Genomic DNA, 144,179 nt, shown 5'->3' with positions numbered 1-144,179 from the left:
GAAGGCATCACTCTTCCCTAATAGAAGCAGCACCCGTGACTTTGCCTTCTGTAAAAATCACGGCTATTTTATTTTTATCTTATATTGAATTATAGTTGACACATGATGCTACATTAGTTTCAGGTGTACAACATAGTGATTCAACACCTCTATATGTTATGCTATGCTCACCCCAGGTATAGCTACCATCTGTCACCACACAACCCTACTGCAACACCACTAACTATATTTCCTGTGTTGTACCTTCTATCCCTGTGACTTATTCATTCCCTAACTGGAGACCTGTCCCTCCCACTCTCAACCCATTTTGCCCTTCCTCTGAACCCCCTACATTCTGGCAACCATCAGCTTACTCTCTGGGTTTATGGGTCTATTTCTGTGGTTATTGTTTGTTCATTTGTTTTCTTATTTAGAACCCCCCCCCATGTAAGTGAAATTGAAAAGTGTTTGTCTATCTCTGACTTATTTCACTTAACATAATATCTTCTAGGTCTATTTATGTTGTCACAAATAGAAAAATCCCATTTTTTATGGCTGAGTAATATTCCATTGTATATATACACCACATCTTTTTTTTATTTTTATTTTAGTTAGCTAACATACAATGCAATATTGCTTTCAGGAGTAGAATTCAGTAATTCATCACTTACATACAATACCTGGTTCTCGTCACAAGTGCCCTCCTTGATACCCATCACCCATCCAGCCTAACCCTCACTCACCTCCCTCCAACAACCTTCAATTTGTTCTCTATCATTAGGATTCTCTTATGGTTTGTTTCCCTCTCTCCTTTCTCCCCTCTCCCATATGTTCACGGTTTTGTTTTATATATATATATATCATATTTTATATATATCATATATAAAATATATATTTTATATATATCATATATATATCATGTTATATATATATATATATCACATCTTTATCCATTCATCAATCAGTGGACATTTGGGCTCTCTCCATAGTTTGGCAACTCTTGATAACGTTGCTATAAGCATCGAGGTGCATGTACCTCTTGAATCTGTACTTTTGTATCCTTTGGGTCAATAACTAGTAGTGTAATTGCTGGCTCATAGGGTAGTTCTATTTTTAACTTTTTGAGGAAATTCCATGTTGTTCTCTGGAGTGACTGCACCAGTTTGCATTCTCACCAACAGTGCAAGAGAGTTCCCTTTTCTTGTCATCTGTTTCTTGCCAACATCTGTTTCTTGTGTTGTTAATTTTAGCCATTCTGACAGGTGTTGGTGTGAGGTGGTAGCTCATAGTGGGTTAGATTTGTATTTGTCTGATGAATAGTGATGTTTGACCATCTTTTTATGTGTCTGTAGGCCATCTGATGTCGTCTTTGGAAAAATGTCTATTCATGTCGTCTGCTCATTTCTTAACTGGATTATTTGGGTTTTGGGTATTGAGTTTGATAAGCTCTTTATAGATTTAGGAAACTAAGCCTTTATTAGATATGTAATTTCCAAATATCTTCTATTCCATTGGATTCCTTTTCATTTTTGTTGATTGTTTCCTCCACTGTGCAAGTAGCTTTTTATCTTGATGAAGTCCCAATAGTTCATTCTTGCTTTGGTTTCTCTTGCCTCTGGCAACATGTCTTGTAAGAAGCCGCTGCAGCTAAGGTTAAAGAGGTTGCTGCCTGTGTTCTTCCCTAAGATTTTGATGGTTTTGTCTCACATTTAGGTTTTCACCCATTTTGAATTTATTTTTGTTATACTACATCTTCTTTATCCACTCATCAAATGATGGACCGTTGGGTTGCTTCCATATCTTGGCTATTGTAAATAATGCTGCAATAAACATAAGGGTGCATATATCTTTTTGAATTAGTGTTTTCATTTTCTTTGGAAAAAACCCAGTAGTGGAATTGCTGGATCATATGGTAGTTCTATTTTTAACTTTTCGAGGAACCTCCATACTATTTTCTACAGTGGCTGCACCAATTTACACTTCCACCAAAAGTGTGAAAGGGTTCTTTTTTTCCCACATACTTGCCAGCACTTCTTATTTCCTGTCTTTTTAATACTAGCCATTCTGACAGATATAAGGTGATATCTCATTGTGGTTTTGATTTGCATTTCCCTGATGAATAATGATGTTGAACATATTTTCAAATGTCTTTTGGCCATCTGCATGTCTTCTTTGGAAAAACATCTACCAGGTCTTCTGCCCATTTTTTTTTTATTTTAATTCCAGTATAGTTAACATACTGTGTTATATTAGATTCAGGTGTACAATGTTGTGATTCAGCTATTCTATACATTATTCAGTGCTCATTGTGATAACTGTACTCTTAATCTCCTTATCTAATTCATGCATTACCCCACCCACCTCCTCTCTGGTAATCATCAGCTCGTTCTCTATAGTTAACAGCGTTTTGGGGGTTAGTTTTGTTTCTTAAATTACACATATGAGTGAAACTATACAGCATTTGTCATTCTCTAATTGACTTATTTCACTTAGCATTATACTCTCTAGATCCATCCACGTTGCTGCAAATGGCAAGATTTCATTTTTTGTTATGGCTGAGTAATATTCCATAACACACACACAAACACACACACTCCACAATTTCTTTATCTATTCATCTGTCAGTGGATACTTGGGTTGTTCCACACATCTTGGTTATTGTAAATAATGCTGCAATAAATAGAAGGGTGTTTTTTTTTTTAAATTTTCTTTGGGTAAATATCCAGTAATGGAATTACTGGGATATATGGTAGTTCTATTTTAAATTATTTGAGGAAACTCCATACTGTCTGCCATAGTGGTTACACCACTTTGCATTCCAACCAACAGTAGACAAAGGTTCTTTTTTCTCTGTATCCTAACACTTGTTGTTTTTTGTATTTTTTTATTTTAGCCTCTAAGAGGCATGAGGTGATATCTCATTGTGGTTTTGATTTGCATTTCCCTGACAGATAGTGATGTTGAACATCTTTTCATGTGTCTGTTGGACATCTGTATGTCTTCTTTGGAGAAATATGTGTTCATATTCTGCCCATTTTTAATAGATTATTTGGGGGGGTGTTGAGTTATAGAAACACTTCGTATATTTTAGATACTAACCCTTTATCAGATACGTCATTTGCAAATATCTTCTCCCATTTAGTAGGTTGTCTTTTAATATTTCCTTTGCTGTGCAGAAGCTTTTTATTTTGATGTTGTTCCAATAGTTTATTTCTGTTTTTGTTTTCCTTGCCTCAGGAGACATATCTAGAAAAATGTTACTTTGGCTGATATCAGAGAAATTACTGCCTGTGCAGTAATTCTGAAGTTTATGGTTTCAGATCTCACATTTAAGTCTCGAATCCATTAAAAAATTATTGGTATGATATAAGGAAGTGGTCCAGTTTTCCTAGCACCAGTTATTGAAGAGACTGCCTTTCCCCCCAAGTATATCGCTGCCTCCTTTGTCATGGATCAACTATTATAGATTAAGAGTGGGTTTATTTCCAGGTTGTCCATTCTGTTCTATAGATCTATGTGTCTTTTTTGGTACTAGTTCCATACTGTTTTCATTATTATAGCTTTGCAACATATCTTGAAATCTGGGATTGCAATACCTCTAGTTTTATTCTTTTTTAAGACTGCTTTGGCTATGTGGGGTCTTTTGTGGTTCCATACAGATTTTAGTATTGTTCTAGTTCTGTGAAAAATACTATTGGTATTTTGATAGCGATTGCATTAAATCTGTAGATTGCTTTGGGTGGTATGAAAATTTTAACAACACTAATTCTTCTAATCCATGAGCTAGTACATCTTTCCATTTGTCTGTGTCATCTTCAATTTTTTTAAGACTTTTCATTTATTTGAGAGAGAGAGAGAACATGAGCAGAGGGAGGAGCAGAGGGAGGGAGATGGAGACTCTCTGCTGAGCAGGGAGCCCAAAATGGGGTTCAATCCCAGCACTCCAGGATCATGACCTGAGCTGAAGGCAGATGTTCAACCAAAGAACTGTGAGGGCTAAGGAACACAGGAGCAAAGGAAGAGGAACTGGGATGGGGTTAAAAAAAAAAAAAAAAGAACAACAGTAGTAAATACAGGGCAAAAAGTGGTGAGTAAGTAAGAGAGAAGAATCGAAGGCAATCCATAAATCCTAGAAGCTGATAACATACACACTCCTCAATATTGAAATTCTCCCCTCTCCTCTAACCTTGTTCTATCTCACTGTGCACTGTTCCCTTCCCTGCTCACAGTGTTGTCAGGCGGAATAAAGCCACTGGACCACAGAGGAAGAAGACAGTATCATACAGTGCTCCCCAAATGCCAGATGGGGAGCTGTTCTGGGCAGAGCTTTTACAAGGCCCCAGCGAACTGGGAAAATTAATGACAAGGTACTGAGTATGCCACAAACTAATATATTCAATTTCGAAGAATGTTTTTTATTCTAAAATTATGGCTTTTTTATATTTTTTAAATTGAAAAGTCCTTTTATGAAATAGCTTTGTATTTTAATATTCTTACTTGGGGGGATCCCTGGGTGGCTTAGCGGTTTGGCGCCTGCCTTTGGCCCAGGGCGCAATCCTGGAGTCCTGGGATCGAGTCCCGCATCGGGCTCCCGGCATGGAGCCTGCTTCTCCCTCTTCCTCTGCCTCTCTCTCTCTCTCTCTCTCTCTCAATCTCTGTCTATCATAATTAATTAATTAATTAATTAATTAATTAAAAAATATATTCTTACTTGGCAATATAAAGAATAAAATCCCTGTGTCTATTCCCTAATTTTTAAAACTATTTTTATTGCTCTATGAAATCCACAAGGCTGGGCACTACTACCTTATGCATTTTGTTTTATTTACTCCTCTCCTTTTAGAAATGAATTCCAAACAAGGCAATGTGGCTTCTACTCCTGAATGTGGGTTTAGAAGCACAAGCATCAGAGCCTGGTTTTGAGACCTGGGTTTGAACCCCTGGTTCTGCCTCTCTCCACTTGTATGACCTTGGGCAAGAACTTGATCTCTCCAAGTCTGTTTCCTCATCCATAAAGTCAGAATCATTTTTACCTTATGAGATAAAGGATAAAATGAGATAATTAATGTAAAAGTACTTTACATATTGCCAAATAAAGTCATTATTATTACTATCATCACTATCATCATTTTTACTATTGTAACTCAATATCTCATGGTTAAATGGCAGAACTTGGCCTCCACTTTAGGCTGACTCCCTGTCCAGTGATCTTCAAACTATCACTTACTGAATCTATGCTGGATAGTGTTTTCAATTTAGTGCACAAAACATTAACCACTTATTTAATATTCCTGCCAAAATTGCATAAGCTGACTCTAATCATGAGGGAATATCAGACAAACCCAATTTGAGGAACATTCTAAAAAATAACTGGCCTAAATTCTTCAAAATTATTAGTCATGAAAATCAAAGAAAGGCCAGAAAACCATTCCAGATGTATGATTCTGGATTGGATCCTAGACCAGAAAAAAAAAAAAAAACAAAAACAAAAACAAAAAAAAAATTGTTGTAAAAAATCATTATGGGAACAATTAGTAAGATGTAAGATCTATAATTACATAATAGTATGAGACCTAGTAGAGAAACTGGTAATTTTTTTATGTTCTCCTTTTCTCACACCAGTTAGAACACAATGCTCATGATATGTGTTGCAAATGAATTTTTACAACTTAAATAAGACTTTACAATTCTTCTTATTAACTTTATCCCTATTAAATTTTATGTTTTTATATATATGGAAAGAGAAACAGAGAGAGAGAGGAAGGTAGAGAGAGAGATAATGATAGAACAAATTTTATAAAATGTTAAATGCAAAAAAAAATTAAATTAAATTAAATTTTTAAAATGTTAAATGCACCCATTCCATGTAAGGTACTATGTATGATACTAATACCTGATATTAGGTAGGACTTCTTAGTTTACAATATACTTTCACATGACTTCCCATTTGATTTGATTCCTACTGAATTCTAAGTGAAGTACAGCGAGGCCATGTCTTATGGGATTAGGGTGGGGAAAAGCGGTCTAAAATTTCAACCACAAAAAATAAAATAAATAAAATAAAATAAAATTTCAACCACAAAAGAAAAACTCATAGTTTTAAAATATTATCTTCCTAGAATACTTTTTATGCTTACCATTTTATCTTGTAAACACAGAAGATTTGGTCTTGTGTCTGACCCAGACTGTGACAATAATACGACTCTTTGATCACTTGGCTCCCTTTTTCAGAGTACACAAGCCTAGACAGCAAGGTTCTCTGACTGTGCAAGGTACACCAAGGAAACAGACAGCCCATGTCCCCCTCCCATCACACACTCACACCAGATCTGACATTCACTCCTGGAGTAGAGTGTTCAACATAATTGCTAACCATATTTAACTCTCTCTCTCTCCCTCAATGAACTGGTTTGGTATTGCTGAGCACATACTGTTGAATTGGACAGCTTGATGTGTATATAATGGGACTCAGGTAGGGCAAGGTTCAGGATTTGATAAACTGTGGCTCAGAATCTGTTCTCACTTCTTTCCAAGTGCTTTCCAATGTGACAGAGGCTAGAAGCAAAAAGATACACTTTCCAGATTCTAGTTAGAGGATGGTAAGCTATCTTCCTGCTGTTTTTCTATTTTCTGTAAACAGAGATGATTTTAGTGTTATCAGCACCTAGTCCCGACCTTTGTGAATGTGGAGAGGTGCTTGGGCCATCGAGATTACCAGACTCCACAGTCCACTGTTTAATTCCCCAACTCAGTATCAGTAGCTGCTTCTTAATGCTGTCTTTCTGATCTCTTGATCTATGTCATTGTGTTCTGAAAATCAATGATTATAGTCTCTGGCTGCCTTTCCTAACAGGGAGAGAGATCCTCATGTCTCTCATGGGTCAGTTTTGCAAAGTACTAGGGGTCATTCTGGAGGCTTAGCCTAGAGCACATTCCTTCTACCTCTTCCAGTAATTTTGGAAGCACCCAGTCTCCTATGTTAATCCCCCTTCTGTTTAAAATACCTCAGGTAGTTCCTCTTCCTGAACACAACCCTCACTGACATTTCCCTGTCTCCCAGATACAAGAGATACCTATGTACAAGAGATTACAGTGGCACAGTGCTTGAATGAAGTTCTCATACAATCACATACAATAGTTGGGATTTAGTGCACTTAGTCCATGGACACTACACTGACTTTGGGCCTCTAGACTCTTTCTCTCTTAGATGACATGGTCCTAAAACAGAGATGGCACATTAACCATTTGCAAAATAATGCAGCTCTGCACAAAGTATGTAAGGGTGCCTAACACTACGTAGGCTCAAAAAATTATAGATTTTCAATTATTATTCGACAGCTTTTCTTCAGGAAAATAAAGCAAACTTCCCTTTGTTATCAGTTCATTTTTAACATCCTAAGACAAGAAAAAGAGGGTAGTGTTCCAGACAGAAATGAATACAGGTGATGTTAACCGTCCAGATTCAATAATGAAGAGTAGTGGGGGAAGACACTCAGCAGGAAATTTAACCAGAATCAGGGGTTCTAAACCAAACTATCCATAAACAAATACAATCTCTATCTTACCTCTGAAAAGATAAAAAGAGAAAAGATAGATACATAATGGAGAGAGTTAACATTTATCCAACATAAAAGGCTCTTACTCAATTTTTACAGCAAACTTAAGAAGCAAGTGTATTATTACCACCATTTCCTGGGTGTGGGGACCAAGGATCAGGTGAAGTAAGCACTCGAAGTTGCACATCTATTAAATATTCTAACTCAGATGGAGGCACAAGTTTCCTAGCCCAGGCTTCTGTAATGCCAAAGTCTATTCCTTTAACCATTTGCAAAATAATGCAGCTCTCCACAAGGTGAATGATTGCCAATATTTTTTCCACTCCCCAAAATAGTGTTTTCTAAGCTGAAATAGACAACCATTGATTAAACCCAGCAGCCCTCATTAATCAGTTTCTTGAGTGAAAATAAAACAGCAGGTTCCAGCATTTTTATTCTTAGCTCCCTTTCTAGGAGGAAGGAGAGGAAAAAGGAAAGGAAGGAAATTAGTTAGCATCAAGACCCAAGAGGACTGATTCAAATCCATCCTTGTGCCACCCTAGCCAGTAGCCCCTGGATTCCCTCCTACAGATCCTTCCCCCAGTTCTACAACACCAGAACTCCTATGTCTCACCCCTGAACCCATGCGAGATTTCCATTCTCTATTTTCTCTATATTGTCTACCATTTATTCCTCCACAGTGAGTAAAGGCCATACAATTTTGTTTCCCTAATCTTAATAATGAGTTTTCCCCCAAACAGCAAGTAGCTAAAATTCTCCAGTTAGAATGACAATGGATCTGCCATGAGAGCCCTCTTAAGGCCTTGCCTGCCCCTTCTGTCCAGGTAGCCCAGGTAGCCCCTGCTTCTCTTGATTATGGTGCCAAGGTTCAGACTCCCTCCCGCCACCATACAAATGGCCAGTGATTCATTCATAACTGTCACCCAAGCCTTCACTGCTCACTGTTGCAAAAAGAACTTGTGAATATCTGGGAGTTGTAACCATCCCCATTTTTCTTTTTTGCTGATAAATTCTGGAGAGCAATAAGGATAGCAGTAAGACATCCGTCATCTTGTGGGGTTTGCAAGCAGCTGGCATGACATTCTCAGCCAATATAACTGCAAGCTGACTTTAATCATGGTCTGTTGATCTCAGCTTCCAGGAATATTGCCTTGATACATCATTCTCTCCCTTTTCTAAATGCTCTGAGGAAGGCTGAGTCTCACCATCTAAACCCCAGGGAAGGTGGTGGAGGGAATTCATAGCACTGTTATTTCATTTGCAAAGGTAACTAGAAAACAGTTGGATCTTGAAAGTCCACAGACCTGGAAAGAAGACAATTTAAGCTAAAATCTGAGCACATGAAAGTATTTGCAAATGTTAGGAAAATCTGTGCCAAACAAATGTTCCATCTTGCTGAATTTCACTGATTTCTTCCAATAATGTTCACTGAGTATTTCCACATTTTCTAAGATGACCCTTGGATTACCAATAGGCTAGTTGCTTTTTATATAATTAATGGCAATCTGCATTTGAGCCTTCCTAAAAATTTTCACTTTCTGCGAAACTAAAACTCAGCTTATTTAAACATCATTCTATGATAATTACAACTTTTAATTAAGTGAGGGCATGGCTTAGAAATGGCAAGCTGCTGTCCCCTGCATCTGACAGGATAAGACAACTCTGACATTTGCATTTGGCAAGTGCTATGACCAGTGGCCTCCGAATACTTTTCACATGCATCTCAATAAAAAATGTTAGATATGCTCCCTGTATGCTAAGCAGAAATAACAGAGACTGAGACATGTGTCATGATTCAAACACACAAAAGTTTATTTCGTGGTCCTGTAATAGCCTGAGGTAGATGTTCTTGGTAAGTGAGTAGTTCTCCTCCCAGCAATGTTTCAGGATGCAAGTTCCATCCATCACAGACCTCCATCATCCCCAGGACCAGGCTATTTTCTGCATCTAAGCCAGCAAAAGAGGTAAGAGTACAAGGGAGGCATGCCTGTTTCTCAAAAGCTTTGGTCCCGATCTGACACCTATCACTTCTACTCACCTCCTATTGGGGAAAACCCATAACAGCTACTTATGAGGGGTCTGAGAGAGTTGTCTCTGGCTGAACAGCTACTACAGCTACAACTACTCTCATCTATAACTGTATAATCTGGAATGAAGGACAGACTTCAGTGAACAATTAGCTATCCACTACAACCCTCAGGTTATTCTTTTTTTAAATTTAGTCATTCTTATTTATTTATAAGTGATATGCCAATGTATATATATGAAAAACACATGCTCCTAATATGCATATTATAAAGCATATGTGAAGATACACTTTTAAAAGGATAAGAAGAATAAACAAGTTTAAATAGTAATTTTAAATGTTCTTCCTTCAATCCACTGGATCATCTTGCGGCTCTCCTGGTCAAGATTCACATCCGAGGGACGCCTGGGTGGCTCAGTGATGGAGCGTCTGCCTTTGGCTCGGGTGTGATCCTGGGGTCCTGGGATTAAGTCCCACATCAAGTTCCCCACAGGGAGCCTGCTTCTCCCTCTACTTATGTCTCTGTGTGTCTCATGAATAAATAAAGATAAAATCTTTTTTAAAAATTTTTTAAAGATTTATATCCAAAATTCATTGCTCAAGACTCTAGAAAGTCCCAGGAATTAGCAAGTGTTCTTCTGGCCGAGTTTTAAGAAATGAAGGACATCCCCCTCCCCCTAGACTTTCCTATCTTTAGACAACAACACACACACAGCTACACAAGCCCCAAACCTGAAAATCATTTTCAATTCCTCACTGCTCTTTATGTCCATATCCAGTACCCAGCTGGTCCTATCTGTTTATCTTACCAACCAGATCCAGAATCCCCAGGTCTTATCTGGACCTGTATAACAGTGTATTGTCCTGAAAATCTGCTCTTCATGGGAGAGTTGGTACAATCTTTAAAACATGTAAAAAAACATTCTTGGTGACTACCCTGTAGATTCCCCACTGGGTTGACACTTCAAATGAAATGTAACCTCCTCATACAAGCTTACGAGGCACAGCAAGAACTCAAATATCTCTTAAATGTTGTTAAATGTTGTATGCATAGTAAAAAGACATCTGAAAAAAATATAAACCACTCGGTAGTTGAGTGTTAATTTGCTCAAGGGCATCTTTTATAATTAAAAACAAAGTTATCTGCATTTTGTAAAGAAAAAGAAAGAGAAGGAAAGAGGAGGAAAATACAAAGGAGAAATGAAGGATATCTGCTTCCATGTAAATTCTACCCTAATGACCATTCCTGTTATTTTTATTACTACTTTCCCCTTCTAATTCAAGTAGAGTCTAGCTTACATGCCTTACAGGAAGTTAGCAGCAAGAACAAAGAGAAAAGATACCTCACTTCCTAGCTTGCTTTTTTTTCCTTCTTCCAAGGAGAAACAACCCACCAAGGAGAATCGAAATTTGATCATTGAAAAAGAGCAAGAGCGTCAGAGAGAAAATGGGGAGGGATTTCCCTATGAGAAAAAGAACTGGCCTGGCTTAGGGAGAAGAGAGACAGGTCAAAGGGATTTCAGAGGAAAAGACCCTGCGTCGCTTTGGGGAATCTGAGAGGCTGGATTCTCACTTAGGTCTCCCAGATTCCTCATGGATTTCAGGGCCCCAAGTGCCAAATGGATCCTGGGAGCCAAAAGTAGCTAGTTGCTGTCTCCATGGAACCAGTATAGATAATTGTTCTACACAACGCTGGCCCTGCATCAGAGCCCAGAATCTTGACACAAGTTCACAGGGAGTAAGAAGGGTTAGCTCAAAATAACAGAGGCTAAACTTCCTCTCAGTCCAAGAGGCAGGGTGTCCAGAGCCAAATTCAAGTTGATTTACAGAAACAAAGGAAATATCATATTTCTCAGATACTTTTATTTGTGCCCTGAGATATATAGACACTATTTTCCTGTATGAAAATATGCAAAGGATTTATAATCTTCATAAATTCATTCTGATTCATAATAATGTCACTTACTCATGTGTATTGTAATATGCTTTTCCGGGGCAGGAGGGTGGGGTAAAAGGGGAAAGGACTGAAATTATGCATAAGGCTGGTGTTGTCCCAGAGAATGTAGCTCATGCATGCCTCTCGGATGCCATACACTTCAGTGGTCAAAAGACTGAGAACCAGTGTTCTGTACCTGTCTCATTCTGACTTGATTACAGTTTGTCATTTGCATCTCTAACCATGCCTGCTATAGAAACTTGGACATAAGGAGATGACTTGGCACAGCAGGTTCTGGACTAAGATGATCTTTGATGAAAAGCTCTCCCAGCTCAATAAGCTATGTCACATGGAGCAAGTTTCCTAATCCTTCCATTTTCTCCTCCAGGGGTAATAATGTTCCTACTCTGTGGGGTTATTGTGAAGACAAAATGTGATCATTTTAAGGTGCTTAGCACAGTGTCTGTCACAGGGTAAGCTCTACTAATGGTAATTGTTATTACCAGCTTTTATTACAGTGCATATTTAAAGATGCTGAAAGGATAAATGAATGACCTATCTCAGAGTATCGAGAGCAGAAAATTACCAAAGAAATATGGAATTGGCCAGGTGATTGATCCTCCACTTAGGTCCTGCTCTAGGACAAATATGGCCATACTTTTTTGTTGCTACTAAAGTACATACCTTCGAGCACACACCACGTATCCTGAGGAGATGGTAAAGTACTACATGGAGCACACTATCTCACTTGGTGATCAACTGCTAACAGTGCCAAGAACTTTGGCCATGACCAAGAATATACTTTGTGGTAGATTTTCTTCCAGAAATGCTAACTGCCTTCTGTGGAAATCCATTTGCAATTTTGATCTCAAGTTGCAGTAGAATAAATCAATTTCAGGAATAATGGGAAATCAAGAAATGCATATCCTTCTGGGGATGTATTTAAAACAACCCTCAGCCGACAAGTTAGCAGAGTGAACAGTTGGACAGTAGTCATTTAAAAACACTCAAATTTAAGAAATGGTGTTGATAAATTCTTTTCCAAATATCCTCTAGGAAAACTTCTGCAATGAAAGAAAATGTGTGTATGTTGAATGGCTCTATGTTGCCTTCCCACCAAAATTCAAAGCAAGGATCACAAGTGTGTCGTATTTTCTCACATCCTTGGGCCTTTGCCTATGCTATTTCCTCAGCCTGAAAAATCATCTACACCCCCAGCTCATGCTAATCCAACCACTTCCCTAATCCTAGCAAATCACAGAAATATAGTGCAGAGGTTAGTGGCACGGATTCAAATCCCATCTCTACGTTTCCCCAGCTAGTTGACATCGGGCAAGTGATTTAACTTCTCTGTGAGTCAGGTTCCTATGGGGACGATAACCGAACCAACCTTATAGGGTTTTTGAAAAACTAAATAGGTAAATATATGGAAAATGTTTAGAACAGGACAGTTCGTGGAACATAGTAAGCACTACAGAATTGGTATCATTCTTATCCTTCAAATTCTAGCTCCCGTTCTTTCATTCCCCTGGGCAGAGTGACACACTTGTCCCATGCTTGCTCTTGTCTCTACACATTCAATTACAACCATCAACGTGTGTATGTCTGCTTTGCCACTATGTACAAATAGGAGGAATGAAAACAACACTTTACCTTGAGATTCTCCAGGCCTTACAACAGAACCATGGACACAACAGATGCACAATAAATATGAGTGGTTTTTGAGTTTCCTATGCAATCCGTATGTTCCCATTCTCGCATGAAACTGCTGAGTGATAGCTGTTGCTGTGCGTGCCTCTAGATCCAAACAAGTAAGGTTCTGAGCTGCCTCAGACTTTGTACACTAATCATTGGCATCAGAAAAGTTCATTAGCACCATTAACAGAGTGGACCAATGTTATCAGAGAGACAGCAGAAGGACTCAGCCCAACACATGGTATCTCTCATGATGAGCCTTAACATTTCCCCCAGTAGCTCTCCAGCCCTGCATTCCTCCAGCACTGCTGGGACACAGGACAGGTCACCCTTCTGAGGAGTGATGCAAGAGTGCTTAGTCACAGCAGTCTATCTGTCAGCGGAGAAAGGCTTTGGCAGGGATGTGATCCAAGGAGATGCTGAAAATAGCAAGTCCATCGAAGGCCAAGGGAACTTCCTTTTTGAAAGTGGGAAAAAGGGATTGATGAAAGAACCTGCTTCCTGGCAAAGGAAAGAAAACATCCTGTTTGAGCTGGACTGAGAGAGAGGAACCAAGGAAAGTTCTGGCTGCCTTGGGATGGCAGGGAAAGCACCAGATTTGGAATCAAAACAATCAAGTCTTAATCCTTCCATTTGGTAAGCTTTCTCCTCTTCAAAATGGAGAATCAAATGAAGAAAACTGTAAAGCACCATATAAATGTTTAAGACATGATTCAGTACTATTGATAAAGGTTCCTTCCTACACCAAATCACAAAAGGGGCTCCCACCTGAACAGAAGCCTCTCCTTCTTCACTTTAGGGTAGAAAGAGATGTCTTTGCCTCCTGTTCATTTAAAATAGCAAGTTTTAAAGAAGTCTAGGACAATACATTTCCAGGTTTCCTTGGGATAAAACTTTTATTAGGAATCTACCTTTGCTTTATTGTTTTTTTGGTTTGGAGCCAGTATAGCTTTAAGATATATGAAACTAAACAGTATGTTTTATGGCCTACATTGAGTTTTCTTAAGATCAAACATTTACAATGCAAACAATGGCATGCCTTGGGAGCTGGCTGCCTCCAGCTAGCTAGAACTGACTTTGCACATGTCCTCCCAACCCCATGTTTTGTGACACCACACTGGTAGCTTGAAATTAGCCATGGTGGGAGTATTTCACCCTGGCAACTGACAAATGCTATAAATTAAGAGGGTTTTCTTTTTCCTCTCCAAAAGGTGGCTGAGCCCAAAAGGACAGAGCCCAAAAGGACTCAAGAGTCCTCCAACCATCACTTTCTAGTTTTAATGCCACAAAAAGACTAATGGAACACACACACAAATATTGGATGGGAAACATTACAGAGACACATCACTATACAGTAGAAACACAAAAACAAAATGAAAAACCTTGGTAAGTTAATTGTACATTCCTACCACACAAGGTTCTGGCAATGAGGTGTCAAGTTTTGTTGTTTTTTTTTAACTGAGAGTAACTGTAATATGCTAGAGAATTTTGAATCAGCCTTATCTGGAGTCACAAATGAATATACTCAAAAGACATTTCACAGCTGAAATTCAAACATCTCAATTGCTCACTAATATAATGAAGGAATAACCCACTTGTCAAAATAGGTGATCTGTCACTTATCCCAGTGAGTGAATGTAGTATTGCATTTATAATCTTGTAATGGTCAATGAATAATAACAGTCAAATGAATGAATGATCTTTGTATCCTCTTAACATGTTTTATCTATTCTCTTATTGTTTTGGAACTCTAAATATTATGCTATGTTCCCAAGGCTGGCAATTGTGATAGGAGAGGCATGGATTAGGTGCTTGATGGTTCTCAGAGACCTTTTTCAGCAATTCCTGAACGCTTTCTCACACCCTCTAAAGTAAAGTGCACCCATTTTCAGAGAAGGAAAAAGATGTCCACCATGAGAGTAAGTGCTGTGGACTCTGCACCCTACTGTCATCATCACTACTGAACATTGGAAGGTGAACATCATACCTATCAATATTGCAGCCACTAGAATGACTAGTCTTAGAATGACTAGCAAACTGCCATTGCTTTGTTGTCACTCTTACTGTTGGACAGCTCAGGACAAGAGCTTGTCTCATGTCCACATACTGTCTCATGTCCAAATTTCAAGCAAACCAGCATCTGGCCTTCTTTTGGCTTCTATAGGATGAAGATCCTTTACCTAGCAAGACTCTCAAAATGGTGGATTCCCCAAACAGAAGAGAGTTCAGATTCTAGACAGTAGATACCATTATCATTGCTATTATGTTACTATTATTACTACTACTATTATGGGTTATCTATCCTTGTCAATGGCACCTTATTATCTTTTTTGAGTCTCCTTTCTCAATTTGGAAAAAATATTCAAATCATGAGTTATCACCACTTCAACATCGGAGTCCCAATGCAATCTGCAATCTTAGGATTCAGGCACATGGATTAGTTCCTGCCCATCAGGGACACCATCATAAGCTACTGATTCAAAAGTAAACAACAAAAAGTTCTACATGGCCCTTCCATCTTGGCATCTTTGCTGGTGAGGGGGAAGCAGAGCTGTCCGGTTTTTGTGGTGACTGTTTCTCAGGGTTTGCAATAATACCTTTCTGATGTAGAAACAGCAGCTGTGGAGCAGCAGGAGTTTCCTATCATATCTGTGGATTGGTTTGGGGTTTTGTATGCCAAGACTTAGCCTCAAGCCCAGACTTCCAGTCCACTCACCAGTTCTGTGATCCACCTGGTATTTTTTAAATAAAATGCATTTCCATTTATTCAGCCAAGAGTCAGCTTCTATTGCCTAGAGAACACTGACTAATACAGAAACTCTAATATAATTACTTTTTCTATTTCCTAGATATGAAAACTGAGTTTGAGGAGGTTAAATTGCTTACAATCATGAAGTTAGTCAATGAGAGAGCAAGGATTTGAACCAAGACTATCATAATCCAAAGCCCATCTCTAACAGAACATGAGAGACTCCTAACTCTGGGAAGCGAACAAGGGGTGGTAGAAAGGGAGGTGGGTGGGGGGTGGGGGTGATAGGGTGACGGGCACTGAGGGGGGCACTTGATGGGATGAGCACTGGGTGTTATGCTATATGTTGGCAAATTGAACACCAATAAAAAATAAATTAATTAATTAAGTAATTAATTAATAATAAATAAATAACAAAGCCCATCTCTAAATCAGAAAGATTATATGAATTAGAGTTGAGTTGTTGCTGTTTTATTAGGCTAGAGTAAATGATATAAATATATAGTCTTATCTGAAGTTCTGAAAAATACAGTGTCATAGCAAAGGTCACAAACCTTCTGACCTGATGCACTGTTCATGGTACCTCTCTTCCTCATCATCCTGCCACATTGTTGCTGATGAGTTTTTAAGTGTAATTGGGTTTAAGAATATTATACAGGGAGGAGGTGACCGATTTTTTCTTGCATCCAACACTTTCCTTCTGGATTCAATGTCCACCTTACCAAAACATATTCTTTGGTAGGTCTTTCAGCAAAAGTCTATTTTTAAATTATTTATCAGAAAATGCCTTTATTTTTTCCTAATTCTTGAATGACAATTCAGTTGGATATAGATTTCTAGGTTGAACATTATTTTTCATCAACACTTTGAAGATATTTCATTGTTTTCTAGTGTCTGTTGAGGCTAATAAAAAGTTTACTACTGATCTACTTGTCCTTCATCTGTAATTAATCTATTTTTTCTAGTTGTTTTAATATTTTGTTTTTCTTTAATAGTCTGCAATATTAGTCCATTGTGAGATTTGTTCTTAGTTATCTTGCTTGGGACATGCTCTAATTTTCATTCCTAGCACTCTTATCTTTTGTCAATTCTGGGAAACTAATTCCCCATCATGACTTCTTCTAGCATTGCCTCACTTCTGCAGGATAAACCGCTAGGTGTCCTCTCATATCGACTGTTCTCTATTTCCTTTGGGAGAAGAACTATCACTTTTTTTTTTCTGGGAACACAGGACCTCTCCCTGCTTCCCTAATGGGTTTGTGATAAAAGAAGTGATATGTGTATCTTCTAGATAGTGTTTTTAAAAGACATGGGCAGACATGACTCCTCTCTTCCCTTCAACTCTCCACCCCACTGCCAAACCACTGCCATGCCTGCTTAGGATACAGACCCCAGAGCCTGAGCTAAAGAAATCAAGTGGGATCCTGAAATAGAAGCCACAGATTAAAATAACAGAGCCACTCACCAGCCCTTGGCATCTAGACTGTTATATGGGAAATCAATTTCTATCTTTTTTAGGCCTCTATATTGTAGGGTCTTTTTAAGATTTTTTTTTAATTTATTCATTTGAGAGAGAGCACGCACAATGGAGGAGGGGACAGAGAAGCAGACTCCCCACTGAGCAGGGAGCCCAACATGGGGCTGGATCCCAGGACCCTGAGATCATGGCCTGAGCTAAAGGCAGATGCCCAACCATCTAAGCCACCCAAATGCCCCAGGATCGTTTTTTAAAGCAACTTCTATTATACCTCAACAATTGTACCTCTGTTCTATTGTCCCCTTTCCTTATATTTTCTTTAATGTGTGCATAAGTGTATGTTTGGGGCGGGGGGCGCATGCGCACGCACATGCACAAGTGACCTAATTTTAACCTCCATTTCTCTTATTCATGTTCATTTTTTTCTACCTCCTTATTCCTCCATGCTGCATTCTAGGTGAATGTCTTAGTTCTTTCTTTCTTTTCTTTTCTTTCTTTTTTTTTTTTTTTTGTCTTAGTTCTTTTTTGTAGTTCACTCATTCTCTTCAAAAGTCTAATATAGTATTTAACAGGTCCCTTTGAATTTCTAAAGTCCACAAATATATTTTCTAATTCTTATGCTTTCTATTTGGTTCTTTTTCAAATAAACCTACCCTTCTTTCATAATACTCTTCTTTTATCCTGTGTCTTCCTTTATGTCTCTGACATTTAAAAGTCACCTATTTCAGATTTCTTTCAGATTTTTTAAGTTAGTTCAGTTTTAGGATAACTAACTTTCCTGTTTATTTTATCTCCAGGTTCCCCTTCAGGATGATTCATTTCCTCATTTGATTTGTAATTTTTTATTAAGACTTCATTTTCAGCAGGACCAGTCATCCTAATGGATACCTGTGTGCTAAGTTGTAGAAATACCCCTAACATAGCAGTTTGTCTCTGGTGAAATTCTGAGGTTCTAAAGGTCCTAGACCAGTTTTTATGGTAATTTCTCAGGTTGAGATTCCTATATTCCATAGGTTATATAAATTTGAATCCTACATTAACTCATGGTAAGGCCTGGGGGACACTTACATTTTCCCACCAATAGCCCCAGATCAATTAAAGCTTCCTTTATGCTTCCTTACAACAGTTGTAAATGTTACCCCCAAGGTACTTAAAGTCAGGTAGTTACACAACCCCTTCATGGATGAGGCACCCCACCTGGCCCCCAGGATTTATTGAGAGAACTCTGTCATCGAGTTGTCAGACAAAATACAGAACACCTGGTTAAATCTGAATGTCAGATAAACATTTTTTAGTATACATATGTCCCATTCAACTTTTGGAACATACTTATCTTTTTTAAAAGTGTTCATTGTTTATCTGTAAACAAACTTAGCTGGCATTCTGTACTTTTTTTTTTAATTTTTTTTAGAGAGAGAAAGAGAGTACACAGAGGGGGAGGGGCAGAGAGACTCTTTTTTTTAAGATTTTATTTATTCATGAGAGACACAAAGAGAGGCAGAGACACTCACTTTCCCTCCTTTCCGTTATAGTCCCTTTCACTATTTCTTATTCCACATGAGTGAAACCGTCTGATGATTGTCCTTCTCTGATTGACTTTTTTCCTGTACTTTTTTTTTAAGATTTTATTTATTCATGAGAGACACGCAGAGAGAGAGCCAGAGATACAGGCAGAGGGAGAAACAGGCTCCCCACAGGGAGCCCGATGTGGGACTAGATCCCAGGACCCCAGGATCATGACCTGAGCCAAAGGCAGATGCCCAAACACTAAGCCACCCAGGTGCCCCTTTCCTGTAGTTTTAAATGCTAAATCTGATAGCCCTAGTCACAGTGCCCAGCCTAAACTTGGCCTTGGGGCCGCATATCCTGTCCCCACATGGCCTTAATATTTGAGCCTCCAGATTCTAGGACCCACATGTAGCTCCAGCACCATTAGCTATCACCAGCAACAATTATCACACTGGCTCTGAGTTCCTTTGTCATACTAAGAATGAGACTATTTTCTTTACTTTTTTAAAGACTGGTAGTATATAAATATTTGGTATTTTATCTAGGCTTTCTATGTGGCAGTAATGGAAGGGAAGGCTTGTCCATGTCAGCTCAGGCTGCTATTTGTCACAAATATTTCAGCTGGGCACTATACTTTTCTCATCCAATGGAAAGCCTGGAGCACAGAGGGGTTAATTCACCCAAATTAATTGAAAGACGAGGGAATGTGTAGGGACAAGTCCTCACAACTTGTAACTATGGGGATGCTGCCCACTTTGGCAAAAGGAAATTTTCCTACAGGATGGATTCTTCAAGAGAAGCAAACATGTCCCAGTTTTATCTAAGGTTTGACTTCTCAAAAACCTAGGTATCCAGGACACCTGGGTGGTTCAGTGGTTGAGCATCTGCCTTTAGCTCAGGTTGTGATCCTGGGGTCCTGGGATCGAGTCCCATATTGTGCTCCCCACAGAGAGCCTGCTTCTCCCTCTGCCTGAGTCTCAGCCTCTCTCTGTCTCTCATGAATAAATAAATTAAAAAAAAAAAAAAAAACCTGGGTATCCAAGGAGTTCCCATCTGTTGGGGAAGGGGGTGGGCACAGGAAAGATGGTAAAATTCTGACTTCACTGTACTTTATTTTCACTGGACCAACAAAGAGATGAGAAGCTAGATGAGGAGGTAAAAATAGAAAATTATTAACTAGAAGGGGTTGAAACATGTATATTTTAAGACTTTAAATTAGTCAAAATCTAGAAAATGAATAAAAATCTAGAAATGGAATTAGTCACCAAGTCATCAGATAAAAAAATATCGTGCTTTTGTATTGAAATCTTTCAGAGAAAGGCCCTTTTCAACATAGTTCTAAATAAAGTTCTCAGAATAGAAAAAGAGTATTTTGTTTTCACTTTAGACATGGAAAATCCCCTGAACCCAAAATTCCAAAGTCTTTCCCAGATATTTTCCGATGTTTTTCAATCATCCCACATCCCCCACATGGTTTCCAGGCAGGGCCTAATTTAGCCTGGACTCAAATATTCACGAAAGATCTCTAATCCACACTTTCAACATATTCTTAACATGAAGTTTAACTTCCTGTTTTTGTATTCTCTGTGTTAAAGGTACTGATTTCCTCAAGATAAGCATTTTTAGAACACCACAATTTTTGAAACTCTGTTTTGGTACTTTATACTATTTTCTTTTTTTTTTTTTTTTTTTTTTTTTTAGTATTCCAGAAATCCTAAAAATTGATCCATGTCCGGGGCTTTCTGCACCCTGACAGGCTCTGCTTCTAAAAATTTATGTTTTAAAAACCTTAAAGAGTATGCATACTTCTCATTACCTCCTAGCTTGATGTGAGTTTGTGAAAATAAGTACACATTCTGCTAGATAGGAATGATTTATAATTCAAAGAAAAATTGAATAATGTTTCTTTAAAAAAAAAAGATTTTATTTATTCATTTGAGAGAGAGAGAACATGTGAGCAGGGAGCCTGATGTGGGGCTCAATCCCAGGACCCTGGAATCAGGACTTGGACTAAAGGCAGATGCTTAACCAACTGAGCCACCCTGATACCCCTGAAATAATGCTTCTAACACTTATCTCTTGGCCCAAAACTTCTTTGCTGCATAGTATCTGCAGCTCTCACCTACCTCCACCTTCTAGGTCTGAAGGAACCTTCCCAGGACAGGTCTGCTCCACTCTCAGGAAACTTACTGGATGATGACAGTCCAAATTATGACTCTCCATACTTTCAATACAAATCAGAGAACCACAGGATTTTAATACATGTTTTCTTTCAGAGTAAACCATGTAGCTTAGAAAACATGTGGAAATTTCACAAAAGCATAAAGAAGTGGAAATAACATATATCTTCACCATTCAAACATGTTTCTCTGCATAAAACACGTGTTTCACAAAAATGGAATCACACTCTAGGAGTTGTAGCATTTTCTTTTTTCGCTTATCTATATATTGTGAACATTTCCCATCACATTAAATGGTTTTGCGAGGCCACATTTTATTGATGACACACTCCATTTTTACAAGTATGTTGATCCATTTCATTTGTCCTCTATTTGGGAGCATTTAGATTGTCCCCAGTTTCTCTCAACTCTTTGATAAGGATCCTTGTAGAGGAGTTATTCTTACAGTCAGCCATGATTACGTCGTTAGGATAAATTCCCAAAGAAAAACTGATAGTTGAAAGAACAGGCACATCTTCAAGGTCTGAGGTACCCACTGTCAAGTTACCTTGCATAAGGTTTATCAATCCTGCCACTAGTAAAAAAGAGTATCTATTTACCTGCTTTAAGAGGTCTCATACAAACTAGTGATTATCTGTCAAGTACTCTTCATTAACAAAAAGGATTTACAACATGAGTTCTGTAAACACTGAACTCACCTAGTACCAAGTAGAACATCATTCAATTTAAAATATGATTAAAATCATATTTTAAAAATTAAAATATGATTGTAAATCATTTCTGATCCCTGGGTGGCTCAGCGGTTTGGCGTCTGCCTTCGGCCCAGGGCGGGATCCTAGAGTCTCGGGATCGAGTCCCATGTCGTGCTCCTTGCATGGGGCCTGCCTTCTGCCTGTGTCTCTGCCTCTCCCTCTCTCTCTCTCTCTGTGTGTGTGTCTCTCATAAATAAGTGAATAAAATCTTTTTTAAAAATAAAATATGATTGTAAGTTTCTGTGAAAACTTCCTGTAACACAACTAATAGAAAAAACAAGGTATTTCTTTATTGGATCTTTATTTTAAATGGAGAAGGCCACCTCTCAAAGAATCCTTTCCCTTTCTGCCCTCATCTAGACAGAGAAGAGATATCAAAGTACAGCACAGTTATTCTGCTGTTCATCCATCCTCTATTTCGTATTCAGTTTCCCGTCATGCACCGGATAAACACGGCAGCCCTGACATGATGAGAAGCCTTCCCTGAAGACTGCAGCCCACACTCATCCATCCCTTCACTGAACTCCTATTATACTTATTGTCTGTACCACACAATTAGCACTTTATTATATACTGTCTTGTTCTCTAATTGTCTGTACCACACAATTTAGCACTTTATTACATTCTGTCAGATTCTGTAATTGTGTCACGTATTTTTGCCTTGTCTCTCCACCTAGATTACAAGCACCAGGGTGGCAGGGGCCTGTCTGGCGCGGCTCTGGCACTCCCCACAGCACTAAACACTGACCGAGGAACAACAAAGTGGGCTTGTGACAAATGCTGAGTGCTTTACTGGTTGGTGGGTGGGGTGGGAGACCGGTAGATTGATTTTGTGACAGGTTCTAAGAAGGCAGAGCTGGGGAGAACCCCAAACAGGGGACACACTGGGTGGTGGGAGGCTCCAGGGCTGTGGCCTTTCCCGCCACTCCCCTTCCGTAAGACCTGCTGTCACCTCACAAATCATTTAGTCCCTACATTTTTTTTATGTATATAGAACATGGAAACCAAAACATGTGACCAGACAAGACCTTTTTAAAATCACAGGAAAGTGACGTTTCTCATCTGAAGATTTTACACCATAACATCCTCCAATGGCGGAGGCGCTGCTGTGAAGAGAAAGAGGCCATGCTCTAGAATTAGAGACACTTCTTACCACGGGTGTGGCCTTCGACACACCGCTTAACACCTCCCTCTAAAATTAAACCCTCGTTCCCCATCCCTGAAAGTATTCAGCGACTGTGATTATTTGTGACACTGCCACTGAGTATCCAGAAGCCTGCTGGAATATTCTTCCTTTTTCTAGTTTCTGCAAATGCGATGCCTTGAAGCCAGTGTTAAATATTGTTATTATTATAATAAACATAATTAGTACCTCTGTGAGTCTCACACGCTAGCTGAAGAGTGTCTGCCTCGGCTGTGATTCATGGGTTTGCTTCTCAGAGAATAAAGTCAGGTAGTTACACAACTTCTTTCTCTTTCTGGAAGAGTCGTTTACGCTTAGTGGTCTATTACATGACATCAGACTTACTTCTAGTAAATAAGAAGAGCAGGAACACCCGAGAGCCAGCATTAGCAGATCCGTGCCTTAGCCTGTACTTCTACTTCCTCTGTGAACATCTAGGTGACTGGAGCGTGGAGTTAACCACATTTCTCCGAATTTGGGATGATACAAATAAAAATGTTCTTTCCCTGTATGCCATCTGCCTTTTCCCTTTCCGATCGGTATGTTTTGCCAATACTGTACCCTGTCATGCTTTTGTCCTTGTTTTTTACAATTGGCAGGTGCACAACACGATGTAACCAAACAGTTGTTCAACATGTTATTTTCTTGAAAAGACCAGTGCAAGCCTCTCCCAGAAGTGCCACTCTGCCCCTGCATCTTCTCCTCCCCTGAGGACTCAAGGAACCCAGAGAGCCTTGAATGGCTATTTTGTAGGGTCGGGGATGTCCCTTTAAAATAGCTCCCCCTCCCTCTGTGTGTGTTGCCTGGATGTCCCTCTGGTAAAGACAAGAGGTTTTCTTTTTCGTTATCTATGCAAAATGACTGTATTTGATTCTTCTTCAAAAAATATGTATCAAGGTCTGCCACGTGACAGGCAGGGGCTGGGTGCTGGCCATACAAAGATGAATACCGCACAGTCAGGAGCTCCTACTTGAGGAACCAGCAGTCTAACAGGGAAGCCGACGTGCCAACAGATAATTACCACGCAGTGAGATAAGTATGAATAGAACATGTGTGGCCAGGGTGCCAGCCTGAGCCCAGCTGTGCCCACCACAAAAGGTCAACTTTGTTTGATAAATCTAAGGGAACAGTTGACCTGGTTAGGAGTTGATTAGACTCAAGGAAGCCACTGCTTGAAGATGGTTTTGTGACATCCTTGGGTGGAGAAAAGGAGGACAGGAAGGGAAGCAGGATGGGAAACCAGAAATGCCTTGTCTCCTTCTTTGGTTCCCTGCCCTGGCTCCATAGACTCAAACCTGAGCCCTGCAGAGGTACATCCTGGGTGACAGGAAGAGACAGGGCTTCTCTCCACACCTTTAGGCACCAGGCACGAGCCACCTTGGCTGAGTGGCTGAGATGAGACACTGCCCCCTAGTGGCTTCACTGCAGGGGACACCAACAAGGAGCTAAACGCTTAACAGGAAAGGATGGAAGGGGGCCCACTGCTTGTGCCACCCTGCCTCCTGGACACAGCCGGCAGGACACGGAGGCAGGGCTGGTTCTGCACCAGCAGACGGAGGCACACAACAATGCAATGTGAGTTATTACCGTGGTTACAATGACCAGTACCGTTGAGGCTGATGCTCAGACAAAACTTAGGGAAGTGCAGGTGCTGCAGACACAAGAGTTGTGTGAACACAAAAAAGCGCTTATTGTCTGTCCACGAGAATAGGCCGAGTAACATCTCTCCTAGCTAGTCATGGACCTGAGGTCTGGTGAGGTGCAGAGACAAGAGATGCAGGATAAGTAACCAAAGGAGACTGATTCAGACACCCACATGGAGGACTGGGGATGGAGACGGCGCGGGTGCAAGGGGGTCAGCCAGGTGAGCAGAGGGGTGTAAGCAAAGCCCTGGGTGGGAGGGCTTCTGTAGGACAACAGTAAAGAGAGCAGCCCTGCATCTGTAGGCAGACTGGAGTCGTATGACTCGACAGAAATGTCCAGAACCAAATGCTAAAAATAAGACTCACCCCCGAGCCAAACAAAATTAAATTCGATCTCCGAGTACATGACTGAATAGAATTCAAACAACAACAAAACATCTCAAACAGTACTAAAGGGCATAGTGAAAAAGAAGTCTCTCCAACCCCTGAGTCCCCCCACACACACACACACTTCCAGGAGAAACGGCTGAGAGCTGTCGTCATCCACTAGGATAACCACACGTTGTTGAACCCTTTAAAGAGTCTCTAGATTGGTACCCAGCTGCTGCTTGAAGCCCCTGGAGTGATGCCCCCCTGAATTGCAACCCATCATTAAAGAGTTAAAGCTTAGGGGCACCTGGGTGGCTCAGTGGTTGAGCATCAGCCTTTGGCTCAGGATGTGATCCTGAGATCCTGGGATGGAGTCCCACATCAGGCTCCCCATGGGAAGCCTGCTTCTCCCTCTGCTGTGTCTCTGCCTCTGTGTGTGTGTGTGTGTGTCTGATGAATAAATAAAATCTTTAAAAAAATAAAAATAAATGAGTTAAAGCTTAGATCCTTGAGGATCTTCAGCATGCTTCCAGATCTAAAGCCAGCAGCCACCCCTTTTCCCAATGCTGACCCAGTTGTTAAATATTTGAATATCACTGTTAATCCCTCTAGACAACATACCTACACATACAGGTATGTCTCTACGCGCAACTTTTTTTCGTTTAATACAAATGGAAGAATCGAATAAATACTGTTCTGTACTTCACTTTTCTTTCTTGCTTTTTTTTTTTTTTTAACCTACTTGGCCCACCTTTAAAAGTATGGCCAAATATAGATTGTAGGCATTTCTTTCAGAGTTGACATAGTTTCGCTGTAACTAAGATACCTAAGCTGAGAAATGGAGCACAGGAATAAGAGTGAGACTGTAGAATAACTTGTGGGAACTCTTGGGTAGGCTCAGAAGGACCTGGTCGATGGGGGACGTAGGGGAAGCAGAGTCTGCTAGTCCAAGACAACAGCGCCCAGATGGCTTGGGCACAAGTGAGGCCCCAATGCCCCCTCCAGAAGCCATGTGAGCTCTGGTCTCCTGCTACTGGCTGACAGGAGGCGCCCCAAGTTCCCTGAACCCAGACTGTTAGTGCTGGAACTAGGCTATTACCCAAAACTGAAGCAGCCTCAGGTGGAAGCAAATGAAATTTCAAGTTGCACTTACCTCACTGAACGCGCTCCAGAGAGTTTCTCCTTCACTCAGGAAGGACATAAAATGAAAGTTCTTCATAAATGAGCTACAATATATTTCTCCTAAGGGCTCCATCTTCACTTCAAATGCTGAAAGGAAGCATAGAGTTATATTCGTCAGGGAGAAAATCCTCATAAACTAAATCTAAACCAGATTTTTTTAAGTATTCCCTACACATCAAAAAGTCAAGACCACTGAGAGTACTCTTTTTACAGCCATATTTATCTCCAAAGCCCAAAGAACTCGTTTACGGGGGACTGAATTTTCTATGTCTGATTTCTGTTTCCACACATCATTTTTTTCATTATTTTAATATTGAGACAGAAATTGAAGAAGAATGTTTAAAATGGAGGATGTCAGCTCTACCAATTTTGGGGGAAAACAGGATACGGAAATGGGGTCAGAAAAAGATTACCTAATGTTTTTATTTTTACTGATATTCCCAGAAACTTTCAGTGGGGGAAAAGTCATTAACTGAGAAAGCAATTTCTGCTGAGAGACTGTCACCTAGTGGTGAGTTTTCACCTAATTCATAATATGAGCCGCTTGAGCATTGGGATGCTTTTGACGACAGGTTTATTTCTCTCTGAGATCCCTGAAGAATCGTACAGAGTACTGTCACAAGTAAAACAAGCCTCACTTGTGTGCTTTCCAACAGCCTAATGTTCATGTAAGCAATGCCTAATACAGGCTGACCATCCTTCAAAAGGAGGTTTGCCTCTGTAATTATTTTAATATTGTCAAAGAAGCCCTGCCAAGCAAAATAAATATTACTAACTTCCTCTTCTGTCTTCAAACTATGGCATCCTCATAATTCCCCCTTGCTAGTCATCAAACTAGGCCCAAATTTTCTTTTTTTTAAAGATTCTATTTATTTGGGGATTTACCCCAAAGATACAGATGCAGTGAAACACTGGGACACCTGCACCCCAATGTTTATAGCAGCAATAACCACAATAGCCAAACTGTGGAAGGAGCCTCGGTGTCCATCGAAAGATGAATGGATAAAGAAGATGTGGTCTATGTATACAATGGAATATTACTCAGCCATTAGAAATGACAAATACCCACTATTTGCTTCAACGTGGAGGGACCTGGAGGGTATTATGCTGAGTGAAATAAGTCAATCAGAAAAGAACAAACATTATATGGTCTCATTCATTTGGGGAATATAAAAATTAGTGAAAGAGAATAAAGGGAAAGGAGAGAAAATGAGTGAAAATATCAGTGAGGGTGACAAAACATGAGAGACACCTAATTCTGGGAAATGAACAAGGGGCAGTGGAAGGGGAAGTGGGTGGGGGGTTGGGGTGACTGGGTGATGGGCACTGAAGGGGGCACTTGGTGGGATGAGCACTGGGTGTTAAGATATATGTTGGCAAATTGAACTCCAACAAAAAAAAAAATTTTTAAGATTTTATTTATTTATTCATGAGAGACACAGAGAGAGGCAGAAACATAGGCAGAGGGAGAAGCAGGCTCAGGGAGCTGGATGCGGAACTCGATCCCGGGACGCCGGGATCGTGACCTGAGCCGAAGGCAGATGCTCAACCACTGAGCCACCCACGTACCCTAGGCCCAAATTTTTAAAAGGTTTTCCAATTATTATGGAGATGATAAATCAATGTGGGTAGCCCATTGGCATTCCAATCCATAGATACAATTCAGAAAGAGGGTCTCAAAGTCAGCAACAAGGCAACCTCCTCCAGACTTAATCCACATCAGGAATCCCGCCTTCCTGCTCTCAGAGGGGTATTACAGTCCTTTTTATCTGGCTCCTGTGTCCTCAGTGCTCCCTAGGTCTCATTCTCTGTGTCAACACCATCCCTTTTGGCCACGGGGGTCCTTAATCTTGTATCAACACCAGTGAACAAGGAGGTACCCTCCTCCCATCAGTTCAAAAGTCTATGTTCAGGCAACAGAGCTAGGATACTGCTCTCACCTATCAAGATTCATTCTGCATTGCATGTTATTTCAACTATTTTTGAGTGCCTACCATGTTGCAGGCACTATATGTGTCCCAAGGAAGAGAAAAAACAGATCACTGTCCTCAAGAAACTTACCACCTCATGGGGAGAAGTAAACATACTACTGACTTGTGATAGGAAGGAAAAGCATTTGGTGCCAAGAGGAGGGTCTGTGCAAGTGAACTTCTCCAGAGGGTTACATTTGAGCCATGATCTGAAGAATGAGTCGCTGTCAGCCTGAAGCAGAGCAGCCCGGGCACATGCAAAAGCCCGGACCTTGGTAAGGACTTAGGGTGCTATAAACTAATTCCACTGGAAAAAGGATACCACAATATTCCAAGAGATCTAAAATCTGCCATCACAATAGTGGATTATTTAATAATCCATAATAATTATGGATTATTATCTATAATAGCTAGAAAACAGAAATAACTCAAGTATCTATCAACCAATGAATAAAATGTGGTATATCCATACAATGGAATATTATCTGGCCATAAGAAGGGATGAAGTACTGATTCCTGCTGCGAACCTTGAAAATATTACACTAAGGAAGAAGCCAGACTCAAAGGACTCCATAGTGTATGATTCCATTTAGGTGAAATGTCCAGAACAGGCAAATCTATAAAAACAGAAAGATTCACCGCTTAGAGCCAGGGGGAGGAGAAGAAGGGGAAATGACTGCTACCTATATGCGTTGTTGGGGGAACATGAAATTGTTCTAAAATTGATTGCAACAATGGCTGCACAACTCTGTGAAATTACAGTAAAGAATAATAAAATTTGCTAAAAATAGGTGAATTGTATGGTATTGAATAGTATCTTAATAAAGATTAGTATTATTAAGATTTAGATTATTGCTATTACAAATAAAAATCTGTAGTCACAGATCCCAGGTTAAGAATGCCACATATGGAAGTGCATGTCCTGTTTATTTTTCCCTTTATGTTGGAACCCAATATGCGTTCATCAAAGGGCTAGGTCAAGAGACAGTTGACTGCTCTCAAAACTATCCCTTCCTGTGACCCCAAAACGGTTCTCTGAAACCCAGCTTCTGCACAGGACTTTTCTCCCCTCAAGAGATGTCACTCTACTAGTTGGCATTCAGCAAAAATAAAACCCTAAAAGGGAAGGGTCTTTGTCTGGGGGCCAGCAATCTGTCCTCAGGGCCTGCTCCCTGCTCTAAATATCTCTGGACTTTGATGTAAAATAAACTTGGGCTTTTCCATCAGCCCCATCGACATGCCCACACAATCAGAATTTCCAGGAGTAATTCTCATACCTATGACTTGATTATATGTCTTTACAAGGAATGCAAAGGACTCTTCTTGCTCACCTCTGGACTTTTTCAGGCCCACCAATGGATTGCAACACTTCCAAGATCCAAATTACGTTCTCCTTCCTTCGTGAGTGTTCCCCAGTGTAGCAATATTCTGGCTGTCTACAATCCGTTTCCTCTTTTCTGGTAAGGACAACTGTGATATTGTGATTTATAATTTTTTTAAAAATGTGTATTTGGTCTTCCATTTCCAGCACAGAGCTCCTAAAACTCTTGGCATTTTCTAAGAGATGAGAGCAATAAATGTCTTTTGTTATGTTAATAAGGTGACTTTGGAAAAGCACCTTAGGAAGGGGGCTGGTTGCCAGGAGAACCAACCTTGTGATTAGAAGGTTGAAACTTTCAGTTCCACCCCCAACCTTCTCCAAAGTTGAATTAATCACCAATAGCCAGTGATTCAATCATGCCTATGTGATGAAGCCTCCATAAAAACCCGAAAAGGAGGGCTTTCAGAGGGCTTCCAGTTGGTGAATATGGAGATTCTCAGAGAGTGGGGTACTCATACTCAGAGAAAACATGGAAACTATGAGCCTTTTCCCTATCCCTTGCCCCAGGAATCTCCCCCACCAGGCTATTCCCAAATCAGATCCTTATATAAAAGCCAGTGATGGCGACGCCTGGGTGGCTCGGCGGTTGAGCGCCTGTCTTTGACTCAGGGTGTGATCCTACGGTCCCAGGATTGAGTCCCACATCCCCGTTTCTCCCTCTGCCTATGTCTCTGCCTCTCTCTCTGTATCTCTCATGAATGAATAAATAAATAAAATATTTTAAATAAATAAATAAAAGCCAGGGATCTAGTAAGTAAAATGTTTCTTTGAGTTCTGTGAGCTGGTGTAGCAAATTAATCAAAGAAGGGGTCATGGGAACCTCTGGTTTAGGGCCAAGGGGTCAGAAGCACAGGTAAGAGCCTGGGTCTGATGTGGCGTCTGAAGTAGGGGTGGGGTGGGGAGGGCATACTTGTAGGACTGAACCCTTAATCTGTGGAATCTGATGCTATCTCTGAGTAGATAGTATCGGAATTGACTTAAATTGGAGGACACCCAGCTGGTGTCAGAGAACTGTTCCTTCTTAGCATGGGGAGTACCCTCCATACACTAGAATTGGTACTCAAACATTTCAGCATCATTACATGAAGGTGAGGGGGAACCCTTCTAGGGAACCACCTTTTCCCCCCTGTCAGTTCAGGAGGCTGCAATAGGGCTACACTGCCGGCTCCCAGGATGGAACATGTATCCCCCAAGCTCTTTTCCTCACATCACTGAGTTTCAAACTTGAATTGTAACAAACACAATATGATGTGGAACCTCAATATATTTTTTTAAAAAACAAAGGAGAGTTGAAGGGAGTAAATGTCTCTAAATCCCACTCTCTAGGCCTGTAGGTAGATAAGCACCGCATTCTGCACCGTAGAAAAACAAAGAAACAAGACATAGCACCTGCCTTGACCACCTCGTAGTGGAATTAAGGGGCAAGAAATAAAAGCGTGAAAAGTAATGATGAGACAATACTGTATAACCACAGAAGAAAGGTCCCAGGGCCCATGCCACTTATCAGACAAGTGTTAGAGGACTTCTGGCCAGTAGTGAGCCTTTTGCTGTTGCCTCTCTCTTCTTCTAAGGCCTACTCCTTGTCTAAGACAGCACAGCTCAGGTGTCACCTCCACCAGGAAGACTTTTCAAAAACACTCCACTGCCTCACCATACACAAACATACACACATACCCACACACTCACCCCTCTGCCCAGATTAAGGTCTTCCCCTCCCTCAGTGTTTCATATCTTTGCACAGGCATACATATTCTTAAAGACCAATGTTTTCCGTACAATTCATTGGAAAAGCTGTGAGTTTCTTAAGGGCAGACAGTGGAGGCTCTGATGCAATGCTTCCCTCATTCCAGTGAAATTCGTCCTTCTCCACCCTCTTGTTTCCATAGCTTCTTCCACAGGTGTCAGCCCTGCATGGCAATCAAGGCTCTCCCTGCCTTCTCTGGGTCCCTCCTCCCAATATATTTCCTGCACACCAAATCCCATTTTAGCATCTGTTTCTTAGCAAACTCCCAACACATTACTAGAAGGCAGTGCTTTGTACTACCTTTGTATTTATTTAAACAGTAGTTTATTCATTTAGCATACTGGTTTAGTGGTTGACAAAATTCAGCCTAACATCCTATACCTTTGGGGTACTGAAATATTTAATTTTGCGTGCATTAAAGTGTGACTTTGAAAAAAAAATTACTAACCTTTTCCCAGTAGGATATAATATTCTTATCAACCTTACAAGACAAAGAGATATACCTAGGCCTTTTTCTTTCCTTTTTTGCAGGATAACATAGAGTAGTGGTTAAAAGTATCATCTAGGGACACCCGGGTAGTTCAGGGGTTGAGCGTCTGCCTTTGGTTCAGGGTGTGAGTCCGATGTCTTGGGATCGAGTCCCACATCGGGCTCCCTGCACGAAGCCTGCTTCTTCCTCTGCCTGTGTCTCTGCCTCTCTCTGTGTCTCTCATGACTAAATAAATAAAATTCATTTAAAAAAGAAAGTATCATCTCTCAGACTACTGGAATCTAAATACAACTCAACTACGCTGGCACGCTGGCCTTTGGCAAATCACTTTAAACTCTCTAAATCTCTGAACGGGATGATGCTTCCCCAACTGTAAAATATGAACTTAAAGACTAGTACGCACCACAAACGATTGTTTTATGAATTGATAAATGAATTAATTTCTGGAGCTGTGTGCAATGAAAGAACTTCTCTAATGGACTTTAAAGCACGTTGCAAACTAGAAGGACCTTTGGGAAATTTATTTTTGCTAAATGAAATTAAGCATCGGTACTGCCTTTTACGGAAAATTGAGGTTAATTCACCTCAGCAAGAGGGAGCTGAGGCCTTGTTTATGGCTGTGTTTCTGATTTATTAGCAATAAGCACATGATATTAGAAAATAAACTCTTGACACTCCTGCAAGTAGAGGAGTAATTTTTGTTTAGAATGACTCCTCCCTTCCAAAACTCTTTCAACTGTTCTCCAGAATATTCCGGAAAGCTACCGCTTTAGGAGCTAATCCGCCTTTCATACCCGTCCCCGCTCTGAGCTCGAGAGCACGGCGGGGCTGGGGCGCGCAGGGCGCTCGGCGAGCTCCGAACAGCAGCCGAGCCTGCTGCTGCGGGCCCCGGGGAGAAGCTAAGGCGAAAAGGGGCCCGGGGGCATCCGCCCAAGGGAGGACCCGCTGAGCAGCAGACCAAGAGACCGTTTGCCTCCGGAATCCGGGCGCGCGGCCCCACGCGCGGCGGGAACCGCGGGGCCGCTCAGGTGCTCGCAGCCCCGGGCCTCGCCCCAGGCCGTGCAGGGAGCCGAGGGAAGGGAAGCCGCGCGCCTGCGCAGGGTCTCGGGGCCGCGTCGCGAATACAGCCCCGGGCCCCCGCAGCCTCGGCCCCGGCGTGGGAGCACGTGGTGCGGGGCGGCGGGGCGGCGGGGCGGCGGGGGGCGCAGCGGGGCGGCGGCGGGGGGGACAGGGGCACAACGGGGGGGCGGGGGGGCAGGGGCACAATGGGGCGGCAGGGGGCGCAGCGAGGCGGCAGGGGGCACAGCGAGGCGGCGGCGGAGCAGGGGCACAGCGGGGCGGCAGGGGGCGCAGCGGGGCGGCGGGGGGACAGGGGCACAGGGGGGCGGCAGGGGGCGCAGCGGGGCGGCAGGGGGCGCAGCGGGGCGGCAGGGGGCGCAGCGGGGCGGCGGCGGGGCAGGAGCACAGCGGGGCGGCAGGGGGCGCAGCGAGGCGGCGGCGGGGCAGGGGCACAGCGGGGCGGCAGGGGCGCAGCGGGGCGGCGGCGGGGCAGGGGCACAGCGGGGCGGCAGGGGGCGCAGCGGGGCGGCGGGGGGACAGGGGCACAGCGGGGCGGCAGGGGGCGCAGCGGGGCAGGGGCGCGGCAGGGCGGCTCGCGGTGGCGGGGAAGAGAGGCGCAGCGGGGCGGCGCCAGGGGCAGGGGGGCGACGGGGGTCGCAGCGGGGCAGGGGCGCGGCGTGGCGGCAGGGGGCGCAGCGCGGCGGCGAGGGCAGGGGGGCGGCAGGGGACGCAGCGGGACGGCGGCGGGGCGGCGGCGGGGAGGGGAGGGGCGCAGCGGGGCGGGGGCAGGGGCACAGCGGGGCGGCAGGGGGCGCAGCGGGGCGGCGGCGGCGGGGAGGGAAGGGGAGGGGAGGGGCGCGGCGGGCGGCTCGCGGCGGCGCGGGGAGAGGCGCGGCGGGGAGCGGCGGACGGGCGCGCGGCGGGTGAGCGCGGCGGGGGACGCAGAGAGCCAGCCCCCGGGAGGCTGGGGCCGAGGGACGCGGGACGGGACTCGGGGCAGGGAGGGGGCGAGAAGCGCCGGAGGAGGGCGAGGGCGGAGCGGCTGGACGCGGGGCTCTCCCGCCCGGACGCTTCCCGGAGCGCGCAGCTTTCTCGAGGGCTCCTTTCCTCTAAATGCCCCGAGGCAGCGGTGGAGCGAAACCCGCCTGAGCGACGGCGTTTGATCGACCCCTTCTGTCCGTGGGAACTTGCTTGGATTTCTGGGTTTTCTTTCAGTGTTTGTTTCGTTAGTTTCTCCATTTTCTGTTTCCTTTCCATGTAGTTTTCGAGTCATACACCCAGAACCGCATCCTTTTCCCCAAAAGACTTTTTTTTTTTTTAAACTCTGTTGTTTTAAGAAGATTTGACTTAGGCAACTTGAATTCGTTGTACTAAGTGTCTTCTGTGAGTAGAGGTACAAGATTTCGAGAGTAATAGCCCCTTCCCAGGGTTTCAGTGTTAACATACAAAATTCACGTCAAGCCTTAGGCTGGAGAACATTCTATTTGCTTCCGATACACACTATAAAGAATACTAAAGCTTGGCATTACCTAGTTTATTTAAAATTCAAACTTACAAAATAGCAACCATTATCTGTTACCGTTGTTGTGACCTTTTGCCCCTTCTCTTCCTGGAGTTTCAGTGTTCACAGAATCAGCCAATTTTGCTCATTTAGTGTATTGCTCTGTGCAAAAAGATAGATTTTTGAAGCTGTTCCTGCCCCCCTGGTGGCTTGTCTTGTAAAGAGCCTAATAACTGATGCAGTTTTTAAAGAAAAGCAAGTGTTTGAGGAATAAGAAATTATCTTGGCAGATCAGGGAATGTTTGCTAGCTTTCCAGTGAGTTTTAAAAGTTGGCTGGCCTCGAGGGCCTGAAGTGGGAGATGTCATTCCAGATGAGAGCGCTTCAGGAGAAAAGAAGCAGGCCAGACAAGGTAGGGAGGAGCAACTGCGCTCAGTTGAGCGGGTGCATTCAGGAATGAAGAGATCTATACAGAGACCTAGACCAGTGAGTTTGGTGTTTCTCCTACAGGAGCCATGGGGGAAGTTATTGGCCTTTCTGAGCAGGGCAAAGGCAGGACCAGAAATGTCTGTGCTGCCAGGAGATTAGCCGGGCAGTCTGTGGATTGATGGAGGAGAGTGGGGATTAGAGCAATCATTCCCAATTCTGACCCCACACCCCCACAGGCTCTATGTTTCTGAAATGTTTTAACCACACTGCATGTACATGCACTTAATTTTATTTCTTTTGATCAAAAGCAGATATAAAACTACCCATCCAAGCTTCCGACAGTCCTAAGAATATCAATGCCATTGCCCTAAATATGAAATGGATGCAGCTGAAAGCTCAGAATACAGAAGTCTAGTGTGAACAGCCTGGTAGTGTTTGAATCAAGAGACTTTTAGCAATGAACCTAGCTCTTGAGAGTCTTATCACTTGAGCCTTCTTGAGTCCCTTTGGGCCCCTTGGTCCTGAGGTTGTGCTCGTTGGTCTAGATAAGAAGTAACAAAGGGTAAGTTCTGAGAGGGGCCGTAAGGGGTGGGGGAGGGAAGGATTGTAGGGAAGGAAGAGAGGAACGTTGAAATGACTTAGTCCCTGGATGGACCAGAGTAGTGAGAGTCGGAGAAGCAGTACCAGTAAAGCTGAAATGGCAGGAAAGAAGGCCCTGGTAAAAAACAAACAATCCTTGCTAACATCCTGTAGCCATCTGACAAAACTTCATAGTTGTACTTACTATGTTCCTGGCTCTCTTGTTAAATCACTCTATGAGAATTAATTCATTTAATTTCAACAACCTATGAACTATGACTACTGTTATTTACAGGAGTGAAAACGAAAGCACAGAGAAGGTGATTAACAGTTCCAGGGGCGCCCCGCTGGTAAGTGGTGGAGCCAGGATGCAGACCCATGACGTTTGACTCCAGAGCTAGTGCTCCAACCCCTCCACTGTAAGGAACAAAGGAAGAAATCTGAGGGGACAGGTTGGCAGGTTCACTTTGAGGTATCTGGAGTTCAGATGCTTATAGGAGTGCTGGGTGAGGATATGCAGCAGGCATAGCATCCATCTCAGTTAATGCACAGACATTCCTCTGGGATGGACAGGGCCTGTGTCATGGCCTTGTGTTTTCCTGGTGGACTCCCATTCATCTCTCAAAACCTCCAACAGGATTTTAGTTTCATCTTCAAACTAGGAAAAGTCAGAGAAATCCTAGTATCCCATATATCAGATAAGGTGCCCCTTTATTGCCCTTTTGTACAGAGCAAAGCTACTTGAAGGATTTGGGCTTAATTTCAGGAGCAAGTTTGGCTAGGCACATACCTGTAAGGGGAAGTATCGTGTTGGCTTTCTACAAAAGCAGTACATTTTGCCATCCTGTGCCCTTTCATGTCTTTTTCCTTGTTTTGTCCTGTTTCAGATTTTAAGGGCTCTCCCAAGCCAGAACTCTTGGGGGATATAGAAAGAGTAGAAGATATGATCTTTGTACTCCATAAGTTTATATTCCCATTTAGAGAGATGAGATGAACAGTTATAAAGAGCAAACAAAATGAAATAGTTTGTAATCACTACATTATGTAGGCACTGGGATTTTAAATGTGCCAGTGACTTCAGAACTGTGATATACCCCATCTTGTCCATTACATATAGGCATCACTGGGCTTGCTTTAAGCCATCCATCTTTTGTTTAATTGTCACGAAATACTATCTAATTATATTTTCTTCTGTAGTTGTTAGACTTTCAATTTGTGGCTTTGAATTTTTATGTCTTACAGCTCAAAAAATAATGCACTTCTATAACTAGTAAATGGCAAAGATGATAACTGAACTAGCAGTCAGCCTGGGGAATCAAAGCTATTAGCTATGATACTCTGTTGCCTCTCATTGCCTGTTTTCAATAACCTCTAGACTTTCTTCCACTAGTTTAGACAGATGTACTCTCTGCCAGATGGTGAGAGATCCCTTTTGCCCCAAATGAGTAGAGTCAGGTTGAGTCTCTCAGCAGATCTCCCTGTGTGTGGAAGTCATCATCCAGCTACAGTTTAAACACCTCACTCAGTTACTCACATATTCATCACTTTTTAATTGAACATAAGGCGTCCAGCAGGTAACTCAGCACAGGAAAAGCAAAGACAAATGAAATGTATTCCCTGTCCTTGGGAGCTTGGTCTAGTGGGTTGAGAGGTGCATAAACACTTATGATGGAATTTACATGGTTTACTAGAGGTGGGAAAACAGGGCAGAACTGGTCAAAATTAGAATATGAAAGGGAAATCTGAAGATAGTGAAGCAGATCACACTGAAGCCCTTAAAACTTGTAAGCGCTGGATTTAGGTGAGATCGTTGCTTAAAAGAATGAAGATACGGAAAAAGGGATTTCCCTTTTCTCCTGACTATATTATAATTTAAATAATAGTTTCTTTATGTATTTGACCTCCCTGAGTTAGATTCGTGTTCCTTCTTGAGTCTGCTGTTACTTACCCCTGCTCCTCAAGGTTTTAGACTGCCTGAATCACCTGTATAAAGTGGGAGGCCTTTCTGATAGTTCTCTCCCAGCACACTGCTCCCTTCTCGTCTCCCCGCTTCTCTTGTCTTTAAAAATAGTCTCCTCCTCTGCAGAATTAAGCTCTACATTTTACATTCTGTTCGTTTGCTCTGAGTGTTTGTGTACCTATAAGCATTCTTCATAGTTCTAAACTGGGAATGGACTTTGCCTGGCAGTTTTATCATTAATTGACATTCCTTGAAGAAGGAGAGGAATTGCATTGTATGTTTTGCAGACTTTTTTCAGCAGCTCAATGGCCTCCCCGAAGAAGAAGCTTCAAGGTCTTGTTGCTGCAACCATCACACCAATGACTGAGCATGGGTAACTATCATTTGGGACCTAAGGGGGTCTGTTCTCCCTCCACCAAAATGGACAGAAGTTCTAACAGCAGTCACTTAGATCTCTGCGGTACTGTTGCCAGGTAGCTATTTCTGTCATCCTCTCTGTACTGTCTCTAATCCCAAGTCAGAGAAGAGGTCTCTATATCACAAACTGCAGAAAGAGAGAAGGTGAAATACGATCTTGCCTTTCTCCCAGTGTTGGTAGCTCCACAAAAGAAATTCGTTTTGGATTTGCCCTGACTTTCCCAAATAAGGCCAGTGGAGTTGGATGAGGAGAATCTCATTTTAGCAGAATTTGCTCCAAAGCCCTGGCCTGGGCCCCTCTAGATCCTGTCCCTAGATAGCTGCATGATTCCACTTCAGGCTATTCACAGATGTGATGAAAATGTCCTACCCTGAGGAAATTGGGGAAGTTAACTGCAAGATGGACCCCTTAGTATATTTACAGTCTCATTTCCACATGGGTTAAATGTTGGGGGCCTGCAGGAGTGAGAGGTAGCAACAGATGATTGCTGAGAACTCATCCAACAAGCACTTAACTCCCAGGCGAATGTTATGGCAGTCCTTTGCTTGTACTGTCAGTTAACGGTCATGTGCCATGGGTGTCCACACACTGTGTATAACCCCTCTGGACATTGCATGAACATAAGGGGATTTATCTAAATGCATTTGACATGTTAGGGGGCTCAGTCTGCCAAAACAGAATTCTAGCTTCTTTAAGCCTCTGGTTTCTTTCTTTTTAAAATACAATGATAATTAACCTGCATGGTGGAGTTCTGAGCGTCAAAGCGAGATAATCCACATAATGGTGCTCAGCACAGGGTCAGGATGCACTTAGGTCAGTAGGTTCCTTTGAACCATTTTTGTGGCATCAGATGGGAATAAAAGGAAGGTGTGGCACTTAAGGTATCTTTAAGAAAAGCTTTTAGTTAGTTTGGTCTTCTGTTGCTGAATTTGCAAACCTTTGCCCTACTCCTTTATTTTTTAAAATATTTTGTTTAGGGGATCCCTGGGTAGCTCAGTGGTTTAACGCCTACCTTCGGCCCAGGGCATGATCCTGGGGTCCCGGGATCAAGTCCCGCATCAGGCTCCCTCCATGGAGCCTGCCTTTCCCTCTGCCTATGTCTCTGCCTCTCTGTCTCATGAATAAATAAATAAAATAATTTAAAAATAAATAAATAAATAAAATATTTTGTTTATTTATTTGACAGAGAGCACAAGCAGGGGGAGTGGCAGGGAGAGGGGAAAAACAGACTTCCTGCTGAGCAGGGAGCCCAACTCAGGGCTCCATCCCAGAACCTTGGGATCATAACCTAAGCCAAAGGCAGACACTTAAACAACTGAGCCACCCAGGTGCCCCTACTCTACCCCTTTAAAATAGGTGAAGTTTCTTAGGACTTAGTATTCTCATTCCAAGTTGGCTGAATCACAGTTTACCCTTAGATCACTGGAGTTCAAGACCTCCAGCTTCTCAATTTCATGAAAAATCCCATCCTGACTAGATCTAAATCAAATTCGTGCTGAGATGGCATTTAGATTACTCAGTGATTCATAGCAATTTTTCTGTTGCTTCTCCATCTCCGTAAGTTCCGAGGAAAGGCTGAAGTCAGCTCTTTGTGGATGTGCTAGCCACTTGTGAGGCCAATAAAATAGATAAATCATGTGATTGCATGGGCAGGCAGGATTCACTTCCTGTTATTGAGAAGGATTCTGTTTGCAGGCTCCAGCACTATATCTGGTTGATGCTGCTGTAACCTTTTTAATCAGACCCCTCAGCCTAGAAGACACTTCTCAAACAGTCTCATTTGTACATGTGGGACTCAGTGTGTTGGTGTGTTCTTCCTCCCTATTCTGCTATTTTCCAGAGGATGCCAGACCCTATGTATGGAGATAAATTACTCTGCTTTTCTGGATCCTTCTCTATCCCCCAAGACCTCTGGCCCTGCTTCCTCTATTTCTCTGTTTCTTCTTTTTTCATCAATTCTTTTCCCTTCCAGGACATTCTAGGACCTTCACTTTCCTGATGTGTGAGATCAAAATAAGAATGCATTTTTTTTGCAAGGCTCTTAAGAATTAAATTAAAACGTATGTCAGTACATGGCACGTAGTAGGCATGTAAGCTATATTAGCTCCCCTTTCTCCCACCATCTGCTCCATCCAAACATTACTGTGGGTACAAAACAAGATTGGAGCAGCCACCAAGAGCAGATTGGCATTTGCCTCCTGCCCGCAGGGAAGTGTGAACTTCTGACATGTTTCTGGAAAGAAGGGTCACATGGAATCGAATAACTGGAAATTCTAGCTGGTGACCTGCCATCAGGGGTGTTTTCCTAACCTGGCTCATAACGTAGGCCACAGTCTCCATGATTAAGAATGGCTGAACAAGAGCTGTTGCCCTGCGTCCTTTTTTCTTTATAATTCTAAGAAATACTCAGATTCAAATCTGAATATAAGTTGATGTTTAAAGTGGAGAAGTTGGCAGGAAGAACGTAGTTAAATGGGTTTTAGTTAGAGTATCTGGGTTCTTGAGCTCCAGCTTTACCATCAACTAGCTGTCTGACTCTGGGGAGGCCTTGTCACCTGTTAAAAGTTCTCTGTCAGAGTAAAGAGTTCGGCCGTATCATCTCCAAGGCCCATTTGAATTCAGAGAGGGTAGCCTCTGGTGTTAAAAATCTCTGCTGACTCCTTTTTGTCTCAGGCTTACTACTCATCATATGGTCCATGGACTATTTGCTCTACATCACATAGGAACTTGCTAGAAAACCAGAATTTCAGGCCCTACTACATACCACTGAATCAGAATGTGCATTTTAACTGTCCTTTTAGCACCATAAAGTCTGAGATGAACTGATCTAAAATTAAAGCCCAGACTGCCCAGGATACCTCTCCTGCTACATTTCTGTTTTCCCAAACATTTTGTGTTCTTTCTTCTCTCTGTGCCTTTACACATTCTATCTCCTCTGCCTTTTTCTCCCATCATCCTCTCCTCTCTCTACCGCACATGAACACTTCTACTTATCCATCAAAACCATCCTCTGGTGGTGCTTCCTCATTTCCAATAAAGAGTTAGAGAGTCCTTCCCCTATGATCCCACAGCAGCATGTGCATGCCTTTTCACATTACATCAGAATTATTTATGACAACTACTATAATAACTGTTTGTTACATGCCTGTCTCTCCCAACAAGCATTGAGCTGCTTCACTTTATTCCACAGATATTTTTTGAGTACCAAGCAATATACAAAGACTGAACATGTTTATTATTTATCTTTGTTATCTTCAGCATCTAGCACAGTGGATGGTAAATTTTGTTATTTCATGAGGAAAAAAAGCTAACACTGATTGGCTAACTACTATTATGTCAGTCATGCCGGCATTTGAATGTCCATATTCTGTCCATAAATCAGAATATGGACATTCATAACAACTCTGAGAGAGAACCACAACTTCTGTTTCTGCAGTTGATGAGACCAAGATCCTAAACATTAACACGCTGCACCTCGCCATATAGCTGGAGAGAAAGGTCTTTCTCTACCTATCTCAACTCTCATCTTTCTACACTAGAGTAGAAGATGTTTGCTTCCTTTAGTTGTCTCAAGAAGTCACTTCTTCCCATGGAGCAGGTGCAGTTGTTAAAACAGAAAGTCCATTTCAGATTGGCTGCAATGTTAGGAAGAAAGTTGTTTTCTTCCTCAAATGCCTTTGGCTTCACCATGGGAATCCTCACAACACCCTTTAGTAAAAACACACTGGTTACCCCAGTCAGAAAGGGCCTGGACCACTGGAGTCGGAGTTGTGTATTGTCTTTTTCACTGTGTTGGGAGACTACATGACCCAGATTCCCAGAACAGAATGTTTTCTGGCAAGCCAGGGCAGCTGTGGTTTCTGAATACTTCTCCACCAAAGGAGTTTTAAAGTAGCCAAGTAGTTATTATGCCTAAAACACACATAACTCATCTGATTTTGAATGCTGAGAGTTATATGTAAAAGGCGGAAAAAAAAAAAAAAAGGACGTCAGATTTTTTGACAAGTATGCCAGTTATGGAAAGACCTGCCTGGTGATTCTGTATTCTCAAAATGAAAGTCTTTCACTTTATGTCATACACCAGGAGAGGAAATGAATAACAATAGAGACTTTTCTCTGAAAAGCCACTTTAGAAAAATTCTATTACCCTTCTACCCTAAGAGAAGAGATACAGCCTAAATGCTGTTTCAGACTGTTTCTACTCAGGGCGTCGATTTGTGTCAAAAATAATTGGATAAACATTCTCTCCTCTTACATAGTTTGGAAGTAAACTAAATGTCCAAGGGTAGAGGATTCACTAAATTAATTCTGTTTGTTTATACGATCGAATGCTGTGTAGCCAGTATAGGAACAGAAGATCTGAAGTTGTGGGAGAATACACATGCTAAGTGAAAAATATTACAATACTTTGTACAGTATGACCATACTTATTTAAGAAAATACTGTATTTTGTACTGGTGAATAGAAAAATGTCAAACGTAATAAGAGTAATCATCTCCAAGGAGATAATGAGTGGGTTTTCCCCTCCTTTTTATTGTATATACTTTCAAAAATAAACGGCATAGCTTCTATAATATGAAAAAAGTTAAGTATTTTTATTAAAAGAAAATCATGGACCTACGGCAAGGAATCCAAACTCCTGGGAATTTAAATTAAGATCCTAAATCAGAATTAAGTAGGGGAGTGACTTCAGCAAGCATGGGATTTGGTTCTGGGTTACTCGGCCGAGGTGGCAGTACTTAGTGTGTTCTTGGGGCTCACAAAGGTAGAGACATTGCCATGGAAAGCCAGTCCTGCCTTTGGAAATGAACTGGCTTATGCCACTTCTCACTCCTATGAGCAGTGAGCCCCAAGTGGCCATCCAGCAGGGAGGAGAATAATCTGGTCTTACTGCTTGCCTTATCTCTAGTGACTTCCAGATACCTGATACAGTGCCTGCAGCAATAAACACAAACCGACATACCACAGAGAGGTAGATTACAGTGAGAAAACAGGAAAGGGAACTAAGTACCCAGAGAGAATTATCATCCCGCTCCCACCCTGGTCCTGCTGTTGGGGTACTTTGGTGACAGCTATGGAAACAGCTCTAGGTGATTTCCCTGGGCTCACTGGTGACTGTAGCCACTGAGCAACAACACGAAGGGCTGCAAAATTGCACCTCTCGTCAGGCAGAGATCTGAAATCCCTGAGGCGGTCTGGGAAGCTTCTGTGCCTCCAAAGGGGACAGCCACTGCTTTTCCCAGCCATTTGGTGCTGCATAGTAATATAGGCCTGTCCTCGTTAGATCTTCTGGCTTTCATTTTTTTTAAACAAGAAAACCAATTTTTAACATCATAGAAGTCAAAACATATTTAGGAGCCATCTCTTTACAACCTTTCTTTCTCTAAGGATTTGGTAGTTCCAAAAGATTATCCATCCAAGGACATTTTTGCGTGACTCTATCACTGCCCAGAGATTCTATTATTAGTGTCACTCCTGTAGGCTAAGGACATTCTATAAGAAGCAACCAACTGCCTTCTTGAAGGGATAGATAATGTATCACCCAAATTAGCACCCCTAACCCAAGGGAAATTATAGCTGTCATCCAGCAAAGCCTAAAGGCATAGGAGGACAGGGTCAATGTAGATGTAAGCACTACCCACTGAAGTCATAAAATAGTGTGGAGTTCACTGAGGAAGGAGAAGAAACTGGCTTAGATCTGCCTAAGGGTGTAGCTATCTCCCTAGAAAGAGAAGGACACCAGCACAGGGCCAGATAGCAACCGAAGAACATCAGAGGGAAGAAAGAGCACAGGATTTCAACCTCTTTATCCCAGATCCACCTCCTTCTTGAAGTCTCCTTTCGCAGCCTCCCTAATTGGGATGATTCATCCCTCATCTGAACCGCTGTACACTTTTTAACTCAGTCATAGCCTTCAACATATATTCTTCAATATTCTAGTTATTTGTATACTGTGCCATCTCCTTTCCTCAGTTAATAGTAAAGTTTAAGTGTAACCTGCAGGTGTGGGGATAAGCTGCTTTTAAGGCAGAGATCATGAGAGTTTCAACATCATTGAGCTTCCACACTCTGCCAGGTGCAGACTAGGGATTGTAAGGTATAAATGGCACAGTGCCTACCTTCACGAGGTCCTTGCTCTAGCCTGGAGGGTGTGCATAAACAATTTACAAGATGATCCTCATAGTAAGAGAGATATGAACTTTGCTGAGGGTGTGTGGTATTTCTGGGTTTTGTCATGAGGGAGTAGTGACAGCAGCAATGATTGTTTCAGTGGAGCCAGGTAGAGTGCTGAGCCCATGTATTAGGCCATTAGAGGCCTACTCACAGAATGGGTCCCTAACTGAGTTTAGAGTCCAATTTGGAGATATACACATACACCCCCTAACAGAAACAGTTTCTCTCCTTAAGTATTTCTGAAAATGGAAACAAGCTCTCTCACTTCCCTTTCCAAAGAAACATTAGATCAAACCAAAAGAACACACATCAAAGTGAGTACAATTACCTACCAGCCCTTGACCATCTGGAGCTCTACAGGCTCCTCCTTGGTGAAGAAGCCAAGCCTACTGTAGGTGATCTTGAGTACACAGGCTGGAATAGGATTGAGGAGGTGTCAAGGTTTCAGTGAAAGTGTACAGGAGCCACCATATTGAAATCTGTGATTCTAATGCAGGCTGTTGCCCACTAGGTTTATTTCCAGTTTCCAACCTGTGATTTGGAAGTGTGATTGGGAGCTCTTTCCTGGTTGCTTGCATTAGCAGGATGGACATTATTGGTCAAAAATCTGAGTTCATATGCAAACAAAGCTGCTGCTGATGGTTCCTGCATCTCAGAGCTTATCCCAAGTGGTGACGGGCTGGTGGAAGCAGCCAGGAGCCAGTTCTAAATGGTCAGGAATGTCTGAGGCGTAGACATTTCAAGTTGCGCTGGTCAAGCCCACGTAAGTGAGGGTGTTGAGATAGATTATCTGGGCAGATAACTTGCCCATCCTCCCTTTAGGTGAAAACAACCTAAATTTGGTCCTGTTGTGCATTCAGGGAGCCTCCCTGCTCAGCAAGACAGAGGCCATAATTTGGCATTTGAGCAGGTGGGGCAGGGAGAGCAAGGTTAAAATACCAGGAGCCATCAAGGAGGGAGTCTGCTCTCTTTAAAGCAGGTCTTCCCAATGGCTGGCTCAGCTGTCATTTGCATGTTGTGAGCAGTGATCACCTGTGCATTCTTTGCTTTTATCTCTCTTGTTCCTATTACCTGTGATAACTACCTTTTGATTTTTTTTTTGTTTTTATATGCATCAGATTGATTTTTTTGTTTGTTTGTCAAGGAATACAATAAGATGAAAAAGATGTTAATAAGATTGAAATGAAACTTAATTCTCTGGCCCCATCCACAAAATGTAAATGGAAGCTAACTAGTACTTTTTGTTCTTGGCGATGTAACTGTGGGTTCTGTGATATTTAATACCTGCTAGCCATAGCCACAGTTTTCCTTTGGATTTTCACTCTCCATCCCCCATCATCCTCACCTGCATTTTGATTGAGAACAGGTCACTTTATATGATGCGTGTGAGTCAGTTTCTAGATTTTAAAATCAATGTGATTTTAACGAAACGAGCCCTTTTTTTTAAGAGCCCCTTTTTAAAAAAATATATTATTTATTCATTCATGAGAGACACAGAGAAAGAGGTAGAGACATAGGCAGAAGGAGAAGCAGGCTACCAGTGGGGAGCCCGATGCGGGACTCCATCCCAGGACCCCAGGATCACAACCTGAGCCAAAAGCAGATGCTCAACCACTGAGCCACCCAGGTACACTTATTGCCTTAAGTGTCAGAGCCTTACAAGTTCGTTGCTCTTCAAACTGCCCAGTGCATGCAGATCACAAGGGGATCCCCTCACAATGCAGATTTTGGCTGGGTAGGTGTATGAGGCTGGGGACTCCGCATTTCTTACAAACTCCCCAGAGGCCTATGCTGCTCTTCCACAGACCATGTTTTGAGAGGCAGAGATAACAAAATTCCTCTCCAATGTTAATCTTCTTTGATTTAAGTCTAGCAAATAAAATTGAAGCTTTCATTGACTGTCACAAATATTAAGTGCTAAAATTCTTAAATTATTAAGATCAAATTTTCCTATCTTGTAAGCTTAAAAAATGATTGCTTCTCACCAAGTGGAAAATGTGAAATTCTCATTTAACCATGGCCCCAATCATCATTCTTCCCCAAAAGGGTAAAAGATCTACTAAGTAATTACTTTTTAAATATTACTTGTAGGGATGCGTAAATGTAAAACCTTTGCTGACAAGTAATGGTGTGTTGCTCACCTAAGTGAGGCACATACAGATAATAGAAAAATCACTAGACTCAAAAAAAGCAAGGAAAAAAGAAAACAAACAAGGAAAAATCCAGGGGTTATTTAGAGTAAGCTAAGAATTTTACAAACTAGGTAGGTGGACTTTTTTTTTTTTTAATTCAATTTAGTTAACATAGAGTATATTATTAGTTTCAGGGGTAGAATTTAGTGATTCATCAGTTGCATATAACACCCAGGGCTCATGACATAAGGTGCCCTCCTTAATGCCCATCACCCAGCTACCCCATCCCCCTACACACCTCCCCTCCAACAACCCTCAGTTTGTTTCCTTAGTTCAGCATCTTTTATGGTTTGCTTCCCTCTCAATTTTCATCTTATTTTACTTTTCCTTCCCTTCCCCTCTGTTCATCTATTTTGTTTCTTAAACTCCACATAGGAGTGAAATTATATGGTATTTGTCTTTTTCTGACTGACTTATTTTGCTTAGTATAATACGGCTGGGTGGACTTTTAATAACTATTAACAAAAGAGAGCCACTTATAGATTTGAGGATTGGTTGAATAATAATCTAAAGACTAAATATACATTATTTTTACCTTTTTTTCCCCATGTCCTTTAGAGAAATCAACTTTTCAGTCATTGGTCAGTATGTGGATTATCTTGTGGAAGAACAGGGAGTGAAGAATATTTTTGGTGAGTCATCTTTAGAGATTTCTCTACATATCTCTAGTCCACTCCTTAGAAAGTAGCTGTCACCTGGTTACTAGTTAGGGAGTCACAGTGTCTTGTGTCATAAGTTATGATTGAGCCTAGCTAAGCTAAGTAAAATTTGGGAATCTGTAGACTCATCAATTTTAGACCTGGAAAATACCTCAAGAGATTATCTAATTTGGTGGTATACCTTCAAAACAGATAAGGTATTGTTTTTATCCCAACTTAAAGAAGAAAATTTATGGCTCAGATGTATTATTTATAGTGCCTAGAGGCACTTAGCCAAGAAATGGTAGAGTAACAGCAAAATCCAGACCGCTGTCTCTTAAGAATGAGCTTTATTGTGTCTTCACCCAGACCTTTCATACAATAAATGTAGAAAGGCTCTAAATTCAGAACACAAAAGAGTCACAGGTCCAGCATTACCCTCATTTATGTCATAGACAATAGAAATTTTAAAAATCAGACCTTGAACATTTTAGGACTGAGAACTATACTTACCTATGATTGAGTTGCCCCTTGCCTAGTGTTCTGGGTGCTTGGCCCCTTAAACTGGACACTATAGCTTTTTCTCAAGCTACTATTCTACCAACAGGGGCCCCTCAAGGACTGGAAGTACAAGGTCATAATCAAGGCAGATTAAAACTGCAAAAAGGTGTTCAGGGCACATGTCAAAACCAGAATCTGATTACAGAATCATTTGGTGTCCCCCTACAACTGCAAGCCATGGTCAGGGAAGACGGATTCTTATTCTCCAAAGGGCCACAGATCTCCCCTGGGTATAGGGAAGAAGCAGGAACATTTCTACTAGTAGAGCATACTTGAAGTGTCTCAAGAGCCCAAAAGAGTGATAAAAACACTCTTTCCTACTCTCACCCCTGCTTCTCTACCCCAGCTGAGTGCTCAGTATTTGGAGATCCAAAATGCTGCCATATGCATTAGGCCCCAGTAATGTATCCTAGTGCCATTTGCATACTTTCTGTGGTCCATTAAGAGATTATTGTATTAGAAGGGAAAGTTTTGGAAACACACAGTTCTGGTTTCAAATTTAGTGATTCAGAAACTCATCTTTTTCATCTGTAAATGAGAAGCATCGTTTATACTTTGCAGGGTTGTTGTGAGGATAAGTAACCACGCAAGAATGCTTAAACAAGAAATATTAATATCCTTGGTGTTTTCTTATGAATTACCATGGCAAGATTGTCCTAGAATCTGCTCATCACGTAAAACTATAACCTGAGGTCATTGTAGACCTGTAGTATGCACCACTGTCCTTGTAACTCCCACTTATGCCCCTTTGACATCCCAGTACTGGGCAGTGTTGGTTTTCCTGCCATTCAAGCCCAAATAATAGAACTGGGAGGTGTGTTTGGAGGGTTGCCTAAAATGAGGATAGTTATCTAAGTCTGTATTCAAGTACTTGCTATCTGTCCCTGATAGCAAGGACAGATATGTAATTACAAGTCATAATTCACCTGCCCGCTGCTTTGAACAAGGTGAAAATGGAAAAAAAAAAGTCTTAAAAAAAATTTTAGATAAAAATGGAAACATGCCATTTCCCATCCAGATTCCATCCTCTGATCTTTCCCCTTCCTCTTAAGCAGGGAGTTCTGACTTCAGTGTTGGTGTTGGAGGAGCAAAAGGAATTGGTTGGCCCCACTAACTGTCTCTCTGTTTGGAACAGTGAATGGCACAACGGGAGAAGGCCTGTCCCTGAGTGTCTCAGAGCGTCGCCGGGTCGCAGAGGAGTGGGTGACAAAAGGGCGGAACAAGTGAGTGGCGTTACCAGGATAAAGGCACTCTTCAAGAGAGCTGCCTAGAGTATGGCTGGTTTTTTTTTTAATTTTTATTTATTTATGATAGTCACACAGAGAGAGGGAGAGAGAGAGAGGCAGAGACATAGGCAGAGGGAGAAGCAGGCTCCATGCACCGGGAGCCCAACGTGGGATTCGATCCCGGGTCTCCAGGATCGCGCCCTGGGCCAAAGGCAGGCGCTAAACCGCTGCGCCACCCAGGGATCCCGAGTATGGCTCTTTTCTGATGACACAGCCTCCCACCTTCTGGTCAGAGGTCAGGCTCAAGGCATGAGGATCTTGGCACTTTGGCGAGGAGCTGAGGCAGAGGAGCGCCCCTCCTTTCTGGGTGTAAGGGCAGCCTGACTGTATGGCCCACCTGGCTCCCAGAAGGCCTATCTAGAAGCTGGAAGCTGCCCCTTATCTATTGACAAAGCCAATCCCCTGGGTTACTCATCCTTGAACTGAGGGGATGAGAAGGGGGAGTGCTGATGAAAGACTGCTGTCCCCTTGCCCTTCTGAACAGCTCCTGCCCCTTCCCCTCTCGGGATGAGTACTTGATGCTTCTTTCAGCCCTTGCTTCCCTACATCTCTGTGCATATGACTTAGCATGCTCTTTTTGGTGCTTCCTTTTATAGTCTTAGGGAACTTTTGGTATCCTTTAAACTTCAGTGTAATGGTATATTTTTGTTATAATGCTCAATTCATGCCATGGTAAACAAATAGGACAGGATCAGTTCAGTAAGCACACTCAATTCACCAAGAAACAAAGAAATTGTTGTCTGTGATGTTGTGTGTTCCGCACTGTGCTGGCACTGGGGGAGATGAAACCATGTTTCTGCCTTCAGCTTGCTTGCCATCCAATGGTGATGTCAGATCATGAAATGTAACACTGATTCTTCTGATAAATAGCATAAACAGGGATGAGAGAAGGCAGTGAGAGATGTTGCCTTAGATGGAGGCGAAGATCAGAGGTAAGTGCCAAGTGAGCCTAGAGCAGATATTGTCAGTGTGAAGCCCATGACCTCCTTGGGGATCCCTAAAGGGCTTCAGAGTACCTCGAGTACTCTGAGACCGTATGCAAGGCTGAGTGCATGTCCACAGAGACAGTTTCTGGTGATGCATTGGCTTTCAGCTCATTTCCAGTCAGATTGTGGGCCCCAAAAGATAAAGACCATGGACAGAGAAATGAGGAATGTTAAGGATCAACATTAAGAAAAGCACCAGAAATGGTGCAGCAAGGATTCAAACAGTGCCTGGCATGTAGCAAGTATTATACAGGAATTCATTGTAATCATTTGCAGTAGATGCTGTGTTCATCATCAAATTTGTTATAAATGTTGGATGTTGTGCAAGTCCTCAGGTGGAGGGCTGAGAAGACCACTTGGTTTGAGGTGACTGATGACCTCAGAGAGAATGGAGCCAGTCGGGTTGTTGAAATAGACGCAGTGTGCAGTGAACTGTGGATTGGCTGCAGAAGTGCAGGGGGGGGGGGCATGAGTACAGCTCATTCTCAGAACATTTTCTGGTGAAGGAAAGGAGAGATGGAGTGGTAGGTTAAGGAGGAGGAAGCAAGATTAAAAGAAGGGTAGTTTGTTTTAAAGTGGGGAAGTCTTGAGCATGTTTCTCTGCTGAAAAGACATTGTTATGGGAGAAGAGCTTAAGAGAGAGAAGACAGCTGATACCTTTGAGAAGGTCTAGGGGGTGGCAGGTTGAAACAAAACCAAAGATAGAGTAACTTCAGAGGACACCTGGAAAGAAAGCATAAATGAGGATGTGGCTAAGCATAGAGGTACACAAGAGGAAAAGTGTGGCAGTCTGTGTATGAAATGTCTATACTTCTGGTGTGTTGTAAGTGAGGACATCAACCCTGCAGGAACAAGGAGTTGGGTTGGAATCAAGAGCTTGAGAATAGTCCAGATTTGAAGTAGCCACTGCGGGGAATTGGAAGGGAAGTAAGTCATGATGACCGGAAGGCTTTTTGGAGCCTCGTTCTCTTAAATTGGGAAAGGACAGGTTGGTATGAAAGCCATAGGATGGTTTTCTGTAGCAGCACCTAGCAGCAGGGGGGAAGGGGGAAGGAATGGGATGGCTCGTTTTAACCTAAGCCAGGAGAAGGAGTTTGAAAGGTTTAAGGAGATTGTGCAGAAAAGCTGCTGGTAAGAGTCCAGCAGTCAACCTTCCTTTCTCCTTTCAGAGGTCTTATACTTTAAAAATACAACCCTGAGGTTATATAGCCCTGGGTGGCTCAGTCTGTTAGGTGTCTGCCTTCAGCTCAAGCCATGATTTCGGGGTCCTGGGACCGAACACTTGGGTCATTGGGCTCCCTGTGCAGCTTAGAGTCTGCTTCTCCCTCTCCCTCTGCTTCCCCTACCCTCTCTGTTGACTCTCTCTCTCTTTCAAATAAATAAATAAAATCTTTAAAAATGCAACCCTGGGGCACCTGGATGGCTCAGCAGTTGAGCATCTGCCTTTGGCCCAGGGCATGATCCCAGGGTCCAGGATCGAGTCCCGAGTTGGGCTCTTTGCATGAAGCCTGCTTCTCCCTCTGCCTATGTCTCTGCCTCTCTCTGTGTGTCTCTCATGAGTAAATAAATAAAATATTTTTTTAAAATAAGAATAAAAATGCAAACCTAATCACATCACTTTCTTAGTGAGGGCCCATTTCACCTGAGGCACGACAAGTCAGAGTCACTGGGGACTCACTAGTGAGACCTAAACAAGAATGTTGTGTTTCCATCCCTTGAGGATGGCATGTGAGTTTTTCAGGGTCCCTCAGAAGAGTCGTTGGGATGACTGGACTCACAGCTGCGTTTTATTCATCCTATTCTGAACACCAGTGTCACTCACTGTGGCCTCTGCCCATGGGGATACATGGAGCAACCCCAAAGATGAATATTAGGGTCTCAGAGGAAACCTCTCATAAGAGGCCAAGTTCTGAGGACTTACAAGACAGGAAAAAACTTTTTACAGTGAATTCATTTCTCATATGGCTTGTTCCGGCTGTACTCTTTGAAGAACCTCTTTATTTTTATCTCCAACCAAAAATACCTCCATTTCATACCAATCTCCATGCACATATCACCATCAAATATACCATCTAAAACAATGCTTTGTCAGAGTATATCTTCAAATACTGATTAATTGATTCATGGTTTCAAAATTCCACTTGGTTGGACCTTAAATTTTACTCTCTGGATATTCTTTTTTTTTAATCCATTATTAGATTAATTTCAAATAGACCACTATAGAACTTAATAGTTTTGAGATTGAGATTAGTGAGATATTAGTTCACTGCCAAAACCAGCACAAACCTGTGTGGTGCAGCCCTTCTATGTTACTGTAAACTTCCAAGTGATCCAACAGTGTTTTCTCTTTTGCAGGTTGGATCAAGTAGTGATTCATGTAGGAGCCCTGAGCTTGAAAGAGTCACAAGAACTGGTATGTATGTAGGTCCATCTGAGAGAGACCACTCAAGGGACCTCCTTTTTCTTTTATTATTGGAGCACAGTTAACATATACAGTGTTCTATTAATTTCAGGTGAATGACATAGTGAATCAATAATTCTGTGTGTTACTCAGCACTGACCATGATAAGTGTAGTCACCATACAATGTTATTAACAACATTATTGACTACATTCTCTATGCTGTACTTTTCATCTCTGTGACTTGCTTATTTTATAACCAAAAGTTTGTGCCTCTTAAAAAAAAAAAAAAGTTTGTGCCTCTTCATCCCCTTCACCTATTTTGCCCATCCTCCCGCCTTATCCTCCTCCCCTCTGGCAGCTACCAGTGTGTTCTCTGTGTTTGAGTCTGTTTCTGGTTTTTTGTTTGTTTATATGTTCATTTGTTTGATTCCACAGAAGGGAAGGAGCTCCTTTTTTATGCTGAAGTTAAACTCAATACCGTTTTTGCTATATATTAGTTACTGTCATTGGGGAATATGAGATGTGGGGCCTCAGAACTCCCCATCCAGAAGCAGGCACAGAACCACAATGAGTAGCCCAAGGTGGTAACTCCTGGAGCAGAGTTTTGAATAGGAGACAGAGGTCCCTCTTTCTCTGAGCGAAGTAAGGGTGGGTATAGACATAGTTTAGTTTGCAAGTAACGAGAACTTGAGCCAACCTCAGTTGCTCTCAAAAGCAGAAGGTGAAGCCATTTGCTGGGCCTGAAGGAGATGGAAGATGGGGTCTAGATGTGAAGAGTGGTAAAAATTGAGAGTCGCTGCCCCGGGAGAATGAGAAGGAAAACTGAAACACAGGAAGATTGTCCACACCCATGTTAATATCAGCATTATTTTTTTAAATATTTTATTTATTTATTTATGATAGAGAAAGAAAGAGAGAGAGAGGCAGAGACACAGGCAGAGGGAGAAGCAGGCTCCATGCCGGGAGCCTGACGCGGGACTCAATCCCGAGACTCCAGGATCGCGCCCTGGGCCAAAGGCAGGCGCTAAACCACTGAGCCACCCAGGGATCCCCCTAATATCAGCATTATTTACAATAGAAAGAGGTGGAAGCAACCCAAATGCCCGTTAGTGGCCAAACAGATTAAAAAAAACAAAAACATGGTACATACATAGTATTAAAGGACAGAAATGCAACTAAGTCATTTAAAAGATCAAATTGGCTTTATTGAGTGATTCATGAATCCAGCAACAACCAGTCTAGCAAAGAGAAGGGAGCTCCATCAGGCTATGGAAAAGGAAAGGTTTTAAAGACAGAGAGGATTCAAGAAAAAAGAGATTATTAGCAAAGAACACATTGTTTTAAGCAAGGTTGCCCTCCTAAGGGGAATAGTAGAGGTCTGGCAGTAAATTTCCTAGGGCTGACCAGGATATTCCATGTGGACAGTTTAAACGTTACATTCCTGGGAGAATTGAAACTGCAGTCAGGTTAGGTATAGGTCTTGGTTTGCTGATGTAGGACCTAACATAAGTGACTCCATTTGGGTCCTGTGGTTTTCTTTTTAACAATACAATGGAATATTATCCTTAAAAATGAAGGGAATCCATCCTGTCACATGTAGTAATATAGGTGAACCTCTTTTAGAACTTTATGTTAGGGATCCCTGGGTGGCGCAGAGGTTTGGCGCCTGCCTTTGGCCCAGGGCGCAATCCTGGAGACCCGGGATCAGATCCCACGTTGGGCTCCCGGTGCATGGAGCCTGCTTCTCCCTCTGCCTGTGTCTCTGCCTCTCTCTCTGTGTGTGTGTGACTATCATAAATAAATAAAAATTTTAAAAAAAGAACTTTATGTTAAATAAGCCAGTCACCAAAAGACAAATACTAAATGATTCCTCTTAAATGAGGTATCTAAAGTAGTCAAGTTCATAAAAACAGAAAAAAGTACAATGGTGGTTACCAGGAACTAAAGGGAGAGAGAAAGAATTATATAATGGGTATGGAGTTTCAGATTTGCAAGATAAAAAGTTCTGGAGATCTGTTTCATAACAATGTGAATGTATTTAAAACTACTGAACTGTACATTTAAAAATGATTAAGGTGGTAAATTTTATGTGGTTTTGTCACATTAAAAAAAATTTTTTTTGAAATAAGCTTATATGCCCAACATAGGGCTTGAATTTATAACCCTGACATGAGGAATTACATGCTTTACCAAGCCAGCCAAGCACCCTTAACTAGTTAATTTTTTAAGAAGTACTGCTCAGAAGTGCTAAAAACCAACTGAAGCTATAAGTCATAAATTTGTCTTGCCACCATTCAACTAAGTTATAAAAATTTCTTTCTAGTTACAATCTTCTACCAGAACATGGGTTCAAGAACACAAACAATTGGATTGCTCCAGGTTTAAAGATTAGCAGATTACATGGAGCAAAGGGCAGGAATGGAAGGAGTTAAAGTTTCTGGCAGAAAAGTACCTGACCTGGTGACTTTGAGGACTTTGTGAATTGGGTAAAAAAAGAAAGATCAAAAGTATTGAGGTGTTTACCAGAAGGCCCAATACCTGGACCACTACTAAATTAACCATGTTTTCAGAATTTATATATTCTGATTCCAAAGATTACAGTGACTTGATCTAGCCCCAACATCTTCTTGATGGGTTTTGTTTGTCTTTCCGATTACTGAATTTAGAGATGGGACGTATAATACATATTCACAAAATTGCAATTCAGTACTCTTAGGCAAGCCACAGGGAAGGTATATTGCTAGATGGTTGTGTAATAAACCTAGAATCAGGACTTGGAGGCTTGATTTATCCTTCTTATGCTTGATTTGTTCTTAAAATAGACCTTTCAATTAAGGTAGTAGGATGTAGGAAATTTGTTTTCATCTCTTTTTAACTGCGTATGTGTAATATAAATTTTAAAATATTGTCATGGCATGAAAGACTGTCATCCATTGGGCTGAACACTTGAATAGTATAGAAATAATCTTAGTATAATCTCCTGCTATAGAGATAATCCCCTACTATGGGGAAAATCTTTCCAACAAGACCATAATTTGGTATCTGCTTAGCTGTAACTCCATTGGATGATATTTGAATGGGCACAGGCATCAACTGTCTTTTAGCTGTTTCCTTTTTCCTTGTTTTCAGCTAAAGTTATCCTTCTACTCTTGTCCAAAACAGAGTGTTAAACAAATGTTCAAACATATTACATCCAACTGGTGTTAATGAAATTCTACCCAATGTCACAATTGGTCTTTAGACTATATCCCGGTCTTCTCTTTGGTTCTCCTACTTCTGCAGAAAGCAAATCACATCTATTAGAGATTGATATTATTAGTTAAAGTCTCAGAGGAAAGCGTTTTTCCCTTTTAGGTTGGGAGGGGGGCATGTTCTGAAGCAGTCAGCAAATCCCTTCTATGTGCGCAGCACCATAATTAACTAACTGTACACGAGTGATTAAGATCTGACCCCTGCCTTCGGGAACTCCTTCTGTTTGAGAACAGTAGCCGTATACACTCTCTTGCAATGTAGTAGATTTAAGGTACTCTAACTTGAAATAGATAAGAATGTTTTGAAGGCCCAGCAGAAGGAAATAGTCATTTTTGGAGGGAGAATTTGAGAAAACTTCAGAATAGTGGTACGATGAATCTTCCTTTATGTGCATAATCTTTTTCTTCTGAACCTTTCTCAACTGCATTCCCAATCCATAAATTAAAATTTTTAATACACTTAGAATAAATTTTAAAATATGACTATTATATCATTGGACAGGAGAGACTCCTGGGCTGAACACTAGAAGAGAAATTATACTTGTGAGTTTCTCTATTCACAGTTATAACTTATCACAATGAACCACTCATGTCTCCTTTAGCAAAGTATTTTTGCATTCACAAAGTCTGAAGAATAAGATTAAATGCACAGGTCACCTCCACCCAGGGTCTCTACTTTGCAATTTGGGATTTTCCTGGTAATGACATTCATTATTACATTTGGCTAATTTTCTGCTATCTTGTGGTGTATCAGTTGGCAAATTTGAAATTTATTACAACTATCAGTATCTAAGCAGTAGGTGAATATAATAAATCACTTATTCCAAGATGGTTGTGATATTGTGATTTATAATAAATATATATATGGTCTTTGTCCAGTTTCTGGTGCAGAGTTCCTAACACTCTTGCAATTTTCTGTGATGAGAGCAATAAAGATGGCCTATTATGTGAATGAGGTGACTCTTAGAAAGCAGCTAAGGATGAGGGCCGGTTGCCAGGAGAACCAACCATGTGATCAGAGGATTGGAACTTTGAGTCCTACCTGACTTGCACCTCTGTGGAGAGAGGAGGGACTGAAGGTTGAATCAGTCACCAGTGGCCGGTGATTTAATCAACCATGCCTATGTAGGGAAGCCTCCATTATTTTTTTTTTAAGATTTTATTTATTTATTCATTCATGAGAGACAGAGAGAGAGAGAGAGAAGAGACACAGGCCGAGAGAGAAGCAGGCCCCAGGCAGGGAACCCAACGTGGGACTCGATCCTGGGTCTCCAGGATCACGCCCTGGGCAGAAGGCAGCGCTAAACCGCTGAGCCACCCAGGCTGCCCGGGAAGCCTCCATTAAAACCCAAAAGGGCAGGTTTCAGAGGGCTTTCAGGTTGGTCAACATGTGGAGATATAGGAAGAGTGGTGCACTCACACTTGGGAGAAGACAGAGAAGCTACAAGCCCTCTCGCCATACCTTGCTCTTGGCATTTCTTCCACCTGGCTGTTCCTGAATTATATACTCTTATAATACACTGATGGTCTAGTAAGTAAAATGTTCCTCTGAGTTCTGTGAGCCACTCTAGCAAATTAATTGACCCAAGAAAGGGATCATTAGAACCTCCAAGTCGGTGGCCAGTCAGTCAGAAGCACAGGTGATGACGTGGGCTTGTGACAGGCATCTAAAGTTCAGGGAAGTACGCTAGTCTTATAGGACTGAGCCCTTAACCCGTAATCTGATTCTGTCTCCAGGAAGATAGTATCAAAGCTGAGTAGAATTGCAGGACATGCAGCTCTTATCGGAGAATTAATTGCTTGTTGATGTGGGGAATCACTCCTCAACCTACAGACATCAGAATTGTGACCAGACCCGTAATGGTCTTTTTTCTTCTCATAAAGGCCCGACATGCAGCAGAAATTGGAGCCGATGGCATCGCTGTCATTGCACCTTTCTTTCTCAAGCCATGGAACAAAGGTAAACAGATAGTCTAAAACACACAGTGCCTTACATGGTCCACTTCTTTTTGACTTCATTCAAACTGGTTATACTGAACTTATGAAAGTAGTTGTATGGACTAATGGTGTGCAGTTGCAGCAGTACAACAGCGTCCAGAATATCTGGTCTCCCTGGATCCATGAAAGAAAAGGCTCCTTTAAGAAGGGCTTCAACTCTTTTTCCAAGTGACCTGATTAAGTCATTCACCAAGCCCCAGGTCAACCTACAGGTGCCTGTGGTTGAGTCAGGTGTCCATTCCTAGTCGAGTTGGCTGTGTAGAATGTCAGAGTCACATGGCTTGGAAATAGTCCAGCAAAGCATGACTATTTTTCTCAAAAAAGAGGAATGTAAGTGATGGGCATCTTGAGACTATGTGTTCTATTCAAGGTTGAGTGACTAATGAATTTGAGGGAGATTTCACAGAAAGATCCATTGTCTCCCAAAATACCAAGTTAATTGCTTTCTCCTTCTTGTCTGCTTTCTCTATGGAAACTATTTGTAGTTTCCAAGTATACTGAGTCTTTTTAATCCTTCTGATTAGCAAACAAAGAAATATAAATTTTGAAAGGATTGAAAACAGACAATCCATGATTGCATGCATGATTAAATAAATTCATAGCCAAATGTGATTGAATCAAAATTATTGTGAAATATCATCTATTATTGGTAGAAAATAATTGTTAACATAGGATAAGTAATTTAAATTCTGCCATTTGGGGAATTGAAGATGAACATTTTAAACGTTTTTTTCACATGGTTATAAAAATTTTACATGAATACGTTTCCCAAAAAGAGTAAAGGAAAAATAATGAGTTCTACATAATAATTTTGTCAAATATTTATCAGGGACAGAGTACATCATCACAGTATTCAGATGGAGTACCTAAGATTCTCTCTCCCACTACCCAGTATAAGCGAGTCTGCTGGATTTATTAATCCTCTACAGTAATGTCACAGTGAAAGCTTACAGAAGATGATGTTGGAAATTGCAAATCCTCAGTAAACTAGAATGAATTCTCTTCTGCTATATCTGGATTTCTCCCCAAACGGGAAAAGTGCCAACCCCTGGTTGAATTATTGTGAGATGTGCCACTATTCTTACAACTTCCCTCTTTGAGCAAATGTTTATCTTTTGTTATAGAATTTTCTCAGTTACAACTTGATGGTTCTGATCCTAATGCAAAATCCCGTGTTCACTGACCACATTTACCCCTGTGGGGTAAGAGTATAAGAGTCCTACTGATGGGCTTCTGGCTTTTATAAGAGTATTCCGTGAGCTTCTCTTATTATGTGTCATGCCAGTTTTTTAATGGTATTTTAGTACAGTAGGAAAGCAATCATCTTACTTTGGCCTTTCTACAGAAAAGTAAAATAAAACTTTGAATGAAGCGAGTTGCAAAGACATTGCAGTAACAATCTCAGGGATGGTAAGCGTGATAGAGAATTTTCAGCTCCTGAGAGGGATGGTTGCAGTTCAATAGACGGTTAATTTTTTACCAGGGAAAGCCATTGTTTTATACTTGTTCACATCATGGCTTTTCCTGCTATTCTTTCAGATGTCTTGATTAATTTCCTAAAGGAGGTGGCTGCTGCCGCCCCAGCATTGCCATTTTATTACTATCACATTCCGGCCTTGACAGGGGTAAAGAGTAAGTACCACTCCATGTTTCTCTCAATGTTTCTTTCCCTCCATCTCTCACATCTTACCATTTCACTAAGAAACTCCCACTACATTTCACTCCACCTCATGTCACAAACATAAAACTGGTCACCAGATGGTTCCAATTGGCTCCAAAATAAGTCAGTCTTATCAAAAATAAGTCACTCTCAGGCAGCCCCGGTGGCACAGCAGTTTAGCGCCACCTGCAGCCTGGGGTGTGATCCTGGAGACTGGGGATCGAATCCCACGTCGGGCTCCCTGCATGGAGCCTGCTTCTTCCTCTGCTTGTGTCTCTCCCTCTCTCTCTCTCTCTCTCTCTCTCTGAATAAATAAGTAATCTTTAAAAAAAATAAAGCAAAATGGGCTCCTCTTTAAAAAAAAAAAAAATAAGGGGCAGCCCTGGTAGCTCAGCGGTTTAGCACCGCCTTCAGCCCAGGGTGGGATCCTGGAGACCCGGGATCAAGTCCCATGTCAGGCTCCCTGCATGGAGCCTGCTTCTCCCTCTGCCTGTGTCTCTGCCTCTCTCTCTCTCTCTCTCTCTCTCTCTCTCTCTCTCTCTCTCTCTCTCTCTGTCTCTCATGCATAAATAAATAAAATCTTTTAAAAAAAATAAAAAAAAATAAGTCACTTTTATCATTGACACTAACTTATAATGAAAGATGCCTTTCTAGCAGACACCTTTTGTCTATCACACATACATCCACTTCTTATATGAGAAGACACAAGCCTATTAGCCCTGCAAGGACATCGACTGTGTCTACCTTGTACTCTATTGTATTCTCAGTGTCTGGCACACAGGAAGTTACTCTGATCTTTCCTCACTTTTCTTTTGGGCTTTTCTTTTATGGTTACTATGCTTCTCCAGGAAGGAGATTGTTAATTAGAGGAAACTTATTAGGGGATTATTATTTTTATTACTTATGAGAGAGACACAAAGAGTATTTTTTAGATTTTATTCCTTCCTACTTCCTTAAAAGAAAAAAAAGTAGAAGTTGTGCTTTGGAAACATTCATATGTTGTCTTTGAGAAATGGAAACCTTGGGGCTGAAATCTGATAAATATATAGGAACTACTAGGTGAGGGTCAGTGATGTCCATTAAAGAATAGCCCCTGGCACTCAGTGCAAATGTGAGGGGTGCTACAAGATGGGATTTGACATTTTCTGGATGTGTGCACATTAGTGAGGTATTTACTGTTTTGAGCAGTTCGTGCCGAGGAGTTGTTGGATGGGATTCAGGATAAGATCCCCACCTTCCAAGGGCTGAAGTTCAGTGACACAGATCTCTTAGACTTCGGGCAGTGTGTTGATCAGAATCGCCAGCGACAGTTTGCTTTCCTTTTTGGGGTGGATGAGGTAAGTCACCCACTGGCCTATCCCAGCCAGTTAGTTGCCCTCCAGAACAATTTGTAAAGCTGTTTATATAGCAGCATCTTGTCTCTTACTCTTTTTCATAAAAGTGAATACTCTGTGTCTGTTTTTGATTAGCAACTATTGAGTGCCCTGGTGATGGGAGCCACCGGAGCAGTGGGCAGGTAAGCCTAACTCATTTTTCCCAACAGTTATAAATGGAAAGTTACCCCCACCCCCACCATGGAGGCATTGCCGCCTATGTGGTTGTACTTCTTGTATGGACACCATGTCTAACAAAAAATGGCCTTTCCTTCCCCTAGTCTTTCAGTAAAAAGGAATTAAGTATGGCTTAGCAGTTTGTTAGCAACTCAGTCATTGTTATTATATTAGAAGCATCTGTTGCAATTAGAGGTAAGGCCCAGGAGCTAAGAGCATGCACAGAATTTGGCAGAAATTACTTGGTTGCTAACAACAGAAACCCATTGAAAGTAGCTAATGTGGAAGAAGATACATTATTATAAACTACTGGGAAATTACATAAAACTCAAGAGGAGGAAATGCAGCCAAGCCTCAGAGAAAATGAGAACCCAGGACAGCAAAGCTGTCAACAGCCATGGCAGATGGCTCTCCGTCTATGGTCCTCTGGAGATTCTACCCCTGCATCTCTTTGCACACCTCTTTATTTCCCTCTCTTGCTCTCCTTGTGTATTTTCTATGCTTCAGTGTGCACATGGCCAATCGTGGCTGCCCAGTCGTGGCATCTCAGGATATTACTGGCTAACACTCCCTGTTCATATCTGAGTCCAATCAGCTGCAGCCAGAGAAGTAGAATTCTGTGGCCTGATGCCTACTCAGCAGAGGCTTAGGGAAGGCAGGGAATTCGATTAGCATCTCCACTGCACATGTTAACTTAATTCATTAGAAATGTGCCTGCAAATGATTGATTGAAATATTCATATTAACTGAAAGTGCATTTCCTCCCTATAGGAAAAGTGTAGGAGAAGCAAAGTAGTAGTGATAACATGTCTTGGTGAGCATAGCTTTGATGAAGAATAAGTTAGGTGTATAATCTCAATGGCTTATTCACCAAGCCAGACTGGCCTGCAACATACATTGTCACCACAAGGACATTTCTACCAAGGGAACCTGAATGCCTAGGTCTACTGACCATGAAATTCTTACTAGTTTTGTCCCCAAAGATGACTTTTGTTTTTTGGCCTCCATACTAGGCATTTTAATTTTGTCCACATAATCTGTAAGCGAAGTACATTTCATTAGACTTTATTTCTTCTTCATTATAATTATACTTCTCTAATTTAATATGCCTGAGAGCCCTGAAATTTGAATTTTACTATTCTGAAGCTCCTCAAATATATTGTGACTTAGGAGTGTTTCACATCTTTAAGTGACTTATCTCAGCTATTATATTTTATTTTTCCTTACTTTATTACCAGAAGATAATGTGAACATCATATTCTTGGAATCCCTTACTGTTCACTCTAGGGTCTCCATATGTGAAATACCAACAACACTCTGTTCTTGGTACATCAAATATATTTTTTGGAAACTGGCTATATGAGAAGCTGCTAGAAACTGGGGAAACATCCTTGTTAAGAATTTCTATAAATGTCTACCTTGATGGTTTTTCTAAGAATTCTGTGATTAGTCTGAGGTACCTGTCTTTACTAGTAAAGTTGGAGGGTTTTTTTTTAAGTCCACATTTTATCAGATCAAATAACTTATTCTCACTTTCATTTTTGCTGAATTGTAGTAGATAGCGGCGTGATGTGATAAAAGCCTTTGCCACAACTGTATAGCCTTCTTTAAGTCATAGTTTCCTCACAATGAAACAGAAGCCAGGGCTGTGAGAGGACGAGACATGATTTATGTCAAGCACCTAGAACAGAATAGACCAGAAATGATCTCTCATTTTATTATGATCCTTATTATTATTAGAAAGTAATTGATAGGTAATATGTAAAATATATAAGCATATAAATTACAGGTAATGTATAAATTGGCAGAGAATTCAGATAATCTGCTGGGGCTTGCCCCATTCACCCAGTTCCTCAGCATAAGGCTTTTAGGCCTCACCTCAGATACTATATTTTACCCAATAGTTCGAATCTATATTTGTGCCTGTGCCTGTGCCCTCGGGCAGGCGTTTGGCTACCAAACACACCTCCACCTCTAGCTTTTTTCCCTTTATTCTAATATTATCCTTTTCCCACTTTCCTTCCTTTCCCTTTATCCCCTCTGGTACTCTGTGCCTCCTCTAGGCACTGCTTACTGTTGCTGGACAACTCAGAACTGAAGACACTTGATCTCTAATAGATTAGGGCCAAAAAAATACTTTTGGAAGGCCTGGTGTATTTTTTCCCTTTTAAACATCAAAGGGATTTAAAGATCTAGACCTCTCTGCTGAGTTACTGATCCTGCAGTATGTACTGTTTTCTTTCCAGTACCTATAACTACCTGGGAAAAAAGACAAACCAGATGTTGGAGGCTTTTGAACAAAAGGACTTCTCTTCAGCCCTGAACCATCAGGTTAACTTGTTTTTCCCATCATATAAATCACAGCCACTTTTTTCCCCCACTGGATAATTCTTATTCTCTCTCATGTGCACTCCTGCCACACCTGCCCTCATTAAAATTGCTTACCTGCATCTGTCTTTACTTTCCTTCGGCTTCTTACTGGCTCTTATTTAAAGCCAAACCTATCCCCATTGTCTGTGTTGCCTATGTGTCTAATCAGGACAGGCCCCGTACGGGAATGACCTTCTCTGTCCCTCCTGGAAATGATCTTATTTGTATTCTATGTTCAAAGTATTTTTGTGACAATAAAACAATAGTGATAGATTTTTGGGGAAATGACCATAATGCATCCCCTTGAGGACTTCACACCCCAATCTCCAGAGGATATGAAAAAGCTGTGAAGCTGGTAACCCAAAATGGGGAGACTTAATCCAAAGTCAGAGCAGGTCAGTCATCTTCACCTACCATGTGCTGAGAACTGGGAGCATCTACTGGGCAGAAACAAGAGCCAAATGAGTGATCTTAAAGCAGATGCTGGCTTTGAAACAGGAAGACAAAAGCAGCAGTAGCTGATGGATGACAGGGAAGACCCCAGGGGAAATGATGGCTGCTGTTGATGTTACACGGAAGGCAGGCTAGATGTCCAGGGAATGAAGAGCCTCATGAAGGGCAGAACCAGTCTCGCAGCTGGGTAATATGTGTACTTGAGGTAAGTGGAATGAGGTGGAAGGAAACAGCAGGGGCAGAAGAGAAGGACTTTTCGGAGGCCGAGAGGTGCAGGGATTTTCAAGATAGTAAAAGTAACTGGAGTATCCCAAGAAAGTAAGTAGGAGTGAAAGGCATAAGCAAGATCAGAACAGGTGCTCAGAAAACAAACAAAAACAAACAAACAAACAAAAAAGAATGGGTGCTCAGTCCCAATAAGTTAGTCTCCCAAAGAAAATTATTTCTGAAAATTCTAACCTGTTCTGAGTTGAATGACAGGGAGCCCTTCTGTTTAGTAGTTTCTTTTAATGTCTGGCTCAGTTTCCATTTCTTTTTACCCCATTAGTCCCACTCAAATAAGTCATCCCACTCAAAATGGTATTGGTAAAGAATGTAGTTTACCACATTCTTTGTCTTTTCTTACAGAAGGCTAGTGTGAGTGGGTCTCACTGACTCCTTTATTCATATGCTAAGGGCTGAGTCAAGTGCATAACTTAAGGAAAGCTGGTCTCTTGCTATAAAGAAATTTGCGGTCTAGTGAAGAAGCAGACAAGCAAAAAGGGCAGAATTTATTCATTCTCATGGGCTTAAATGCCATCTGTTATATTTACATAAGTGAAATGACACATATAAGTGATATTCCATACTACATTGTTTATAATAGCAAAAGACTGAAACAACCCAAATATCCATCCATAAGGAAATAGTTAAAAACATTATGTTTCAGTTATGCAATGGAATTACATGCAGCCTGTAAAAGGATGAGATCATTTTCTGTGTATAGATCTGAAAGGATTCCATGATATATTAAGTGTACAAAAGCAGCAGACTACAGAGTTGTGAATGTAATGTATTACAGTTTGTGTATGAGGGAGAAAAGAACATATACATAGATGTTTGTAAGGCTCTGGGTATTAAAATTTCATTCTTCACTGAATTTTTTGTTTCTAAACTAATTGATTAAAACAACGTAAAAGTATTATTGAAAATGCATCTCTTAAATGGATGAGAGTCTGTCTTTTATGAATTAGTTCACGAAATCATGGATGAGTATTACATAATGCTAGGATAAGTTAAATTTCAGCATCGATACTATTTGTTTTTTTGTTTTTAGAGAAATAAGTGCTATGAAACCCTGTTCTTGTAAATCAGTAGTAAGAATGAAAGAAATTTTGTCATCACAATGTCACTCAATTCTTTGCACAGTTTTTTGGGTTGTGTTAAAAATCACAGAATGCTTTAGTGATTTTCAGCTGACAACCTGAATAGCAACATTGAAAGCAAAAAGTTGAAAGCCCTATGATTTTTTAAAGGACTCTCCCTGTTAATTAGAGGAATTGCTTTGTCATTTTGTCGATGCCAATACCAATATTTTGATCTGCTCCTTTATTTGGTTCCCAGGGGTGTCCCAAGGCAGTGATATAGAAGATATGTCTTTATTTCCTTCAAAAGTGGGATAAGAAGCACTTATGAAAGAGAAATCTAAAATGACAACCTGCATCTCCATGCAAATTCATAGTCTCATCAGTTTTAGAAAATAGCACTTATGAAAGTGGAGGATCCAGAAATTATTTATTCCCATAAATCTTAGCCTTGGCAGAGTGCCCCTTAACTATCTTAGAGAGTACCCCAGAAGCTAGTGTACCTCACTTTAAAAACAATCACACTAACTGATAAGTTTAGATGGATAAAGATCAGCTAGATGGATAAAGGATGCCTACCGCCATCTTAAGTCTATTGTTCAATTCTATCTTTGGTGCTGCTTTTCTGCATGGACTCTTCTTATAAAACTTACATGTATGAAAAAATCTTACCGTATCCTGGCTGATTTTCAACCATCCTCACTTGGCTGTTTTTGTCCACTCTGACAAGGCTTCAGAAAACTAAGGTGTATGGGCCTTTTAGTTTGGGGTTTCTGTCCTTTGACCTCCAAAATTCTTTAATTGTTATCACAGCTTAGTGATGCTGACTGTAGATTTGTTTTTCCTTTCCAGTTTTGTATTCAGAGATTTATCAACTTTGTGCTCAAACTAGGTAAGTTTCCTGCTTTGTTTGCTAATAGGATAAAGGAAATGGAACACTATCACTTTCTTTGAGGGTTCAGTGAGGACACCTTTTAATGTTCTGTTGCAAGCAGAATTTTATTTCCATACTAGCTTCAGGGCCCACCCTATAAAATGGAAACTAGTTAGCAGGTCTCTGGCACCCTTCAACAAATCTCGTTCCCCCATCTTAGCACTTTGTTGGTCTCCCCACTCTGCATCCCATCTTTTGATCCTTCTGAGCACTCCTTCCTGCTACTTGCCTCTACTCATTAGAGTTCTAGCACACTGGCTGATTGCAGCCTGAGTACTTGGAGGAAGGCAGTCTGAATATAGATCTTACTAAATTGTGAATGACTGACAGCTCCCCCAAGAGTATTTGCAACGTAAAAAGAGTTTATTAACATAAGTAAGCTCAAGTGGATGGAGGTTTAGATAATATGACAAAGTAAAAGTTGAGGGAAATACAGTGAATTTGCATAGAGAAACCTTCTCAGGGTCTCCTAAATATTACCCCATCACAAATGACAGATGCCACCATTCACCCCATTCCTGAGGAGACTGACCCTTCCTGAGAACCTGGGTCGAGTCCAGAAAAAGTTTTAGGTTTATTCTTGGCAGACCTCCCACCTCCCCATCAGAGCCTGTCTTGTCCTGGCAACTCCTGCCGAGCCCTAAGCACCTATTATGTGGTATGTCCCTCCTTCTTGCAGGAGGGAAGAAGCTCTCCGCTAGCTCCCTTAATCCTTCAGAGACAGTGTTTCCCATTTGCTTTTCACTTTCATGATTTTTGTCATATTTATGTGCCATAAGTACAATTAACTTACCTATTATTATTCCCTTGTTCTAAGCAATGCTTTTCACAAAACTGTGGTTTGGCGTGACAGCTATGCATGTTCCTAAGGTGCATTTAAATAAATATTGAACTATTAAAATTAGAACTACACTTGTACCTGTGTATATATAAGATCATTCTGTATACCAGTATGATACTGCAACATTTTTGCCAACTACAGCTCTGAGATAGTAGCTGAAAGTATTTACTCTCTTGCCAGAATATTTGCATTTTAAAAGTGGACTGACTCAGGGCACCTGATTGACTCAGTAGGTTAAGCATCCAACTTGATTTCAGCTTAGGTCATGATCTCAGGGTCATGAGATCAAGCTCTGTGCTGGGCCTGGAGTCTGCTCTGGATATTCTCTCTCTCTCTGCCTAGATAGATAGATAGATAGATAGAAAAAAATGGACTCATGAAGATAATTTTTATGGTTTAAAAGAGCATATCTTTAAAGAAATCATTTCAAACTTCCCTGGCGGGTTGGAGCATTCATGATTTAGGCAAGGAGAGACTTAATAAACTCGTAGTCTTGTTATGAGAGTAGCTCCCTGTTCTGCCATTTGTAAGAAGCCTGGGACGGCCATTTTGCATTCATCAAACTATTCTCTGTATCTTTGGTCATGCTATTTTTCTTCCAGATGCTCAGTTGTTATGATTAGTTAGCTTAGCAAAAGAAAGTTACTTCTCATTACCTTGGGCTCAAAAGCCATAGCCAGTTAAAAAACAAGTACCTTTCTTTCTGTGCTGTGTTGTTTCTTTAGATCTACCTTCAAAATCCCTAATTCTATCTTCAGCTCTGTTTTTTTTCTTTTTACATTTTATTTATTTATTCATTAGAGACACAGAAAAGCAGAGACATAGGCAGAGGGAGAAACAGGTTCCCTATAGGGAGCCCGACTTGGTACTCAAACCCAGGACCCTGGGATCACACTCTGAGCCAAAGGCAGATGCTCAACCACTGAGCCATCCAGGTGTCTCAACCACTGAGCCACCCGGGCATCCCTTCAGCTCTCTTTTCTACTATTTCATTTCACTGAATATATATTTTTCATTCCTAGTATTTTTGTTTGCTTTTTCCCAGATCTTTTTTTTTAAGATCATTTATTTATTTATTCATGAGAGACAGCAAGAGAGAGAGGCAGAGGCACAGGCTAAGGGAGAAGCAGGTTCCCTGCGAGGAGCCCGATGCAGAACTTGATCCCGGATCCTGGGATCACGCCCAGGGCCAAAGACAGACACTCAACCGCTGAGCTACCTAGGTATCCCATTCTTCTTGTTCTTTATATATATGCTCTTCTCTTAGCCTATGGCTTCTAGTCCAGTTCTTTTATCTCTGTGAGGCCTCTTTCAGAATTTGGTATCCTCTAATCTCAGGATGTGGGATTTGTCAGTTGTGCATTTGCTAGCTCTTGTGCAGCTTCTTTTTCTCATGTGTTTTGTAATTTTTAACTCTGAACTTGTTTTCAGAGACTGTTGTTTTCTGGAGAATCCATTGTGCTCTGGGTTATAAGGGGTCCTAACAAGTGGTTTTACATTTGCCTCTGTTGGACACTATAATTTCACCAATTCTAACCAGTTTTTAGGTTAATTTCTTAGTCTGGTTTTTACACCAAGGGTCTAATGCAAATATGGTTTCAGCATTCATATGTGGCACAGGCTTGGGATTGATTCCTTTCATATGATCTTTTTCCATCCACAACCTGGCAAAAGTCAAGCTTCCTTGCCTCTGTCCCCAGGCCAGCAGGCCAGGTTTTCTTCTACTGCCTTTTATAGAAGGCTGGCTACCAGTTTTGCACAGGGAGTTTAGTTTCAGCCCCCTGCTATGCACAGACCCAAGGCTTCATCTAGCATTCCTGCCCCAGCTTTATAACGCCAGCTCTTAAATAGCAGCATCTTAAATAATGCCATTCTCAGAGACTTCTTAGATGTGATTAAACTAAATTCTCTCTTAGCAATGAAGTCCTGTGTCATGTGATCCATGCAGTATATCCCTGAATCAGATTATGCTCATGTACCACTTGGCTTCAGCAACTCACCACACCGACCTCTTTATTCCTGATACCATTGGTCCCTCTTTCTTGCTTTTGAGGTTGACATTGAGTCTTCCTTTCTTTTGTTTTGCAGCTTGTCAATTTGTTGAAAAACTCTCTACTTGTTCTATATGTTCAAGGCAGAAAGAGGGATTTCCTATGTCTGCTCAGTCTGCCATAGTGATAAAAAATGTTCCCCTCTCTTCCACCTTATCCTATTGTAGAAGTCACTGTAAGAATACGATTTCTTCTTTGGAATGTTTGTGGTAAAGTGGATGCTCCTGGTCATATTTCCTTGTTTTCCCATCTAGGTTTTGGAGTGTCGCAGACCAAAGCCATCATGACTCTGGTCTCTGGAATTCCAATGGGCCCACCCCGGCCTCCACTGCAGAAAGCCTCCAGGGAGTTTATTGATAATGCAAAAGCGAAGCTGAAGAGCCTGGATTTCCTTCTTTCCACTGATTTAAAGGATGGAAACTTTGAATCCTGTAGCTAGTGCCTCTCTCATCAAATCAGAGTGTGTACCTTGAATAGTGCATTCATTTCTCAGAGACTTAGGTAAACTAAACTCTTTTCTAGCAAACGAAATCTCACCTCAATCAACAAGTGTTTAAGTATCTTCTGTGATCCTAAAAATGTTTTATTTTGTGAAGGGGCAAAAACTGGAAAAGGAGTCATGAGCTCTGAGTCATTTGATATTTCACAAAGTTTTTGTGGAGAAATTTCTACTTATATGGATGAAATGGAATCAAGAGGAAAATTATAATGATTCATTCTATCTGCCTTTAGGAGCTTTCATTATTTTGATTTCTGATTCTTAATCCTATTTTAAAATTCTCTAATTTTAAACCATTATAATGTACTTTCATTTTAATAAATATTCATTTGGGCTCTAGGACAACTCTGAGTTTAGGCAGGTACACTTTAATGCCAAATTACAACGTGACTCAACTCTACACAACTATTAACACCCCAACTCACTTCACTGTTCAGTCTAATTCTAGAATAGAATTCTAGTTAATTCAGATTAACTGTGATGTCTCAGTTTCCCCCCAAAACACTAGGTTGGGTGAAGACTTGCTTTAGTTTTTACTAAAGGGCCCATTTAGAGTAAGTTTCCATGAAACAAAGAAAAGGTTCTCCCCAAGGATGAACGCAAGTTTCACCTCTTGCTATACAGGGGATTTCTAAAAGCTCAAAGTCTCAAAGAACCAAAGAGCTCTCCTGGGCACCACACACTTTCCCTTTCCCCATTGGGAAGAAAGTATCTCCCCCATAGTGCCCTGAATTATTCTAAGTGAAGGCCAACGTCCCTTCAATGGTAAGCCCGGGGGCTACTATTATTTCCTGATCACACTTCCAGCACATTTCTTCAGTGAAGAAAGATTTGGGGAGAACCCAGAGATTTCACTCTAGCTTTCCCTACACATCCTCTTTACTCTCTTCTTTCTCAGTATGGCTGCTTAGTCTCCTTTCCAACAAATCCTGAGTGAGTGCTTCCCAGTAATAAAGTGTATTGTCAGTAAACCCTTGGTAATTGTAAACCTTACTTTCCAGGCTATCAATTACCTAGGATTTTGTTTTTGTTTCATCTCTAATGAGTCTCCTCATTGGCAAAAGGGAAGTATTGAAATTCGTAACAGTTTTACTCTCTATATTTTATCTCTTAAAAAGAGAAACCTTTTTGAAATGCGAATTTGAAATTATCTGTGGATTTAGTTACCCTTGCCAATTGATCAGCTGGTTAAGGGTTATATTTATGGCTCCTCACTCTTTTTTTTTTTTTTTTTTTTTTTGCTCAGGAATGACATGTGCCGTTTTCTCCTATTTCCTTCTCCTTCAAGAGTAAGACATCAGAGTAAGAAAGTGAACTGCAGTGACTTATGTGAGCTTATATTCTCTCACTGAAACTTTTCTTTATAGCCATTAATTTGAAAAGGAAGAAAAGGGAGATTTTTGGTTGAGGAGGTATCATATCCTTACATAAGTATACTAAGGCCAAATTAATTTTTTCAATGAAGATAAATCTTGACTATCCAGTAAAGAACTCTGTTTTTCTGTTTTCATTCTTCTGAAGTCAGTGCTTAGATAGCTTTGAAGATGTTTAATGAAATCTTGTGAACACAAAGAGAAATAAGAGAATTTTTTAAAAATGACCAGGGTTGAGTTTAGCTCTGTGTGTTCTAACATCCAACTCCTTGGAAATGAGTGTTACACAGCAATAGTTACTAATAATGCCTTTTATCAAAAGTAAACTTTTAGAGTATTATAAATTTACTGTTACCTTTGAATTTAGTTTTTAATATTGAAACTAAAATAATGATATGAAATTCTTCACTCAGCACACTAAAAGTGGATTTTTAACCATGTTTTTTTCAAGATAGAATTCTGAGATTAATTCATTGAGGCTGGTGGAAGGACAAAGTGATTCCAGGGACTGGTTTTACTTAGGATTTATTCACAGATGTAGGAAAATGCCATCTCACTAGTGTACATGGGGAGTGGGTAATGCATATTCTTCCCTGAAAGTCTGTTTGCTACAACTTGAGAGAAATTTCCTTTTTATGATCCATGAAGGGTACATAAAATCCCTTCTGTCAGGAATCCGAAGCCTGAGAGAAGGCTAGGTTGGGCTGGGGTAAGGGACATCCTATAATGACTGTAGTCCAAGACCAGGATCCAACTGGGCTCCCTTGGGCTTTCACGTGAGGAAGAATGGAGTGGGACTTACATGCCTGTCAAAGTAAGAAGAGTAAAGAATGGATCTAATCCGTTTAACCACTATCTTTATCACACGTTCACTCAACCCAATTTCCTTCAGTTAAACTAAGAAGGAATCTTGGCATCAAAGTTGTACAAATGGCAGAGCTAAGCCCAAGGTAGAGGTGGGGCATTGCCTTGCACTCTGGGTTCCTGGGGCTGAGAAATGGCTACTTGGTGGACAGAATAACCCAAATCATGTTTTCACTGCCAACTCCTTTGGTGACTCTTGAGAAATCTTTTGATACATAGGACACTTTTTTAGTACTTTAAGTTAGACAACCAGAAGGAAAACTTTACAGAAATTTCCTAAATCTTAATCACACATTAGCTTAGTAAAGATAATGGAACAGATTCCACAAAATGCACAAAATGTATATAGAGCCTATATCCAGCAGGACTTGTTAAGCTGTGTCTATATACCAATTACAGAGTGTTCAAGTTGTATGCCAGATGGTGCACCTAGGTGCTTGGACATCATGTTCACCTCCAATATTTATTCTGCACAGCAGCTAGAATGACCTTCATTAATGCCAAATTCCCAGATTTGAGCCAGATGTTGGATGAAGTCCTGTAGGCACAGAAGAAATTTTCAAATATCAACCTTTGATGTGAGGGACGGGCCTCTCACCCATCAGCAAGCACACATAACCAAGTTATCTTTGAGGTCCTGGAAGCGGGCTCCCACTGACAGGCAAGCATGTCAGGGTCTCAGAGTGATCAAGAGTCCAAGTCTAGTTGGCCCCGCTTAAGATCCCCTGTCTCAGGTAGGAGGAGTTGGCACCAGGACAACATACCACATTCCTGGGAATGCTCAGGCTACACTGCAACCAAGTGATCAATCTCAGAACTTGAGGGAATGGGCACAATCTAAAGCATCTCTTACTAAGACTGCAGGTAATATTCACAAGCCTGGGAGGTCTGCAGGTTGCAGTTGCTATCTGGACTCTCCAGGACATTGACCCAGTTAGTATTGTCCTTCTCCTTTCCCTAAGGAAATCACTTCAGTCAGCTTTGAGTTCCCAATGTGAGCAGCCCTCCTGAATCCTTCCACTGAGTATTCTCTACCTTTTGCTGCCTCTCTTTCTCTGTCTCTCATGAATGAATGAATAAAATCTTTTTTAAAACCTCTAGGTTTGTTTTTTATTGTTATTTCTGTTTTACTGTCTCTGTTCACTTTTCACTGCAGGTGTAAAGCATTCTGACTTCTGAGTGCAACCCAGCGTCTGCACTTTAGGCAGCCTCCAGGCGTTGTCTCCTTTCTCCTAAGCCCCAGGCAGCTTTCAGTGAAAGAAAGCCCAAGTCCATCTGGGATCAGCAGTCCTCAGGGTAGATGCTTACTTACATCAGGGTTCTTTTGCCTCTTCTGATTCATTTTTCCTTTCACTTTTGTTTACTTTTAAGGTATATCTTTACTTTCTTGGCAGCACAGCTATGCATTTTTTAAAATTATATTCAACATTTTTTTGTTATTTTTTCATTAGGTTTATTGGAACATCTCCATCTTTTTTCAAGTTGGAATCTTTCACTGTAGATGTTTCTTCTAAATAGAGCAAACATATTTTGCTATGTGTTCCAATCTAAGAGACATTTTCTCTTAATAGGTGAGTTTATCCCATTTACTTTTATTTAAAGTTTTTTTTTTTAAAGGGCACCTGGGTGACTCAGTCAGTTAAGTGTCCAACTCTTATCTCAGTTCAAGTCTTGATCTCAGGTATGTGAGTTTAAGCTGGGGGCAGCCTGGATGGCTCAGTGGTTTAGTGCCGCCTTCAGCCCAGGGCGTGATCCTGGAGACCCAGGATCGAGTCCCACGTTGGGCTCCCTGTATGGAGCCTGCTTCTTCCTCTGCCTGTGTCTCTACCTCTCTCTCCCTGTGTCTCTCATGAACAAATAAATAAAATCTTAAGAAAAAATAATAATAATAAGCCCAGTGCTGGGCTCCATGCTGGGCGTGGAGCTTACTTTATTATTATTTTTTTAAAGGTTTTATTTATCCACTCATGAGAGAGACACAGAGGGAGAGAGAGGCAGAGACACAGGCAGAGGGAGAAGCAGGCTCCATGCAGGGAGCCCGATGTGGGACTCGATCCAGGGTCTCCAGGATCATGCCCCGGGCTGCAGGCGGCGCTAAACCGCTGCGCCACCAGGGCTGCCCCTGGAGCTTACTTTAAAAAAAAAAAGAAAGAAAAGTCTTTCTAAAGTAGTTTGCAGAGGGAAACATATTATTTTGTTATAACAAAATGACAATACACTAGTATCCAATGGGAAATTAACAATTCTGGATATGTGAAACTAACACTGAAAAAATGTAAAATCTCACTATCTTATAGATGTATATTAGTATCCATGAAAGCTGATATAAGCAGATGACAAAATGCTCCAATGCATGGGAAAATAAGCCCCACACCTTAATATGGGAACCATTAAAGCAAATGTTAATATGATGTTTCAGTGGCTACATAAGTGAGAAGCAGCCAAAGTGTTAACTAAATTTAAACAGATTCCCATAGAAAAAAGGCAGAGAAAGCAAATAGAATTGTAAAAGCAGAACAAAGCAAGTTGCAAAATCCAATGACCTTGAATAAACTTGTAGATAAACAAATGGCTCCATAGAAACTGGTACAACAGATATAGAAAAATAACTCATGTGAATGATTTCCAATGTCATGTTTGCTTGTAAAAAAAAAAGCAAGTGTTCACTGATCAATATGCACAGCAAGCCACAAAAATGAATTCTAATAGAAACTGGCATCCATGAATACCGTAACTACATGACATGGAAGGGAATAATTTTAAAGCTATCAGATATGTTACGTTCTTCATCCTCAAAACCTATACAATCATTTCTGTTGGAATCTGGATTATGTACTTCATCTATGACATTCACCACATTAAACAAGTCATCAGTCCTTTAAATCTCAAGCTGTTAATAGTACCATTATTTATTCGACTTTTATTTTTTTTTAATTTATTTTTATTGGTGTTCAATTTACTAACATACAGAATAACCCCCAGTGCCCGTCACCCATTCACTCCCACCCCCCGCCCTCCTCCCCTTCTACCACCCCTAGTTCGTTTCCCAGAGTTAGCAGTCTTTACGTTCTGTCTCCCTTTCTGATATTTCCCACACATTTCTTCTCCCTTCCCTTATATTCCCTTTCACTATTATTTATATTCCCCAAATGAATGAGAACATATAATGTTTGTCCTTCTCCGATTGACTTACTTCACTCAGCTTATTCGACTTTTAATAAATGATTGAACTTTTGTTTTATTATGTTGTATTTGCTGTGTTTAGCATCTTTTGGGCCCTGTCCTCACTCCAAGTCTGTATTGTTTGCTCAGGTAGTGAGCATGCACAATTCCACTCAGCAGCATCTCTCTCTGGATCTATAGCATTAGGTTTGAACTTAATGTTAGCTCAGAGCCTCCCTGGCTTTTAAGCCATCAGTTACTGTAGTTAACACTTTTCTTGTTAAGTGTATTTTAGAATTGATACAACATAGCATCTTCCCATTTTAAAAATGAAGTAACTGTAGCAAGAAGAAGTTAAATACCTTATGGTCACACATGGTCTGTGGCAGAACCAGAATATGAATCTTAACTGGGTGACACCAGACTACATTTCACACCGAAAATCCTAAAACCATATGTCTACTTTTAACAATACTTCTTAGCTAGTGTTCTCCCTAAGATTCAAGCCCAAGGACCTACTGCTGATGTAGTGGAGAGTCAGGTTCGATATAGTATGAAATGACAAACACTATACCATATTGTATGGCAGGCAGATTTGCCTCATGGTTATAAATATATGCTCAGATCCAGGCTGTGTGGGTTCAAGTCTTGGCTCCACTGATTACTATGTATCTGACCTACAGTATTTTATTTAACTTCTCAGTCTTTCAGTTATCTATAACAGAATTAGAATACCTATCTCTTGATGTTATTATCTATCTCCTGGTTTTTATGAGGATTACACCAAATAATAAAGTTCTTAGAATAGTTATCTGGCACAGCATAAACACAGTGAAGTATTAGTTTTTAGAGCTATCCAAGGCATTCAGTATAGGCTCTTTATACAACAGAGAAACATTACATCACTGCTAAATCTTTTAACTAATAGCTGGCAAAATAAAGTAGAAAATGATACTAAACCTGAGGCAAGAACTGCAATAGAAATTTGCATTTATTATTAATGGAGCCCAGATGATAGTGCCAGTCTCAGATTTGTTTCCTGGGTTGGGAAGTTTTTACTGTTTCCATCTAACCATAGAGGGTAGGAAATGAAAAATATCTGTGGGCTCTTGAATGAGCCACCACATGTGACTATTTGGAACAGTGACTTATATAGTGAGGCGATGCCTTTTGCTAAGTGATTTGAGAGGAACAAGCAGATCAAAGATGCATGGATGAGAAAAGGGAAAACAATGAGTCATCACTAAAAAGATGTGCATATGAGATGGTGAAGTACGTGACATGACTTTGTATTAAAAATGTCACTCTTGAAGCAGTGTGATGAGTAGACTGGAAAGCAGAGACAAGAAACAGGTAAACCATTTGGTGGTCTATTGCAATTGATACCCAGTGGTAAAGCTCTAACTAAGAAAGTGGTAGCAAGGAATGAAAGAAGAATAGAACCTAGATATAGAAGATAGTTGCATTTGTTATTTATTCCATATAACAAATCACCCCCAAACTTAGCAGCTTAAAACTACAAACATTTATTAACTCACACAGATTCTGGGTGGTTCTGGCTCAAGGTGTCTTACAAAGTTCCAGTCAAGCTATAGGCCAGAGCTTCACTCATCTCAACATTCAACTGGGGCTGGAGAATCTGCTTCTTGGTTCACTTATATAGTAGTGAGCAGGCCTCAGTGCCTTGCTGGCTGTTGGCTTCAGCTTGCTTTCTCTGGAAAGAGAGGAAGAAAGAATGTGCCAGAGCCCAAAACAGAAATCATAGTCTTTTAAAGCAATCTCGGGAGTGACCTACCATCCCTTTCCGTATGCTATTGCCCAAAAAGACCAATCTTAGACCAATGTAGGACAAGACCAGCCACTTAAAACACTTCAAACCTAGCAATATAAAATTTGTTTACTCTTCCTAAAGCAAATAGGACCACAGTCTTTTTAATGTTCTACCAAGAATGTGACCTACAGAAATGTGACATAATAACCAAGTGTTAAGTTACCAAGTCTATACTAATTTGTTAAGTAGCAATAGAAAACTAAACTTTGAGATGATTTTGTGGAAATGGCCCATTCAATCCACATTTTCTTTTCCTTTAGCCTCTGAATTTCTTCTTTAATAAGCTGCCCAAAGTCTTTTAAGTTCTTTCAAATCATGATCAGAAAACTCAACTATTTCTAAGCCTTCATTGTTTTTTTTATTTTTATTTTTTTTTCCTTCATTGTTAATAATAGTTGAATTAAAGTTTACAGAGCTAGGGCCACATTTTAATACAATTATTAAATATTGCCTTGTTGGAGTTCTAGTACTGCAAACCATTCAAAGGCTGTCATTTCTCCCCTTGCAAACAAAAACTAAAATTAAAAGCAGAGAGGCCAAAGACTTAATCAGAAGTGTTCATAGCAACTCTATTCATATTAGCCCAAACTAGAAATTACTCAAATCCCCATCATCAGGAGGATGGATAAACCAATCGTGGATAATAAGATGGGGTACTAATAGCAATTTTTTTAAAAAAAAGTATGGCTATATTTAACAGCACGCATGAATCTCAAAAGTATTATGTTGAGTGAAATAAGCCAGATGCAAAACAGTACAATACTACGTGATTCCACTTTTGTGAAGTTCAGGAACAAGCAAAACTATCATCATAAAAGTCAGAATGGTAGTTTCCTCTGAGACAGGACACAAGATAACCTAGTGGATGATAGGAATGGCTGATATCTGTATTTGGGTGGTAGTTCTATTGGTGTACGTACACACAGGCTAAAAAACAAAAACATGAGGGGCTGTACATTCAAGGGTTGTTCATCTTTACATATGTAAATACTCCAGTTAAAAGAAAGGGACCACAATTAACTGAATTAATTATGTATGAAAATTTGGGGTGAATTCTTTTAGTATAGTCTGTGTATAACTAAAAGCATGGTGACCTGCCAAAACAGTTCACTTCCCTTGAGGGAGTTCAGGAAAGACTTATGCTTGTGACCCACAGTCAAGGGAACCACAGAACTTTCTTATAGGGGATTCACGAAAAATGGATCAGAAGGAATGAAATAAAATGCAAAAACTGTGGCCATCGGCTCTGCTTCCAAGGGAGGAATTTGGATCATATGAAGAAATAAAAGCCATTTATTTCCCCACCATCCTCTCCTCCCAAATATCCAGTTATCTGTGTTGCAGACGTTTCCTACTAAGAGCTTAGGTGTTTACCGTAAAGAGTTGCCTTGACCGGTGGTAGAGTTTCCCTTGGAAATGTCTTGTTCTTCAACTGATAATCTTTGGAACTGCCCAGCTGGGAAGATCATGGTGCTCAAGGTACTTTGAGAACACAGACATTGTTCTGTTTCAAACTTTATTCAGCCCTAACTGACTTGACTTGTTACCTCTTTTCCTCCTTACAGGGGAATATAAGAGCCTGCAGTTCTTTTCTCCTGATCCTCACATGGTTATCTTCTTGTCTGCTTTTCAGATGTTGGCTTAAATATTAACTTTTCAGAGATGATATTTTTAACCATCCAGTTTAAAATAGCCACCCAGGCAAATTCTATCTCAGCATTAACATTACATTTAATTCTCTGCATAGCAACTTATTTCCAGTGAATATTTTATTTGCATTCTTTTTTATTGTCTGCTCAAATGCAAGCTTTCATTGAATCTGTGGCTTTATGTCTTCATTGGTTTTAGGTAATACTTCTTCAAATACTGCTTTTTCTCCATTCCATCTCTCCTCCATTATTGAAACTTTAATTAGATGTATACTATATCTTTTCACCATGTTCCATTCATCTTTTAGGTTCTTTCGTGTATTTATCATTTGCTTTTCTCTGCAAGGTCCAACTGGATATTTTCTACTGATCTATTTATTTACCATTAACCAATCCTTTTTCCTGCTATATACAATCTATTAACCCATTAATTAAGTCCGGAATTTTGGTGATTCCATTTTCACTTTTAAAATTTCTATTTGAGGGGATCCCTGGGTGGCGCAGAGGTTTGGCGCCTGCCTTTGTCCCAGAGCGCGATCCTGGAGACCCGGGATTGAGTCCCACGTCGGGCTCCCGGTGCATGGAGCCTGCTTCTCCCTCTGCCTGTGTCTCTGCCTCTCTCTCTGTGTCTCTCATGAATAAATAAATAAAATCTTTAAAAAAAATAAAATAAAATTTCTATTTGATACTTCATATTTATTCCAGTGTTTTCATCTATTCTCTTGAACATACTAATTGTAATTTTTATAAAGTCTCTGATAATTTCAATATCTGAATCATTTATGATCATAGTTCTATTTTTTCCTCTTGATTTTCAGTCATTTGTTTTGTCTCCTGGCTTGCCTGGGGACTTTTTTTTATTGAATTTGGGCGATTCTATAAAAAAATTATAGAAATTATAGGTCATTCTGTCTTCCTCTTCTGGCAGAAAGAGAAAGCTAGAGCACTTTGGTCCAACGAGGAAGTGAGATGATTCAAGGCTGGTTTTCATTCACCTGAGTTTGTCCTTGCTTTTAGAATGTACCCCTGCAGGAGGTATCAGATGAAAGTCTGGGCTCTGTGCCTTGGTGAACTCCAGGTTTTGTCTCTCCAGTACCATGAGGCTCCTGAATGCTCTACCTAGCTTTTAGCCTAGGCAGCTTAGGAATCAGCAAATGCATCAAAGTGAAAAGTGACACAAAAGCTCCGATGTGAAAAAAAATTTTTTTTAAAAAGCTCTCATGTTTCCCTTTCCCCAGGATATTAGCTGCCTTGCCTCTAATGCTTCCAATAGCTGTCTTGTTTTGACTTTTTTTTTTTTTGCTTCAGATTTTGGAGTTGCTTTTGGCAAGAGAATTGGTTTGATAAAAGCTACTCTATCATACACAGAAGTCATCTCCAAATGCAAGCTCTGTGAGAAAAGGATCTCACATCTGTCTTATTTATGGCTATTTCCTAGTACCAATAGTGCCTAGTACCAAAACAAAACAAAACAAAACACCCTTCAATAAACATTGATGTTAATTAATGTAAGAACTAAGCCCTATATCTGTCCTTGACATCTATATCATTTACAGCCCTCCATATCTATCCAAGGGAGTCTAGGGTAGGTAGCACAGCACGGGAAGAATGGGGTCTGGATCTCCTTGGCAACCGGACGCCACGCGCGGGCACGGTAGCCGCGGCCCCGCCCCTCCCCCCCGGGGCGCCCGCGGCCCCGAGCTCGCTCCCTGCGCATGCGTACGCGCGCTGGCCCCGCCCCCCTGGCGCAGCCGTCGGAGCCATTTTCTCCGCCGCCTCCGCGCAAGCTGCGGTGCGTTAAGCGGGCGTCTCTGAGGGAGGCCGCGGCCACGGAGGGTTCTGAGAGGGCTGCGTTCTCGGACACCGGAAGGCGGACGCCGGTAGGGTAGAGACGTCTTTGCCACCCGTTGTGGGGCGCGGGGCCCCGCGCTCCTGCAGCCGGGCTTTGTTGCGAAGCGCGGGCGGCGGTGGCGGGTGGGGGAAGGGGCGAGGCGCCCGCTGGGTTCCCGGATTACGGGCTGCATGCGGCTCGCCGCGCCTCCCCCTGCCTCCCCCTGCCTCCGCTGCCCGGGCCCGTGCGGCGGACCCGTTACCCCCGCCCCCCCACACACCCTCGTCCGCGGCCCCGAGCCCCACGTTCTCCCGCGGCCTGCACGCCGTGCTTGCTCTTGGCGGGATCGCGGGGCTGGCGAGGCCGCCGTGACGCCGCACACGCCCGAGGCCCTTCATCCATTCATTTCGGCCACAAAGACCGGGCGCTGTCCTGCGGGGGCGGTGGCGGGGCGGTGAGCACGTGGGGGCGCAGTCCCTCCCTCTTCCGCGGGGAGGTTTCGGCGGTGGGAGGAGGCTCCGGCAACACCAGCGTCTGCAGGCTGCGGTCAGAAGCTTGAGAAAATGGAAGGTCGTCGAGGGAGAAGGCTGGTTTCACCCGGGCGGCCGGGGGGAGAGCGGACTTCCCGAGCGGATGAGGTCGAGGATGCGTCAGCTCCGAGATGCGGGATCAGTTAGCGCTTGAGAGCGGGAGTTGGGGAAGAAACGGCGAGGAGGCCCTGTTACCTAGAGCGTATTTTGGAGGGTGAAGAGAATGGGTTTCGGGACGGTCAGCGTGAAAAACGGCGATTTAGATACCTAGATCCAGGGCGTGATTGCAGGAGGCCGGGGGGTGCGGCAGTGGTGGCAGCGGACGGACGGACGGACGGACGCGCAGGGGGTGCAAAGCTGGTTTTGGAGGCGGAATGGCGTGTAGGTCAGGAGCCCGCCTGCCCGGCTTGGAAGTCTGGCTTCTCCCAGCTGAGAGAGCTCTTGTCTTCTCTGGGGCGAAGGATTTGGGGATTTTTGTGGGGGTTTTTTGTTTTGTTTTGTTTTTGTCTCAGTTTATTAAACGGGGAGAATAAGTATTCTCATCTGCATAATTATTGTAAGGGTTTAGGAAAAGTCGTTTACATGTAGATGATCCCCTAAGGCTTTACTGACTGGTGTGCAAACGGAGAGTCCTCCAAGGGATGGCTGTGGAGGGCATTATTAAGGGAGCGTAGGACTCCCAGCTTGTGACGGGGGTAACTTGGCGGTGCCATTTCAGGAGGTGGAAACACTTGGACTGCGGGGAGGAAGGGTCAGGTGTGGAAAGGAAACGTCTGTTTTTACTGAGATGTCAGGTTAGCGTTTGCACATGAGCGCCGTAGTTGGATGATACTTGATTTTGGAGCTTTGAAAAGACTATTTCAATATATGTTTGGGCACGATCAGCATATAGTTGATAATTGAGTATAATGGCGTTCGTTGAGACTGCCTAAGGAAGGAATTTGATAGTGTAGTCTTTCATATTTCATGGTACTCCTTCACCCTGAGGTTCTTGTTTTTTGGTTTTGTTTTGTTGTTTGTTTGTTTGTTTGTTTTAGTTGATTATTCAGGGGTGGAATTTACAGATGGACATCGGGAGCTTTCCACCGCTTTTCGGTCAATAGGATTTACCCAGGTTAACCTGTGGCTACAGAATAACCTTATACTAGGGTCCAGTTTCATGACGTTAGATTTAGGTGCTAACAAAATGCACTGAACAGAAGAAGTAATAGGGTTTCTTCTCACACACAAACTATTTTTTTTTTTTTTTTGCATATCTTTTCCAGATTAAGTTTGGTCTTAGATATCTTGCCTTTTTTTTTAATACTTATTATTTATTTTGAGAGAGAGCACGCACGCACATATGTGCAATGAGGAGCAGAGGGAGGGGGAAAGAGAATCTCCAGCAGACTCCCTGTTGAGCTCAGAGCCCACCCAGGGCTCTATCCCAAGACCCTGATTGTGGCCCTAGCCGAAATCAAGAGTCAGAGGCTTAATTGAGCCACCCAGGCATCCTTCATATATCTTGCTTTTGATTTAGATTCAGATTTTTTTTTTAAAGATTTTATTTATTTATTCATGAGAGACACAGAGAGAGAGAGAGAGAGAGAGAGAGAGGCACAGACACAGGAAGAGGGAGAAGCAGGCTCCAAGCAGGGAACCCGACGCAGGACTCGATCCGCAGGACTCAATCCGGGGACTCCATGATCATGGCCTGGGCCAAACGCAGGTGCTCAACTGCTGAGCCACCCAGGCATCCCTAGATTCAGATTTTAGACTCATAGGCTCCATATCATTTGGTGTATTTATAAACTAGTTTAGAGGGAGAGTGCCAACAAGTATGGTATGGTGCATATCAAGAAAACTTAGTATCCTCAAATTATAATGAATAAAAAGGCCTAAAGGAGAGATTGGGTACTTAACAGATTAGTATTTTTATTATTTTTTTAAGATTTTATTTATTTATTCATAGAGACACAGAGAGAGAGAGACAGAGACACAGGCAGAGGGAGAAGCTGGCACCATACAGAGAGCCTGACGTGGGACTGGATCCAGGGTCTCCAGGATCATGCCCTGGGCTGCAGGCGGCGCTAAACTGCTGCGCCACCGGGGCTGCCCCAGATTAGTGTTTTTAGTCTAAGTACTGAATACTTGGTGTATTTGGACTTAGTAGTGTGATACATAACCTACAACTTTGAGGACAGTCTGCTAGGAGACACCTCAGAATGAGAATAAACACTCTGATTTACACACAACATGATAGATGACCGTTTCTTAATCTTGTAGTTTTAATTTATGCCTCCACAGTGGGTGATTTGGAAGTTAAACTTTCTATTGCCTTGTTTCTTCCTTTGTATAGAGGTGATAATAGTATAGTATTTACCATATAATTATCTCCCATTGTTTGAGGGTTAAATGAGTTAAAACACATAAGGTGCCTATTGTAAAAAGGAGGACATTACCTAAAATTTTTTTTAAAGATTCATTCGAGAGAGCACATGCCCATGCACGAGTGGGGGAGGGGCAGAGAGCATCCTCAAGTCGACTCTGACCATTGCCCAAACAGAGCCTGATGCAGAGCCCAGCCCCAGGACCCTGAGATCATGACCCCAGCTGAAATCCAGAATCACCTGCTCATCTGACTGAGCTATCCAGAGACCTCATAAAATGTTTTTAAGGAAAGGTCAAGGGTACTTGGGTGGTGAAATAGAGACCTTTTACAGGTTCCGTGCTGGCTTGGAACCTGCTTAAAATTATCTCTCTTCCTCTCTCAGAATAAAAAGGGCGATTTAGAATCACTTGTAGTCACTCAAAGGTAACCATTTTGAAGGACATTTCTTTTTCGGTCTTGATTTATGCATATATCCTTTTATATAGTGCAAATTGTGTAGTTTTATATCCTGTCTTTCATATAACATGTTGTAGGCTTTCCAACTATGTCATTAAAATTTTGTCATAGGCAATTTTAATAGCCTGGTAGAATATCCTGTGTTTAATCTAGATTTTCAGTTAACCAGAGATACTGGTCCTTTGCAGTGTTTGCTGTTATAAATAATGTGATGTAACTTTTGTTTTCTTAGGTCTGAAGAAGACACGTGAATCATGGGTGATGTTAAAAATTTTCTGTATGCCTGGTGTGGCAAAAGGAAGATGACCCCATCCTATGAAATTAGAGCAGTGGGGAACAAAAACAGGCAGAAATTCATGTGTGAGGTACTACAGAATACAATTTACATTTATGTGATTTTTGACACTTATTTTGGTGTTAGAACAGTATTTTCTGTTTGGAAAGAGTAATGTGTTGTTTGTTCTTTGTTGTCGCTTGCCTGCTATTCTGTTTCATTATAAATCATTTTCAAGTGAGCGTTACTTTTAAAACAAATCTGAAAGGTGAATTCTGGTTAGAACATGTATCTTCCTCAGCTTCCCCAGTACTGCTGTTTGCAGTTTTACTAATTCCTGTAGAAAGTAGATTCTTGATTGCCTCAAGTTAAGTTGTTTAAATACAGATGACGAGCTTGTTCTTGAGTCTTATGAAATCAGATTTTAATGTGGAACATTCTGTTACAGAAGAGAATATCTGAACCATATAAATTAATATTGTTGTTTTTATATTTATCAGTGGTAAACAATTCAAGCTTTCTTATAAGTTAGCTTGTAAATTCTTTTGGATGTGTTATTTTCAATGTTTTTATAGAGTATATCTTCAAAGTTTGACTATTACCTCTTAATGAACTATTGAATTACATATTTTTTAAATCCCAGAATTAACCTGAGTTAGTCTCTTCTAATACATTTCTTTCCTGACTGTTAAAGGTTCGAGTGGAAGGTTATAATTACATTGGCATGGGCAATTCCACCAATAAAAAAGATGCACAGAGCAATGCTGCCAGAGATTTTGTTAACTATTTGGTTCGGATAAATGAAGTAAAGAGTGAGGAAGTCCCAGCTATTGGGGTAAGTGCTTATGGTCCAGCACTTAAAATATATGTCACAAGGTCATGCCAACCCTATGTATAAAGACACAGGGTGATGATTTTTCAGTGATGTTTTTAAATATATTAATGTATTCTTTGGTGAACCTTAGAATCTTGTTTTCTCAGAGCCTTGGGATGAGTTCCTGAGGATTGGGATATTATTCTCATTATGTACCTGACTTGTGGGGTTGGGAAATTCCTTTATCTGTGTGTCTTATGGTTTTATATATTTCATTCATTCATGAGCTAATTTTCAGTTCTGTATACTTGAAAAGATATACAGAACATAAAAATAAAATATAGAGAACATTATATACACACACACTATAAAAATCAGAAATACCTTAGGACGCAGCGTATACCCCCATTGACAGTTCCTTGTTACAGCAGAGGAAAATTTCTATTTTGTGCAATGGCATATCATTCTTGTGTTTTGATACAAAATGATTACTTCATTTATATTGTGTAAATATGCAACAAAGACTCCCTTCTAGTGTTTTTGATACACTTTATTTTGCATTTAATTAAAAATGAAAATTGAGTTTTCACAAAAATAGAGGAATTCATAACAATATAAGAAGATTCACATTATGATTTAAGTAAATACCTAAGGTAACTTAAAAGATTCAGTTTTTATCAAAACTTTAGGGAAAAAAATCTATATTTTAACAATTTATTTTCACTGTATTCTGACTTATTTATAAAGCTTAATGTGTATGTTTTATTTCCTTCCATTGCTTTGACCCAGAAGTTAAGAGACTCACTCTGTAGTATATTGTACCACTAGATAATTGCAAATGGTTGGCCTATCTGCAAAATGAAGAGATTGGACAAGATGATCTTAGAGATTCTTTCCATCTATGAAAAGAATGTTGCAAATATCTTCCAAATATTTGGAACATTGGGATTTACTCCATCTGTTATGACCTATTCTGTATCTTTTGGCCTCTTCCTCTCAAAGTGTAGGTCTGCAGGTGACAAATTCTTAATTTTCTTTTATGTGAAAATATTTTTTATTTTATTTTTTGTCTTGCATATTTTCACTGGACATAGAATTCTCTTGTGCCAGTTTCCTTTCTTTCAGCACTTATTTTCTTCCATTGTTATCTGATGAGAAGTCCATTATAATCAAATCATTTCCCCCTCTGTGTAATGTATTTTTTCCCTTGGTTGCATTTATTTTTTTCTTTGGTTTCCAGCAGTTTGACTATGAGGTGACTAGGTGTGGTTTTCTTTGTGCTTACTCCATTTGGAATTTGCTGAGATTCTTGAATCTGTAAATTTATGTCTTTTACCAAACTTGGGGAATCTTTGGCTATTTTTTCAAAAAATTTTTCACTTCATTTTTTTCTCTTCTCTTTTTGGGACTCATATTAAACTTTTGTATATTATCCTAAAGGTCCCTAGGGCTTTTTCTCTTTTTCTTTCTTTCTGTTCTTCAGATTGAATGACTTCTGATATCTTGAAGTTTGCAGAATGTTCTGTCCATTTTGCTGTTGTCAGTCCATCCAGTGAATTTATTTCATATATTATCTTTCTCATTTCCAGAATTATCAGGTGTTTTTTTCTTTTTTTTTTTTTAAGAGATTTTAGGGCAGCCCCGGTGGCGCAGTGGTTTGGCGCTGCCTGCAGCCCGGGGCGTGATCCTGGAGACCCAGGATCAGGTCCCACGTCGGGCTCCCTGCATGGAGCCTGCTTCTCCCTCTGCCTGTGTCTCTGCCTCTCTCTCTCTGTGTTGCTTATGAATAAATAAATAAAATTTTAAAAAAAGAGATTTTATTTCTCTGGTGGCATTTCTTACCATTTCATTCATTATAAGCATGTGTTCATAATATGAATGTGAGTTCTCTTTATGTCATTGTGCATAGTTACAGTAGCTGCTTTAAAATTCTTGACTACTAAATCTGACATCTGGGTCATCTCAGGTTGAGTTCTGTGGATTGTATTTTCTCTTGAGATTTGTTCACCTTTTTCTCTGTATGTCAAGTAATTTTGGATTGTATTTGGGTGTTACGATAATTATGTTGTAAAGACCCTAAATAATGTTATATTTCTCAAAAGATTATTGATCTTGTTGTACTGTTAAGCAATTTGGACTCCTACTACAAACACTATCTTTGGGTAATAGCTCAAATCTCACTTCAGTTTTCTGATGCTTGCTAGGCAACTTGAAGTTTGTCTTGTACATGTGTTGTTCAGGGGTTATCCAGGGATTTGGGCAGAGTTTTTGGTTTTGTTTTGGTTTTTTTTGGTATATTTTTTTTATTGGATTTCGATTTGCCAACATATAGTGTAACACCCAGTGCTCATCCTGTCAAGTGCCCCCCTCAGTGTTAGGCAGAGTTTAAAAACATAATTTGAGGTTCTTCCTTCTTTCCCTTCCAGGATTGCCTCCTTATATTCTAGCAGCATTTGTTTCCCAAGCTCATATTCTCTGTTCAGGCCAGAAAGACTGGGTTTTCTTTTGAAGTTTTAACTGCTTAACATGGTCTTCTTCAGGCTAACAGCCCTAATAGACCTGTACAGCCTTTTCTATTCCTTGCTTTCTCATTTCAAGACACCTTCAGAATCTTCCAGCTTTTGTTCATAGGCCTGCATATAGCTTGGGGGTCTTTTGGGCAGGTGTTTTTGTATTTCCCCTAGATTTCATGTTATTTGCGAGGTCAGTATGCATTTGCCATTTCCCCCCTCATTCCTCTGTTCCAGCTACACTGGTTTTCTTGCCATTTCTCAATATGCCAACACCTTTCTATCTCAAGACTTTTGTATATAAGTATCCTTCCTATCTTGAGTGCTCTTCACAGCAATCCTTGTCAAAGTTAACTACTGTTAACCTGGTATTTCTTATCTCCTTTCTTTGTTTCATTTTTCTTAGTAGCACTTCTTCTAACACAGTGCTTGTCGGCTGGAGGTGATTTCGTCTCCCAGGGATGTTTGGTAATGTGTGGAGTCATTTTTGTTTTTACAACCTGGAGGGGGTGACAGGGATACTGACCCAAAATAGTTGGAGGCTAGGGATGCTACTAAACATCCTGCAATGCACAAGGTAGCCTCCTACAACAAAGAATTGTCCAGCCCAAAATGTCAGTTGTAAAAAACCCTCTTCTAACTTCATTTTCCCCCCAGACTTTCATAAAGAATAAAAGTTCATAAGAGCAAGTTTCTTTTCTTTCTTTTTTTTTTTTTTTTTTAAGATTTTATTTATCAGAGAGTGAGCCTGCACACAAGCATGGGGCAAGGGAGAGGGAGAGAAGCAAGCTCCCTACTCAGCAGGGAGGGCCAATCCCAGGATCCTGAGATCTAGACCTGAGCCAAAAGGAGATGCTTAACCGACTGAACCATGAGGTGCTCCTAGCTACCATCTTTATCTCACCTCTTCATCCCTGCCAAATCCTTGTTCATGTCACTTACTTGCCCTTTTAATTCCACAAATTGCTTTTGCTGAAAGTAACCTGTTTCTGAATGCAAAGGATACTTTATAATTTTTTTATTGTGGAAACTTCAAATGTGTGCAGAAGTAGGAATAATAGTATGAATGCATGTTTTCATAATCCAGTTGCAATATTTTACAATATGACCAGTCATGATTCATCTCTAGTCTTTCTCTGCTTTCTTCAGATTATTTTGAAGCATATTCTAGGCATCCTATCAGTCATCTATTGTTACTTCAATTAGTATCTTGTAAAGATAATCCATTTTAAAAACAGTTCCATTAACAAATCTAAAAAATTTTAGTAATTGTTTCTTAATGTCCTCAAATACCCAGTTAGTATTCAAATTTTCCTGTTTCACAAATCCAATTTTTACATTTTGTTTAAATCATGTTCCAAATGATGTCTGTATTTATATAGCAAGTGATTAATGTCTCATTTAATCACTACATTCTCTTACCCTCTTTCTCTTTTTTCTCTGTAATTTGTTGGAAAAAAGCACATCATTTATTCTTTAGTTTTCCAGAATTTGGAATTTTCAAATTACAATCCTGTGGTATCATAAAATTTTTCTCTGCCTCTCTGTTTCCCATGTTTGGTAGTTAGATCTAGAGACTTGATTAGATTAAAATTTGAATAGGGTAGAGGGGCAAGAACAAGGAAATACCAAAGGTGATGTTCTATTCTATCAGGAGAAGGCAGACATGTAGTAATGTGATATTAGCAGTGGTCGATGATCACTGTGTAGATTTATTTCATTAGCAGTGTCCTTTGATTTTGAGCTAAGAATACTTTCATTTATTTTTATTTTTAAAAAATTTACTTAAATTTGCCAACATGTAGTGTAACACCCAGTGCTCACCCCATTGAGTGCCCTCCTTAGTGCCTGTCACCCAGTCAAGTCAACCCATCTTCCCTTCCACAACCCTTGGTTTATTTTTCAGAGTTAGGAGTCTTTCATGGTTTGTTAGAATACTTTTACAACAAGAAACCTCTTTTATCAATAATTTAGTCACCCTGAGTTAGAGTTCAAACAGGGAAAGTGAGATGTTTGATTCTTTTCATTGTATTTAGCAGTTTTCTCTAAATATCTGTCATCCATCTACTCTAACAAGTCATTTAAATCCAGTGTTTCCTTACTGATTTTTGTCTGGATGATTACCCATTGGATGGATTTGGGGTATAAAGTTCCTACTGTTACCTGTTTCTCATATTTGCATTTTATATATTTTGGTGCTCCTGTTGTTAGTTGCCTAAATATTTACAAATGCTGTATCCTTTTGTCTGATTGACCCCCTTTATCATTAGGAAATGCCCTTCTTTGTGTCTTATTACACTTTATTTCAAAGTCTATGGTCTGGTTACTACCCCAGACAAATGGAAATGTTCATTTCCACTGCATGGAATATCTGTCCTTTCACTTCATTCTGTGTGTACTTCCATCTAAAGTGTGAATCTTGGATCACTTCTGGCCTCTCTCTGGCTGCTATCTTGCATCCCCACATGTGTGTACCTAATCTTGGCTGGTTCCACCCAAGACCCCCTGAATGCCAACCCTGTTTCCTCATATTGTCCCATTTCCGCTCCAACAAGATGGAAGAAACTGTCATGAACCAGGAGAAACTTGCCAAACTGCAAGCACACATGCACATTGGTGGGAAGAAACTGCTTACCAAAAGAAGGTAATTCACAGAACAGCTACAGCAGATGATAGAAAACTTAAGTTCTCTTTAAAGAAGTTAGAGACAAACAATATCTCTGGTATTGAAAAAGTGAGCGTGTTCACAAACCAGGAAGCAGTGATCCACTTTAACAACCCTAAATTTCAGGCACTCTGGCGGCAAACACTTTCACCATTACGGGCCATGCTGAGACAAAGCAGCTGACAGAACCGCTACCCAGTATCTTAAACCAACTTGGTGGAAACAGTCTGACTCCTTTAAGAGGACTGACTGAAGCTCTGTCCCAACCATCTGTGGATGGAAAAGCACCACCTGCAGGATACCTGGGTGGCTCAGTGATTGTCTTTGGCTCCAGTTGTGATCCTGGGGTTCTGTGTCAAGTCCCAATTCACACACCCCACCTGGATCTCTCTCTGCCACTCTCATAAATAAATAAATCTTAAAAAAAGGAAAAGCCCCACTTGCTATCAGAGAGGATGATGAAGTTCCAGATCTTACGGGAATTTTGATGAAGCTCCATGAATGAAGCAAACTGAATTGAGTTAACTTCTGAAGACGATAAAACTTGAAGTTGCTGGGAACTATTATTTTATATTATGACTGCTTTTTAAAATTTTGTTCGTGGATCTGATAAAATCTAGATTTCTAATATTTTTAAGCCCAAGCTCCTAGGATGACACTACAGCTCTTTTCAGTTTTTGCTTATACATAATTCATTCTTTGCAGCTAATTAAGCTGAAGAAGCCTGGGAATAAAGTTTGAAACAAAGTTAATCAAGTTCTTTGCCTCCTAAAAAATAAAATAAACTGTATTTCTTGTAGGCAGCATATAGATGGTTCATGTTTTTTTTTTTATCCATTCAGCCACTCTTTTTTGATTGGAGAATTTAATCTATTTACATTTAAAGTAATTATTGATAGGTATGTGCTTATTGCAATTCTGTTAATGGTTTTCTATGTTTATCTAGTTTCTGTTTTCTTTTGCTCTCTGTGGTTTGAGGATTTCTTTAATGGTATGCCCATATTCTTTGTATTTTTAAGTCAGTAACTTAAGTTTTAAAGCTCAACATTTTTATTCCCCTCACCACCATGTTTTATTTTTTATATACTATTTTACATTTTTTTATTTTGTGTATCCTTTATTACAATTATAGTTGTTTACTATATTTTTTAATGTTTATATTAGCTTTATAAGTAATTAATTCACTACTTTTACTATATAAACTTTTCCGTTGAGATTTATTCCTTCATGTTTCTTGTTCCATAGCTTAAAGAAGTCGCCCCCCCCCCCTTTTTTTTTAAACAAAATTCTGTTTATTTGAGAAAGAGAGCACAGCAGGGGATACAGCAGCAGGAGAGGGAGAAGCAGGCCCACCGCTAAGCAGAGAGCCTGATGCAGAGCTACATCCCAGGACTTTGGGATGGTGACCCTTAACTGACCCTTAACCCTTAAGCCTGGGCGGCTTAGCTGGTTAAGCATCTGAGCCATCAGGGGCCCCAAGAAGTCCTTTTAATATTTCTTGTAAGACGAGTTTAGTGGTGATGAACTCTTCTAGCATTTGCTTGCCTGGAAACTTATTTCTCCAGTTCTGAATGATGACTTTGCCAGTAACTTATTCTTGGTTGGAATTTTTTTTTTTTTTAAGATTTCATTTATTCATAAGAGAGAGAGAGGGGCAGAGGGAGAAGCAGGCTCCATGCAGGGTGAGAGAGAGAGAGAGAGAGAAGCAGGCTTCATTGCAGGGAGCCTGACGTGGGACTCGATCCCAGGTCTCCAGGATCACACCCTGGGCTGAAAGCGGCGCTAAACCGCTGAGCCACCCGGGCTCCCTTGGTTGGAATTTTTTTTCAGCACTTTGGATATATCCTGTTACTCCCTTCTATCCCATGGAGTTTCTGCTGAAAAATCTACTCATTGGTTGGTTGGGGTTCCCTTGTGTGTAATGAGATATTTCTCCTGTGCTGCTTTTTAGTCTCTCCTGTCTTTACCTTTTGACATTTTAATTATAATGTCTTTTTGGTTTTCCTTGGATTCATCTTACTCATAACCCTCCAGGCTTCCTGGATTTGGTTGTCTTTTTTCCTTCCCTAGTTTAGGAGAGTTTCCAGCAAATTATTTCTTCACATAAGATTTCTACCCCTTTCTCTCTCCTCCTAGAAGCCCAGTGATAGGAACATTAGTCCATTTGATGTTTTCCTGTATGTCCCTTAAACTGTCTTTACATTTTTTCACATTTTTTTTTACCCTGTTCTGATTGTTACGTTCCACTACCTTGGCTTTGAGGTAACTAATCCTTTCTTCTTTTCCATCTGGCTGTTTAACCCTCTAATGTATTTTTTCAGTTCAATTATTGTATTTTTCAGCTCTGCAACTTCTCTAATTAGCACTTTCATGTATTTTCCATCTCTTTATTCATACGTTCTCCCCAGTTTGGTGAGCATCTTTATGACCATTATTTTAACGTCTTTATCATAAACTTTGTAGTTCCATTTCATTAAGGTTTTATTTGGTTCTTTGATTTAGAACACATTCCTGTTTAATTTTGCCTGACTTTATTGGTTTCTATACAGTAGATGAAACAACTACTTCTCCCAAGTCTTGAAGAAGAGGCCTCACGTAGGAGATGAACTTTTTCATTCAGCCCTGCCCCAGCTCTTCATTGTTTCTTAAACCTTTTTGCTTGTCCAAGCAGATCTATTATATTTTTAATAGCTCCTAGTAGTTGAGGATATGCTAAGACAACTCAATATCCCAAAGGGTAAGATCTCAGCACCTAGATTCAGGTAGATTAGAAGCCTGACCCTCAGGTGGCAGCTTTTAAAAGTTGTAAATATATTTAGTTCTGAGGTGCCAAAAGCTGCTGGCTACCAGAGACAGTTAATCTAGAGGTGTTCCCTGGGCAGCAGTTGCAGATATCTGGGTTCTAAATGACTGTATAATCTCTTTTTGGGGAGATATCAACAAGCTGAAACAAGGCAGAAGGAGAGCACTAAGATGGCATCCATTGTATACGTTCCTTCAGAGCAGCTCCATAGGTAATGTGTGTCAAACCTGAAGCCTGCCTCTGTCTGAAGATTTAGGACAAATGAAGTTACCTCCTTCACAGAAAGATTGGAGATGTGCCTCAGTCCACTTAGTGCACAATGCTCCGGGGATAGTAGTCTGCCAAGAACTATTGCTCCAAGTGACAAAGCCCCATGGAACCCAAGAATGCAAGCCCCTCTGGCCACCAGAGCCAGATGATTGAGGGGCATCCCTGGGTATTAGCTGCAAAATCCAGATACACGTAAAGCTTTCCTTCAGGAGACACTGGCACTCTGGAACACAGTAGAAGGAGGTAGTGCCTTCCCTCAGAGGTCTCTGGAAAAGATTACAGTCAGCCCCTAGATTCCTATTTAATTAGAAGCCTACTACTTAGGCCATAGTCATGATGATTAGCTAATAGGGCTCCTTCCACAGAAAGACTGCTCTTGGATCTGTTGCTTCTTCCCGTGCCATGGGTGTGTTAGCATAATACAGTATACACACTTGTCAAATCACTATGTTGTACATCTGAAACTAATGACACATTGTGTGTTGATTATACTCAAAATTTAAAAGAAAAATAACTCTTTCTCCATTGGTTGCCATCTTGTGGGACTCCGGAGGGTAAGTCACGGTGGCCACCTGACCCAGGCAAACTAGAGGTGTCCCCTGGCAGCAGTCATGAAATATGGGGCCACAGACAGGTTTTGAACTCCTTTCTGGGTGATGTTGATAATTACAGTTCTGTGTGACCAGGAATACAAGTTTCCCTGGCCCTCGAGAGCCAGGTAATGAAGAGGTATACCCTTTGCAGCAGCCACAAAATCTGGGGCACCACACACATATAAAGGTTCTTTTCTAGGAGATACTGGTGCTCTGAAGCATGCAAAGGTAGAACCTACTGGTTTCTATTCCTGATTGGTGTTCCAACAGACTTGTAGATGCGTGTGTTAAAGTAGATGCCTATCCCTTGGACCAAGATTTAATGTAAGCCAGTGTCTTGTTCACTTTAAGTCTGGGTGCAGTTGGCTGCTCTGAGCTGGGCCCTGGGACAGGGGAATCCAACACACAAGCCCTGTAAGACATTTTACAGATTGCTACTGTTTTGTGGGTCTTGGAATATAAACTCTGTTGGTTTTTATTTATTTTTTTTTTTAATTTTTTTTTTTTTTTTTTTTTTAATTTATTTATGATATCCACAGAGAGAGAGAGAGAGGCGCAGAGACACAGGCAGAGGGAGAAGCAGGCTCCATGCACCGGGAGCCCGACATGGGATTCGATCCCCGGTCTCCAGGATCGCGCCCTGGGCCAAAGGCAGGCGCCAAACCGCTGCGCCACCCAGGGATCCCTCTGTTGGTTTTTAAAATTAGGTGTTTTGGAGGCCTAAGTTTGTCTTAAAACTTGGGGTGCTCAGTGGGAGTTGAAATCTTTGCTCATCAGGGAGGAGTTCCAGGTTGAGTTCACACCTGGCTCTAAAATTTACTAATTTATGAGATGAAAGATAATAGTTTGACTTAATATGCATTTCTTTAGTTATTCAATAAATGGAATATTTCTTTTATGTGTTAACTCTTTCTAATATATTTTGCCCCCCACCCCCCACGCCCGAGACAGCCAGCACAGGAGTGGGACAGGGGGAGGGGGTAGATGCAGAGGGATAGAATCTTAAGCAGGCTCCATGCCCAGAGTGGAGCCAGATATAGTGCTCAGACTCACAACCCTGAGATCATGACTTGAGCTGAAATCAAATTGGACATTTACCCAACTGAGCCACTCAGGTATCCCTAATTTTTTTCATTTGAATTGTCTATCCATTTGTCAGTAGCTCATGTTTTATTATGTATATTAATTTTTCTAGAATTACACATTTTTACAGTGTTTAATACATAATAATTGCAGAAATTTTGCAAAATGTAAAGAAGAGCATGAATGAACTATTATCAGATTTTTGTTTAGATATTTAAATGTGAATTTTAACTGATAGAATGCATCCTGCATATACTACTTCATAACCTGTTTATTTCACTTAAAGTCATAAACAATTTTTCAGATCATTAGATCTTCCTTAGAGCCAAAGTTATTCACTATGGCACAGGTTTAATACCCTCTTTATTTCTTTATTAGTTCCAGTATAGTTTACAATGTCTCAGGTGTAAAATATAATGATTTAACACTCCATATATCACCCAATGCTCATCACAAGTATGCTCCCTCACCCCATCACCCATTTCACTCATCCCCCCACCCTCCTACCCTCTAGTAACCATCAGTTAACCATCAGGTTCTCTGTGGTTAAGAGTCTGTTTCTTGATTTGTCCTTCTCCCCTTCTTTTTATCCTTTGTTAAATTCTACATGAGTGAAATCATATGGTATTTGGCGTTCTCTGACTGACTTCACTTACCATTATACTTTTTAGATTCATCCATGTTGTCACAAATGGCAAGATTTCACTTCTTTATGGCTGAATAATGTTCCATTGTGTGTGTGTGTGTATATATGTATATATACCACTTTCTCCATTCATCTATCAGTACACACTTAGACTGCTACCATAATTTGGCTATTGTAAGTTATTCTGCAACATAACCTACAGACGCATAATATCCTTTCAAATTAGTGTTTTCATATACTTTTGGGTAAATACCCTCTAGTGGAGTTACTGGATCATATGGTATTTGTAATTTTTAATTTTTAGGACCCTCCATACTATTTTCCACAATGGATGCCCAATTTTCATTCCCAGCAACAGTACATGAGGGTCCTTTTTCTCCACATCTTCACCAACACTTGTTGCTGCTTGTGTTTTTTATTTTAGCCATTCTGACAGGTATGGGGTACTATCTTATACCCTTGTTTTGATTTTTATTTCCCTGATGATGAGTGATATTGAGTATCTTTTCATAGGCCAGTTGGCCATCTGTTTGTCTTTGGATAAATACGTGTTCATGTGTTCATGTCTTCTGTCCTCTTTTTTTTTTTTTTTTTTTTTTAAGATTTTATTTATTTGAGAGGCTACAGAAGTGGCTGTGTGGGGAAGAGGGAGAGGGAGAGGGAGAGGGAGAGGGAGAGTGAGAAGCAGATTCCCCACTGAGCAGGGAGCCTGACTCAGGGCTTCATCCCAGAACCCTGGGGCCACAACCTGAGCCAAAGGCAGGTGCTTAGCTGACTGAGCCACCCAGGAGCCATTTTTAATTGTGTTAACTTCTACCCATTTTTAATTGGATTATTTGTTTTTTGGGTGTTGAACTGTATAAGTTCTTTATATATTTTGGATCCTAACCATTTATCGGATAGGTCATTTGTAAATACCGTCTCCATTTCACTAGGTTGTCTCTTATTTTTGTTTCCTTTTTTTGTACAGAAGCTTTTTATTTTGAGTCCCAGTAGTTTACTTTGCTTTTATTTCCCTTACCTTGGGAGACAGAGCTAGAAGAATGTTTTTCCACACAATGTCCGAGATATCTGTGGTAATGCTCTCTTCTAGGATTTTTATGGCTTTAGGCCTTAAACGTTAGGCCTTTAACTCATTTCGAGTTTATTTTTATATGGTGTAGGAAAGTGGTTCAGTTTCATTCTTTTGCATGATCAGTTTTCCTAGCACCATTTTTTTTTTTTTAAGATTTTATTTATTCATGAGAGTCAGAGAGAGAGAGAGAGAGAGGCAGAGACACAGGCAGAGGGAGAAGCAGGCTTCATGCAGGGAGCCTGATATGGGACTTAATCCCGGGACTCCAGGATCACCCCCTGGGCCAAAGACAGGCGCTAAACCACTGAGCCACCCAGAGATCCCCTCCACCATTTTTTAAGACAGTCTGTTCTATTGATCTCTGGGTCTGTTTTTGTGCCAGTACTATACTGTTTTGATTACTGCTTTGTAATATAATTTAAAGTTTTGATTGTGGTATCTCCAGCTTTGTTTTTCTTTTTCAAAATTGCTTTGGCTTTTCGGGGTCTTTTGTGGTTCCATATAAATTTTAAGACTGTTCTAGTTCTGTGAAGAATGCAGTTGGTATTTTGATAGGGGTTGCATCAAATCTGTAGATTCTGCTGTGGGTAGTCTGGACATTTTAATAATATTTGTTCTTAACAGTCCACGAACATGAAGTATCTCCATTTGTGTCTTCAGTTTCTTTCATCAACATTTTATAATTTTCAGAGTGTAGGTATTTCGCCTCTTAGGTGTATTCCAAAGTATCTTATTTTTGGTGTGACTGTAAATGGGATTTCTTTCTTAATTTCTCTTTGTGCTGCTTCATTATTGTATAGAAATGCAAGAAATGTCTGCATATTGGTTTTATATTCTGCATATTGGTTTTATATCCATTTCTAGAAGTTTATTGATGGAAACTTCAGGGTTTTGTATCTGTAATATATTATCTGCAAAGAGTGAAAATCTGACTTCTTCCTTAATACCAATTTAGATATCTTTTATTTCTTTTTGTTGCCTGATTGCTGTGGCTAGGACGTCCAGTACTATGTTGAATAAAAGTGTTGAGAGTGGATATCTTTGTCTTGTTCCTGACCTTAGTGGGTAAGCTCTCAAGTTTTTCACCAGTGAATATGATGTTAGTTGTGGATTTTTCATACATGGCTTTATTGTGTTGAGATATGTTTCCTCCAAACCTACTTCGTTGAGGGTTTTTATCATGAATGGATGTTGTACTTTGTCAGATGCTTTTTCTGCGTCTATTGAAATGATCATACGGTTTTTATCCTCTTATTGGTATTAATGTATCACATTGATTGGTTTGCAAATATTGAGCCATACTTGCATCCCCCCCAAAATTCCACTTGATTGTGATGAATGATTTTTTAAAATACATTGTTGGATTTGGTTTGCTAGTATCTTGTTGAGGATTTTTCCATCTGTGTTTATTGGAGATACTGGTGTATAGTTCCCCTTTCTTGTGACATTTATCTGGTTTTGGTATCAGGGTGATACCTTGTTGAATGAATCTGGAGTTTTCCTTCTATTTTTGGAATAGTTTGAGAAGGGTAGGTATTAACTCTTTAAATGTTTGGTGGAATTTGCCTGTGAAACCTGATCTTGGACTTTTGTTTGTTGGGAGGTTTTTTTTTTTTTTTTTTTTTTTAAGATTTATTTATTCATGATAGACATAGAGAGAGGCAGAGACGCAAGCAGGGGAGAAGCAGGCTCCATGCTGGGAGCCCGATTAGGACTCGATTCCAGGTCTCCAGGAGGCAGGCGCCAAACCGCTGAGCCACCCAGGGATCCCTGTTGGGAGTTCTTTTTATTATTGATTCAGTCTCCTTGCTGGTAATCAGTTTGTTCAAATTTTGTATTTCTTCCTGCTTCAGCTTGGTAGGTTATATGTTTCTAAAAATTTACCTATATCTTCCAGTTTGTCTAATTTGTTGGCATACGTTCTATAATACTTTCTTATAGTTGTTATTTGTAATAGTTGTTGTCTCCTTTAGTTTGTGGTCATCTTTGAGCCCTTTCTCTCTCTCCCTCTCTCTCTCTCTCTTTTTTGGTAAGTCTGGCTAGAGGTTTATCAACTTTCTTGACTTTTTAAAAAAACCAGGGTCTGGTTTCATTGATTTGTTCTATTATCTTAGTTTCTATATTAACTTCTGCTCTAATCTTATTTCCTTTCTTCTGCTGGTTTAGGTTTTCTTTGTTCTTTTTCTAGCTCCTTTAAGTGTAGGATTAGGTTGTTTATTTGAGATTTTCCTTGTTTCTTGAGGTAGGCTTATGCTGCTATAACCTTCCCTGTTAGAACCACTTTTGCTGCATCTCAAAGATTTTGGACTGTTGTGTTTTCATTTTCACTTTTTCCCACGTACTTTTTGATTTCTTTGATTTCTTAGTTGATCCATTCATTGTTTATTGAATGGATATTATTTAACCCCCTGTATTTGGGTCTTTCAAATTTTTTTCTTACGGTTGATATCTAATTTCATAGCATATGGTCAGAAAATTTGTGTGACTTCTACCTTTTTGTATTTGTTGAAGCTTGTTTTGTGGCTTCATGTGATCTATTCTGGAGAATGTTCATATGCACTTGAAAGAATGTGTATTCTACTATTTTGGGATAGAATGCTCAGAATATATTTGTTAAATCTATCTGGTCCACTGTGTCACTGAAAGTCACTCTTTCCTTGTTGATTTTCCTTTTGAATGATCTGTCCATTGATGTAGGTGATGTGTTAAAGTCCCCTACTATTAATTGAATTACCATCAATTACTTCCTTTATGTTTATTATTAACTGCTTTAAGTATTTGCATGCTGCCAAGCCAGGTGCATAAATATTTATATTTGTTATATCTTATTGGATTTTCCAATTTATTAATATTTAGTAATATTGGTACAGTATATATATATATATACACACACACACACACACACACACACACACACACATATATAGGTACAGTCTGTTTTGTCTGAAGTGTTGATGCCTTAGCTTTTTTTGACACCTAAATATTTCTCCATCCCTTTACTTTCAATGTGCAGGTATCTTTCTATCTGAAGTGGGTCTCTTGTAGGCAACATTTTGGTCTTGTTTTTTTATCCATTCTGTCACCCTCTTTTTTTTTTTTTTAAGATTTTATTTATTTATTCATCAGAGATAGGGAGAGGGAGAAGCAGGAGGCTCCCTGGGGGGAGCCTGATGTGGGACTTGATCACAGGATCATGACCTGAGCCAAAGGCAGGTGCTCAACCACTGAGCCACCCGGGTGCCCCTCTGTCACCCTCTTTTGATTGGAACACTGAACCCAAGTAATTAGAATAGATAAATATTTATCGCTTTTTTTAAACTTATTTTGTGATTGTTTTTGTCATATTTCTCTGATTCTTTTTCATCATTTGCTGGGTTTCTTCTGTAATTAATATACTTGGATTGCTTTCTCTTTATTCTTTGCGTATCATTAATGGTTTTCGATTTGTGGTTACCATTACGTTGTGTATAACATACTCTGTATGTAGCAGTCTGTATTTGTTGATGATCACTTAAGTTTATATCCATTCTTTACTTCTCTTCACCCCAGTGTTTTATGTATATGGTATCATATTTTAGTACATCTTTTTATTTTGCGGATGTATTGACTTATTTTTTACAGAAATACATTTTACTAGTTTGTATTTCTTATTTTTCATGCTCTCACTTATGGTCTTTCCTTTCCACTTTAAGTCCTTTTTAATATTTTTTGTGGGGCTTGTTTAATGATCCTGAACTCTTTTAGCTTGTCCTTGTTTTGGAAACTCTTAGGTCTTCTTCCATTCCAAATGATAGCTTTGCTGGATAGAATATTCTTGACTAGATTTTTTCCCTTTCTGCACTTTGCATATTTATTGCCATTTTCTTCTGGCTGCCAAAGTTTCTGCTGGAAAATCCACTGATATCCCTGTGGGGTTTCCCTTGTATGTAACTGTCTTCTCTTGCTACTTTAAAATTTTTTTCCTTTATCTCTACTTTTTACCATTTTAATTACTGTGTCTTGATGTGGACCTTCTTTGGTTGATTTTGTTGGGGGATCTGTGTCTCCTGGATCTAGATATGTGTTTCCTTCCCCAGAATAGGGGAGTTTTTAGCTTTATTTCTCCAGGTAAATATTCTGCCCACTTTTCTCTCTCTCCTTGAGATTTCTATGATGTGAATGTCATCATGCTTGATGAAGTCATTGAGTTCCCTGAGTCTGTTATTTTGCATAATTTTCTCTCACTTGTTCACCTTGATTAATTTGCATTACTCTCTTCTAGTTCATTAGTTCATTCCTCTGCTTCTTTCAGCATATTTATAAGGATCTCATTGATGTCCTCCACTGTTTTCAAGTCCATTGAGTATCTTTATGATCATTATTTTAAAGTCTCTGTCAGGCATTTTACTTATATCTGTTTTGCTTGTGTCTCTTGCTGTGGTTTTGTTCTGTTTCACTTGTGACGTACTCGTTTGTGTCCTTGTTTTACCTAATTCTGTCTGTTTCTGTGTGTTAGGAGAGTCAGCTGCATTTCTTGATCTTCAAAGTAATGGGCAGGATGTATACTTTTAACTAGGTGGCACTGACCCTTCTTCAAAGGGGATGCGCAGCTATAATGGAGACCAAGCTAGCCGGGGTGCTCCATAGAGTGTCTGGAGGTTAATAACCTCTTTACCTCTGCCTTCATCTTAATTGATAAATATAAAAAAGCAAATCCTCCTTGTTTAGTTCAGGCTGCTAAAACAAAGTACCATCACACTGACTGGGTGGCTTATAAACAACAGAAACATATCCTCACACTTCTGGAGGCTGGGGAGTATAAGATCTAGGCTCTGGCTGATTTAGTGACTGGTGACAGCCCACTTCCTGGTTCATGAAAGATTCTCTCACTGTATCCTCACATGGCAGAAAAAGCAAGAGATCTCTCTGTTTTAATAAATCACCAATTACTTTCATGGGGGCCTCATCTTCATGACCTAATCACCTCCCAAAGGCCTGCCTCCTAATACTATCACATTGGAGTTTAGAATTTCAAAATATTAATTTTGGGCATTCCATTCCTTATATTCCTGGTCACTGAAAACCAAGAAGTTATCCCATTCAAATACCTCAAGACTTGGGGCAGCCTGGGTGGCTCAACAGTTTAGCACCATGTTCAGTCCAGGGCGTGATCCTGGAGACCCAGGATCTAGGGAGTCCTGCTTCTCCCTCTGCCTGTGTCTCTGCTTCTCTCTCTGAGTGTCTTTCATGAATTAAAAGAAAACAACCAAGACTTGAGGAAGAAATTGTTTCTTAAGTTTATGTTGAAAGAAAATGAGGTAGAACAGGATTTTGGTGTGTTTTTTTTTTTTTTTTTTTTTAAGATTTATTTATTCATGAGCGACACAGAGGCAGAGACACAGGCAGAGGGAGAAGCAGGATCCATGCAGGGAGCTCGATGTAGGACTTGGTCCCGGGTCTCCAGGATTACACCCAGGGCTGAAAGCGGCGCTAAACCACTGAGCCACCTGGGCTGCCCTAGAACAGGATTTTGGACCTGGAGTAGGCAAGGTGGCGGAAAGGAGAGGTCAGCACCATTGTTACCCACTGTTTTGTTTTGTATTTTTCCTGTGACTTGTCTAATAGGGTGTAGGGTGTCCTTAGTAGAATAAGGTGTACTTTGCTTTTGCAGCCCTAATCTTGAAAAAGCACTGTGCTTCAAGTTATATGCTATCTGTATAAAATCTTTCAGTTAGACAGATTGAAAGTAAAGACATGAGTAAAGCTATAGCAAACAAATGACATACAAAATAAAATGGTATCAGTATCAAAATAAACTTTGAGGAAGAAAGAAAAAGACAAATATTAGTTCACAATATACCCATTCTACCTAGTATTAGAAATGCTCCTGTGTATACTGGCCAAATAAAATGGTAATGTGAGAAAGTAGCAAAAATCCTAAACATTAGGAAATTTAAACATTGATTTTAAATGAAAGTTAAAAATTATAGACTATTTAGAGAACAAGGTCAAAACTTTGGAAGGGCAAAGGAATTGTCATTTATTCAGAAGAATATCAAATACTTTTTGCACAAGACAGTTTTTTAGATGAATAAACTGGTAGTGTTTTTAAGACCCTGTTTATTAATTTAATCATGACAGACAGAGAGAGAGAGAGAGAGGCAGAGACACAGAGGGAGAAGCAGGCTCCTCACAGGAAGCCCAACGTGGGACTCAATCTCTGAACTTGTATCACACTTTGAGCAAAAGGCAGATGCTCAATTGCCGAGCCACCCAGAGGTCCCTAGTTTTCAACTCAGTAAAATGAAACAAGTAGAACAGGAAGAAATTAATAGAGATAAAATCAAATTGTAGAATTAGGAATAGTGATGAGTAAAAATTTTAGGTAATAAAAATTATGAATAATATCTTTGTAAAAAGGTCTATCCCTTATCTAATTAAGAAAATAGTAAAAAGCTATAGATTCACAGTCCTTTATAAAAAATCCATGTGGTAAGATAGGTTTGAGAATTCAGGATTTTTCATATTTTACTAAAGTAATATGGTGCACATTCCATATTTTATATGAACACCTCCAGCAAATCTGAAGCAAAATCTGGTAATCAAACTTCTTGCTACATCACCTTAATGAGTTCATAAGAGAAAAATACCTATCTACTCAGTGCTTGACTTAATAGAGCTTTTTTTTTAAAAAGCATTTGAAGGGGACCCCTGGGTGGCTCAGTGGTTGAGTGTCTGCCTTGGACCCAGGGCGTGATCCCGGAGTCCCCGGATCAAATCCCACATCGGGCTCCTTTCATGGAGCCTGTTTCTCCCTCTGCTTATGTATCTGCCTCTCTCTCTCTCACTGTGTCTCTCATGAATAAATAAATAAATAAAATCTTAAAAAAAAAAAAAAGAAAGAAAGAAACATTTGAAGGCTGCTTAGGTGGCTTAGTAAGTTAAATGTCTGCCTTCAGCCCAGGCCATGATTTCAGGGGGATCAAGCCCCACTCAGTCTCCCTGCTCAGTGGGGAGTCCACTCCACTTTTCCTTCTGCCTCTCCCCTCGTTCATGCACTCGTGTGCTCGCCTCTCTCTCTCTCTCCCCCTCTCTCATAAATCTTTTTTTTTTTTTTTAATTTTTATAAAACCAAATGCTTATTACCAATAAAGTACTTTAGGAAATGGAGTAGGAAAATACTTCATTGATAATGTTGAAAAGTATCATCTAAAAATAATAGGTGTGCTTAGCTGGCTGAATTGGTAAACACACTCTTGATCGCAGGTTTCTGAGTTAAAGCCCCACATTGGGTGTAAAGACTCCTTAAAATAAAATCTCTTTAAAAATAAAAAAAAATAATAAAAAAAATAATAATAATAATAAATAATAAAAAATAAAAATAATAAAAAATAATTTAAAAATAGGGGATCCCTGGGTGGCGCAGCGGTTTGGCGCCTGCCTTTGGCCCAGGGCGCGATCCTGGAGACCTGGGATCGAATCCCACGTCGGGCTCCCGGTGCATGGAGCCTGCTTCTCCCTCTGCCTATGTCTCTGCCTCTCTCTCTCTCTCTATCTGTGACTATCATGAATAAATAAATAAAAATAAAAAAAGTTTAAAAAAATAAAAAATAAAAAAAAATAATAAATAACAACAATAATAGTATACCCTGTACTAAAAACAAGTCTTAGAGTAGTGCTGTTCAGAATGTTAAGGAATTAAGTTCAGAAATGCCTGCACATTTAAAAATACTAATGGAATTGTGACAGCAATTTTACATTTGTTGAATCTGATAATTAGAAAACTTGGGCTTGTATTTTGTATGTGTTTTATATTCTAGTAGGAGTCCATTTTTTGTATATATACAAGAATATTGTTTCCAGTGGATTAGGTGGGGGAAAACCCAGTTCTTCATTACAGACAGTTTGAGATGCATTGCCCTAGGGGGATTTCTGTACTGTAAAGTTAAGACAAAGACCAAGCACGGTCACCACCAATCTCAGTGTCATGCAGTAAATAAAAAATAGGGGTATATAAGAGAAAAAAATCGGTAGAACTATTATAAAGAATTTAATTGGGAAAAATCCTATTCACTGTAATAGTGAAATTACAAAGAATTTAAGACTGTGTAGTTTAAATATAAAAATTAAATTGCAGACCTTCTAAAAATCATCCTAAGTGAAAATCATGGACCTTTAAGAACAGTGTAACAGATTTTTATTGAAGGATAGATCATGAAGTCTTATAAAGAGCCCTGAGATTTTACCATACTTGCAGTCTAATGATTTCAGCCTGCTTGCTGAGGACACAAGATTCTGAGTCAGAGACAAAATGGTATTATTACTCATAGAATAGCAGGCAGTGTGTACTTCATGTTTGTGTTGGTTCCCACGTATCCCTAAAACTTTTGGGGACAATATGGAACAGATCCATGTGGATACTGAGGGCACATTGAGTTTGTATTACGCTTGAGGTACTTCTGAGTTTAAGAAACCCTCAGTCTTAGAAAGGGGCTGCTGGCAAACCTGCCACCCTCCCTACCTTTACTATCCTCAATAGGAAACAAATCTGCTTCCTACCCTGGAGGAAAATACTATCTTTACCTTCCAAGGTTATTTGCTATTCAGACATTCTCGAAAAGATGTTAAGTAAGACTTAGAGAACCACAGGATATCTGGAGAATTGTCTCAACAGATAGAAGACTTTATGAAATGTAGAGCCATATACTGTTTCTGAGTGGGAGTTCTGTTATCGTAAGATACCAGTTACTTCTTGTAAGAAAGGCTGTTCTCCCTGAGAACAGCCCTAAATTTTATACGTTTAACATTATGTGATAAATTAGAGAAGTTAGGAAAAATAATGCTGAAAAATAGCCAAGAAGAATTTTTAAAGGTTAGAATAAATGGTCCACATATTAATAAAGAATTCTAATTGTAAGATAACAGTAACTATATTTACATGATGCTATCTCCAAATGAAAAAATATTTATAAACACATATATGAAAATATTGCAGAATAGGTCTTGGACAGGAAAGGCCATATTATGAAGGATCTCACAGGCAGAAACTAGATTTGACCACAGAAACAAAGACAAGGGATGCCTGGGTGGCTCAGCAGTTGAGTGTCTGCCTTTGGCTCAGGGCGTGATCCTGGAGTCCTGGGTTTGAGTCCCACATTGGGCTCCCTGCATGGAGCCTGCTTCTCCTCCCTCTTCCTATATCTCTGCCTTCTCTCTGTGTGTCTCTCATGAATAAATAAATAAAATCTTAAAAAAAAAAAAACAAAATAACTTTTGGTCAATAAGCAGCATTAACAAAGTTGGAAAAGGATAGCAAAAATTATTTGCAGCTTGTATCTTTAACAAAGAGTGAAATGAATAGCACTGAAATGTTAAATTCTTAGAAATTAGAACAACAAATATCCAGATAGAATAAAAGGCAGAGAAAATGTAAATTAAAATGATAGGCTACTGTAACAAAAAACTAAATAAACTAATATTGGTAAAGATGTAAAACACTTGATGTAATTCCCAGAATTGGAGACGATGTGAAGAAATAGATTGTCAGATATATAGTGCAGGAGCACATACAGAAGTCCAAGCTTTCAGTAATGCACTATGGTGCTTTTTAAAATGTTGATGGCTTTTGACCTAGGAATTTTACTTAAGTAAATCTTTCCTGAAAGGAATAAGCCAAAGTACAAAGGGTTTATGGCAGTGTTGTTTCACAATTTAAGATTGGCTGTAAGCTAAATGTTCATCAACATGGTATAGCTTGAGTTATATGTACTACATCCATACAATGGAATAGTAAGTCATTAAAATTCATATAGATTAATCTTTAAAGAAGCAGAAGATGAGCGGCATTTGGGTGGCTCAGTCAGTTAAGCATCTGCCTTCAGCCCAGGTGATGATCCCAGGGTCCTGGGATCCAGCCCCTTTCTTGACTCTCTGCTCAGCGGGGCATTTGCTTCTCCCTTTCCCTCTGCCCCTCCCTCCTGTTTGTGCTTGTGTGTGTGCTCTTTGTCTGTCTGTCTCTCTCTCTCTAGCGTGCTCACTCTCAGATCTTTAAAAAAATAAAAGGTAGAATATGTACATAAAATATTTTATATCTTTCTTGGAACATAATCTCTGGAAATCTCACCTCCCCATACTCTTGGTTGTATCCTCACTCGTTTCATTTTTTTTTTTCATGTGTAACCTAGAAGTATGGCTTTGCCAGTTCACTTTAGTGTTCTCACACAGTCCATATTTCTCTTTTTCACTTCATTTTTCTCTATAGTATTGTTATACTTGACGTACTTTATTCATTATTTAGTTCTGTAAGAATTAGAATATTTGGATATGGCTTTAAGTACAGAACATCCATCTCTTTTGTTCATTTTATCCTCCGTACCCAGAACAATGTCGACTCTATAGCAGGTTCCTAACAGATACTTCATGAATGTGGAATGAATTTATAAAACTACTAAATGGAAAAAAGTTAGCTATACACCATAAACCAATCCTACTTTCTTTTTAAAAACTGTATGTGTTTATATATTACACGTGTAAAATTTCCAGGTGGCGAATTAACAAGTAATTTTTACTACCCTTCTTTTCTGCCTCAAGTGAGAACATAATTTTATAATTATTGAAAACATATTACTATTACAGGGTTAGGAAGGGCTGACTCATGGGCCTCTTTTTAAATATAAAAAAATTTACTAGTCTGTGAGGGTGAAATTACTCACCCTGTCCTGACTTTTCCTCTTGCAGGTAGCACCTCCTCCACCTCCACTTACTGATACACCTGACTCCGCAGCAACTATGGGTGGAGGTTTACCAACAACCATGGGAGGGCCTCTTCCTCCACATTTGGCTCTTAAGGCAGGTGAGAGACTTGATTGTGTGCATATGATGGTGGTAAGATACACATGATCCTTCTTGGTCCTCATCTCTTTCTCATTTGGATAGAGAAAACTGCAGTAAAATTCCTAATGTCAAGACAACCCAAGGCCTTCATAAATTTACAAATATCACCAGTGATTTCTCTTACAAAGTGTGACATAGCTTAATTCCTTGCTGTCATTACTAATTTTTATTTCTGGATAGATTTTGTACAAGCTAGGACATTTTATTAAAGGGTCTTATTTATTATCCTTTCTTGTTTCTAACTTATTCCTATCAAATATATTGTAGATTTATACCTTGTGGGTCCAAAGTGTTTCTGAATTCTGTGTATTATCAAAGCTTTTATTGGTCTGGTCTGCATAGGATAGATTAACTAGGTTCTTGTCAAGTTATTTAAGTCTCAGATCCAGTATTTATGAAATGAAAATATCAGTAGTATTTATTTCATAAGATTGTTGTGAGGAATGAATTTTTTAAAAAGCATGTCATAGACTTAGTAGAGTTAATAATCAGGCAGTATTAGCTGTTTTTAGCTACTCTGCTTTCTTCCCAAGACTCATCACTTTCTTACACCTTTTTAGCTTCTACTTATCCCCATCATTAGCGCTAACAGGTTTCTCTCAAGGTCATATTTAGCAAAGAAGTGGTTTTAACAAATTTAATCAGTTAATGAACTTAATTTTAATGAACTTGAAAATGTATGCTAGATTGTCAGTCACTTATGATAATTGCTAGTATCTCCTCCCTACATACCAGCCTTGGAATTCTCAATTTACACCTCTATTTCAATCATGAAACACTTTTCAAGTAAATCATGAAGATTTGGGGCACATTTCCAAATAATTGAAATTTTGGCTTTGGGTTATAGAATACCAAAATCTAAGAATACTCTTTAAAATATTTAGGATCTTCCTACAGTTTGATTAATTAAGAATACAATAATTTTCTTCCTAATAGAAAATAATTCTGGAATCGGGGCCTCTGGCTATGGTCCTCCTGGGCCCACCTGGGATCGAGGAGCGAACTTGAAAGATTATTATTCAAGAAAGGAAGAACAAGAAGTACAAGCGGTAAGATTATCATATCACTCTTTGTCACATATCCAGGATTGTGACTTAGTACTTGGTTCACTGCAAGGCTTAAGATACTCACAACTTAATAATTTAGTGATTCTCTTTAAGTCATTACTTGAGGCTGCTTGTTCATACAAGACAACATAACCCTAAGCTACACATTATAATTGATCACTAGAACTGCCTATGAAATAAAACCGTATTTTTCTGGTGGTACAATGTGTCCCCAACTGTTTTACAGGAAATATAATTAGTTACCTTAGTAAACTTCATTTCCTGAGCACTCAGAGTAAATATGTCTTCATAGAAAAGCTTATTAAGTATTAAAAGCCAACACAAGAAAATTTGTCAAGGTTTCTTAGGAATAATGTAAATACACAGTACATTAACTAATAGCTTGTTTATATAATAGGATCACCAGATGCAGCAGAAACTAATTCTAGTTCAATTTTGACTAGGAATAGGAGCATTAAAAATAGTTTTTGCGGGCAGCCCAGGTGGCTCAGTGGTTTAGCGCTGCCTTCAGCCCAGGGCCTGATCCTGGACACCCAGGATCAAGTCCCACATTAGACTCCCTGCATGGAGCCTGCTTCTCCTCCTGCCTGTGTCTCTGCCTCTCTGTGTGTGTCTCTTGAATAAATGAATAAAATCCTAAAAAAGTTTTTGCATTATAAGGGATGATACAAAGAAGATACTGTTATATATTTTTATACCTTAGACATGCATAACGAAACTAAAATTAATGCAGCCAACTGTAATTATTGATTCCATAGACTTTAGAATCAGAAGAAGTGGATTTAAATGCTGGACTTCATGGAAACTGGACATTGGAAAATGCTAAGGCTCGTCTGAACCAGTATTTCCAAAAGGAAAAGATCCAAGGAGAATATAAGTACACCCAAGTGGGTCCTGATCACAACAGGTTTGCTTGTTTCAGTCTTTTCCTTCTATAGTAAGTTAGAGTTGTTTTGTATAGTCATTGTTCTATTTTTGTTTGTTTTATCTGATTCAGTTTGTGGATTGGCAGTGAGAATTGTGAAAAGAAGATACTTTGCACAAGAAAAATTGTCACTGATTTGTAATTAGTAGTTTACCATGATTTTCACTTAGGATGATTTTTAGTTCGGCAAAATCTGTCATTTGTGTTGCTAGACTTTTGAGGTTCTCATTTGTATCTGAGAGGCAAATCATAGCCACAAGTGGTGGTTTGTCCGTGATTTAAAAATCAGCCCTAGGTGGTGAGTTTATTCACTGTGGTATTGTTGAAGGTAGTTACAAGGATTTATTTCTTTAATGGGTCAGGTTAGATACTTCAGTTCCAAAGTCTTAGGTAGACTGTATTGCATCTAGATCCATATTTTCCTTTAGCTTTGAAAGTTGCCAACTCTTAAGAGTTCCGTTGAAGTGTTTAAGGGCTTATTGTGAAGCTGAAGGATAGCTTCAGTCTTTGTATGTGAGTTAAATTAGCCTACTTTTATTCTGTTAAATAAATAAAAACATAAAAGGAGGTCATTGTAATAGTTGACAGTATGTTTCTCAGCCTGCTTGCTATTCTTCCTGAGAGCATTCCAGGGTGTAGTAATTATTACTCCCAGGAAGGCTCATATGGATTAGACTCTTCTGGGGGCACTGTATTTTTATTGGAAGGTAAAGGCGGCTATAGTGGAAACCTTCTGGATGATTTAATTTGCTGTCCTTTATTTATAAAAAATTACTCAAAATACATTAAAAGTATTTTCCTTGAAAATCAGAGTGTTCTCCCTCCAATACATCTAGTAATCCTAAAATCATTATTACTAAAATAAAACTTTGACACTATGGTCAAGATGATGTTCAGAGCATGGCTCCCCCTGCCTTCTACTACTTGTTCATTCCTGAATTCTCAGATACTTAATTTGACATCAGATTTTTTAAAACCCTCAGAGGTTATAAAGGAAGGATCCATTTATTAATTTTTCTTTAATATTTTGTCCTTCTGAACTGATTTAGCTTATTAGTAGCACTTGGTGATTTTAAGAACAGATAAATGTGTCTGGAGCTTGTTGTAAACATGTTTTGATACCAATGTTTTATCATTGACTCCTGATACAAAGAAATGAAGAATTCAGGATATGACAGGGAGGGAGGCAGAGACAGTTGGGGGAGCTAGGACACAGCATCTCCTTGTATGTCCTTTATTTAAAGGCATAACAGACAGCAACACCAGAGGTCTGTGTTCATACACACATGTGCTGCTGCTTAGGCTGAACTAAGCAATCACATGGAAAACTATTGTAAACTGATTTCTGGTGTCGCTGTTCCCCCTAGGTGGAGGAGAATGAGATTGAGTGCTGACTTTAAGCCTGGCTGAGAAACATACTGGCATCGGTGTCATTAATGAAAGGGTGGATGTTGTTCCCCTGAAAGCCAGTGGCCTTTGACCCCTGAAGCCGCTGTGCCTGAAGGTCAGTTCACAAGAGGTATAGGAAGGAGTCTAACATTTATTTTTTTCTTAAGCCTTACCTAACCTTTTATTCACAGCACAAAGTCAAGGCTAGAATGTACCTGACCAGTGGAAGGATCAGAAAGCATATAGTTTTCAAAGGACAGTTTATGCTTTATTGAGGCCTAAGTTCATCCCCTAGAATCTGCTAGCAATTTCCAAAAACATTTTGTTCTCTGATTTAAATAAGTGTGATATAAATAAGCTAAGTTTTTTTGTCATCAAGGGCTGCTTCCAACTGCAGGCAGATAGCAGACCCCTGCCTCAGGAGCCACAGATACAAGCCTAGTGTTTGTATGTTCATGTGTATGTGTGCATGCATGCATATATCTAGCTTAACAGAAAGAAGTCATTAATGGGTGGCCCATGCAAAGCAATAAAATAATCAAAACTGTAATTTAAAGAATTTGGGGCCTGTGTTATTTCTTGGCCCCAGGCTAAATGGAAAATTCCTTTGTGTTCTAGCTATTGAGACTGCAACCTTTGGAGTAAGTAAACACAGAATCTAAAACCTTAACATTTTCTTTTCATGAACAGTTGGCTTGTCAACTTTGATTATAGTTGTCTTATGCCATGTACATTATTTGAAGTTTACATATACTTGATTTGTTCTAGGATTGAACAGAAATAAGTGTTTACAATGGTTTTTTTGCTGTGACTTGCCTAAGCAGTTGGAAAGCCTGCCTGATTTGGGAGTCCTGGATTTAGAAATTTCTAACAGTGGAATTCCTAACCTTGTTTGTATATGTTCTTACAGGAGCTTTATTGCAGAAATGACCATTTATATCAAGCAGCTGGGCAGAAGTAAGTGTTACTGTTTCCCTGCTACTTTGAATCTTATATAGTGGAGTAATACATTAAAGTCTTCAGCCACATAAATATAAGCTTTATTAGTTGAAGTATTAATTGAAAGGTAGCATCCTGGGGTTTTTTTAGAATATTAGTAATTATATGAATTAGAGGGCCCGGTTTCCCAGTTTGCATGTAAAAAAAAAAAAGGATCATTGCTGGTAGTGTATTTCAAAGGGTAAGAGATGGCAGGTAGACTACTTAGGAGCCCACTAGTGTCAGAGAGCATTTTTTTTTTTAAATCTCTCTACATAAAAGTCTTTTTTTAATTTGTTCAGGTAGCTAGGTGAAATTTAGAAATATATTGGATGATAACATTTGAAACCTCAAGGTGGATGTGCATTTAAGAGTCACAGAGTCAAGAAGAGGTGAAAAAGTTAGCCCGAGAAAACAGTAATGGATTGGGGTTATTCATAAAGGAAGTGAAAAGGCAAAGATATGATCAGGTATTTGCTGTTCTTAGACAGTAAATTTAAAGCAGGCAGTGTGTTATGCATGAAAGTAAGGAACTGGCTCTTTGTACCTGGTTTTGTTACTGACGTTGGTGGGACTTCATTTACTTATCTGCAGATTGAGAGAAATGGCCTAAGATTTTTTTCAGATGGAGAATTCTGCAACTGCCACTAAGAATTTAAATGTATAATGTGTGAAAGACTTTCCTCATAAAATCAAACGTTCAAATGAATCATCAGGAGTTGATGTTGAATTTTTTTATCCTAGACTTTATAAATAAGTTAGACTTTATAAATAAGTTAGACTTTGGGTGGGATGTTAAGGGAAAGAAGCTAAAGACAGTCCAACTTGTACAGTTGATCTGACCTTCAGAATTAATTTGACTAAATTGGCTAGTAGGCCTGAAGGTATCTGTGGCCCTTCCTTGCCTTAAGCCATCTCTTAAAGTTGAATGATACTGGAGGAGAAAAACTTTGTATTGGCATTTTCTTTAAGAATTTGAGTAGTAGTTGGCTTCAGTCTGGTGCCAGGATCAGCAAACTGTAGGCCTCTGGCCAAATACAGCCCACTACCTGTTTTATGAACAAAATTTTATTAGAACACAGCGACGCTTATTTGTTTATGTCAGGGGCTAACAAACTTTGATAAAAGGCCAGATTGTAAGTATTTTAAGCTTTGCGGGTCACATCTATCACCCATTGTTATTTTTGTCTTATTTTTACAACACTTTAAAAATATATAAGCCGTTTTTAGTTCCTGGCCCCGTTTGTAAAACCCTAGTTTCTGTGTTGTCTATGGATGCTTTCATGCTTTAGGCAGAGTTGAGTGGCTGTGACAAACTGTGTGGCCTGCCAAACCTAAACTATTTATGATCTGATTCTTTATAGAAGATTGCCAACTCCTGGTCTCAGTCACTACTTTGGACCCATTTTCATTTCTTTCTTTGTTTTGCTTTTCAAAAGTTAAACCGCATTTTTTTTTTCATTGTTTTAACACCAGGCAATATTAATGACAACTTGGTAGAAATAAGTTTTCTGCTTTTATAATGATTTGTCCATATCTTAGTATCTGCCTATAATCAAGATGGTTATTTAATATGCTGTTAATGGAATTGCTTTTGGTTAGCAATTAGCATGAAAAAGTCTGTAATATACTCTGTATTTTAGAGAGACTTTTGTACCTAAGACCCTAGTTGTCATGATGAGATGTTTCTTTGCTCAGATGATTTATCCTATCGTCTTTGGTAATCTTGAACTTAAATTATAGGGATTTTCGCACGTGAACATGGATCAAATAAAAAACTGGCAGCACAGTCCTGTGCCCTGTCACTTGTCAGACAACTCTACCACCTTGGAGTAATTGAAGCTTACTCTGGACTTACAAAGAAGAAAGAAGGAGAGACAGTGAGTCTTTAGACTTAGTAGCCCAGAGGGATATTTTGCAATTCCATTTAGCTTTTTATTAGTATTTGGCTAAAGAAGTTTAATTCATAATTCTTAGAATCTTATTTCAAGAAATGGAAATGGAATGATCATCTGTCTGGCATGATACTGTGTTCAGAGTAGGCAATAAGTAAATAATCATTATTCTTTTCATGGGGAACTGACTCATTGTTGGCTTTAGGAATATTGAGGCTTAATGCTGACTACATGGCCTTAACTCTGGTAGATTTGAGTACTGCTCATATGTTTGTTATGTAATTCTTATGGCTATCCTTTTTCTGTAGGTGGAGCCTTACAAAGTTAATCTCTCACAAGACTTAGAACATCAGCTGCAAAACATCATTCAGGAGCTAAATCTTGAGATCGTGCCCCCAGTAAGCATATAATTATTTAGTTCACCTTTGTATTGAACATTCCTAGTCAGACAAGCAACTGGTATTGCTTTTTTTGTTTTTCTTATTTTTTAATAGCCTGATGATCCTTTTATGCCTGTGGTACTGAACCTTGGCAAATTGGCTCACTTTGAGCCATCTCAGCGACAAAACCAAATGGGCGTGGTTCCTTGGTCACCTCCACAGTCTAATTGGAATCCTTGGACTAGTAGCAACATTGATGAGGGGCCCCTGGCTTATGTAAGTCCATCATTGTTTTTGAGCTCAGACTCCTTGTGTTTTACTTTTGAATATATTTCATTAAGATCTCTAGATTTTTAAAAATGTTTTTAATTTGAAGCTGTTATGTGCTTTTGTTTTACTGTTGCCTTACCATTTTATAGGCTACTCCAGAACAAATAAGCATGGACCTCAAGAATGAGTTAATGTACCAGCTGGAACAGGATCATGATTTGCCAGCAGTAAGTCATTGAAGTATTTAGACATATGGTCCCCAGAGTTCAGAACTTTCTAGGTATGGGCAAAAGAATAGTGAATAATACATTTTGTCCTTTCTAGGGAGGTAGATCAAAGGTATTTACCAAACTTCTAATTGTAGGTACCTCTGAAGATAATTGCTTTTGAGTTAAGGGCCTGGGATTCTTAATGTAATGGAGATTCAGATAAGTTTTTTTGGTGTTTTTCACTATTTTTAAGGTAAAACAACATTAAAATGTTGTAAGAAGGGGAATGTATGGAATGTCCAGGGAGAAAGGAGGAAAATAAGGATGTGGACAAAGCCACAAAAGAGAGTCTTCACAAATTCAGTGAAGAGAAGCATATATTCTGTTAGAGATAAAAATATATACGTTGTTTTATGAAAATATATATTTTTGAGTATGAAGCCAGTGGGAAGGAATGTTTTCATAGAGATGGGAAATTTTTTTTTAGGATTAAGACAGTCGCTTCTAATGTATATGTTGGTAAAACTTCGACTGCTGTGGAGCTTTTCTGAAACAGATCTTAGGGGAGCGCCTGGGTGGCTTACCTGGTTGGGTGTCCTGACTCTTGGTTTTAGCCCAAGTTACAATCTCAGGGCCATGAGACTGAGCCCCATGTTGGGCTATGTGCTCAGCGCGGAGTCTACTTAAGATTCTCTCCCCTTGCCCTGCCCTCTCCCCAGCCCCACACCTCCACACACACACTCTCTTACTCTCTTCTCTCTCCTCTTTCTCTCACCCCCCCAAAAAAAAGATCTTACAGGAGAGAGAGTTGCTGCCTGTGAAGAAATTTGAAAGTGAAATCCTGGAAGCAATTAGTCAAAATTCGGTTGTCATTATCCGAGGTGCTACTGGATGTGGTAAAACCACACAAGTTCCACAGTTTATTCTAGATGACTTCATCCAGAATGACCGAGCAGCAGAGTGTAACATTGTAGTAACTCAGGTAAGTAGTGAGCCAGCTTACAAGGGGGGTGTCTGGTGTTGATAGAGTTTGAGAGGTGGAAACACCTAGAGGCCAGGCTATTTCTAGTTCTTTGTAACTCCCCTTTGTAGCCACATTAGGCCCTTTAAATTTTTTTTTTTTTTTAAAAGAAGTTAAGTCTGGTTCTAATCTCCTTCACTGATAAGCTGAACTGAACCATGTAAATGATTCTTCTTGTCTGGGCTAGAGGTAATCTTTGGTCCTAGAATCAGACAAGACTGAGAATATTTTTTCCTTAAGTTAATATGTAAATGTTGGTCCTCTCCATCTTAAGATCCACCTTACTACTCAGAGCAAGAGTAGGCAAGCCAACAAAACAGGTAATGGTTGACTCTAACTGAATGCTTTATGTATGCCAGGTTCTATTTGAAACAGTTGGTATTTTTTAAACTCATTTGAAGTTTATTATGACTCTAAGATGTACATATTTTCTTATTTAGTATTTCTCCTTCATTAAACTAAGGCACAAAGAACTAAATAAATTGCCCAAGTTATTAACACAGGAAGTAGTGGAACTAGGATTCAAAACCAAACGATTTGCTTCATTTAACTACTACATTGTATTACCTTACCAGCAATAAGTGATGCATGTGAGTTTGTCCCAGAGCTTAGGGAAGAACTAATTAGCCCTTTCAAGCCTTGGGTTGAAGCAGTTCCCGTCCATTCTAACCCTGTACTTCTGGCACTTAGAAGGAGAACACTATATAGAAAGAAGCCAGATACCACCTCTTAGGCAGCCTCAGACCTTGACTTAGGGACTCTTAACCTGGGACACATAGCTGATACTTGGGGAGGAGTTGTGAACCTCAAAATAGCAAAATTTTAAATTTAAAAATTTTTGAAATTGATGTAGATCTTGATTGTTGTCTTATGTTTGATATAAGAGTTGGGTTTTTTGGGACACTTGGGTGACTCGGTGGTTAAGCATCTGCCTTTGGCTCAGGGTGTGATCCCAGAGTCCTGGGATCAGGTCCCACATCAGTCTCCCTGCATGGAGCCTGCTTCTCCCTCTGCCTATGTCTCTGCCTGTCTCTCTCTTTGTCTCTCATGAATAAATAAATTAAAAACCTTAAAAAAAAAAAAAAAAGAATTGAGCTTTTTGACTTGAAAAATTACGGATTATTGAAAGAATGGATGTTGCATTTAAATCAATGGCATTTTAGGCTTAAAAAATATCATAGGTCTACGTTGTTCTGGGAAAGGACTCTTTTTTTTTTTTTAAATATTTTATTTATTTATTCATGAGATACACACACACACACAGAGAGAGAGGCAGAGACACAGGCAGAAGAAGAAGCAGGCTCCGTGCAGGAACCCCGACATGGGACTTGATCCCGGGACTCCAGGATCACGCCCTAGGCCGAAGGCAGGCGCTAAACCGCTGAGCCACCCAGGGATCCCCTGGGAAAGGACTCTTAACTTTCTTTTTAAAATGTTTGATTGCAGGGGATCCCTGGGTAGCTCAGCGGGTTAGTGCCTGCATTCGGCCTAGGGCGTGATCCTAGAGTCCCGGGATCGAGTCTCATATCAGGCTCCCTGCATGGAGCCTGCTTCTCCCTCTGCCTGTGTCTCTGCCTCTCTCTCTCTCTCTCTCTGTATCTCTCATGAATAAAAAAATTAAAAATCTTTAAAAAAATGTTTGCCCTTCCCATTCCCAAAACTGGCTATGAATCCTTTGCCTGATAGTGAAATTTCCAGCACCCAGTACTGTGACCAATAAAATGTCCTTGGTCTTTGTTTTGTTGTTTTTTGTTTGTTTTGTTAATATCTTTGCTCTTAATGTTTACCTGTCTTATAGGAGGTATATTTTTCAGGAAGGTGTATTGTTTAGAAGAGGAATCTTGAACTCTGCTCTGCCCTCCTTCCTTACTGCCACTCACCCTTTTCATCTCAAAAAACAGTTCAGTCATATAGGAAGAGATGCAGAATTCAGCAGATGAGCTGAAAACTTGTCTTCTCACTCAGAAGTTGATCACATGTCATGAGTAGAATAAAAGTCATTTCCTGTTGAAGTGAGAAGCTGTTTTTTTCACTAGCCATCTAATAGATATCAAAGCCAAGTTAGTTGATCTAGCCAAAAATGGCTTTTGTATAAACACTTTTTAACTTTCACTAGGTTGTGTCCTTTTCCAAATAATTTGGTCATTTCCACTGGTTTTATCTGTGAAATGCACAGGTTTTAATATATAGGCTATAACAAATGTTAATGAGTTACAGAATGGTATTCTGCTTCTTTGCATAAGAACACAGCTTTCACTTCTATTAGTCCTCTTTTATTTATATTCTTTCATAAAGTGATAGAATCATAAAGTTGAAAGATGCTTTGGAGAATTATTCCATCTTTTTCTCTGGGTGGAATGTTTATTATAGATGGTCACTTAACTTATGCTTGAAAATTTCCATTTGTGGGATGCCTGGGTGACTTAGTGGTTGAATGTCTGCCTTTGGCTCAAGGGTGATCCCAGGGTCCAGGATTGAGTCCTGCATCAGGCTCCTTGTTTACTGGGTAGTCTGATTCTGCCTCTGCTTGCCCTCCCTTCACTCCCTCCTACCCCCACTTCTGTGTGCTCTCTCTTTCTTTGTCTGACAAGTAAAATCTTTAAAAATAATTTTCCGTCTTATGCACATGCTGTTATTCTTAAAGGATGGAGATTTTTAAAGACTGTTTCTAACATTTTGGTATTATATATACTGAGATGAACATACTTGCACCTAAATCTTTATGTATTCCTTTGATTATTCCATTGAAATAAATTCACAAACATGGAATTTTTGGGTCAGATGATATACATATTTTAACTTTTTTTTTTAATATTCCATTTATTTATTCATGAGAGACACGGAGAAGAGAGAGGCAGAGACGTAGGCAGAGGGAGAAGCAGGCTCCATGCAGGGAGCCCAACCGGGATCATGTCCTGGGCTGAAGGCAGCACTAAACCTCTGAGCCACCTGGGCTGCCCCTATATTTTAACCCTTAATGCACTTGGCTCTATACTCACCTTAGGAAAAATCCCATCAAATTATTTATGAATAAAAGAAATGTTTCTCTTCAGTATGTAGCTAAAGGGGTTTTTTGTTTTAAAATCAGAGCTGTTAAGGATACTAGAAGCTGAAAAGTCAGAGAAGCGTACAAAAAATATGGGAAGAAGATTGCAGAGTCATTTGTTTCTTTAGCTGTTTGAATGAATAGTCATCTTGATACTGATTTGTGTGCATATTCAAGGAAATGTGGCCCGTAGTGCTTCTGAAGATGGTTTCAGAACCTCTTATGTTAATTTTTAACCTCTCCCATGGATGGCTTTCTTGAGTCTCTCTCTTTTTTTTTTTTTTTAAGATTTTTATTTATTTGACAGAGTGCCCCAAGCAGGGGAAGTTGCAGAGGGAGAAGTGAGGCAGGCTCCCGCCTGACGTGGGGCTCGATTCCAGAACCCTGAGATCATGACCTGAGCTGAAGGCAGATGCTTAACTGAGCCACCTAGTTAGTGCCCCTTTCTTGAGTCTCTTAAGACCATTGTATTTGGAGGCCATATACTTAAGAACTGCTTAGGGAATATGCTATCTGCTGTCCATGGTTATTTTAGAAGGCTGGAAATATAGAGATAGTAGACCTGAAAGTAGCCCCAAGGAGATAAAAGCAACCCCTGAGTACCCAGTAGTAACTTCCTCTGAAGAGTCAAATAACCTAATAGATTTGAAGTTCTTCTAGAAGCCATCTATTTAGTAGGAATGTTGAAAACTTTAGGAAAGACAAAAATGGAGCAAGGAGACAATAATGGGGTCAAGAATTTACCTGACTATAGAAAGCTGTGAACTTAAAAGGTCCCAGAAAACCATGTATTTTTGTACCTTTTGTGGAATATCATTTTTACATTTCCTGATGTAAGTATATAGTCAAACTCTTAAAGGATACAGAGCTCAATTCTTCATGTAACACTTATTCATAGTTAGGTGCAGAGTACAGGTCAGTAGTAAAAGCTAGCGTAACTCGGCAAGTCAAGGTACAAAAAACGAAAAAAATAAGCTCGGGAAAACCCAACATCATGTTCAAGGGGGTATCTTTTAATCCCTTCCCTAAAGGACTCTTAAATTAGGGTTATGGAAATGAATAGATCATGTCTTATTTTGATTTAAAGATAATTAACACCTTTAGTGAAGTCACTGAGGTTTTGTTTTGGACTTTTTTTTTTCTTTAAAGATTATTATTCATCTTAGATTTCCTAATTAGTCATGTCCTAACCTGGAATAACATTGGTATTTAATTATGAAACTCAGAAAAGTTTTCTCTAAGCAAGGAACTAAAGTACAACCTGTTATCAAGAACTTTTTACAAAATCAAATACAAGGCAACTTAACATTCAGTGTTTATAAATCTCCATCTACCTCTGTATCTTTACCTTTAGGACATATTATTATGTCCTCTATTTTCCTCGCTATGTAAGCTCATCAAGAACAAGAGTGATTTCATTCAATTTTCTGTCTCTAGCACTATCTATAGCACCTATATAAATATTCATGAAGAGTTACTTTATGAGTTAATAAAATGATTAAATGAAAGGTGGCCATAGTAGGTATGGCAAAGAAGGAGCTAACCTTCCTAATACCTATACAGCTCAGTTAAATAATTTTTTAAACACATGCCTTTACTTTGGTAGGCAGTTATAAGAACAAGCTCCCAATACATAATCTGTTTATTGGAAAATTACTCTGAATATTAAGAGTTTTGGCCAATGGTGAAGAGTTTATTTTCTATAAAAATGTAAGAATTATTTTATATACAAAATGAAAAACTCTTTAAGACTGTACCATAGAATTAAGTGGTAGTTTTTTTTTGTTTTGATGTATTCTAATAAATTATAGAGCTTGCTTAAAAAGATCGTTACTATTGTTGGTGTTAATTGATGAGCTGGAAGTAGGACAGATTTACTATAGTAATTTAATAACCCTAATAAGTGTAACTAATTTTGTGTCTTGAATCACTTTCTTTTTTCTTGTCTCAGCCCAGGAGAATAAGTGCAGTTTCTGTGGCTGAGCGAGTTGCCTATGAGAGAGGAGAAGAACCTGGGAAAAGCTGTGGCTATAGTGTTCGATTTGAGTCTGTCCTTCCTCGTCCTTATGCCAGTATAATGTTTTGTACTGTCGGTCAGTAGTATGTTTTATTTTGTTCTTTCACTTGGGATTTATATAATATTATTTATGAAGAAACTTGGTAATGGTGCAGAGTGGCAAGAAATAAAAAGGCAAGGAGCCAGTCTCAGAATTCTAATTTCAGTAGAACTTTTGGCACTTTTCTCTCATGATGAGAGCATGATGTTACCCATTGGTTGTTGCAGCTTAGAGAAGATAAAATCTGCTTAAGTTACTAGAGTTATGTCTTTTAATACTCTATTTCAAATGTGTTTCAGAGCACGCTGTTACCTTTTTAATAATAACAACAGGTTACTATTTCTTCCCTAAAATGATGCTGGGGTTATATTAACCGAAGCATAGTTAATTGTCTAGAAGTTTGTTTCTTTGCACTTTTAAATGCAACCCCAGTAAGTGGGCTCATTTCTTTTTACAGGTGTGCTCCTAAGAAAATTAGAAGCAGGCATTCGAGGAATCAGTCACGTAATTGTAGATGAAATACACGAAAGGGACATAAATGTAAGTAAATTGAAAGTTAATAGCAAACTCCTAATATTCTGAATTTAAAAAAAAATCAAAACAGAATGTTTTCTTTCCCTTTTCCCACTTTTTACATCTTCTATCAAAATCAGGAACTTCAGTCACTAAGATAATAGACACTTGTTTTTAGCAAGCAGATAAACCTTTTTTTCTTTTTTAGCCCAGAATTCTGAAAATAAAGTCCTCTCATTAAGTATCATTACAGTGAGAGGTAGCGTAATTCAGTAACTGAACAGTTGATGATTGAATCATTCACAGAATTGTAATAATTAGTTTTTCTTTGAACTGGATATTTCTCTGGGATAAATTTTGTAAGTTATAAATTCAATATGATTAGTAATGTCTTTTTGGATGTTTGCAGCTCTGATCTTTTCCAATATTAATGATAATCATGACAAATTAGGAAGAAACTAGAATTTATTTCATGAAGTCAGTAGTTGTGTTTTATGTATTATAAAAAAAAAAAAAAACACAGCTAGGAAACCACTCAAAAGATCCTATTGCAATAATCAGAATGTCAAATACTTAAGAATAAGTCAATCCTGTAGATGTTAATTCTCCCCAAGTTGAGCCAGTTTGAATGCAGGTCTAATCAAATTCCCATCAGAATTTTTCATAGACTTTTAGTAAGGTGATTATGAATATGTATGGAGATGATTTATGGCCAAAAATAACCAGGGTTTCTAGAGAAGAGCAGAATGTATTGTCTTGGCTTGACAGATATCAGGACTTAATTCAAAATCATAATAATTGAAATAGTACATGGATTGACAGTTTGAGCATTGAATTATTCAGAGTGTAGAAATAGGTGATGTGTTGAATGAAGCTTTGGTATAAGAGGGTGATACATGTTGGGTCATTGGGAAAGGTGAATAGGTTCTTCAATAAATTGAGCTGTAAACAAAGGGTCATCGTAAGGAAATAGTTGCATTTGTATCCTTGCCGTCTGTCCAGATACAAAAATCATTTCCATATAGATAAGGACTTAAGTGCCAAAGCAATTTAAAAAATCTTAAGTAAAAAATATGAATAAGCATCTAGACAGCACTGTCCAGAAATAAGACCTTTTCAACATTTTAGAGATTAGTTTTGCAGGTGATCGGATAACTGCGTCTTGGCTTATCATGACTTTTCCCTCTTTCCTAAAGTATGTATATGTACAAATAATAAAGTTCAATGAAAATTTTGAGATGAATTCTTTGCTGTCATTAATTTATTTTTCTCTTCCCTTCTCCTACCCAAATAGCACTTATTTCTAATTCCCATAGCTGTTAGGCTACAGCTGTTCTTAAAAATACTATTGAATCCCACCATAACGCTTTATCTTCTACTTCTGCAAGCCACCAAAGAATTTCGCTGAATTTCACTGATGTCTGCCTAACACAAGAAATCTCTTAGTTGTTGATTAGCATGAATTTCTTAACGCAATTTTTTCATTTGTATTTTAATAGACTGACTTCCTCTTGGTAGTGTTGCGTGACGTGGTTCAGGCTTATCCTGAAGTTCGCATTGTTCTCATGTCTGCTACTATTGACACCAGTATGTTCTGTGAATATTTCTTCAATTGCCCCATCATTGAAGTTTATGGGAGAACTTATCCTGTTCAAGGTAAATAGTTTGGAGGTGGAATGGGAAGGTGAACAACTTTTATTCCATTATGTTTGGATTTTCTTAATCCCGGAGGTTGGAGTCATAGTTCAAAAGATATTTAAAATACAGGCCAGAGTAGAATATCAAATACATTATAGCATTCTCAGGCTTTTTGGTCCAGCAGTAATGAGTATAGTCTGAGGAACAAGAACAAGTTTCATTCACTACTTGAGGAGTAGGCATATCCAATAGTTTTCTTGCCTTTTCCTTACTGCTAAAGATAACTTTCAGAATTACATACTGTCAGGTGTAAATCATAATAGCATGTAGATGTTTATGGGAAATACTACTAAAAAGTTTAAGCAGCCAGAGTCAAATTTTAAGAGAATCTTTCTTAGAGTTGGAGCAGGCATGTTTTAAAATGACATTAAGATGAGTGTTTCACGATAAGTATTTCTGATAAGGGTATTTTTGAGCTTTTTTACTTTCTTTTTTTTTTTTTTTTTCTTCTTATTTACTTTAGAGAGAGAGCAGGGGGCTAGGAGAAGCATGCTCCCCACTGAGCGTGGAGCCTTAAGAGCCTAAGGACGGAGGGCTTGATCTCCCCCAAGGATAATGACCTGAACCAAAACCAAGAATAGGACACTTAAGTGACTAAACTACCCAGGCGGCCTATTCCTTTACTTTCTTCAAAATATTTTACCTTCACCATTTTTTAAGGACAGTCATTTAATAGCTTGGTTAAAAAAATTGATTCTATCTAGCAGTCAAATTGAGGGCATGAAAATGAGCTAAAAAATTCGCTGTGTGCATATGAAATTATAAATATTGGCTACATGAGGGTGCTATTTTTGAAATTCAGAAGTAAGGTCAGCTTTAGCTGTATAGTAAAAGCCAACTGCAGTTGTATCTTGTGAGTTGTATCTTGTGAGGGTATAGGTTGACAGTTTTAAAACTGTTTACATGTATATTGAGATTGATAAAATAAGTGGATGGCAGATGGGGGAGCCAGGTTTACTGTTGGATTGAGAGGCTGTAGGTAAATAGGAGGGAAAGCTTGAATGAACCATGTGGTATACAATTACATGTGGAAACGTCAGTAAGAAGTCCAAGTTCCAATACCAGGGAATAGACACAGAAATCATTACAGATATGTATGAATACATGGGTGAGAGTGCATGTGTATATTTCTTAGCTCTGTCTGCTGACCACAGTGATGGAGATGGACACAGGAGCCAACCTGAAAGAGCTGGAATAATTTGAGCAAAAATAAACACAGTACTGGACTATAACCCTAGGGATAAAATAAATACCCATGAGTCTATATGGTGGTTGAATAAATAAATGGGTAATACAGATCTCTCATATGGAATAATTTCAAAAAAATTATGTAGATATTCTCCCTCATACCTCAGAAGAGTGAGGCTTACCTCCCTGTTCTGGAGTGTCTTGTGTTTAATTAATGATTTGCTTCCACAGAGTAAAGTATGGAAAGAGAGAAACAATAATAACTTCACAGTGACTTGGAGTATGTTTGTATACTCTAGTATATACTATTTGCAGTAACTTGGAGTAACTTGACAGTCACTACCTCAAGTGAACAAGTTTAACGTCATCAGTGATGAGTCGTATTGGTTGTGTGTACCCTTGATATAATGTGATGAGTAGCACTTTGTGGGGCTCTTTGCATATAGAGGAGTATTGTTTATAGATTATGAGACATTTCTGGGCCCAGCAGAGAAACACAGGAATAAAATTGATCAGATATTCCAGCTTTGCTGATGTCCTTTTTTATAGTAGTAACTAAAAGGAACCCATTTTATGTGTGCATCCTGATAGAGGAAGGATGGGTTACAGTATGTTACCATATACACATTCTTTCCTTGCCTAACTGCCATACCTTGGGAGTGTATTGGCATAGTGTATACAGTGTATACATAGTGTATACCTTGTAGACATTCCACAAATGATTGAGTGTTGTATACAGAGGGTACCCTATCTGGCTTAGGGGGACCATGTAGGAGAAATATCTCACCTTCTTTCAAAGTCCAAGTTATTGGAACACTGAGTTTGGAAAAAAGGGTTTTTTATTATGACTGGAATTTTTTGCTATTTATGAAGAATCAGATTGAAGGGTTTTAAGGTAATTTTGAGTTTTGAATGATATTTACCTACTGGATTGTCTTGGCAGAATATTTTTTGGAAGACTGTATTCAGATGACCCACTTTATTCCTCCACCAAAGGACAAAAAGAAGAAAGATAAAGAAGACGATGGTGGTGAGGATGATGATGTAAGTGAATCTTCATTGAAAATTTTCATTAGTGACAAATTGATATTATCACAAACAATGATTTTAGTAAAAACATGCAGTGAGTTAGCATTATAGAAAACTTTCTTGGGCACCTGGGTGGCTCAGTGGTTGAGCGGCCTCTTCCTTTCACTCAGATCGTGATCCCGGGGTCCTGGGATCTAGTCCTGCATCAGGTTCCCTGCAGGAAGCCTGCTTCTCCCTCTGCCTATGTCTCTGCCCCTCTATGTCTCTTCTGAATAAATAAGTAAAATCTTTTTTAAAAAACTTCTTTAAAAAGTGACTATCATGTCTTTTTTTTTTTTTTTTTTTTTTTTTTTTTTAATTTTTATTTATTCATGATAGGCACACAGTGAGAGAGAGAGAGGCAGAGACACAGGCAGAGGGAGAAGCAGGCTCCATGCACCGGGAGCCTGACGTGGGATTCGATCCCGGATTTCCAGGATCGTGCCCTGGGCCAAAGGCAGGCGCCAAACCGCTGCGCCACCCAGGGATCCCTCATGTCTTTTTTTAATTGATATATTTTACTCCAAAGGATTCCATGTCGGGTGATAAGCTTTTTTCATATTACAAGTTAAATCCTCTCTAGATAAAAGTCAAAAGAAAAAGGAAGAAAGAGATGTTTAAAGGCCACATGTGGTTAGAAATAATTCCCAATTTTACAAGGGTTTGTTTTCCATGGGTCACAGTACCTAACAAGCTGGTAGAAAAGTAAAATTTTATGCTCCACCCTAGATCTACTGTATCACTGTACATTTTAACAAAATCTCCACTTGAATGATATGTACAATAAAGTTTTCGAAACAGCAGTTCCCCTCCTAGATTATAGAGCCTGTGTAGTGGTGGCATCAGATGGAGAGTATTAAACCAGGGAGTCATGAGGGATTTCCTAAGAAGACCATAAAGGAAAATGACACTTATTTTGAGATGTGGACCAATAATAATATAAAAAGACATCTTATATATGGAAATTTGAACAGACCATGAAACAGCAATGCAAAATTTGATAGGAAAGAACCTGGCATGTTTTTATTATTTAGTTAGTTATTAAAGATTTTATTTATTCATGAGAGAGACACAGAGGCAGAGACACAGGCAGAGGGAGAAGCAGGCTCCACGCAGAAGGCCCGACGTGAGACTCGACCCCGAGTCTCCAGGATCACGTCCTGGACCGAAGGCAGCGCCAAACCATTAAGCCACCTGGGCTGCCCCTAAGGCAGACTTTTTAGAAAATACAGACCACATTATTTTGGAAATAGATGATCAAATGAAGCTGCCAACAGGACAGTGATTTAAGAATTAAAGGACTTGGGACACCTGGGTGGCTCAGCAGTTTAGTGCCTGCCTTCGGCCGAGGGCATAATCCTGGATTCCCAGGATCAAGTCCCACATCGGGCTCCCTGCATGGAGCCTGCTTCTCCCTCTACCTGTGTCTCTGCCTCTCTCTCTCTCTCTGTGTCTCTCATGAATAAATAAAATCTTTAAAAGAAAAAAAATAGAATTAAAATTTGGTATGTGATGAACTTGGGAATTACACAGGTTTTGTGTATAGATAAAGCAGTTAATTGATACACAGGCAGGATTTATAGGAGCAGTTCATTAATTAGAAGAATATTTTTGAGAAACCAGTGGAGTATGGTCATAAGAGAAATGGACTTGGTAGAAGAAGCCATTAGAAGTTTCAGAGTCAAATTTAAGAGTTTGTGCTTGAATTTTAGACATTGCTTATGGGAAATACTGGTCGTGAGAAAAATTCAGTATCTCAACATGTAGTAGGTTCTACATTTTTGGAAATTGTTTCTTCTATATGCCAGATATGACTAATCAGCAGAATTAATAAGAGCATTAGGTGTTATTTGAATGTTAAGAACAAATCTAGAGACAGCTCGTGAACTGTAGTAATTAAAACAATTCAAAATATGTCTTCCTATTTATTTGCAGGCAAATTGCAACCTGATCTGTGGTGATGAATATGGTCCAGAGACAAAGATGAGCATGGCTCAGTTGAATGAAAAGGAAACTCCTTTTGAACTCATTGAAGCTCTACTTAAGTACATTGAGACCCTTAATGTTCCTGGAGCTGTGTTGGTTTTTCTGCCTGGCTGGAATTTGATTTATACTATGCAGAAGCATTTGGAGATGAATCCAGATTTTGGTATGAGTATTTTTGCTTGTGCCCTAGGCAGCATGTGAAAAAATGTAGTGTTGTGTCAATATTTGAATTAAAATGTGCATAATGTAGAGCAGTTTTCAAATAGACTATTATTTTTTGGCCTTAACCTTTTCTTATTGTTATAGGAAGCCACAGGTATCAGATTCTACCTCTGCATTCTCAGATTCCTCGAGAGGAACAGCGCAAAGTATTTGACCCAGTACCAGCGGGAGTTACCAAGGTAAGTATAAACATTTACACTTACGGGGTTAGAAGTTACATTGATATTAAACAGGTATTAGAGGCCTTCAGAGAGCTACCTCCCTCAAAATTGTAATTCATCTAAATTGAGGAGGGAAAGAAAGGGTCTTCTCTTTCTGAGCTTACTAATAGTAATAAGTAAGTTTTTTATTAGGCACTGGGTGAATTTTTTTTAATGCTCCTGGAATTCTCATCATTTGTTACATGAGCAAATGATTCTTTTAAGTGTGTAAGAGGAAAATATTTTCTGAGGTATAATTTTTCTTAATATGTCTTCACAGGTTATTTTGTCCACAAATATTGCTGAGACTAGCATTACCATAAATGATGTTGTTTATGTCATTGACTCTTGCAAGTAAGTTTCCAAGGAACCTATTTGCCTAGAATAAATCTTTAGAATGTTCCATTCAAAAATCACACCTTTTTTTTTGAAATCCTGTGTTCTGTAGTGTCTATAATACTGTGACTATATATACTTGGTTATAGGCTAATTACTAATACTTGGTGTTGAAAGTGACCAAGCTTAGCACTAACTTTTGAGCTTTCCCACTGCTCTTGTTCGTGGATATTTGCTCATTTCTCATTGGGTGTTTCCATTGATCACAGCCATATTGTGGTATACTGTTCAGTGTATAAAGATGATCAATATTTATCTTATGACAAATATCCCACCTATGGGACATTCACTCAAGAATTAAAAGGATTCATATTCGATAAAGCAATGAGCCGGGGAAATACACACGGATGCATTATGTAGGGATAAAAAGTACACAATTACATGGTAATTGATACACAGAGAGGACAGAAAAGTCAAAACTTTGTTCTGTCTGGCCAGCTTGTGCCCTATGTCTTTCTACATAGTACCTCAGCCTCCCGGGGTAATTGAGAAAGATCTACCAGTGCTCACTATAGGAATGGTGAGTAGCAGGCAGCTCTTCTGTGCCAATTCCAGTCATTTAGTGCCAGCTGCCTATGTGGAACTTTGAAGGATTCTGAGGTTGCCTTAGGGGTTCAGCAGAACTGTGTGAGCACTGGTTGGTGAGGTCATCAGAAGTGCCACATACTCAGATTTATCACCTAACTTTTAGATCATAGATATGCTGGAGGTTATACAAAATTTTGAAATAAATTTTGCTTGAGTAATTACTGATTACTTAAATATATGTGCTAAATCCTATTTGAATGCTTTCCATTTATTAACTCACTTAATGTTTATAAATAAAAACCCTATGAGGTCAGTAAGAGTATGTTAGCCATTTTCAGATGAGGAAAATGAGGCACAGAAAGGTTAGTAACTTGTCCAGGACCTGTCCAGCTGGTAAGTGGCACAGACGTGTTGTAACTGCTTCTTAGGAGGTTGACCATTCTTCGTGCTGTTGCTCAGGCTTCATGTCAGCATAGCTACCTGAAAAGTATCCATCCTCTAGTGGAAATACCATAGTTATGTACTGGTGATACATGTGAATCTTAGAATTAGCCACTGTTTCCTATTTAGGCAGAAAGTGAAGCTGTTCACTGCTCACAACAATATGACCAACTACGCTACAGTATGGGCATCCAAAACAAACCTTGAGCAGCGGAAAGGACGAGCTGGCCGCGTGCGGCCTGGATTCTGCTTTCACCTCTGTAGCCGAGCTCGTTTTGAGAGGTAAGACCAATTCTTGAATCAAGATTACAGATTTGGTTTTTTACCCCTTCATAGAATATATCCCCCCACTCTACCCACTATGAACTTAACAAACTCAGCACATAAATGCTTTTGGTTACATATATTGGAGGATAGATACTTGGCTTAAAAAACAAGATTGTCCAAGAATGAGATTGTCAGTGATTTGCATGTTTGATACTGTTTCCTGCTTACTACAAATCATTATTTTGGCTCCACATAGGTCACTTTAGGATTACTGATACTTACAGAATGGTTAACTTATTGTACTTTAAAAAATACTGTATGCCTTTTGGGGAATGTTTGTGGTTGGGACTTGTTGATTTAAAAAAAATATCCTTATCTCTGAACTCCAGGTTGGTTGGTTTGTTTATTTATTTATTTATTTATTTTTTAATATTTTATTTATTTATTCATGAGAGACACAGAGAGAGAGAGGCAGAGACACAGGCAGAGGGAGAAGCAGGCTCCATGCAGGGAGCCTGATGTGGGACTTAATCCCGGGACTCCAGGATCACCCCCTGGGCCAAAGGCAGGCACTAAACCACTGAGCCACTCAGGCTGCCCTGAACTCCAGGTTTAATAAGATGCATAGTTATATGTTTCTGAAGATCTATGTGTGTGCATTAGCTTTAACTGATTAACTATAAGATAGAGTTAGGGCTTTTCTACATGTGTATATTTATCACAATAAAGAATTGCGGGACAGATTTAATTTAGGTGGCCAAATGTGTATATAATGCACTGAAGAGAAACCAAGGAAACTTTGACTTGTTTTTGTCCTGGTAACTTAAATGGCTCCCTGGTAAATTGTAAATGTGGGTTTATTTGAGCATCAGAAGTTAGCTCAGGAGACTGGCTGCAACATTTGGAAGATACCTACTTTTTAAAGGGTAGATTGCCCTTTGAAATTTTTTTTTTTTTTTTTTTTTTTTTAAGATCACAGAGCGAGAAAGAGGCAGGGACACAGGCAGAGGGAGAAGCAGGTTCTATGCAGGGAGCCCGACATGGGACTCGATCCCGGGTCTCCAGGGTTATGCCCTGGGCGGAAGGCAGCACTAAACCGCGGAGCCACCCAGGCTGCCCTAGATTGTCCTTTGAACTGAAGAAACAAGTGCTGTACTTGAACATCTTAGTGAAAATCACCTACTAATTAGTAATGGCATGAACCCATAGTAAAGATTTTTGTTCTTTTCTCTGTAGGATAAGAAACAGATAACACTATATGCTTTTTTTTCTTTTTGCTATCTGCATTTATGTAAACTTTATTTAAGCTGACTTAAGTGTCTTGCCAGCAGTGTTGGAATCATCTGTAAATTGTTCCATGAATTTTCATCATGAACAGTGAATAGCCAAGAAGTGAATTAGAAATGTAGAGAACTGAGGGCCCCTGAGTGGCTCAGTTGGTTAAGCAGCCAACTTTTAATGTTAGCTCAAGTCTCAATCTCAAGAGTTGTGAGTTCAAGCCCCATCATGTTGAGCTCCTGCTAGGCATAGACCCTAGTTAGAAAAAAAAAAAATTGAGACCTGGATTTTAATACCATTTATACCTATTATATCACGTAAACCTAAATATTTACACTCTTGTAGACCTCTTTCCCCATTTTGTAAAGTGAGATCAAGTTGCTTAACTTTGTTTCTTCAGTTGAAAGAGGAAGATAGATAATACCTAACCCACAGGATTTGAGAACTAAATGAGTTAATAATGTAAAATACTGAGAACAGTGCTTTGGTACATGGTAAGCTCTCAGTAAATGTTAGCTATTATCATTGTTAATATTAATTTGTAATAGTAACTTACTACTAAAATTTTTAAGGGTTAGATGATCTGTAAAATCTTTCTGGTGGCACTAAATTTTACGAACCAGAAAGGGAAGGTGATTGTGGGGAAATGTTAGTATCAGCCCAAATCTCCACAGAAAGTCTTATTACCATTTAGGGGTGGGGGGGGTGAGAGGTGTTTGTTTTTGAGTATTGTTGATAACTGATGTTACATTAGTTTCAGGTGTACAACATAGTGATTCAACAACTCTATACATTATGCTGTGCTTCCCACAAGTGTAACTGCCATCCGTCACCATATAACACTTTTACAATACAATTGACTATATTCTTTGGGGTGTACCTTTCACCCTTGTGATTTATTCATTCAATAACTGGAAGCCTGTATCTCCCACTCCCCTTCACCCATTTTTGCCTGTCTCCTCACCCTCTCCCTTCTTAGCCATTGTTTATAACTCAGGTTTGTCAGCAGGCAAGACCTGAAGTCATAGGTATGGGTAATAACATTAAGAATTCTTTTTTTCATCCTCCTTCACTCTTCAGACAAAAATACTATCAAGCTGTAAGTGGTAAACCACTGCTCAAGCAGTTAAAAGGGTCTTGTCCAGAGAGTCTTTGTGGTAAATACAAAACATTTTTTGTTAATTATAAAAGGGTGAGGGAAGGAGAGCTCTATAAACCTGATTATCTCTCTGCAAAGATTTTGTCAAACAGACATGTATATACAAGAGTGGATGGTTATTTTCTGCTTTTCTTCACTTAGACTTGAAACCCATATGACACCTGAGATGTTCCGAACACCATTACACGAAATTGCTTTGAGCATAAAACTTCTGCGTCTGGGAGGAATTGGCCAGTTTCTGGCCAAGGCGATTGAACCTCCACCTTTGGATGCTGTGATCGAAGCAGAGCATACCCTTAGAGGTACCTATAAACACAGAACCTACCTAACACGTGTTAATTATCCATTTGTCTTGTCCTGGCAACTAACATGTAACAGATGAATCAAGATACATTTGGCAGGCTGTGGTAAGACTTCCAGTGCTACCTTATGTATTTAGTGTGGTCAGTTTTATAAAATGAGCAACATGGGGTAAGAAAGGAGTAACATGAGTCTTCTTTTGGTAAAAAAAAAAAAGCAAAAAAAAAAAACCCACAAACCTCTTCACCAGTATTTAACAATTAGAATATGAATTACTCACTATCTAGTATTTTATGTGTATCTGTTAAAATCCCTATTTGTATTTTCTAATCATGTCATAGAAGTGGTGTAGTATCATGGGAAAAACTAAGACCATTGGCCAAGGGAATCTGATTTTGAATCCAATACTCATCTGCTATATGAACTTTATTTAGACTTTGGCTCTTCGCATCTCATTTCTCTCTAAAAATTACCTGTAGATGGCATGAGACTTGTTTAGGGCATATGTACTTATGCTGTTATTTTAGTTTTTATTTTATCTATAGAGTTTGCATGGGCTGTATTCAAGCTTTACAGCTTACAGGACCTAATTCTAGTACCTTCTCCCTATTAGGTGCTCCAGAATTTGGTTTTGTTCTGTTTTTGAGTAAAGAGAATTATTGGCTATGGGCATGGTGCTGGCAGTTGACTTGACAAATATTAAAAACTCAATTAACCTTAAATTTTTCATCTTTGCCTCAGTTAAAGGAGTGTTCATTACTGTTTCTGCTCATAAAGAAATATTTCCCCACAGAACTTGATGCGTTAGATGCCAATGATGAGTTGACTCCTCTGGGACGAATCCTGGCTAAACTCCCCATTGAGCCTCGTTTTGGCAAAATGATGATAATGGGATGTATTTTCTAGTAAGTGCTTTGTTTTATTGCTGATACTTAAGTGGTAGAAAAACAATTTCAGGATCTTATTCCCCTTGCCATAAAAAACAGGATGGGCTCAGAAGAAAAAATTAAATTCTTAGAAGTGGCATACTTCAGATATTAAGCAAAGTATGAAATGAGAATGCATGATACCAGTAGATGGGTACCAGGGCCCAGCTTGTTGGGGGAAAGAGCACAAGTTTCTCAAAAGGGAAGCACAGTTCCTCTGAGGAGCGTAAGTGGTTGTCTTTAAAAGAGAAATGGAACTAGGAAAACAGGTATACTTTATCAGGAAATTTTGAAGATTAATTAAGAGAGTTGAGAAGATGGGGAAGAGAATAAGGAAAGGAAAAATAAAATACTTGGTCATAATTTATGGTAAATATTCATCCATTAATATTAGAGCTCCTTCATTTTTTTCTCTTTCTGCTTCTGGAGGGAGCAACTGTAAAAGTTCTTTGTTAAGCCAGTCTTGGTGCTGATAAAGCAGTATCATAGCCAGTAAAGACTGACCCACAGTGACAGTATGGCTCGTGAACTGCTGGAAAGAAAGTATGAGGCTGAATTCTCCTGTCTGTTTCAGTGTGGGAGACGCCGTCTGTACCATCTCTGCTGCAACCTGCTTTCCGGAGCCTTTCATTAGTGAAGGAAAGCGACTGGGTTATATTCATCGAAATTTTGCTGGAAACAGATTTTCTGATCATGTGGCCCTTTTATCGGTCTTCCAGGCTTGGGATGATGCTAGGTATGCATTTGAAAGCAGAAAGTTATAAAGCTGTGAGAACTCTCTTTAGTTTCTAATGTGTATTGGGGCTTTGAGAATGACTCTTAAAAAAAATGACTCTTACCTATTTTAGAATGGGTGGAGAAGAAGCAGAGATACGTTTTTGTGAGCACAAGAGACTCAATATGGCTACACTAAGAATGACCTGGGAAGCCAAAGTTCAGCTCAAAGAGATTCTGATTAATTCTGGATTTCCAGAAGGTATGACTCTCAGATTCTAAGGATCTATCTAAAGTGACATTTATGTAGCATGTGCACGTTGACAGTGCAGTGTCTTTTAGCTTCAGACTTTAGACCCTGTGTTCGTTGAATAACCTCAAATAGTGTTTTGTCAAGTGATTGATCATTCTGCCCACATTTGTGTTTAGACATGAAATTTACCATGTTAAATTTTAAGTGCCTTTAAGTGTGCTGGAGAGTAAGGAGGCTTTGATATTTGATGGAGAGAGAGTAATTTAGCTGTTTATTTCTTATATTAGTTGAGCTTTTAATCTTTTGTTCTCCAACTATATTAAAAGAGCGTCATTTCCTAAAGTTGGGAATTGAAGCACACAACTGGACATAGCTGTATTATAGTTGAGAGACAGAGAACATAGTTGGGCAAGATGGCAAATTTCAAAAGGATATAATCTAAGTAACTAGACAAATGTTTTCCTCTGTTGTAAATGGACTAAATTTGTAATTTTTTAAGTCAAAATCAAAGGAAAAAAGGAAGAACATATCTTATATGATAGAATCCTCACAATAATCCCAAGATACAGATATTACTCTGTTTTATAGAAGAGGAAACACAGAGGTTTAAATTACTTGTCTAAACTCATTCAGTTAAGTGATGAGACTAGAACTTAGGTTTGTCCAGCACAGAATATATTGTGTTCTTAGTGGTCACTGTCATGCTTCTCAACCATGAGGAAGTACTTCTAAAGAGCATAGTGTGGGTGGAAACATCAGCCCTCATTCCAGTGGGCTCCCCTTGAACTGTCATTCTGTCTTTAAAAAAAACAGCTACTGAGGAACAGTAGATGTTCCACTTTACTCACCTGTTAGGTCTGGCTCACTTTTAGCAAGTAGATGATAACCTGAGTGAGGAGTTGGCTTTTGTCTTTAAGTAAACACTCAACTACTCAACTCTTATGGTTGAGTCTATAAGAGAATGTAAGTATTTTAGTTTTTTGTTGTGGAGACTCAGAATTTCTCCTTGAACTTAAAATATGGGTGCAAAAGTTCTGAGAAGACAGGAAATCTGAAAAAAGAGGTGGGAAGGAGTCAGTCCTAATTTTCTTAAGTTTACATGCAATCCGAGGATTAGCCAGATAATCTGATATTTTTACCCCATTCCTCTTAACAGATTGCTTGTTGACCCAAGTGTTTACTAACACTGGACCAGATAATAATTTGGATGTTGTTATCTCTCTTCTGGCTTTTGGTGTGTACCCTAATGTGTGCTATCATAAGGAAAAAAGAAAGATTCTCACCACTGAAGGGCGTAATGCCCTTATCCACAAGTCGTCTGTTAATTGTCCTTTTAGCAGCCAAGACATGAAGTACCCATCTCCCTTCTTTGTATTTGGTGAAAAGGTAAGAAAAGATTAGTTTAGAAAAATTTGCATTGAGGGGCGCCTGTGTGGGGCTCAGTATGTTAAGTATCCAATTCTTGATTTCAGCTCAGGTCATGATCTCAGGGCTCTGTGTCGGGCTCTGTGCTGAGCATGGAGCCTGCTTGAGATTCTTTGCCTTTCCCTCTGCCCAGCACACTCTTCCTCTCTCTCCCCCAACCTCAAAAAAAAAGAAAAATTTACATTAGAAATCTACATTGTCATTACTTATTAATGCGCAGTGGGAATGTGAGTTTTTATTTTTAAAGCATAATTCAATAAATTATATGGCATTTGACAACCTGGAATGTCATCTGTTTCCTCTTGCCTCCTTTTCCATCTGCAGATTCGAACCCGAGCCATCTCTGCTAAGGGCATGACCTTAGTCACTCCCTTGCAGTTGCTTCTCTTTGCCTCCAAGAAGGTCCAGTCTGATGGGCAGATCGTGCTCGTAGATGACTGGTATGGATTTTCAGATGTGAACTTCAAACCACATTCTTAGAATTGAGGTGTAATGGGATTTAGCTGCTAATCTAACTTTATTTGCGGAATAAACATGACAAAATTTCATGGCAGAAATGAAGTGTTTTATAACATTGTCTCTTCTTGGAGAGTAGTGGTATATCTTGGTAGTACAGTTCATACTTGATAGTAAGTCATACCAGTGGAAGCAATTGCATAGGCATTGAAGCTACATCTGCCCCACATGAATATTACCCTAGGGAATTGGAATCTACTTGAAACTTGGGTACCTTTTCATGTACTCTGTATGTTGGTTAGAGACTACTGGTAAACATGTAGTAAGCACTTGACAAAAAGGGAGTAGATCTTAGTTGACCAGTCAGTAGGCTCAGTCATATTCTTGACAACTCCAGCAATGTGAGTCTCTTTCATTCTTTTATTGGAAACTGAATGATCTATATTGCTTACAATATTTTGCTGGATAGACTTCTTGGTTTACAATACCTGCCAGTAGCCAGCAGTGGATCTTAAAAACTGTTACCATTCTTCATACCTGTGTTTGCCTAAGTAGGGTTCATTGCAGGAGTTGAAAGTATTGGTACTTAGTAAGAAGTTTAATTTATTCCATCACTTAACCATGTGTGAAATTGAGAGACAGTAGTCTTTGCTATATATACCCTTCTTGTACCTTATCATTTTTCTTTGCTTTAGGATCAGACTGCAAATATCTCATGAAGCTGCTGCCTGTATCACTGCTCTCCGGGCAGCCATGGAAGCTCTGGTTGTTGAAGTAACCAAACAGCCTAATATCATCAGCCAGTTGGACCCTGTTAATGAACATATGCTAAACATGATTCGCCAAATCTCTAGGCCCTCAGCTGCTGGTATCAACCTCATGATTGGCAGTACACGGTGAGTACCACAGTAACATCTCTTTGAACCAAGCAGAAGACAGTAATCTTACACTGGCCTAAAATTCACAGTTAGCTAATAGAGGCCTTGTTTATTTACGTTAAAATTCTAGACAAACACTGAATATGAGATTTAATGCGTGTTAACACATTCAGAAAAAAGGATGTTACTAATTTTTGTCTGTGTTAATAGTATATTGTATCAGTGCATGTCAGAGAAAGTCCAGGGTCGGTCCCATGACAGGAAAGTGACAGAGCCCAAACCATTCTCTTTCCACGGTACTCTTTTGCTTTCTCCAATGAAAAAATGTTGATTGAGGGGTTAAATCGGAGCTTCTTCAAATGAAAAGCCTCAAGGTTCATCTTAGTAGGGGAATGCAAGAATGCAAATATCTTAAGTGTGAAATTTCTCTTAATTCTTAAAATGTCTTATTTGGTTGACTTTTTCCACCTTTTTAATCTTTCTTTGCTTACAACTTTTTATTTGGAAATATTTGATATCTGCCGAGAAGGCAGAAGAGTAGTACAGTGAACACCAATAAAGTCTTAGAACCTAAACTCACTAATTGTCAGCATTCTGTGACACCTGCTTTTATACATTTGTGTGTGCACACACCTACTTTTGCTTAATCATTTGTGACTAAGTTGCAGAGCTTAGGACATTTTACATCAGTATACTTCATGCATCTTTTAAGCACATAGCAATACCATGATCACACCCCAAAATTTTAAATATTAACCTATCTAATATTAGAAACATACTAAAATTTTTCTAATCATCCAAGAATAATTCTTTGATCTTCCTTTCAAGGATCATTACTGCATTTGGTTATAAACTGTTAATAATTTTATTATATAGAACTGTGTCCTTTTTGAATTCTGAGTCCCATTTTGCTATAACTAGTTTACTTTTTAAAATTTATTAATCTTACACATAGTATTCAGTGTGTACCAGGCACTGTGCCAAGTGCTTTTCTGATATTAACTCATTTTAACATTTGATCTATGATGTAGGTAGATCTTTTTCCCCTTTAATATGAGTAAGGAAACTAACACAGAGACATTAAGATCCAAGGCTATACAGCCAGTGAATGGTAGGACTGGATTTCAAACTAAGGCAGTAAATAGCTTCTAAAACAGCACACTTATTTATTGTGTATACTTTGCTCTCCCAGTGGGTCAGATATATAGAATTATTGAGGACAGTCTTCAAAAAGAAAGATAAAGAAGTGTCATGGGTAGATAACAATTGTAGGTGTTTAGAATAGGAGAGATTACTTTCAGCAGGAAGGATGGTGATTAAGGAAGCTTCACATATAATCCCTGAAGGACAAAATTCCAGAACCTACAAAGGATGGGATAAATATCAGAGTTTAGGATGCATGAATATAATGGTGGCTTGAATTTACAGTAGGGAGAATTGAAATGGGAAAGAGTAGATTAGACAGGTTTGTAGGACAATTGGGAGGAATGGGTGATGGATTGAAATGGGGGGTGGGAACAGAGGAGTGGTGAAGGAGTGAAGTTAGATCCCAGCTATATTTCTGACTTGAAAAGCTGTGAATTTCATAGTGTTAGTCTTTAAGAAAAACTGCATAGGAAGAATAAGGGTATGCTGAATTGGAGTTGTTAACAAGTGAGACATCTTGATTTATGCAGTTTTTCATTACACCTCATTTTTTTGTTTGCCACATGAATCAGATCTAGGTGTAAATAAATCACAGGCATTTTTCAAAAACATATTTCAGAGTTAATGCAAAAAAGTACTTGGTGATAAAGATCAAACTGCCAACTCCAGGAGCCTCTTACATATTACTGCTTTTGTAGAATGCTGTATAGCTGAGGCTCAGTAAGTGAACCATCTAAAGCTGTAAGGACCTACTGTCAAAATGTAAGATCTTTGAGAATGAACCAAAAAGAATTTTAGAAAAACAGATGGTTACAGTCGATGCATTCTTCTGTGGAGAATTTTATTTCTAGTCAGATTTTATTTCTTTTTGTATTTGTGCACTTGGCTTCATCTCCTTTATTGTATTAAATTTTCAAATATGACTAAATGTTTATGCTTTGTGACTAGTTGAGATGTATTAAGGATGCTTTGCTAAAGTGGTGATTTTGTACTTTTCCTAGGTATGGAGATGGTCCACGTCCTCCCAAGATGGCTCGATACGACAATGGAGGTGGATATAGACGAGGAGGTTCTAGTTATGGTGGTGGAGGCTATGGCAGCGGAGGCTATGGAGGTGGTGGAGGCTATGTTGGTGGCGGAGGCTACAGTGGCGGTGGCTATGCTGGTGGCTCCAACTCCTATCGGGGAGGCTATGGCGGAGGCTATAGAGGAGCTGTCAGTGGTGGCTATAGAGGTGGTTCTGGAGGAGACTATAGAGGGTCTAGTGGAGGAGGCTACAGAGGTTCTGGGGGATTCCAGCGAGGGGGTGTCAGAGAGGGCTATGGGAGTGGTTACTTTGGACAAGGAAGAGGAGGTGGTGGCTATTAAAACTTGTTATGTCAGTGCCTATGCATAGACAGTTAAAAAATGCATGCAACCTGTTTTCCCAAGTTGTTTATTTGATGCCAGTAAGTAAACCCATTTTCCACCCATTTTGTGGTTCATTATAGTTTAAGGAAACCAAGCATATAGATACATTAGTGGTTTTGTTTATATTATGTAAAATATACTGATTCTGAAACTACCAGTTTGTATTTTTTTCTTTAAGGAGTAAAGATTTGCCTTTAAAATTAACTTGATATTTTCTTGGCTTTAGTTTAATACAATAGAAAATAAAGTATTATACCAAATACTGGTCATGTAGTTCATTGTTGACATTACACGTTAGAATAATTATGCAATGCCAGTTACATCTTAGTTTTATGCATCACAGGAAGAATTGTATTGTTTTTCAAAGTATACCAAGTGATACTGTTACTTGTATTTAGAATAAATAGCCTTGAAATGGAATTGTTGTTCTTCTAGTAAATACTGGTCAGTGCACAATTTTCCATGAACCTCTGATCCCTGAATAAAACTTTTGACCTAGGGCTGAACATTTTGACTTTTTCCCAAGTTTTGTCTTTGATAAAATCTGAGACCAAGATCCCATTCTCTTTTCTAAGTTATTTTGCAGTGTAAAAATTAATTTTAATTAGAATTTAAAATTAATCTACACAATTCTTGAATTAAGGTTATATTTAGTCAAAGAATGAAGGTAAGTAAAGCTTCACCCATGCATCAAGTTCATTTTCATAGAGATATTTATATGTTTTTAACATTTTAGGTTTTCAATAAATTTTTACATCGCTTATTTGAGATATAGCACAGTACAGTAGAGATTACAAAGGCTTTGGATTAACTAGAACTGGACTCCTATCTTAAAGCTGCTCTAGGGCCCATGAATGATCTTGGGCAGGTTATATTTTACATTAGTATCCTTTTCAAAATCTTCTCTATGTCTCTCCCCCCCCCCTTTTTTTTTGTAAGATTTTATTTATTCATGAAAGACAGAAAGAGAGGCAGAGACACGGGCAGAGGGAGAAGCAGGGTCCATACAGGGAGCCTGATGCGGGACTTGATCCTTGGGACTCGAGGATCACGCCCTGGGCCAAAGGCAGGCGCTAAACCACTGAGCCACCCAGGGATCCCCTCTATTTATGTGCTTTAGATCACCTGCTGTTGATCATCTGATGACTCCTATCTATTTAGGGTCTCAACTCTGTATCCAGCTGAGACTTCCTTTCTGGGCATCAGATCATACTAACAACTGTTTGCTGTTTGACATACATTGCTGCTTAGGTATCCTACAGAAATAAAGAACTCAGCACTTTACCAGACTGAAGAAAACCACCTAATTCACCCTGTGCCCTATCCTATACTCTCTTCCCTGTTCAAGTGTTTGTTTAAGTCTCAGGAGTTTCAGCTACTTAATTGTCAAAACCTTATAAATTGCCACATGTAGTTCTCCCAAAACACCTTCCAGTTGTACTTTTGTAAGCCCAACTACCTCTTTTATTCAGGCTATCGTTAACTTGGATGTACAGTGATGCAGCAACCTCTTAACTGATCTTCCTGTTGGAAGTCCTCCTGCTGTCTACAATCCATTCTCCATACTACAGCCAGAATAAACATTCCCATTCAAATCTAATACCACTACCACCCACTCCCACCTTTAACCAGTGATTCCTAGAGCCTTGAGAGTAGAGGCTAAACTTCTCACCTCTTCTACTCTAGCCTCAGTCCTCCTTACCGACCATACTGAACTTCTAGCCTTGTCATTGGACCATGCTTTCTCTTGCCTTTTGCACGTGTTGTGAAATCTTGTACCACAGAATATATAAATTCAATGCCTCGCTTAACCGGTACTAATTTCTCCACAAACTTCAACCACAAACGAGAAATCAAGATGATCAAGAATGACTGAGATGTCAAATTACATCCCCTAAAGGTTGAAAGAACCACTTCGAGACCTCTAATAATCTTTTAGTCTTTAACTAAAAACCTAAGCAAATGCCTATGCAGATTTCTAGAACCCTTCTCTTTGTGGCTGCCTCCTGTCTGTATTCTGCCCTATAAATTGTAGCTATCCTCCCTAAACCGGCCTTTGTCTCTTCTTTTCTGTGAGACTGTGTGTGCTTTGCTTGGTTCTTTCTTTCTCTGCCATGATCTACCAAAGTGCCTCCACACAGAAAGGCAGAGTGATCTTAGGACTCATTTGTTTCCCTTATTTTGGTGATTATACAGTTCTGCATTGCTTGTCTGATGCGTGAAAGCTGTTGATTCAGGTATATATACACATACATGCAGAGATACATATAATTGTGTGGAGATTGTTTTTAAAAAATAGATCATTTGGTTTTCTAGTTGTTTCCATGGGAGTGGAAAGGAAAATCAACTGTCAGACTGTCATAGCTGTAGGTGAAAGTCAAGTCCATTTTAATTGTCAGTCCATTATAACGTCATATCCAGAAGTAACTTCTTTGAAAAAATAATCAGACTCGTGGAGACTGCAACCAATGTGTTATGTTTCCTTTCTCAAGCATCCTTCTACAGTCTGCCTAGACCAAAGAGAATATTCAGTTTAAGGGATGTTGCAGCAGGTGCAAGGTGACTGGAAAGTGTTTCCAAAATGAGAGCTGATTGCACCCCTTTCCCATTCAGGAGATGGAAAGTAGCTAGACACAGGAGGAGAGAATTTGGAAAGAAGGAATATGTAGACCACCACACACATACATAAGGGTTTGGAAGTATAATGAGAGTTGGCACTGACCAAATTGAGTCTGCCCTTCTAGAAATTTAGGCAGGAATGAGAGAATAGACCTTTTCTGTCTGTGATGACATCTTTACTGTGTAGAAGCTGGAAGATTGTAGCAGTTATGACTCAGCAGCTTTCTTTGAGACTGAGGGTGATGTAGAAGGGAATTAAAAACTCCGTTGGGCCCAGAGCAAGGCCAAAAGGGTAACTGGGGGAATCTGTTGGAAGCCATGCCGAAGAGCTGTCAGTCAAGAAACTGTTGGCACTGTGTTAAGTAACAGCTACAATTTGATGGAATCTCCCATGTTACGGAGCTGCACATACAAAACCCTCTGGACATCACCTATGCCAAAGGAACAGACCAGGACAACATAAACAGTGGATCAGCTTAGGGTCAGCACAGACAGCTAGGAAGGACATCAGCTGTGGCAAAGCACCTGTTTTTTTTTTTTGTTTTTATTTTTAAAGAGCTTTATTTTTTAAGATTTTATTTATTTATTCATAGAGATAGAGAGGCAGAGACACAGGCAGAGGGAGAAGCAGGCTCTATGCAGGGAGTCTGACGTGGGACTCAATCCCGGGTCTCCGGGATCACGCCCTGGGCTGAAGGCGGCAGTAAACCGCTGAGCCACCCGGGCTGCCCCAAAGCACCTATTTGAAAGCTAGTTTCCCTGCTTCTAATTCTAGAAGCAGTGTTGGATTGTAGGACAGTAAGGACACTAAAAATGGAATTCTGAATTGCACTGAAACTGACGGGTTTTGGTTTTGACTGAAAATAAGGTTTCTGAATTCCACTGGATTTCCCTGAAAGATTTGGCCGGGAGACAGGAAAATTATTAAAAGTGTGTTTGCGTGCCTTAGATATTAGTGGACTGTCCTACTAGGTATAGTGTAAAAGCTGACTCCTGTGGGGAAAATTTACTATTGAATCTTTCAGAGCTAACTGAGGTTATCAGATTACTTCAGTAATAATTTAGCTTTTAGGAAAGAATCTCTTCCTGGGAACTAATTAGGGTGGCCAACTGGAACAAGTTGGTCACCCTAGAATTAATCTTAATGGGCGATCATTCAGGAATCTCCAGACTTTGAAACTGCGTATTTCCTTCAAACTAGAACTAAATTTTAAGTAGAGAGGCAATAAAGGAAATTGTCTACATAATCCAGTGTTTAACACTTCTCATTTTAGCTGGTAAACCTGTGTTTTTCCATGTTAACCTGTAAAATTGTAAAATAACTATATTTTTAATATTTTAGTAATTATTCAAATGATTGAAAATGTAAAGCTCTTTTTAAAATAATAGGATTTGTTTAACCTTCTAATCTAAATAAAATTAAATTTTTTTGGCATTAGTAATAGTTCTGAGCATTTCCAAAACAACCTAGTATTCTGACACCTATCAATGGCTTCAGAATTTTATTGGTAAGTAAAAGAAATGTACATCTTATGCAACCACAAAACCTGAAATCACCAAAGTATTTGTAGTGTTGAATGTTCAGTATTAATACACTGAGTTATAAAGTTGCCTGAGTTTTCTGTCAGTGTTTTGTAGAAAAAACATTTTGGTTAAAGACAAATGTTTAAGGCTTTGACCAAACAATGAAGAATATGTGAAAGGAAGCTTTTTTTTTTTAGGAAGCTTAAATATTACCCAAATCAGTGGGCGTAAGCTTCTTTTTGGCTAAGAGGCTCCTTTGAGAATAAATTGAAAGCTGTGGACTGTCCACCAAAAGGCATGTACACAAAATTTACTTAAAATTTCAGTACTGGGGATCCCTGGGTGGCGCAGCGGTTTGGCGCCTGCCTTTGGCCCAGGGTGTGATCCTGGAGTTCTGGGATCAAGTCCTGCATTAGGCACCCTGCATGGAGCCTGCTTCTCCCTCTGCCTGTGTCTCTGCGCCTTTCTCTCTCTCTCATTGATAAGGTTTTTTGTTTTTTTTTTTATTTTTTCAGTACTTCACAGACTCTTGAAACCTGTCTATATATAGATTTGTTTAAGAAACTTAGTTTGGTTTAGTCCCTGAAAGTATACAGTATATTTAGTTTTCTCATTTTTCACCTTAATAATTTAGAAAAATTAGACCCCTCTCAAATGCAATGCCTTTTGGTTGTAACTGTTCAGTCTAGAAGATAATACTTAGGCACTTCAGGTAGGTGTCTCACCAAGAATGGCAACTTGCTCCAATAATCAGAGCAGCTTTTCTGTACCCTGTGCTGCCAGAGGAATGCCTTTCAGTTCTTTGATTTGTAGCCACCTGCTACTTTCACTGCTTTTACTTCATAAACTGAAAACATGCGCTATTATTGTGGGTCCCATTCTTCTCTTCAGTTGAAGCTCTTTCCTAGCTGCTGCTGGCAGAGTAACGGAACAAAGAAAGTCTCCATTCCCACTGCCAGTCTTATGAAAAAGCAAAAAAGGATTAAACTTCATCCCTTTTTGTTTACCATCAGAGTCCACTCTTCTAATCTTGATTTGTACAGTTTTCACCTTCCGAATTCTAATGTTTCCATTTCCAGCAACTGTGATGAGATGTCCTTAAAAATCCTGGATTGTAAATCTCATTTCAGTCTTTAGCATAGGCAGAGACCCCTTAGTATCACTTTAAAACTAGCAGTTATTACTTGGAATGCACATACAGAGTGGGATGTAATGTTCCTAAAACCCATTGCCAATACTCTAAGAATGAAAGGGAAGGACAGAACGGAAATCGGGAAACGCAAGCTATGCATGGATTAGTTAATCCTGGGAAACATTTTAAATCCCATTTGAGGAAAAGAATTTGGATTGGTCTTCCCTTGACCTAGAAAATTGGTTAAAATAAGTGGTAAGCAGAATAATGGCCCCTCACTGAAGATGTCCATATCCTAATCCCCAGAACCAGGGACTATGTACATATGTATCTTTCATGGCAAAAGGGACTTTGCAAGTGTGATTAAAGTTGAAGACCTTGAGATGAATTTATGGATTATCCAGGTGGGCTATATCTAACCGCCAAGTCCTTAAAAGAGTAGGTCAGAGCAGTGAGACTGAAAAAGAGGCAGTAGAGGGACTCAATTGTTAATGCCTCAGAAGACAGAGGAAGGAAGCCATAACCCAGGAAATGTAGCTGGCCACTAGAAGCTGGGAGAGCAGTCCCTGCCTGACAACCATCAAGGAA

At 39.7% G+C, this 144,179-nt stretch overlaps 2 protein-coding genes and 1 long non-coding RNA gene across 8 annotated transcripts; 2 read left to right on the top strand and 1 right to left on the bottom strand.

Annotated features, from left to right (window-relative positions):
• Window positions 1-32,826: 32,826 nt before the first annotated feature.
• NPL (N-acetylneuraminate pyruvate lyase) lies at window positions 32,827-69,926 on the top strand. Of its 4 annotated transcripts, none has more exons than XM_077902000.1 (13): window positions 32,827-32,849; window positions 35,684-35,738; window positions 37,636-37,721; window positions 46,691-46,764; window positions 48,467-48,554; window positions 51,959-52,016; window positions 57,141-57,216; window positions 58,794-58,886; window positions 60,103-60,251; window positions 60,384-60,430; window positions 62,711-62,795; window positions 65,483-65,522; window positions 68,711-69,926. In XM_077902000.1, exons 3-13 carry the CDS (start codon window positions 37,654-37,656, stop codon window positions 68,893-68,895), a joined length of 963 nt encoding a protein of 320 aa, XP_077758126.1. In that variant the 5' UTR covers window positions 32,827-32,849; window positions 35,684-35,738; window positions 37,636-37,653; the 3' UTR covers window positions 68,896-69,926. The 4 variants fall into 4 exon arrangements, with proteins under 4 accessions (XP_077758126.1, XP_077758125.1, XP_077758127.1 ...); XM_077901999.1 differs by lacking the exon at window positions 32,827-32,849 and adding an exon at window positions 33,741-33,803; XM_077902001.1 differs by lacking the exons at window positions 32,827-32,849; window positions 65,483-65,522 and adding an exon at window positions 33,741-33,803 and having other exon boundaries at window positions 68,711-68,887.
• LOC144316274 (uncharacterized) lies at window positions 60,103-79,591 on the bottom strand. Of its 2 annotated transcripts, none has more exons than XR_013382120.1 (3): window positions 77,560-79,591; window positions 75,893-76,068; window positions 60,103-62,145 (listed from the first exon to the last, which is right to left on the bottom strand). It is a non-coding gene; the product is annotated as an uncharacterized LOC144316274 (long non-coding RNA). The 2 variants fall into 2 exon arrangements; XR_013382119.1 differs by lacking the exon at window positions 60,103-62,145 and adding an exon at window positions 70,403-71,730 and having other exon boundaries at window positions 77,560-79,587.
• Window positions 79,559-138,576, top strand: DHX9 (DExH-box helicase 9). 2 transcript variants are annotated; one of them, XM_077901995.1, is made up of 28 exons: window positions 79,559-79,714; window positions 83,255-83,387; window positions 83,991-84,131; window positions 106,472-106,586; window positions 107,564-107,676; window positions 108,453-108,601; window positions 110,919-110,965; window positions 112,730-112,866; window positions 113,190-113,279; window positions 113,376-113,537; window positions 113,681-113,758; window positions 114,531-114,722; window positions 119,759-119,900; window positions 120,322-120,404; window positions 121,877-122,033; window positions 124,207-124,307; window positions 126,267-126,480; window positions 126,624-126,718; window positions 127,020-127,093; window positions 128,234-128,386; window positions 130,950-131,110; window positions 131,902-132,013; window positions 132,609-132,770; window positions 132,883-133,010; window positions 134,158-134,387; window positions 134,751-134,866; window positions 135,578-135,778; window positions 137,908-138,576. In XM_077901995.1, the coding sequence occupies exons 2-28, from the start codon at window positions 83,277-83,279 to the stop codon at window positions 138,272-138,274; spliced, it is 3,831 nt and encodes a 1,276-aa protein (XP_077758121.1). In that variant the 5' UTR covers window positions 79,559-79,714; window positions 83,255-83,276; the 3' UTR covers window positions 138,275-138,576. The 2 variants fall into 2 exon arrangements, with proteins under 2 accessions (XP_077758121.1, XP_077758122.1); XM_077901996.1 differs by lacking the exons at window positions 79,559-79,714; window positions 83,255-83,387; window positions 83,991-84,131; ... (1 more) ...; window positions 107,564-107,676; window positions 108,453-108,601 and adding an exon at window positions 109,987-110,123.
• The last annotated feature ends 5,603 nt before the right edge of the window (window positions 138,577-144,179 follow it).

Source organism: Canis aureus, chromosome 6 (assembly GCF_053574225.1).
Source record: "Canis aureus isolate CA01 chromosome 6, VMU_Caureus_v.1.0, whole genome shotgun sequence".
NCBI lineage: Eukaryota > Metazoa > Chordata > Mammalia > Carnivora > Canidae > Canis > Canis aureus.
The sequence above is the reverse complement of the archived record's forward strand: the minus strand, read 5'-3'. Positions and strand labels throughout refer to the sequence as shown.

Coding starts and splice junctions, on each gene's coding strand:
- NPL (XM_077902000.1), top strand. CDS start 37,654: ATGGCCTCCCCGAAGAAGAAGCTTCAAGGTCTTGTTGCTGCAACCATC. Junction 37,722..46,690: donor ACACCAATGACTGAGCATGG/GTAACTATCATT, acceptor CATGTCCTTTAG/AGAAATCAACTTTTCAGTCA. Junction 58,887..60,102: donor GGCCTTGACAGGGGTAAAGA/GTAAGTACCACT, acceptor TGTTTTGAGCAG/TTCGTGCCGAGGAGTTGTTG.
- DHX9 (XM_077901995.1), top strand. CDS start 83,277: ATGGGTGATGTTAAAAATTTTCTGTATGCCTGGTGTGGCAAAAGGAAG. Junction 83,388..83,990: donor GGCAGAAATTCATGTGTGAG/GTACTACAGAAT, acceptor TGACTGTTAAAG/GTTCGAGTGGAAGGTTATAA. Junction 113,538..113,680: donor ATGAGGGGCCCCTGGCTTAT/GTAAGTCCATCA, acceptor ACCATTTTATAG/GCTACTCCAGAACAAATAAG.